Here is a 125,537-nt window from a genome sequence, read left to right as displayed (position 1 = left end):
ATTTTCCTCTGAAGCAGCAAAGGAATTTGCAGTATTAATCAGAAATTTCAGAAGTGGCCATTTTCCTATTGCAAGTGCTATCTGATTATTTTGTTTCTGTCAGGACTATTTGGAGCCATCATAGAATAAGAAAAAGTCATTCTCAGTTTGTCTGTGGTGTAATTATGGATAAGCATAGCTAGGCCAAACAGAGCATGTGAAAACGAGAATGAGTTGTCACTCTGTTGGAATGGGCATTCAGGGCTTAATATAGCAGGGCTGTAGATCATGGCAAATGGCTAGAAACATGTTGGACACCCTTGATCAGGTTCAAAAACTAAAGATAAGTTGCAACTGTATATAGGTGTGTGAGCATGTCAGAATGTTTTGGTTTAATGACTTTCTGTTACATGCTTTCATTCCTCTTCTGTCTATTACAACTAATATGTTACTTATTACCCTACTTCAATCATTCAGTTCATCCTAATCAGTTGTACAGGATAATTGCTGTGTATGTTCCCTTCTCAGTACTGCTTTTGAAGTAATTACTTCAGTGAGCAGTATTTTCTTTCTAGAAATTATTCGCATTAGTTTTAAAGAACAAACCACACTGGTGACTTTTCTGTACGAGTTTCTCCTGAGCTTCCCTTTTTGTTGTACCTTTCATAAACAGAAGGTGGCAGATTTCTGCCCTCACCCCCAGAAAAAAAAAAAAAAAAAAGATGTTCTGGCTTCTGCAGTGTTTAGCGATCAGCCATTGCACTTCTGCATTCTTGCATGGGGTGGCAATTGAGTCCACAGTTGGCTTGGAGGATATCTAGCCTCACTCTTCAGAAATCTTGATTTTTTTTTTATTTTATTTTTTTTTAATTTGAACGTAGTGAATATGCATGATACTTGGTCAATACTAACCAAAGCTATGTTCTATTTTAAGTATTTGCTTAGTGAAAATGTTTCACTATTAATCCTATGGAACTCAGTGAAGCAACTGTGTGGTTTTTTCTGTCACAAGGTTACAGCAAGCAAACAAAAAATCAGTTATATTTTGTTTCTTTGTACTGATGTTGCGGAAACAATACCTGCCCAAGTGTAATCCATGGGTATAGAGAGAATGGTAACTTGTCCTCCCTGTAGTCTGCATGTACTCTGCATATTAGAAGTGTGAATGAGAATGCAAAGATATTTTTTACTAGCCCTTGTGCTCACTGTGGGGCTACCTCCAGGGCCTTGCTTTTTGGAATGCTTTTTGGAATGTCCCAGGCTCTGAGCCCAACCCTGCCCTGGAATGTGAGGTTAAATGTTGACGGTACAAATACAGAGTTTGAATATCAAAATCTTAAAAGAGTTCCCCAGTACTGCAATTTCAGAAAGCTGGCAAGTGAGCCACATGTCAGCTCAGCTGCTCTCTGATTCAAAGAGTAAGCATGCCTTGGGTTGCTGGGGGAGGAGGGACAGTTTTTGGTTTGGTTTGGTTTTTACTTAGCCGTTATGACCTGCAAAGGGTATGCTTTTCAAAGATGTTAACTGGCAAGATTGCAAGAAGTCCAAAACAGGTGTTAGCTAGAAAGAAGTCTTCATTCACAGAAGCGTTTTATCACCACTTCTTTAAGGAAACCTACAAGCTTAACATATTTCAGAGCTGTTGCCTTACTAAACAGGAGTCTGCTTATATTTGGACTCCAAGTCCAGAAGCTATGTTGATGAGATGGCCTGTAAGTTTCTATCTGTAGCAAAATACAGGAGGCTAATGTTTGAAGCTTTTATTTAGAGTTTCTGATGGCAAAGCTGATAAAAAAGGTTAAAAGTGAGCCTTTGGTGAGGAGGGAGTGCCTTTTGTATTGTCAAAAAGCAATTGCCTAGGTCAGTTAAGGAGAAGAATTGATGAGCTCCAGAGAGAGTTTAGTCCACTCATCTTTACTCAAAGGAGCATTGACCTCTGTTTTTTATGAGAGGAGGCTTAAAAAAATCTTCAACCTTTGTGATGTTCACTTAGCTCCCAAATGAAACTGTGTTCTGGGAGTTAATGTGAATCTGGCTGTTAAATGTCCACTAGATAAATACATACTTTTCTCTTACCCTGGCATGGTGGGAGAGTCTCTGTTTTCCACTTTTAGAAGTCATTGTCTGAGAGAGATCCTCTTGTGAGAGTTTACAAAAGACTAGTACAAATCTGATGCTTCACTCATTTTATTTTCTGTCGACAGTCTCCATACATTTGTTGATGCTTAAGTACATCACTGTGTTTGATATGAAAAATGAGCTTCCTGTTTAAATGCCTTTAAAAATTATTGCTTGGTGATTGTAACTGCAATGGCTATAATCTATAGTTGTGAACATGGATTTTTGATTAGTATTCTGTTGTGGAGGGCTGACTGAACTGGATTTGAGTACAGATCTTCAATCTGTACTTTTTAGCTGTTTTAAAACTGTACATATATTTTACCTTTCCTCATAAGGTTTTTCTTGGTTTGTAAGATTATCAATGCACTGTTAGGATGCTGCATGTGCCACATATGCGTTTGTACTTGCCACTGTCCATCCTGTGTGCAGCTGTTAGAAAGGATTGTTAGTATTTGGTCATAAGTCTTTATGTTAAATTTTTTGAACAAACTGATAAAATGGTTTCCCTCATTGTGGTCTGATAAAAGCAAATATTACAAAGATGTTAAAACTAAAAGCTAAAATTGTTAAATGTTTTATTTGTTGGTTAGTTTGATGGTGGTTTTTTTTCTTAATTTCAAGTATTGGAAAACATTCTCCCTTTGATTGTGGCCTGATTTTTTTTTTTTTTTCCTAAGTCAAATTTCATTGAGAAACTTCCCAGTGACTTACGTGGTTTGATTTAGTGCATGCTTATTTACTTAAGAAATTAATTACTGAATTTTCTTCAGGTTTTTGAGGCAGCAAAGACATGAGTGCCACTGCATACTTCACTGTTTCATTAGCTTTCTGAATCATTATAAAATTCAAAGCAAATTTGCTGGCCATCTGTGTATTTGCTTTAGTTACATAGTCATGTAAGTCCCGGACAAGAAACAATTTAAAAGCTGAAACCATCGTCATTGTTTTCTTCTCACTGTACTGAAATACAGACAAATCCTGGACACCAGACAGAAGACAAGTAAACATGTCTGGGGAGAGGTACCCCTATGAATCACAAAACCCATGAGATCTTAAGAGTTTTAAAACTGATACGGGGCAGTTTCACATCAGTAGAAGAGTGCATTTCCCCTGTTTGAGATACAGCTGTTTGTTTTGTTGTTTTGCTTGAGTTTTTGTTTGGTTGGTTGTAGTTTGTTGTTTTTCCCAAAAGTTAAACATTCAATGTCCAGATACTTTCTGGATATTTCTTAGGGGTATCAGAATAATGTGATTTCAGAAAGCTGGAATATTGAGACTGCAGGATTAAGCCAGTCCATCACTACACAGTTAGATCATGATGCCTGCCTGCCAAATTGGTGATATGGAAATTATAGTTTACTGTCGTGCTGCCCTGTGACATTCTGTTATTGCAGCTAATACCAGCTTTTCATATTTTGCTCTATCTGATCATGGAATAGTACTTATAATATTTATACCCTTTAGGCTATAGAAATACAGCGTTATGAGTACTGAATTAATAGATATTTAATAAATTATCTTCTGTTTTATTAAGTTTTATCAGCATGCCAAATGTTCCAATATAGACTGTAAAATCAGTACTAATTTGCTCACTAGTAGTGACTTGAGATGTATGCTTATACTGTAATGGCAGTGATGCTGGGGTGAAGGGATAAATGGAGCCAAAAAATGAGAACTAGTCACTGAAATCTTTCTATACATAGTATTAGTTCAGCATTTACCTTTTTTTTCATGCTTATATTCAGTATTTAAACTTGCCCATAGTAGAATGATTCTCCATTCTTTGTTGGAGACAAAATTTATGACATACCATTTATTTAAAACAATGGTCCATGATGCTCTTGAGTTGTGGAAGCAAACACAGCCCAAAGTATGATGGAGGACAGAGTTGCCATTTCATTTCTTCTTGTAGATAAACACTCTGAAGACAGAAATTTGTTCCACCCCCACTTTGGGTTTTGTTTTTTGTTTTTTTTTTTTTTGGTAGTTTTTCTTTTCATACCTCTTAATTTTAAATAAAAGTAGTTTAGATGAAAAGGAGATTTTCCAGAAAGGGTTGATGTATTTCCATGAAAGGAAGAGCTAACCTCATCCTGTTAAAAAACATCTCACATCTTCACCCATCACTGCCTGGCTGCCATTATGAATGTTATTTTCTCCTCTACCCAGCCTGTGAATTCACCAGATCACCTTGTCGGAGAGAACATTTCACCCACACTTCCTCTCACTTCCCTTGTGCTTTAGAACCCTGCGTGCACACTGATGCCCTAACAGCTCAACAAAGCAAGAGAGCAGCGATGTTTCTGTGTGAACACATGTACAAAAAGTGAACGCTATTCTTCACAAATGTTACAGGGTTTATGGAAACCAAACCTGATACTCAAGCCGTGAAAACTTCCCCTCTGGGAAGAAGAGGTAACATAGTAGCTGTCTTGTTTTAGGACATTCTAGTCCTCTAATTATATTACAAACTGGGTCCCTGAGGCCGGTGGAAAATGTTTCTGTTCCAAGGCCAGAATTCTCACCTAGGTCTTGCTTGCAAATGTGAAGGTAATCAGCAAATAGGAGGGATATTCCTCAGTTTAGTATGCTGTGACACTCCATTTCTTGGTTTCTTGGGGGTCAGGGAGCTTAGTGGCTTTGATGGTTTAGGTTTTGGGGTTTCTTGGGGGTCAGGGAGCTTAGTGGCTTTGATGGTTTAGGTTTTGGGGTTTTTTTTATTATTATTAGAGTTTTAGGATCCTGTACTCACAGAAAGCAGCTAATTATATTCCTTCTTGCATGAGGAAGTTTGGTTAGCTTTTCTGCAACTGTGACTTAAACTGATTTTCACTAAATACAGCTTGGCATTTAGAGTAGTTACCTGTAATGCTAATCTTAGCTTACTGAGGCTTCTCTCACTTAGGTCTGTGTGGATGGGGAAGAGAGGGTTTTCAAATGGTCAGTTTCTGCTCACTTCCTTTCTTAGCTTTACTGAGTAAAAGTTAGCTTTTGTAAATACCATTCTTTTCTTTCACCTCAATATTTAGAGTAGGCATGTCAAGCTAATGAGTCTTTTCATCTGAACATAAATAGCTACCTTGTTATTCCCTGAATTTCTGTTGCAAGTCTTTCTTGCGTCCCTCGGTGAAGCAAAATGAATTTGAGATTCAGCTGTCACACCTGCGTTACTAGAACAGTATTGTGCAGATGTTGACTTCCATTCGAGAAGGCATTTAGCTGGGATGACAAAAAAGTGTATCTGTTTTCTTCCTATCTTTGCTTGTCAACAATTGCTTCTGTAGGTAGAGATCATTAAACAGCTCAAATATTTCTTCCTTGACTTCTGTAGTGCACAATTAAACTGGTGTCAGTGCTGGGTTTTGTTATGTTACTTCCTCACACTCTAACTGAGGTCCTCAAGATCATACACATACCCCTTCAGCAGGGGCATCCAGCACAGGGGCAGAGCAGACAGCTGAGAGTGGCCACCACCCTTGCTGGCTGCAACCAAATGTGCCACCAAATGTCAGTCAACACCTGAAGTGCCTTGCTTGACATGTAGAGACTGGCTGGAACAGCAACATAGCAAGAATACCTCAGGTGAATTGTGAAGGTGGAAAACACAACTGGATAGGGAGCCATCTGCTCTACTACCTGCACTCACGATAATACCTGTGCAGCTAGTAAGGATGTTTTAACTGAAGTGGAATGAGTTGCTGGTTACAGTCCAGTCTTGAGCATGAAACATCTTGTTGACAACCTCGGCACAAACATCAGGGCAGGAAAAGAAAAGGGCAGTTAAAATATTTTTTAGCCCTTTCAAATACAGTATCTCCAGATCAAGACTTGGGGTCAGTGACACAGGCTTCTTGGAGTTTGTACTGTTACTGTCTATTACGTAGCTGATCTCTTAAAGAATTAAATGATATTAATTCCTTGACATTTCTGTGCAAATTAGCATGGAAATTAGTGCAATGAGAAGATACAGACTGACTGGATGCACAGTTGTCTGATATGCTTCTTTGTGATTCAAGAAATGGAACTGGGAAAGGTCTGGCATATTCTATCCGGTATGCTTCCCATCTATTGACTGCTCAGTATTTTGTGAAGAAATTCATAGATTCATAGAATAGTTAGGGTTGGAAAAGACCTTAAGATCTAGCTCCAACCCCACCTGCCATGGGCAGGGACACCTCCCACTAAACCATGTCAACCAAGACTCTGTCCAGCCCGGCCTTGAACACTGCCAGGGATGGAGCATTCACAACGTCCCTGGGCAACCCATTCCAACCTTTGTGTAACCTGTTCATAACCTTTATGTAGCAGATAAAAGCAAATTTACTCTGCTAATTTGTATAATTAGTCAATTAGTGAACAATATAGAATACTGAGCTCTGTCAGCAACCTGTGTATCTATATTGTAAATACACCCACAGTGCACCATGAACTGCTGTAGTTAAACATAAAGCTAGCACCAGGAGGATCTTCCTTGGTAAGTGAGGAAGTGGCATGATCTGTCATTAGTTTCCTCCTAACGAGAAACAAGTATCTTCAACCACATCTTTAGACTCCCACGCCATTGTGGATATCAAGATGTTAAGCTTGGTTTGTTTTAAAGGTCATCATGTGAGATCTAACACACTATTTCTAAACTATAAACAAAACATAACTGCACAAAAGGAAAAAAATGCAGATAATCAAAAGTGAGTGAAACTTAACACAATGTCTAAAAATAGACTCCAGCATTACTTTTATGATTTAAAAACACTAGCAATTATGCACAGGGTTTGGGGCTTCTTGTTGTTATGAGATGAAGTTCAGGTCTGTGTGGAATATAGTTTCGTTATCTATACTGTGGCAAAGCCAAAATAGGCAAGTGTTCAGACTACATGGAGCATCCACTATGAAGAATTTACCATGAAGAGAACAAACGTGAAAGGCAGGCAGATGTGATACACAGTGTATACCCAGAGTGGGAAAGGTGAAGAGGAGCTCAAAGCTGACTAACTCTTTCGCAAGAGTAGAGAAGAAGCTGGAGTACATATTTTTGTGCTTTCTGTGCTCTCTGTGACAAAGATGGGTGTAGTAAAGGAGGAGGAAGCTGAGGGACTTGGAGTGGACTCATATCACAAGGCATGGGAGAAAGAAAAACTTCATATAAAGCAGCCTAAGAATGTGTTGTTGGATGAACCAGTGTCAAGAAAGTTAAAATAGTGAGGGATCTGGAACTGGAGTTACAGGAAAAGATACCAATGTCAAGAGTCAAATGATTTACCATCTCCCTGAGTGCTTGTGTTGGTGATTTAGATATGGTTCTGAGTGCTGGATAATGTCCTAAATTCAGATCTATCCACTACAAATATGGAAAGTAGCGACATACTTTCTTGCATATGATCTTGAGAGGATATTATTTAAAATGGAGATCACAGTATCACAGTATGTTAGCATTGTTTCAAGTTTTTGCTAGTTGACTATAAAACTTTAGACTGAATTACTTATAAATGATGACATGCTGGGTAAATTAGATTAAAATTATGTATTTTGGACCTAAGTTCTCACAAACTTAAAAGCTATTTAGGCAAGAAATTTTGTCTCAAGCACTTTTGTGTTCAATTTTTTTAAATCATGTGCTTTAAAAGAAGGAACTGGTATCCAGTACTTCATAGGGACTGCAGGAGATTTTTTGTGAAATGTCGACTGAGATGGGAGGTGAACTGAAGAATGCCAGAAAGCGGTATTAAATGACCATTGGCTGAGGAAGTTGCTACTTATGCTTGAGTCTCATCTGTGTATTAGAATGACAGTGTATTTGAAATGTGTTGCCAGGGTATTCTTGGGAGTAAGTATTCCTGAAACAAGTTAACACACAATTCTCGGAAACACTCAAAGCTACTAAGTAAACTACTGTAGCATTCAATTCAAAAATGTTAGACAGTTTCTTTCTTGAAAAGTGTGGAGAGGTAGCTAAGGCAAGGGAATATGAAAGCTGATTTGATGTTTATTCTAGCTATTTCATTGAGCTATTCATACCAATAATTTAATCCCTTTACAGTTACAGTTCCTTTGTTATCATAGAGACATTGCATGTTATCAAGGCTGACATAATAGTCTGTGGTTCAAATCAAGTTACCAAGTCCTTGACTCCTGCTTTTTGTTGAAACCTCCATTGTTCATTACCTTGGCTATTGTGCCAGCAGACACTTGCTTACAGCTGCTTTTATTTTTCGGGTGAATCAATTCCCTGATCTGATTCACCCTGGGATCACACAAGTCTTAGTGTAGCGCAACAGCAACATGGCATCTAGGCAAGATAGGGTATCTGGGAATGGAGAGTGCCTTGATGAAAGAGAGGGGAAAGAGGGACTATTGAAGTCAGTATTCATCACCTACAAAAGATCAGTGCAGCCACAGCCTCATGGCTTCAGGCCCAGAAAAGGACTTCCTGGCAGCTTAACCTTTGCATTTGGAGATCTTGTTTATGGGCAGGGTTTGTATTAGTCAAATCAGAGTTGTAATTTTTTTGCATCAAATTATCCCTACAGATGGTGAGAATCATGGCAATAGACCCTTTCTGAGTAACAACACTGTACACTGGGATGCAGTTTGCTTTGCAAGTTCTGTGATTTCTGAGAGCAGCTAAGGCAAATGTTATTTGTGTGTAATTGAAGTTGTATTGTTAAAATACCAGTTAAAATTACTGACTACTGGCAGAACAAGCAGACCAAAACAGATCTTGGAGCTGGCTAAACTTCTCAGGTATTTATTGAGTTTTGTAGAAAGTAATGCATCCCTGCAATGAACTCAGTGCTGCAAGAGTTCTGTTAGCAACAGCTAACAGCTAACAGCTGCTTTGTAGCCAGGCTGGCTGTGCCTGCATGAGCTGTAGCTCTAAAAACACCTACGGTGTACATACGCTCTCAGTCACAGTGGGAGAAGTTGGTGGATAGTCTGGCTATCTAGCATCTGTTTTAATGGTAAACCAGCTCTAATTCTGATGAACTACCCATGGATTTTGGTGCACATGACAGCAATGTGAGTTTGTGATGGAAATCTTCCATTTCTAAGCGTAGATTGTGATTGTAAAGAAGACTGTATGTTTTAAACCCTAGACATTTTATTGCTTCTTGCTAGTCCAATAGGAAACATGGCAGCTGATAAATAATTGAGTCAAATGTAGAATCTTTAGACAGATTCTGTAGAATCTTTTTAGAAAGAATCTGTGGAAAAGTAAATACCTTGTTGTACTTCTTTTGTCCTCCCACTGTGGCTTCCTGAAAATGGAGAATATTTCAAAATAATTACTGAATCCACAGCACACTTCTAGATGTTTACCTAGGGAATTAGTGCTTTGGCAAAGGCTCAAGTTAGTGTCTGCGTAGGCTGAAGTCCTCTGCCTATTGCTTGAATGGTCAAGTCCCTTTTATAAGTATGTCTTGTGAAGTCAGTTTGAGAGAAGCAACCCTGGACATCTCTTCCTGCCCCTGCATCACCCTCTCAGTTCTATGTGTACAGCTATTTCGCTAATTAGTCTGGAGAACTGATGCAGGGTAAAAACAAGCCAGCAAAATAGAATGGTTTTGTTGCACAGGACATTTTGCTAACCAAGAGCCACTGCTGCCAGAAGTGAAACGCTCATGAAACACTCCTGCCCACATCTAGGATGACTTTGAACCAGGCTCTGTAGTTCCTGGCTATCCAGGGCTCCATAGTTCACATTACCAGATGCTTTGGACAGTGTCTTGCTCATAATGAGAGATGAAAATAGATACTTTTTCAACACAGAAGTGGCAGCTGAAATATTGGCAAGTACAAATGAGCTGAAATGGAAGCTCAGTGGATTCCTGCATGGCTAACAGACAAATAGCATTCTTGTAAAAAGTGAGTTGTCTTTCCTGGCAGTAAGGCAGTCAGAGCTGTTTTTTGACTGTGTAACAGATGCTGTACCTCTTCTGTACATAAGATACCATGTACATAAGATATCAGCATTTAATATTTGGAGAGGATTAGTCTGCAGCAAACAAAAGTTGTTGCAATTCAAAACGTGGACAAGAAATCAGGTATATTTCATCTTGCAGCAGTTTGAGTTAACTGGTTTTAATTGTGAAAGACTATTTTTAAACTAGAACTGCCAGAGGCTAAACTTTACACATCATTAAAATATAAAGGCTTTTTTCCAAACGGTCATCAGTTTCTCTCTTTAAAGAAACTGCTATACAGTTGCCTACTCCAATGATATTCCTAGGGCTTCTTAACAAGATTTCACTCCTTTCTTCTGAATCACGGTATTCATTCACTTTGTTTCAGGGTATTAATAGTCATGGTAACCAACTGTCAGTGAGAACCTTGTCCAGTCCCTAGAGTAACAGGAGCCAACAAAAAGGAACGTTTTTCTTTCATTCCTTTCCTATGGTTCTCTGATCATTTGCCACAACAGGCAGGCTATTCGGATAGAGCCAGGTTAGGGAGTAGCTCCATATGCCAGACTGGCAGATCTGAGAGGACTGGCAACTACAGGCAATGTGGAGGAGTTCACCTCTTAATACAGACCAGATGCACATGCCTGTCTATGTCCTCAAGTCCAGTAATGTTCCGTCTCAGATCAAGGCAGGGAAGATGGAAACTCCATTCTTCAAAGTGCCCTTGTGATACTAGTTCTGATTGCTCTAGACAGGCAAACAAGCTTGATTCTTTGCTTTATTTGGCTATGAGTGAAGCCAAGGTTTGCAGAGGTATACTCCATACGGGACTGGTCCTAAAGAATATAAGGGATGGAGAAATGTCAGGAGAAGGCAAAGGTTCAGGGGAAAGTCTTGAAAGAAAGCTTTTTCCAGGATCCACATTAACCTTTTTTCAGTACTCTTTGATGCTGCTCCTGAACATCTGCTATTTTCTAAAGTAGTGAGGTGATGAAATCTTTTACAGTGCATCTTCCTGATGAATCCAGGTACTTCTTAGAGCTGCTGAGATAGGTGGCAGACAAACTAGACATGGTTATCTGTGAACCATGCAACATGTATCTGGGAAAGCATGTAAACTTTTTGACTGTATTCACTCTTGAACTTTAAGGCAGATTGCCATAAATAATACAGTTGGCTTTGGTCTCCGTATTCCTACCACATCCATATAAGCCTATATAAGATAGAAGTTCCTTTAAAGAGGATTTATGCATTTTAGTTTTCATCTGATTCCTGGCTCCGTATTTTTGTCCTTAGGTTAAAAACACCCAAACATAGAGGATTACCAAGAGTCATTTCTAAAGTGAAAGATTTGGGAGGGGAAGAGCAAAAGAAAAATGTCCTTCTGTTTCTTAAAACAAAAGCATATTCTTTGGAATCTCTTTATAAAGATTTTCTATAGGGAGTATATACCTTGGTCAATATGTGAAAGGTACTGTCTAGTAGCTTCAGAAAATTTACTGGGCTCTGGCAGTATCACTAGGGAGGCAGATATGACTTGTAAACAGACTAAGCATTAGGGATTATCTCTACCTCCCGCCTTATGCCAAAACAAGTACTTTATTATATGGAATAATAATTCAGCCCTGTATTTGTAAAAGTGGGGAAAGAGCAGCTGCTTAACAGTTCTTTTCTGAGTGGTACAGAGCCTTTAAAAATCTGTCTATGAATTTTTCCCTACAAATGCCTGTATTGTGTAATCTGGTTTGGGGACAGGTGAACATACTGGATCTTGGAAGTCTGAAAATTTATGTGTGGTTATAAAATAGTCTGCATATTTTAATTTTTAATTTTGCAATAAACTGCAGGAGTCAGTAACAACCAGCTTGTTCGTACAAAACCAGCATGCAACTGCAACAGTATCTGGGGTGGGAGGGAGGAGGAGAGACCCCCTTGAAGACTAAGCAGAATAAATTTGTTATAATGTGATCTTAACTGTGTGTGACCCTTTTTAAGTGGATATCTCCTTGATCCTCATAAAGCAAGTCCAAATTATAGGTGGATGTTCTTTTTTGGAAGAAAAGGGTGATGTCATGTAGTTTGTGCATAGGCAAAATGCCAGCTGAACTCTGAGTTCTGAATACATAACACTGAGAGATATGACCCTTTAGAAACTATGAAATTTTAATAAGAACTGTCTCTGCCACACAAGCCCTGTGTAAATAAGCCCAGTTTTGCACATTTAGTAAATTTGCTTTAGTATTGATTTACAAAGAAACAGCCAAAAGTGGATGTTCGCAAGGAAATCACTGGATTCTACTCAGACTATTTAAATGGCATGCCTATGGTTTCCGTTTAAAAGATAGTTTTATTGTTTACAGGGCATATTTTATTGCCAATTTTAACTGACACTTTTTTGCTTTCTGAGAATTCTCCTCTAATTGGCTCCTTAGATAAGTATCAGAAACATGCTATGCTCAGACAGGATGGCTGCTGTAGTTCACAAACACCTTTTCTCATGTCAGTGCTCCTCGACCCCCAACTGTTCAGTCCCCACAACTCAGCTGTCCCCACTGGCATGGGATTTTGTGCTAACACAGATTGGGGAAGTGATGCAGGTTAAAAGCACTGTCTTCTTCACATCCTTCCACCAAACCTCCAAACAGTTGTTTGAGGGCAACAAGAAGAAAGAAAAGGAAGGGAACAATGAGCCTGGGGGCAAGGGTGGTTTAGGTCAGACTTCAAAACAGAGCTATTTCAAGGAAGTATAAACCACACCCATATGTTTGTGGAAAAAAACCTCACCTGGTCTGTCCGAATGGAGAATTGCTGTTATGGAAGTGATGTGCTGTTTCTCTAGCTGCTCTCGGTGAGGTAGAGCTCCAAAATTAAAATTTATGTGCACAGATACACCATAACCTGTCCCTACAAATATGTGTATTTCTCACATAAAGCTGTGGGTAAAATAATTTCAACAAGTCTAAGTAATGTAAAAATCAAGAATTAATAATGGAGACTACAGCCCACTGACTTAGTAAAAGACTGGTCATTTTCTAAGGCATTTTGGAAATTATATTTAGGTTTTGGAAGTTATTTGCAGTAGACTATCTACTTTGTCCATAGTTAAGGCACTGGAACAGGTTGCTCAAAGAAGTGGTAAATGCCCCATCCCTGGCAGTGTTCAAGGCCAAGTTGGACAGAGCTTTGGGCAACATGGTTTAGTGTGAGGTGTCCCTGTCCATGGCAGGGGAGTTGGGACTAGATGATCTTCAGGTCCTTTCCAACCCTAACTATTCTGTGATTCTAAGACCCTAGTCCTAGTGCTGTGTATAGTCAAACTTCATTTCAAGGTACTGCCATAAAGAACTTGGTGGTTGTCAGTTATTATTCAAGTTTCTTAAAAGAGGCAATTTTGATTTAGTACTATGTAACTAAAATTAAGAAGTTGTCTTTCAAGTTGAATATGTGGGGATTTTTTTAACTTGTAACGTGAAAACAATTATTTCTTCAACTGCATGCAACTTTTCAGTTTTCACCAAAATTTTACTTTACTATCCCATTGTCTCTTTTAGTAACAAGACGCAAAGACAGTTTACATAGGATAAGAGTCTCACCGTAATCTTCTATTTTTATAACTGAACTTTTTCCCTGCAACTCTTGAAGACAAAACACCATGTGAAAAGTTGACTACTCTCAACATATTCAAGCTGAGAACAGAAATAAAAGTACCGGCAACATCACGAATCAGCCTTTTTCTCATCAGACTTATAGCATTTTTTCTTTTTCTGAAAGAAAGCATTCAGATGAATTTCCAAACTCTTAGGTGTTCATCTGAGCTATACCCACATTTTTTAACCTTTTGTAGATCTTACTTATATTTGAGACTAAAAACTGTATTTGTTGGGGCCATGGCTTAGAACAACAACCATCCCTAGTGGGTAGATTGTTTTCAGAGTTACTGAATTGTGGGAGGGGGATAAATTGATGAATTGTTGTCTAAGTGCTTTAAAGATTCTCTCTTACTTGAAGTTTCAGTCCATTTTTTCCTGATGATTTGCTTTTGCATATCACTTATATCTGACAATGATACTTTGAAATTATTATTCTTCTCTTAATAAAACACATCTCTAAAACTGAGGTTAACAGGGAAAATCCTATAGCAAATAATTCAATAGTCCTGTCTTTATGACTTGCAATAAACCTCATTGTTTGCTTTGCAGACTCACTTTCTCCAAGTTTCAGTATTAAATAGACTCATCACAGGTTTTCTTCTGAAGTCACTCTACACCAATGTATTTGCAGCATTTATCCTTGAGATATGTACTTGTTCACAGATTTTTTTACTGGCATTTATAAAGAACATGGATCCAAAGGCAGTGTATCGGAGTGTTTCTCTGGAGCTATTGCTCCTTGTGGCCATGCATGGTGGCTGGTACTGCTCTTGCACTTGTCTCATGACACAAAGCATTTGGAAGCAGTACTAACATAAGATATTCTTGGTCTGTGTTGCTTATTGCAGCCACTACACCATCAATGCACAGTTGTGCTGACACAGCTTCTTGTGGGGCCACACAGTGGATCAGACCCAGGAACTTCTCTGAGCTGAACAATCCCCTCCCTCTTCCCTCATATCAAGCATGGGACTAATTCAGTTCCCCGGGTCTTGCTCACAGGGTGGTCTCACTAGTGGTCGTGCCAAAACAGCTGAGCAGATGGCATGCTCCTGTGGTGCAGAGGGAAGGAAGAAACCATTAAGCTTGTATTGCCTAACACTGTATTCTTATTAGTCTCAAAGTACAAACAGATGTAAATATTTCATATATTTCCTACAACTTGTTGCTATAACTGCAATTTAACTTAAAGGCTAGGTTACAGTAGGTTTAAGTGTAAATAAGTAAAAGAGGGGTTTTTGAGACTTAGCTGTTATAATTTATCATGTAGTCTAAATTAATTAATTTCTTCAAATTGATTAAAGTGTTGTCAGAGAAATATTTATACTTAATATACCTAGTTGGCATTAATGGCAGTCTGACTAACTGGTGCAGATCAAAGCATTGCTTCTTTTGCTAATAATTCTTTAACTGCTATGTTAGTATCATCTTTGGTCTGTTATCTGGCACAGTAAAGAGACATGTTTAAAACAGCAGCAAAGGTCCTGCAAGTGGGGTCAGGTCTGGCTCTGTTCCCTAGATTGGTGTGTGCTCTGGCATTCAGTCAAGTTGAGCCAATTCCAGTGACTTCTGTACTGTACCTGGCCCTGGCTTGGGCTGGCTTTTCCTGCAAGTCTTGCAGGTCAGAAACCTGGGATTGTGCATTTGCTGCCCTGTATTCATTCTCCATAGATTGCTCTTTGATCCAACCTGCAGATATCATAGAATCATAGAATAGTTAGGGTTGGAAAGCACCTTAAGATCATCTAGTTCCAGCCCCCCTGCCATGAGCAGGGACACCTCACGCTAAACCATATCCCATGTTTTAAAAGCTTTTATTTTTTCTCCTCTCTACACTTCAGCACAAGGCTGGCAATTGACAATTTACATTGAGGCAGCAAAGTCATCCTTACCAGTACTTTCTTTCTTTTTTTTTTAATGAGTGTGTTCAGTTGGTACAAATTATTCTGTGTTTTATGGGGAAGGTGTGCAGCAGGCATGATAGCAGAGGAACAGAAAAGGGCTATATGCAAAGCTCTGTCTTTCACATGTCTCTTGTGGCCTCATTACAAAATAGGTGCATAATGAGAGAGCTCTGGTACACCCCCTTAAAATGCCTCAGAGAACTGGCTCTGGGGCATAGGCAGGTGGGTTGTTGGTGAAGAAAACTAAGGTGATAAAATTAGGACCAATATACAGGTTCCATCCTGAGTTTCAAAGGCAGTTAAGGAATATCTGCTGTTTAAACTGTGTAAGCTAATGGGGCTTATTTTAACTGTTGTGAAAGGGAGTGTTCAGTACCTCGCTGTGTAGGTGGCTGGCAGAGGTAACCTGTTCACTGATCCCAGCAGCAGTCAGACCAGGATGGGCATCCATAGCCTTAGATGCAAAAGTAGCAGGATGAGCGGAGCTGAGCTGAAAATAATTCCTGCTTCTGAAAGAAGGTGATTCCATTCCCACTACAAACTGCTCCAGGCAGAGAATTAACACAGCAAAAGTGAGATGTTTCCATCTGGTTTAGTGAGTTAAGTCAGTTCTCTGAGGGTCATATGAGAGGAAACATGCAGAAAACCTCATTTCTGTAACAGGGAAGTGTGAAAGCTGGTTCAGCTATCTCACTGCACATTTCCTCCATTGGTTCTAGCTAGCAATTTTAACAAATCATCCTGGCTGATTGTCCTGGGTTCAGCAGCAGCAGTCACTTTTTCTCCTTCTTAGTAGCTGGTGCAGCGCTGTGGTTTTGACTTTCGGCCTGGGAATAATACTGATAAAGCCGATGTTTTCAGTTACTGGTCAGAATGTTTACCCTGACCAAGGACTTTGTGAGTCTCATGCTCTGCCAAGGAGGAGGAGAAGCCGGGAGGAAGCAGAGACAGGACACCTGACCCAAACTAGCCAAAGAGGTATTCCATACCATAGCACGTCATGCCCAAGATGTAGAACTGAGAGTAGCCGGAACGGCTGGATCACTGCGGGGTGGGGGTCAAGGTATCGGTCGGTGAGGTGCTGTATTCTCTTTGCTTGTTATTTCCTGTATCATTATTATTATTGGTGGTAGCAGTAGTGATTTGTGTTATACCTTAGTTATTAAACTGTTCTTATCTCAACCCGTGGGAGCTGCATTCTTTCAATTCTCCTCCCCGTCCCTCCAGGAGCGGAGGGAAAAAAGGTGTGGGGGGAAGTAGACTGCGTGGTTCTGATTTACAGCCTGGGCTTAAACCATGACACTTATTTGTGGCTTTCTGCTGAAAGATGTTACTGTTCCCTTGTCAGAAGTACCAGGTTTAGTGAAGTTTAATCTGTTTAATTTACTAGCTGCTGTATTATTGGAACCTGGAGCTAATTATAATTCAAGTCACTATTTAGACTGTGAGCTACAGGGCTCATATAAACATGGTTAACCACTGACTGTTGGACAGCTGATGGTCCCAGGAGTTCTTTAGGACCTTATATCAAATGTGCATGAAACTGAGCTTGCTGAGGTCCCTCCCTGGTGCCACTCATGCTATCATATAATGAGCCAGTTCAGAGAACTGAGACAGAATGTTGCTTTCTTTGGAGAGCTAGTTCTTAACTGGCTCAATTCCCTGAGCTTGCTTACTGCACAGTGCTCACACCAGCACAAATCACTGAGCACCTAAGGGTAGGGGGGAGGGCCAGACTATGGCAATTGTAAATTAGGTTGGCTTAAGGTGTTACAGAAATACACCAAAAATTGAAGCAGACAAAATACAAAAACTTGCTTTTAAGAATACTTTTTTTCTTGAGTGATTGAACCACTACTGAGAAACACAGATATATTAAGGAATTCTACACAATTCAAATTTAATTTTTGAGTCATATTTGGGCCAGTTATGTTATAAATATTAAAGAAGATTTCCCAAAAAGGAGTTATTCCCACCCTTCTGTTTAAATACCTGTCATTCTGGTGATGTTATGGGTTAATTAGTTCATTTTTTGAAGTGTATTTCTGGGATATTTTCCCATTAACTACTTCGACCCATAACCTCATGTTCTGAGAGTTACTTAATGTTTGGTCTTGTACTGGCAACCATTCTGTTCCTTTTAGGATATTTCTTATTTGTGATTCTCTTAGTAGCTATATGTGGTTTATATTGCAGTTTCCTAAAATGAAGCCTCACACAGTGAATTGATGTTACATTTAATTAACAGAAGAGGTTTAGATATTTCACAAAGTTATTGACAGCAGGAACACTACATTAATACCAAATGTTTGACATCATTTACTGGAATAAGAGATTGTAATCCCTGATTAAAATAATATTAAAAATGGACCAGTTTTCCAACTAAAGGACTGCTACAGGAAAGAGTTAACAATGCTTAAAAATACTTTATGAAGTTCTATGCTTTAACAAGTTTGGATTTCTTTCAAGTTTTACTTGAACATTTCTTGGCTTACAATTGTTTCTACTTTAATTTTAAAGCTTAATTTTAAACTCTTGCAATCAATTTTATAACAGCCTCAGCATAATTTGTTAGGGCATTCCCAACGAGGAAAAGTCCACGAAATCCAGTAAGACTGTTTTTAATACTGCAAAGGTATATAAATAGCAATGTTGAAATTGTTTTTAGTTTGAGTTTTTGTCTGATTCACTGGTACATACCAATTGTTTTGTACCAAGCACAGTCAGAGCCTGATAGCCAGTTGAACTGGGTTTACAACTTTGGAAGCTGTTAGACGAATAACTTTCATGTACTGTCTTGACTGGAAAAGATTCCCTTCCAGTTTATGGTCATAATGTAGCAGACACACTCGTCCCTTTGTGATAATAAATATGAGGCAGTATTCTGTGATCTGGATCTTTAATATATGGACTGGGTTTGGAAGGTGCTACTGTAAAGATTTTAAAAGCATGAGCCACACTTTGACTTAATATCGGTAAAATTTTGAGAAAGCAGTTTCCCATTTGGTGCCTCTGGAGCTTTAGTAGGCTTTTCCTCTTCATGTTTCTTGAACAACTGTGTAAACCCCGAGGATTAATCTGCCTGCAGGAGAGCACCAAGAAGGGCAGCTGTTGTTCTCTTCAGCATCTTTGTGCTGAGCAAAAGCATGTCAAAGCCATCAGGACAGCTTAATGCTACTACATGCTAAAAAAGTCATGCGTTATAGTGATTGTGGGTACATACGGTCCTGCTGACTACTTCCTGCTGAATCCCTGCCCAGCAGAAATCACTTCGTGGCTGATTGATTGTTACTTCTTTTTTAACTGAGCAAAACTGAAGAAGATATATGTATGTTTTAATTCAGATGGAAAACTAAATAGCAGATTCCAGAGACCTCGCCTTTTCTTGTCTGTGAGTACATTTAGTTCAGCAAAGGGGCTTATTAAGTTAATGAAGAAATTTTCATGAAAGTAAGAACATCTCTCTGAATTTTATAATTTTATATTTGTTTATAAATATTAAAATACTTCAGAAAAAAAATAGTTCCATCATTTTGTATAGAAACCTGTCATTTTGGTGGTTTCATGGGTTAATTAATTCCTTTTTCTCCTACTGTATTAGGTATTTTCACTTTAACTACTTCTACCCATGACATCCTGCTTCAAGAGGAACTTAACCAAATGCATATTACTACCATACACACTATTGCTAAAACACATGTTATTCCTCAGGATGCTCTCCCTGGTTAAAATCTTTCTCTTTACATGTTTCAGAAGACATTTGGACTGTTCAGTTGCAGACTGAACAAGTCTTGGAGAAAAGGCACGCACAATTTTATTTAAACAGCAAGTAGGCTGGTATCATCCTGATATCTATTATTACCAGCTAGTGTGCCACGATCATCTATTTACAGTGACAGTGTTGCAGACATACTACTGAAAACGTGTCTTTTCTTTCTGGACCTCAGTTTGGTACCCTCAATTCCTGCTGTCTCAGCGGCTGATCAGGTAAGAGGCTGTATATAAGGCACCTATTTCCTTTAGTTTATTTGCTGTGGTTCTGTGGAGGCCACTGTCAGTGCTGATTACATGCAAGTGTATTTACTCATCTTTTTACATTACTCTCCTCTTATAACATTTTCCTCTTCTAGATGTTTACATTAAACCCCAATAATCTACAATCTCCCTATTTTCTTTGTTTATAATTATAGGATTGTATTTTATAATACGATAAAAGTTAGATGTGTCATGGTTTAAGCCAGTTGGCAAGTCAGCTGCCACGCAGTTTCTACTCCCCTCCCCCTGCCCCTTCCCGGAGGGATAGGGAGGAGAATTGAAAGAATGTAACTCTCACAGGTTGAGATAAGAACAGTCCAGTAACTAAGGTATAACACAAATCACTACTGCTACCACCAATAATAATAATGATAAGGGAAATAACAAGGGAAGAGAATATGATACCACCCGCCGAAAACAAGCCCGACCAAGCAGAGAGTGCCCTTCCGGGTAACTCCCAGTTACATCCCCGGGCATGATGTGCTGTGGTATGGAATACCTCTTTGGCTAGTTTGGGTCAGGTGTCCTGTCTCTGCTTCCTCCGGGTTCCCCTCCTCCCTGGCAGAGCATGAGACTCACAAAGTCCTTGGTCAGACCAAACATTCTGACCAGCAACTGAAAACATCGGTTTTATCAGTACTGTCCCCAGGCCGAAAATCAAAAACCACAGTGCTGCACCAACTACTAAGAAGGAAAAAAACTGACTGCTACTGCTGAACCCAGGACAGTATCCACCCCTTATTCCATACCATTCACGTCATGCTTAGATCCCACATTTTCAGTATATCCTCACTCTCATCTCAGTGCACTGTTAGCTTAGTGCATGGACCAATCCCTATAAAGCTGCTGAGTGCATTCGGTTCATGATGTTTGGCTCCATCTCTTGTAACAATCTTTGAGGGCAGGAGAGGCTGTGTGCAGTGTTGGAGGATCGTTGCCTGCTGATGCTGATCGTTCCTTTACCGCAAAACTCATCTGGTTCTATCAAAGTTCGTTCTCTGATGGGATGATGGTCGGAGGGAAGTCAGGGCCAGTCACTGGTGCCCTGCAGACTTCTAGTTGATAGGCTATAAAAGTATTACATAGCAGGCAACAGCATACAATTGAGTTCATTGGCTGTTTTCCCCTAAAATCAAATCCCCTTGAGGTATACATCGGACTCCCCCATCTTCCCACATTACCCACCAAGTCTGTCCGGGTCCCTGAGCAAAAGCAGTCCCACGAGTGAGTTTGCCTTTACCTGAAGCAGGAATAACCCAGACTGTCTTCCCCAGCAAATTCTCCATGTGCACCACAGGAACTTTGTTCCCGTCTACAATATGTAAAAGTTCTGACTGGGCTGAGCCAGCCCTGTTGGCAGATCCTCTGGTGTTGACCAACCAGGTGGCCTTTGGTAAGTGTGTGTCCCAACGCTTGAAAGTTCCCCCACCCATTGCTCTCAGTGTAGTTTTTAACAGCCCATTGTACCGTTCGATTTTCCCAGAGGCTGGTGCATGGCAGGGGATGTGAGGGGATGTGATATAGCCAGTCAGTGCCATGCTCTTTGGCCCAAGTGTCTATAAGGTTATTCCGGAAAGGAGTCCCATTGTCTGATTCAGTTCTCTCTGGGGTGCCGTGTTGCCACAAAATCTGGTTCTCAAGGCCCAGGATAGTGTTCCGGGCAGCAGCGTGGGGCACAGCGTATGTTTCCAGCCATCCGGTGGTTGCTTCCACCATGGTAAGCACATGGCGCTTGCCTTGGCGGGTTGGTGGGAGTGTGATCTAATCAATCTGCCAGGCCTCCCCATATTTATACTTCAGCCACCATCCTCCATACCAAAGAGGCTTTAACCATTTGGCTTGTTTAATTGCAGCACATGTTTCACACTCATGAACGACCTGGGCAATAGTGTCCATTGTTAAGTCCACCCCTCGATCACGGGCCCATCTGTATGTTGCACCTCTGCCCTGATGGCCTGAAGTGTCATGGGCCCACTGGGCCAAAAATAATTCACCCTTATGTTGCCAATCTAAGTCCATCTGAGCCACTTCAATCTTAGCAGCTTTGTCCACTTGTTGGTTGTTCTGGTGTTCCTCAGTGGCCCAACCCTTGGGTACATGGGCGTCTACATGGCGTACCTTCACCACCAGGTTCTGCACCCAGACAGCGATATCTTGCCCCAGTGCAGCAGCCCAGATGGGTTTACCTCTGCATTGCCAGTTGCTCTGCTTCCATTGCTGCAACCACCCCCACAGGGCATTTGCCACCATCCATGAGTCAGTATAGAGATAAAGTACTGGCCACTTTTCTTGTTCAGCAATGTCCAGGGCCAGCTGGATGGCTTTCACCTCGGCAAACTGACTCCATTCACCCTCTCCTTCAGCAGTTTCTGTAACATGTTGCCAGGGACTCCATACGGCTGCCTTCCATCTCTGATGCTTTCCCACAATACGGCAGGACCCATCAGTAAACAAGGCATACTGCTTTTCACTTTCTGACAGTTTATTATATGGTGGGGCCTCTTCAGCACGCATCACCTCCTCCTCTGGTGACATTCCAAAATCTTTGCTCTCTGGCCAGTCCATGATGACTTCTAGAATGCCTGGACGACTGGGATTTCCTATTCGAGCTCGTTGTGTAATTAGTGCAGCCCATTTACTCCATGTAGCATCAGTTGCATGATGTGTAGAGGAGACCCTGCCTTTGAACATCCAGCCCAGCACGGGCATTCGGGGTGCCAGGAGGAGCTGTGCTTCAGTGCCAATCACCTCCGAAGCAGCTCGAACCCCTTCATAGGCTGCCAGTATCTCTTTCTCAGTTGGGGTATAGCTGCCCTCAGATCCTTTGTATCCCCGACTCCAAAAGCCGAGGGGTCGACCTCGAGTCTCCCCTGGAGCTTTCTGCCAGAGGCTCCAGGTAGGACCATTCTCCCCAGCTGCGGTGTACAGTGCATTTTTTACATCTGGCCCAGTCCGGACTGGTCCAAGGGCCACTGCATGAACTCTCTCTTGTTTAATTTGCTCAAAGGCTTGTTGTTGCTCAGGGCCCCATTTAAAATCGTTCTTCTTCCGGGTCACATGATAGAGAGGAATTACAATCGAACTGTAATTTGGATGTGCATTCTCCAGAACCCCACAGCACCCAAGAAACCTTGTGTTTCTTTCTTATTAGTTGGTGGAGACATTGCTGTTATCTTGTTGATCACATCTGTAGGGATCTGGCGACGTCCATCTTGCCATTTTATTTCCAAAAATTGAATCTCCTGTGCAGGTCCCTTGACCTCACTCCATTTTATAGCAAAACCAGCTTTCAGCAGGATTTGGATTATTTCCCTCCCTTTCTCAAAGACTTCTTCCGCTGTATCACCCCACACAATAATGTCATCAATGTATTGCAGGTGTTCTGGAGCTTGCCCCTGTTCCAGTGCATTCTGGATCAGTCCATCGCAGATGGTAGGACTGTGTTTCCATCCCTGGGGCAGTCGGTTCCAAGTGTACTGGACGCCCCTCCAAGTAAAAGCAAACTGTGCCCTGCACTCTGCTGCCAAAGGAATTGAGAAGAATGCATTGGCAATATCAGTTGTGGCATCCCACTTAGCTGCCTTTGACTCCAGTTAATACTGAAATTCCAGCATGTCCAATAAGGCAGCACTCAATGGTGGTGTGACTTCATTCAGGCCACGATAGTATACTGTTAATCTCCACTCTCCATTAGACTTTCGCACTGGCCATATGGGGCTATTAAAGGGTGAGCGGGTCCTGCTGATCACTCCCTGACTCTCCAGTCTACAGATCAGCTTATGGATGGGAATCAGGGAATCTCAGTTGGTGCAATATTGCCTCAGGTGCACTGTTGTGGTCGCGATTGGCACTTGTTGTTCTTCGACCTTCAGCAACCTCACAACAGAAGGATCCTCTGAGAGACCAGGCAAGGTGGACAGCTGCTCAATTTCCTCAGTCTCCAAAGCAGCAATACCAAAAGCCCATCGGTACCCTTTTGGGTCTTTGAAATACCCTCTCCTGAGGTAATCTATGCCGAGGATACATGGAGCTTCTGGACCAGTCACAATGAGGTGCTTTTGCCATTTCCTCCCAGTCAGGCTGATCTCAGCATCCAGTACAGTCAACTCTTGGGATCCTCCTGTCACTCTAGAAATATAGATGGGTTCCACCCCTTGACAGCTTGACGGCATCAGGGTACACTGTACTTGTCGCTGGGGTAGCTGCGCTGTCCGTTGCAGCCAAAGTTTGAGTAGTGGCTGTACTTGTCGCTGGGGGTGGTGTAGCTGCTGTGCTCGGAGCTGGAGTAGCTGCGCTGTCTGTTGCTTCGCCCTCAGATCCAGGGACATTTTTTTCCTTTTGAAGGTGCTGGATAGTGTTGAACAAGGCCCTGCAAGCATAGGCCAAGCCCCAGCACTTTGCCATGATTCGTCCCTCTCTCGTATGACCAGGATGACAACACACCTCATTTAAGTGTTTTACTAATTCTTCTGGATTTTGCACTTGTTCGGTGGTGAAATTCCAAAGCACTGGAGGGGGCCACTGACCTAGATACTTGCCCATACTATCCCACACACCCTGCCACTCATGGCTGTCCAGCCTCAGAGAAAATCTCTCGGTCCTCCTATATTGTCTTCTAACCCCAGACAAGACCCAGACCTGACTCTGCTTAACTCTTGAGATCAGACATAATTGTTGTGGACAAAACACACTCTGTATACGTGCCAACATGGTGACCCCCATCACAATCAGCAAACAGGTCTCAACAATATTAAAAGGCCATTCAAAAACTTCAAAACTCTCAAACAATGCTGTAAATGGTCTGGGGGAGGGGCGCTGGGAGGGTAAGAGAATGTCTCCTTCATAGGTTGACCACCCGAGAAGGAGAAAAAAGATGCCTAATTGCTAAGCACTTCTGTTATATACTTCCCAAAGTATAAAGGTGGTGACCACACTGGGAACATAAGCCAGATCAATTTCATGATCAATGATTCTATTGTATTACAAGTCATTACCATAAAGTACAATAAGACAATAACCTTTGCCCAAGCCCCACACTTGAAAAACACTAACACAGCAAATAGTAAGCTACGGCATATTGAAACTGTCAAAAACAACAACTTTGAGAGCCAATAAATCAGCATTGTGACGAGTGACTATTAATCCAAAACACTGAATGCTTATCACAAATACGATTAGACACACTCTGGTCAGATCTGTCATTACCTCAACCCTGCGGGCCCCACGCTGGGTGCCAAAAAGAACTGTTGTGGTTTAAGCCAGTTGGCAAGTCAGCCATGTAGTTTCTACTCCCCTCACCCTGCCCCTTCCCAGAGGGATAGGGAGGAGAATCGAAAGAATGTAACTCCCATGGGTTGAGATAAGAACAGTCCAGTAACTAAAGTAGAACACAAATCACTACTGCTACCACCAGTAATAATAGTGATAAGGGAAATAACAAGGGAAGAGAATACAATACCACCCACTGAAAACAAGCCCGACCAAGCAGAGAGTGCCCTTCCGGGTAACTCCCAGTTACATCCTGGGCATGATGTGCTGTGGTATGGAATACCTCTTTGGCTTTGGTTGCAGCTAAGCCCATTCCTGGGAAGGGGTTAGGGCAGAAATATACAGACCCATACTAGCAGCATAATGTCAGATGACACACTGTATAAGGATTGATTCTGTGACTGAATTAAACCTCCCAGCCTTTGCTCTGCCAAAGAAGAATCAACGCCCTTACACACAATATGGACAGCAAGCCAGGCAGAAACTCAATCAACTAAACAACTGAGAGGCAGGAGCTGCTATTGAAAATTACTGCCCTTATTCCAATGCAAAGGGAAAAATAAATGCAAACCACCTGGCTGGTCTGTTTGACTTTATGCTGGAATGGATCACAGCAAAAAAGGCAGAAAAGCACCTGCCACAGCTGGGATATGGCAATCCTGTTCAATGCCTCTTGCCTCTCAGCTGAAATCTCTTGTATCCAAATTAAGAATTTGGGTCAGAAAGCTCAGCAGGCAATTGGTGCAAGCATATGTGATCTAATGACTACAAAACAGATCCAGTTCCATGAAGGAAAGGTAGACGTTGAACATCCAAACTATCAGTGAGCCTTTAAAGTTTTCCACAGCATTAAAAGCTATTGTTTTACATTAGTTTAGTCCGATCCGAGTCAAGGATGAAAGAGTGACTTGGTCAAGGCTGACAGACCTCCTCACTGAACAGTGAGCCCATCAGGCTTTGTACAGAAACCTGGAAATACGGCTATCAAGAAAAGATTAGTAATAAATTTATTTTGGTTGCTTATTATGAATTATGGTGAAAAGCTGTAATGAGGGAAAATGTTCTTTTGCTACCTCTGAAGACAACTAATATACTGATAAAGAAATCTTAATTTACTGATAAGCAAGGGCTATGAATCATTTATTAAATTACAGTTTAAAAGGAGGAATGACTTAAGCACATGAGCTTATGGTTATCTCTAAGCTAATCAAAGAATATCCAATATATCTGGAATACAGAAAAACTGGTGCAACCTTAAACTGCACAGACATTACACTTGAACGAAACAAAACCGTATCACAGTAGTATCACAATATGTATAGATCCTACAGTATAATAGCTAAAGGCTCAGAGTTTCATTTTACTCTAACAAACAGTTGTGTGATACTTCTCCTTTTCCAGTACAGAGAGAAATATTAGCGTATATCATCTAGCCAGGCTGCTTGACTCTTCAAACACAGTGTATAAGAAGTATTCCAGACTTGAGAGTCCTTACTTGGCGGCATTTCCAATCTAAGTGAAAAGAGGAAAAATAGAAGTTTTATTACCCTCACCTTAAAGGGAAACACATCAGTGGTTTCAGAGTCTATATAAATAGCAAGTTATTTGTGCTGCTTTGAGAAAGTCTGAAAATTAGACTACAAGAAATTAAAAGCTTGGAATAGAATCTGTATTTTCTATATCCCAGCCCTGTACCAGAGGACTGTCTGCTGGCTAATGAACAGTCAAAAAAAGAAGTTAAAATCTGGAAAAGTAAGTAAAATGCCACCTTAATCTTTGTATCAAGCCTAAGAGCTTTTATGAAACCTCATTTGAGTTTCCACAAACATTTATCTTACGCAAACATCACTGTGCATTAGAGGAGTTTGTTCTCATTCTGGTAGCAATCTCGATTGTCATCTGATTTCACTCACGAACCACTTTAGGCTTTGCATAAGACTCTAAGGTATCTGTAAAAGCAATCATTTCAGAAGCAAATACTCATGCCTGGAAAGTCCTTATATATTGACATGAGTAATAATGTAGCTGATAACTTTACTTTGCTTTTACTTGATGATCTGACAGCAAAATACTATGAATGTAAGTTTTTGAAGAGAGCCATGCAGATAAATGCCAGATTTCTAGACCCTCTAGTCTTTTTAACATGTGTGATGGGGAAAATTCCAACCTGCTCTGTAAAACTATAGGAACATAAAGCAGCAGCAAACTTTATGAAGTAATGTCTGCTTTACATGGCAGAATTAAACAAAAAATAAAGCAAAGCAAGGATTATTTAATGTATAAATATATTGAAGAAAAAGATATTAAAGTCTACAAATGTGACTGTAGTTAAGTTTAGGAGAGTGATGAAACTTCTTGGGAAAACTGTAAAATGGTTAAATGAGACTGTGAGTGTGACCTCATTAAGTGTTTATGTAGGTATGGTTTTGTCAACAAACACCTTGTAGGCAATCTTTTTATCTTTTAGACTTTGTAATCTTGCTATTACAAATGCCTCATTGATCAAACACTGAGCACAAGATGTAGATAGGAGTGCTGTAATTAACAGTCATGGCTCAGGAAGTCTGAAAAGGATGACTGCAGATTTTCACTGGAAACATAAAATTCATCCATATTCTGTCACATGACTCCCTTTTACTCTATCTTCTGTCACCATGTATTCTAATGCCTGAATTAGGACAACTCCTAATTTTCCTACAGACCTTTCCAATGCTATGCAATCTACTTCTGTTTTCATTTTCCTTTTAATTCCCCAATGGCAGAAGTTTCATATTTCACCCAGGCACTGGTAATTAGCCAAAGAAATTATTTAAAACGCCAGATGTCACATATTAAATATAAATAACCTATGACCCTCTGTGCAAAAAGCAAGCCCCTTTCCTATATGATTGCTCAATTTAACTTCCTTGAATGTAGGCTATATATGGACATAGTGTCTTTCTCCCGTGTAATACCATCCAGCATCATAAAAAATGGATGTGCCTTGTTAGCTGTAAGAGACATAAAGGAGTGATATTTTGTTTGTATGCCACTTGCAAATGAGTTTAAGTGTGGAAGTATTCACACTGGTCAAAAAATTTCGCTTGTTGTACTTGTACTTTCTTCAATAGCAGCTGTAAAAGGCATGACCATAGACACAAGCCAAGGAACAGTAGTATCTGCTGATTCCAGGAGTCTTTCTCTGCTTTCTCATCTGCCCTTTCTATGCCACACTGGTGTGTGTGGCTTCTAAACTGGTCCAGATTCAATCACAAATGGGAATGAGATCAAACACATGAAACACAACCTTATGCGTTATATTCTTAATTTGAAGCTGTTTGGCTTATTGAATCATGCGGAACAAATGCCTGACCATACTTCTTCCAAAGCCTACTCTGGCTACAATTGCACAGCTGGGTTTGATTTGCTGCCCATAGGAAGGGGGGAGGAATCCCTATTACTCCAAGACAAATACAGATCTGGGATGTGGCTGCAGATCCAGATTTCCTAGCTATCCAGCATAGGATGCTGTGTGGAAAATAAAATACTGCACAATGGAGCCCTCAGGTTTTTGGAGCAGAAAGTAACAACACGTCTAGAAAATAGCCCCAGTTTGGAAAGGATTCAAATACCACAGGAAGCGCATTCCTTCCTTCTTGAGGCACATGCAATAACTCCAGCTTCTGACCAGATCAAGGTGTATCCCCATCTGGATGCAATAATGCAGCCTAAAAGCAGCTAGGACAGACACCATCTATGCATATTAAATAAATGAATCAATAAAAGCACCCCTGCTTACAAAACCACAAGTGAAATAAAGTTGCCCTCGTTACTGCCACTGTTTCACCTCTCGATAGCAAGCAAAAGCCAAATCAGCCATCCATGGCACAGGCCTCAAGTACAGAGCTTGACATAAGTCCCTGGAAATTGATGTAAGCTCACGTCAGTTGTTTCAAGGCTTCTGCCAACTCACTCTCAGTCATGCCCCAATTGCTCTTAGCTGTATAGAAAGGAATTGAAGGTGGGTTTTTTTTGTAAATTCAAACAGGAAGCGTGCGCATTTTGGTGCAGTGGGACAGAGACAGCAAAATGAAAAATAGGGTGAAGATGACAAAAAGAAAGGATATTGCTGGCAAGAAATGGAAGTTCTGAACACAGACGGATATATATGATTTCAATGTAAAAAGCTGAATGAAGATGACTGAATAACTTAAATGCTCACAATGCCACCTTAACTTCCACATATACTGTAAATTCTTGTTAGATAGATGGTCATGACAATCGATTACTCTATTTTAGGATGTATGGTCCTTTTTCTTTCTAATTAACAACAGTGGGCAGCACAAAAACTGCCTCATAACCTGCATGTATCATAGTTTCTGAATGAATGAATACCATCTCAAACAGGGGAGAGAACGTTTGTTTTATAGTTAAGGGAAAGGCACAAGACAATAATATACATATTTTTCATGTAGCCTACTGTTTAGAAATATACTCAGAGCATCTTACCAAAGAACATTTGTGTTCACATTTCCCCTTATGGAGAGAACAAGTTTGGTTGTATTTTTCTCAGGCATAACGACCAACCTACTGGTATAGCTGAACAGGAAGCTGCTACGGTTACTCTACCTGATGTAATCTGACACAACAATTATTTAACAATAGACAAACTCTAACATATCTGCTTTGAAAATATGAAAGATTAACCAAAAGTTTTTAGACAAAAATAAGCAGCATTTTATATAAAATGTATTTGACTGAATTTTTCATTGTAGACCTATTTTTGTTTAAGAATGCACAAGGGTTTTTCTTAACCACAGTTAATCCAATTACACATTCTTTTCCAGCTTCTCTTGCTACATGACCTTGGGTTTAGAGGTAAAAAGAGGCTTCAGGCCAACAGGCTTCCTTCAGAGAGAGAGCTGGCTACCCTAATAAGACCATCAACCTTTAAATATTGTAGGAACAGCAGCTATAGTTGCTCATGTGTTTTAGGTAAAGAAATAGCTAGTGGTGTGAGGGAAGTGACAGTTGAAAGGATGGTGTGTTAGAAGATAAACAAACAAATGGCTGCTTTGTATTCTGGGCACTAGAAGCAGCTTCCCATTTTCACTTGAGCAAGCTCCTCCTGTCCCAAGTTCTACACAGTATTTTTTAATATGATGCTTTCTATTTCCACCAGAATTGCAGGGTCACAAAGTAGCTTTTCATTTAGGCTTGCTTTCTTCAGGATAGATTACCCATCTGCCTCAAGGAGTGCACAGCTAGAATTAACTGAGCTCTTGTAAAAGCCTGCACTGTAGCCAATTTCTCTTCATGTGAGCCTTCTTTTCTCACTTTTGTTCAGTCTGTAAAAAGAGCATCTGGATACAAATCCATGCATGGGATTATGATATGCCTGAACAACAACAAATGCAAAAAGACCCTGTGCACAGAAACAATTTGCATTAGTTATTTATGACTCAAACAATATTAACAGGTAAATCTACAATTTCCACACACCCATACTCCAGTTCAGTTAATTATTAAACCAAGTAATTAAATCTTGTCCTTTGATGTTTAAAGGATACAGCAATGAATCTTTGGTTAGTACACCTTTCATTCTGTAACATAAATAAAACTGTGAACACTACGTAACTATCTATAAGCAAACGCGACTGACTGTGAGTAGCTTAATTCCTATCAATCCTAGCTTTCAACAGAAACCTAGCATCAACCTAAACTACATAACTGAAGATTAATCTTTTACTTAATTCCACAGCACTCACTGAGTTGTTCTGGGATTTCTTAAGACTGCAAATTCCAGGCACATCAGGCCAGTCATGGTTTCCGCACCGTCATCCGTTCTGGAAATAGGTGCTCCTGCTAGAAAAACAACTTAAAGTCTACTTCTTGTCCCTCCCCACTCTTCCCCCTTTTATTTTTCAACCTTAATGCAAAGCAAAAGAGTAGGTGACGGTATGTTATTGCACAGGCAGAGTATTCTGAAACACGTGTGCCCTTCCTAATGCCGCCGTGGCTCCCTTTACTGATGCCACAAGTTGCTAAGGAGTATTATAATTCGTCTCCTCGCAGTTGCTGCATCGGTGCTCTTTCCAAGGAGCCTAGAAAGTAAGCAGCTAACAGCTTAGGGTCCTTCAGCCAGCATCTGTTATCCAAGCCGCATTCCTCAGCTCAAGCCAACCTACCTAATTACCCGAGTCGCTAATTGGTGCCAAGCGCACCACCTATTCACACGCGATACTTTAGCAGACTAACACGAAACCCGCGTTCCTTCGCTCTCAGGAGACGCTTTGCGCCTGGCGGCAGCGCTCACACACAAACTCCCGCAGCAGCGCAGACTGAAGCACTGAGGCGCGGCTCAGCGGCGGCAGAGTGACACGTGGCACCCACACCCCGTTCCGCTGCCCCGCCCTTTTGTGTCAGCTGGCTCCCGCGGATTGGGAGCCTGTTCCAGCCCGGCCAACCAGCTGCGACCAACTACAGCCAACCAGAACCAGCTACAACCAAACAACTACAGCCCCCGGCGGCCCCCGCGGCTCGCCGCTAGGCGGGCTCTCCGCGCCACGTGACCTGCCACGAGGCGTGTCCCTCACTCCGTGCTCGGTGTCGATGCGGGTCACGAGGCTCTGCCTGTGTCAACGACGTCACTGTGTGAGGGCGGGGGGGGGAGAGACCGACTGTGGGAAACGCCGGCACGGGGCGGGCACGGCGGCGTGGAGGGAGGGGGAGCTGCCCGGGGCACGGCACGGCGTGGGGGCGGGGCCCGTGCGGGCGGGGCCAGCGGCGGCCCGTAGCGGGCGCCCTCGTAGCTGAGTGACAGAAGACGGCCGGGTACTGGAGCTTGTGGTGGGGCTGGAGCCGCCGCTCGCGCTCCTGCTCCTGTCTCTCTCTGTGTCCCCTCAGGCCGCGGCGCCATCCTGTGTTATGAGGCGGCCCTGAGGGGAGGCGGCGGCCAGTACAGCCCGGCGCAGCCCGGCAGGGTGACGGCGTCTCGGTTCGCCTCGCCGGCCAAACCCATGACTACGGCAAACTGCGGCGCCGCCGATGAGTTCGACTTCAGGCTGATCTTCGGGGAGGACGGGCAGCCGGGCCCCGGGCCGCCGCTGGGGCCTGCAGGTGCGCTCCTCATCTGCAGCTTGATCGCCGCCGCTCTTCTCCCGCCGGGCCGGGGAGCGGAGTCGGCTTTCGGTTTGCTGTTTTCCTCAGGGCGAGAGCAGGGAGGATTGGGCTGCCGCCTGTCCCGCTGACGCGGGAGGCGGGAGACCGGAGCGAGGTTGGGGGGGTCGGCGCCGTCATTCCTCACTCAGGCTGCGACAGCCTCACGGCGCCGGATTTGGAGTAGCGGAGGGCCCGGGACTCCCCGGGCCGCCTGCAGCCTGTACAACTTTATGTGGGAAAAGAGACCCTAGAGCGGGTGTCGCGCCGGAAGAGCCGCCCCAGGCGCGGTGCCTTGGCGGGGGGGGCGTGCTGGATCGGGTGGGCCTGGCACCCTCCCCTCACACGAGCGGCCTCTCGTCCCGGCGCAGGTAGCGGAGGAGACCCGCCCGCGATCTCCCTTGGTGCCGGCTCCGATGGCCTCGCAGGGTTTGGGGAGCGAGCCGTTAAACTTGGCACAGGGCACGGAGCGACAAGACTAATGGGACTGTACTAGAGACTTGTCGGGGCTCTGAGGTGGAAAGTTTCGACCGAGCCCGTACGGAAGGCATCGTAGTTACGCCAGTGTGTGCTTACAAACTTTGTGTACGTGCGTGTATATACGTGTGGATGGGCAAAACACGGCGCGTGGGATGTGATGACTATTTGCGTCCCTATGGACGGGTATATACACATATTTCAGAGGGTTTCCATTTTATTCTGTTTTGTAGTATTGAAGCCTGAAACTGTCTTTTAAAAAAACAACTCGTATGTCGCTAAACCACAGAAAATAAAGTATTCTTTGAGAATCATGATGTGGAGAATCAATAAGAGCCAGCTGTGCCGTCTGTAGCTATACCAGACGTCTGTGGCTGCATGCTGGTTTTTCTGACCTACTTGAAATAGGTATTAATCGGTAATGCACTACCTTAAGTCTAACTGGATAGATGATAAGGTAGCTCTGAAACACGACTATACAGGCTAAGTGTTGCAGCCATGTTGTTTTGTTCTCTGACTTGGTTGTCTGCAAAAGTTGGTTGGAAAACAAATTAGTTTGATACAGTCTGTGTTTAATCCAACATGAACACTCAGAATGGATTTCTTACAAAATCTCTAACTGACTTGATGCTGTGATTTAGTTTACAGATTCCATCAGATAAGGAGAGATTTCTTTTGCCTGTTTTCCAACTTAGTAGGTTGTGCTGCTGGGAACAGGGGTTGATTTCTGCTGGCTAAATAAATGCATTACAGGACTGCAGGAAAACGATGTTAACAAATTACAACAAAAGTAATTCTGACACCCCTATTACTATTCTTTTTGTATAACATTAGTGATCTGAGCTATGCTTCTCTGTCAATGATAGATGAGAGTGAGAAAAAAAGTTGCTGAGGAAACTGGAAATACTAGTGATACTCAGTTCACTTCTTTAATATTTGTATTTTGGTAGCATTCATTAACAAGCAGTTCATATACTTCCCTGAATATAGGAAATTTTCCATGCTTGATAAATTCAAGCAATTTTTAAGGCAGATTTGAAACTGATATTCAGGTCTGTTTGCTGGTGCTTTCAGTAATAAATCCATCATCTGTGTCTCTAACTCAGTAATTACACTGCTTTGCAGAATACTGAAGATGGTCTCTCCTGCTGTTCACAGGTGTGGCCTTCAGAGGCAGGGGTTAGAATAGATCTCTGCCTTCAAGTATCCTATTAAAGGGATTGCCAGAGTTTAGCTGTTGGTTCTGCCCATGTATTTTACATACAAAGAGCTAGACTGCATACAAGAAAGGACTTCTCCCTCTTCCAAGTATATTAGTTAGATGAACTAAAGTTCCTGCATGTCCCTAAAGCATATATTGAATAATCACCTATCACTTGTTTCAGTGATGATGTCTGTAGTGCAGCAAAGTAAGCATAAGTGCATTTTTTTTTCCTAATGTATGCTAATAATAAAACATGCAGGTCACAGAGGAAGTTGATGAATTTGCAATAAATAATACTAAAATTACTGAGTCTTCCATGATTATGGAGAACACTTGACACTTTCCCGTGTTTCGTGTTGTATCTCTAGAAGTTTGGAATTGGCATCCTTGTTGAAGAAGTGTCTAGTACAAAGTTCTTGTGTAAATAACACGGAAATCTGCATTAATGCTTTCATTTATGCTTAGACTACTGCAGTGTTCTGAGAATTTTATTCTTTTTTATATGAGCATTTATAATATATACCTATATATTTTATCTTTAACTGATTTTTAATAAAAAGCAAGAAAAAGTAAGCTATTCTTCCATTTCCTTTACTATACTTTTGATTTCTGAACTACTAAGAAAATGCTAGTTGTAGGCAATAGATTACCCTTTTTATGACATTAAAAGAACAATAAGAGAAATTAAATCAACTGGAATTCTGAGTTATTTTGCAGGACAATTTCAGACCGTTGTAGGATAGCAGAACTAACATACTTAGTTTTGTGCTGAATGGCAGAAATGGAGACTCATGTTCTGCAGTAGTGCGTGTGTGCTTGATCTGAAAGTTGTATCTTGTGCTGGAGAGAGGAATGCATGAAAGGTGGTTTAAGGATGTTGAAAGACTGTACTTTAATAATTCAATCTTTGCATGATCCTTTTCTGACAAAATAATTCAGGCCCCCAGTGCCCAAAAGTAGAATTTATTTGAGATGCCACCAAGTTTGGCCTTTTTACTGAAAAGATTTTGAGGATGTAATATGTGACATTGGAATAATTTAACTTGAATGATGCCCCCATCCCCTTTACACTCAGTTTTGCAATACTGTACAGTATTGTGGGAATTTTGCCTAGGATTTAAGCATTAAGCAAACTGCATGAAGGTCTTCACACATACTGTTAAAACCTGTTGAAGATGCAGTACACTGTTTAATACCAAACTGTGCAAAAGAGGAGCAAATACAAGTTGCTGTGATTGCTTCTTTAGCTGAATTTTTATTTTAAGGGTTCATCTTCTAATTCAGCAAAGGAGTTTTTACAGGATAAGGGCTTTTAGAGAACTTGGAGTATGTAGTACTAAACTGGGAATTCAGGATCTTGCAAGGTTCTGTAACATCCAAAATACAATTTTTGTTGGTCTGTAAAATGGGGACTGACTTGAAGTGAGAGGCTGCAAACTGTTCAATATGCAGAAAATTAATTATTTAATTACTTGGGAAATTCTAACTGCATTATTGATACCGCTGTTTAGAATTCTGTCTAAAATGTGCCTTATTATTTCTGATGAAGTCTTCTAAGAGCGAAAGACAGGAAAACAAGAGTACTGTGTGAAATTTCACCCTTTTGTTCTTGTGGAGTGAAGGAAGAGCAATTAATATTATCTTTTAATAGTAATTATCCATGGTTTATTTTGTTTATTTGTTTTTCCATTACGTGAGTGCTTTAAAAATACTGATAAAAGTACCCTCCTTGGACTTCTGGTTCATCATGTCTGGTTTATTTTCTTGGAAACTGTGGAAGAAGCTGAAAAAGTTTTTCTGCATATTTCCTGTGACTTAATATATGGTTAAGTAATACTATGTAGTAATCTTGTTACTGATGACCCTTACAATCTCTCTTACTTTTCTCCTGAGCAGTATGGTATGAAAAGTATTAAGAATATCCTCATTCTGTAATGAATTTAGTGACAGTTCAAAACATCTTTGTGAGCTGAAGCCTCACTCTGGTTAAGGACAGTATTCCTGGCTCTGGATCTTTAGTTTACTTGAAAACTACTCGTGTTCCCCTTCAATTTTTTATTTATTTTTTTTTTTCCTTCTAACTTAGAGCTGTTAGCTTATTGGTTTGAGGCTGTTACTGAATATCAGGATTGAAATACGCATTTTCTGACTGTCAAAATAATATCTGATCTTTTCTTTTGAAGGTTTCCCTGCCAGATCTTCTCTGTCTATGAGCATGTGAACTGTTGGGCTGCTCAGCAGTTGTCTCCTGCCTATGTGTTAAGTGCTCTGAAGTGATAATGGGCACTGATTTTTTTTTTTTATTTTTTTTTTATTGGTAGCTAGGAAGAGATCTCTGTAGCAAAATCTAGCGCTATATAGAAGTCATTTAATTTAGATATATATAAAAGTCGTAAACTCAGTGATTTGTACTGAAATACCACCATGAAGCTAGTCTTTACAGATTTGCCTTGATCGTTAATATGTGAAATATTCTTCACTTTTTAAATGTGTGTTCATGACAGGTATTGCTGGTGGGGATTGCTGGTAGAGAATACAAAACAGCCTAAGCTGTTTACAAAAGTTTGCAGTATGCTTGTACTTTTTGTTATTTTCCCTAAGATGGTGATTAAGGTAAGCAATACTAAGAAAGCCAAGTTGTGGTTAGGAAAGAGAGGAGGCTCATAATTGGACTGAGTGGAAAATCAAGGGCTGGATGCTGGCAGTAATTGTGGACTTGAGGTGTGAGCTGAATGGGGGTTGCTGTTGGTGAAATTCATTTTTGTGATCACATACTTCTGATCCAGAACTGCTACAAAGTTTGCTTTCCTTAACTGAGCAAAAACAAACCTTGTGAGATATGTTCTTCCAAAATCTTTTTAAAAGACTGCTTTGCACACTTATGTGGTTCACCTGGAGTATTATTCCTTTTCTTGAAGTCTTTTTATTCTGTTTTGATTTGATTGCCTATATAAATGGGTAAGAGACAGTCTTACCACAAAATGGTGACTCTGTGGTTAATATGTATAATTTGAGCTATCCAGAAAAATACAGCTGTCTGTGCTGGTCTGTAAACCTTTGCTATACAAAGAGCGCTCACAAGGATCAACTGGTGCAACTATGAGAAAGGAATAAACAGACAAGTTGCTGGAGTTTGTTTCTTCCCTTTCTCCCTTAGACATGAATGATACTTTTTACAGAAATGTTTGTTTATTATTTAGATATTGAGATAGGAACCACCATGTGAGGGAAATTTAGTTGCTATCATTTTATTTTACAAGCTAGCAGATGCTGGTGTCTGTGCACGTAAAAGATTGACACAATGCAAATCAGCACTGGAGTGTGGTTATATAATCTGTTGATGGAGGGGAGGAGGCAAAACCAAACAGCTGCATTTGGCCAAAAATAGAGGGTCTGTGACAAGAACCTTGTGACTTCAGGATAGCTTGAACAGTCACTGAGGGAGAGCCAGAGGAAAGTGTGTGCTGAATTAAAATCTGGTGTCAGTGGAGTCAGAGTTGCCTGGCCATTGAGGCTAGCAGATTAAAGTGTAACTAGGAAGCTGATGTGTTTGAATATGTTGTGGTTTTTTTACACTGAATGAAGTTTTGCTTGTTTGGATAAAGCTTGGCCAGTATGAGACCATTTGGGAAAATTCCAAATTCTCTTGTGTGCTCTTGTGAAGCAGTTGCACCTGACCGAATTTGATAACTTTTATGGTTTGGCATAGGGTTCTTGGGTCTCTACATAGTGCCTCGAGAATCACTGTAGTGAGTCTCTATGTAGTGCAGGAATTTGAAAATGACCTCTAGTTTAACAAAATTTCACTTATTTTATGTTTAAATTTATAGCTGTACCTCACCCTCTGTCCCCTTCTCTCCCATGTGAATTATGGGCACAGTGCAAATGAATCCTGAGCTGCAGTGTGGGAGACGAGCAGGACACAGAAGCATTTGTGCTAATGCTTTTACCTTACATACTTGTGAAAATTAGAAATAAGCTCTTTCTTTCTTCAAAGTAGCCCTCTGCTTAAAGCCTGATGGTCTTCTTCCTATTGTTTGTGCTGCACAACTGAAAGCAGTTTGTCATGTCCCACCTGAATAGTGGCCAAATAAGTCATGTTGCTCTGAATGAGTGAGAAGTGAGAGTAGAATGGGCCTGGGTCAATGCTAAGCAGCAGTTTGGCTGTTCACAGCAGTGATATAAATATAGGAGTTGTTGCCCAAAGCTGCCCTAGTGGGCCAGGGAAGCATGTGGATGAGACTTGGCAGAAAGCCCAGCCTGTAAAACAACATCCAAGTCCTTGCATTTGTCCAGGCATGCCATGAGGGGTTCGAATGACAGTGGAATTTAAGATGAGTGATCAGTAAGTCTAAGTAGAATTTCAAGGCAAGAGTAAGCTTATTAACAAGACAACATTCTCTTCTACCTTTAGTACACCCATCTGTGAGTATTCTTATGAAATACTGGCAAAATAGAACATTTAGAAAATTGTGAAACTCTTCATTCAGGAAAGACCAGTTTAAATGTGAAAAACTGCAGAACTGGCTGATAAGCAAGTGTTTGGCCTAGGTTGTGGCCTGCGCATCTCATGAGTTAACCGAACAGCTGAACTTAATCATTTACTTGGCTCTTCTGATTAAATGTATTGGTAGCATTGAATGCTTATGGTTACTTTTCTGACAAAGAACAATAGGTGTTATAAAAGAGAAGATACTTTTGTTGGTTTTCTCTGAGAGGCCCAGTACTCATTTTTGTGTGCCTGGGGGAAAGAGAAAGAATCAACTTTCTGGGGATCTGATTACAAACCCATGATCTAACAGCAATAAATTCATGAAAATAGAACTCTGGGTTTAGTTTGGGTTTGTGTTGTGTTACTGGTTTGTCTGTTTGGATTTTTATTTGTTTAGGGTTTTGCTTTATTTTTGTTTGTTTGTTTCAAGAGAAACAAGCTTCATTTGAAACTGCATAAATTATGTTTGTAGGTAGAAATGTGAGCAGATACTTTCAGCTAATTACTCCCAGAAGTTTAGAATTATATTATTCATATTAATATTTAGATTAATAGGAATTACTTGTTTAAAAAATGGCTCTCAGACTGCATTTTGAAGATTAGTCATCACTCGTAAAAATGAGAAATATTTTTAATATAGTAAAATTGCTGGATGGCATTGAATTGTTCTGGGTTCTTTCTTACAGGTTGGTGGAGAGAGTTATTTTTGAAATCTCATAAATATTCCTCTTTGGACTTCATTTATAGGTCCTTTCAAACTGTTATCTTTCCATTTTCTTTATGAGGTTATTCAGGATTGCAGGAGGCAAATAATTTTCAATTCACTGCTTATTGAGAGTCTTCATGTTTTAGTGGCTGATAACTTTGCTTTTTTGGGATCAAGTGCTTGGAGAAATATTTTTTTAATCCCAGATTTTATTTTTTTTAAATGGCTTTGGTAAATAGAATAAATGGGAAGACCACTTAAATTGAGTGATAGGCAGCATTTGTACTGTGCTGGAAGAGAATGGACTTGTGACTGTAGTTGGGGTAGGGCACAGACTGTTACCTTCTAACTGAAGTTGCTTTGCAGAGTAACCAACCTTTCATACCCAAAATGAAAGCATACAGTAAAAACAGAATGAGAAGCTAACACAGTCATGGTGCATTTGTTAACCGTTAGTGACAATGATTCACTGCTCTTGATATGGGCTGAAATAATGTCTATAATAATTTATAACTACTTGCATTGATCTTAGATGCTTTCTAGTGGTTATTCCTTGCATCAGAAACACAAAGGTAATGAGATGTAGTAACTCTATGATTACAAAAGGCTTTAACAGTGTCATTTGGGATAACTGTACTCAAGTGACAAGGCCACAAGGGAATGTGTGGTTTAATCCAAAGAACCACTAAGAAAATCTGTCAACATCTCGTGTGCTGCATAGCTTCTTTAAATTAGGTCAATGTCTGTATTTTGTCAGTATAATTTGTCAAATTTATGCATTTGAGAGCAAATACTAACGTCTTTCAAACTGCCTAGCTTTTGTGGTTGGGGCAGGAGATTAGACTGCTTAGGTAGGTGGTGATACCTCCAATCCTGCTGGAATAAACTCAAGCTATTTAGGACTCTGTGAAGAGATGCAAAGTTTCAGGACTTGCATGTGACATGCTAATATGGTCTCCTTTATACTTTGGAGGATCATTCTGAAAGTTGCTGAAAACATGGTGTTAGTGCTCAGCTTCACTTTTCTCATTTGGCTGTTTGATTCCTGTTTCTCCATGTTAATGCTTTCTGTGTCAATCTTAGCAAAGTGAATTCAAGGTGTTTCTGATGCTACACTCATGTGAGCAGCTGGAAAACCAGGAAAGTTTCAGATTATCACTTTGGCTCATTTCAGTCCTTTGATGTGCAGAGAGCCTTTGAGTTTCATGCACCTGAAGTACGCATTAAAGCTGTATTATGAAATACGTTAGTGAAAGGTGCAATGTTAATGATTTGAAGTACTGAGTTAACTGTATCATAGAATTGCCTGCTGTGGAATGGGTTGCCCTTTCTCATGTTGTAAGGCAGTGGCAGAAGTACAGTGTAATTTGCTGAAGTGTGAAGAGTTCCCCTGCTAGTTTGTTCAGACGTTATCAATACCAGTTTCAGCCTCTGTGTCATGCTCTGTTGGGTAAACAGAGAGAGGCATGCCTCCATTTCCGTCTCCCCTCCTCTTACTGTGTAAGCCTTTCTCCACTCAAACTTCTTGCCTTGGCTTATTGCATTCTTTGTCTGCCAGTTTTCACAACGACCTATGCCTATGTCACCACACTGTCCCATAAACTAAAATACCCACTTTTTTGCACACTCTTGTGTTCTGTTTGCTGTGGCCCTTCTTACACATTCCAGTCTTGGAAACTTGGGTTCTGCTTAGTGCTTGGTTCAGAACTGGAGCAGACTGTAAACCTGGAGGTGTTCTATAGAGCTACAGGTTGCATTAGCAAGCTCATTGATGTTAGAAGTTATCAGTAGCAAAGGCATTCATGTAGGTAGGTAAGTGAGGGTTGCAGCTTATAGGTAAAGCATAAACCAGAACTTTAAATAACTGGAGAGCCTTTTATGGAGTCTGTTAGTTTTGCCCCAAAAAGGACGAGTTAGATTGTGAATGATAAACTGGCCTGCAGTACCAAGAATCTAGACAAACCTTTGGCTGGCAGCTACAGCACATGATTTCCTTATTCTCATCAATCAGTATTTGTCTAATGTCCTCACTTACCTTCATGATCAGCCTTCTTCCTGTGGGTCAGGCACAACATGCCAGTTGTTTTGAAGTGCTCAGTCTTCTTTCAGTTCCCATGTCTATACATACCAGATGCTCTGGGATTGCAGGGCTGCAGTCCTTTCACAAATTCTAACAACTGATCGTATAAAATAGTGTACTTCATCTACAGAATAGCAGTGACAAATAGGCTGTTAATACTGTGTGTTAGTAACCGCTGCATGGATGTCTGGTGTCATTTTAAGAATCTAAGGCTGTAGTGTATTTCTTAATATCTCTGAACTACTAGGGTCATGTTAAGCTGAGTGTCTGTCTAACACTGAATGGCAAATGAGGCTTTATCAAACTGGAGGGCACTGTCTTCCGTTTTGGCTACAAGGGTATTATGAGTGAAATAATGTGCCCTTTTGAATGACGTATTCACAGAGAAAAAAAGGAGGCAAAGACAAGCCTGTAGAACTGACAGATTTTTTAATGTAGGAAGCAAATATTTTTCTTTTTTAACCTGTTATGAGTATTAAGGATTAATCCTTAAATACTGAACCACAAGCTGTGTAAAGTTTTCATTTACAGATGTGCTTCATAATCAAGCTAGAACACCAGCAGAGCTGGAGAAGGCACAGATATAAGCATTGCCTAGCACTTCCACTTGCTACTTTCTGTTCTTGTAACTGAATTTAGAATGGCTAATTCTTGTTGAACCATACCATTACAAGCTAGATTTTTTTACCTGTTTTGTACATCATTTTTTATCGACATATCTCAAGCACTCTGCTATGAAAGATTACAAGTACTTACATTTTTTTAAAAAAAGAATAAACCTCAACTGAGTAACTACCATTTGCTGCAACAAAAATGCATAATTTTCTGAAATATGCTTTGCAGCTTAAGGAGATGCATTTGACTTTTCATGTGTATTTAGTCTGTTTTTCTTACATACCAAATAAATTTTCATGACTGTTACTTCCCTATTTGGAACTCAGTTCCGCTGCTTCAACGTGAAGGTGGATGTACACTGACAGCCATTCTAGTATATGCATACCAGGCCACGGCCTAAGGGTTAGTTGCATGTTAGGTTTTTATTTGATAGTGAAAACACCTGCAGTTCCTGGTTTCTCCTCATGTCCCAAAGCTTGCCATTCTGTCAGTTGTATATATACAGGTGTTTATGTTAGTGCAGTGCAGATCTGATTGCCAAAATTGTATGTGTTAAAGATACCTCCGTTCTCATTTCCCCTCGCCCTTTGTGTGCAAGTGTGTGTGGGGGAGGATAGTTGCTGCTGAAAAAAAAGTAACATGTAGTTACACCCTGAGAGCCAGTATGTTCTTATTTTATTCCATATCAATTATAAACATTTCTTATGCTCCATTATTCACTTGCTTGAACTAGCACAGCTTCATTATTCTTCTGCATTTCTACCAAGGACAATGAATTCTTATCCAGACTAGAATTTGGAAAAGACTCACTGGTGAGCTGGCATTGTTGAGAAGATTGTTTTTGTACATTTTCAGTATTCTTCCTTAACTCAAGAAAATGAGTGAAGTTTTATGATGGGCAGACAGAGCTGCTCCTTCTGTACGTGGCTGACAGAAGTAAAATTTATTTTTATCCTTTCTGAGTAATCTGATATGCCCATGAAACAGAGCACAAAATCATTGGAGAGAACTGCTTCATTAAATTGCAGTTGTTCTAACTCATCCTTTTCTGAAAGCATAAACTTGAACTACTGTTTTGTGTGTTGCTAAACTTGGTCTGTAAGGATATGTCTTCCTGCTTCACCTTGCTACCTGAATTTTTTTCACAATTTATACATTTTCAGTACCATGTTTGGCAATTTCCTAGCCAGTTATACTCTTGTAAGCTAATGGATTGCTGTGGTGTTGTGGTGTTGTTTTTTTTTTTTTTTTTTTTTGTTTGGTTTGGTTTGGGAGTTTTAAGTTGTATTTTTTGTATTGCTGTTGAAGCTTGTAGGAAGTGTTTCTAGAGAATTTATGGCTTGCAGTGGAAAACTGAAGTTAAATATGCATTTAGAGAGCTTTAATGTGATAACTTACCAGCAAGAACTCTGATTGGTTGTCTTTTTAAATGCAGAAAAGGAAAACTATGACTCTTTGGTATTTTGGGTTCTTTGTGAAGATTTAGACTCCTCTTTTCATCCTTAGAAGTATATGAACTGCTGCAAATCAGTAAGATACTGAAATAAAAAAGTTGAGCTGCATATGTTTTTTGTTCTTATTTACAGATATTTCTGTGGCATTCTTAATAATACGATTGTGTTCAGAAAGAGATCACGGTAACTGTCATGACAACTGAAAAACAGAGGAGGTTGTCATTCTTTTTAAAGTTTAGGAGTGGAAACAGATTATATGACTTGCCTGAGAACACACATGATGTCTGTGGCAATGCTCAAGTCTTTCCTCATGCTATTTAAAGGACTTGATTGATGATCCTGTTTTCAAAGTAGTATTTTTATAAGACCTAGTTCGTGTTGCACTTTCTTAGTACCTTATAACAACTCCTATTGTTTGAACCTTTTTGTTTATGGGCTTACAAACCTAGAATAATAAAGTGGCTTGGATAATTTTGGCACAGGGCTCCTATTCAGTCGCTTGATAGTAATTGACCTTCCTTCTGTGAAGAGGTCTGGCTCACTACACAGCTGCTCGTATGCATGTGCTAGTATGTTGTTGTGGAGTGAACAGCTGGTGGGCAAACATTACAAGTCCTGAATGTGCAGTCTGATACGACAACTAGCGAGCAAAATGTTCTTTAAGAGCAGTTGTTCTGGATATTATTTAATTATATTCTCCAGTTAGAAAGCTTATGTTGAAAGTGTAGTTAGCAGCTTAGTAAGGGATGAAACAGTGTTGTTTTAATGCTGAAAAGAAGCTTCTGTAAACTAGTCTTTCCTGACTGTAGTAAACGCACATTCAAAATGACAGACCTCCTGGTTCTCCTGGATTAAGGATGACACAGATGCCTCATGTAAGGTTGAGGTCTGCAGCTTTATATAGCTTATAGGTACTATATGAACATAGAGCATCTGCTCACTTTCGTGATCCCTCAGCAATAAAGCTGATCTCAGCAGGATGGGAAAGAAGGCTTTACTAAATTTCTAAAGACTAAATGGTTTCTCCATGCATGGTAGTGTTAAAAGTCCTAAGTTAAAACAAAGCTTGGTTTCTTTCTAGCTATCCAGAAGACCTCCTTTGATAGTAAAACGAAATTTGTTTGACATGGTTTTGTTCTTAGCAAACATTGACTTGTTTTGTTTCCCTGTCTCCTTTTAAATGCTTTCTGGAACGAGTATACTGTTAATATTACTTCTGAACCTGAAGTTAAACTTACTGGCCCATAATTTTTAAGTACTTTTAAACCTTTTATTTATTTGTTCCAGTTTTCTTGACTCTGCATTGCTGTTAACTTTGTAAGCAATTTACTCAGTTGCCTTTACTTAAAAAAAAAGCATTTAGCACACCTGCCTTTTCAGGGTCATGTCAGGCTTTTGATGTGAATGGTACTGCTTCTTTGATCTTTGTATTTTGCTGTGTCTGTTCTATTTAGCATCTTGCCCCCATGTGCTTGTGGTAGTTTTTATGCTCTACCTTAGTAATCTGACCTAATTTCAGATTCTTGGATCCATACATTTTATGGTCAGTGAAGGCCTCATGAATTGGCCAGCTAGACTTCTTTACTGCCTTCACTCACTCAGTAGGATTGTTTGGGTGTAATGGCCATCCTGCTCAGTAACCAGAGTTCCATAACTCCCTTTTTTCCCTTGGGCTTCTCTGTAACTTTTTTTGCCTTGCCCTTGCTTATTGTGAGACTTGCCTGAATTTGTTTACTTTCTGCTTTCTTGAAGACCTGTGATGGATTTTTTTAAGCTATTCTCACTCCTTTATCTTTGAAGGGTTATCTGCTAGTATGGGTTTGGTTTTGCTTTGTTTTGTTTTGGGTTTTTTTCCCATTTCTTTCACGTAACTTATATTCATCTTTGTATGTTCACTAGTTCCTTCAAATTATTAGAGGGCGCTTCCAGATTGGATTCTCTCTGCAGTCTTTAAAAGGGCAAAGATAATGATTGGTAAATGATCATGAATTAATGACACAAATTGTAAAGGTCGCAGTAGTTAGTATTATCTTTTGTATGACCAACTAACAAGTTATTTTAATATATGACTGTAAGGGGGAGGATTTATGTGTGCAAACTGAAATAAATCTACCTGGTTGATGATTGTGTCTAAAAATGGTTTGCATGATTTAGACTTCCAAACATATTGTTTCCACAGTCTTAAGCATGCTTTTGGGATTTGGTGTTTGTTAGATGCATAGTTCTTATCCTAGGTCTCTAGCTTCCTGGTTTTTGAGTCTGTGCGTGTATGCTGCTGGGGAGAGGTAATGGGAGAGCACAGTGCCAAACTCATTAGACATTGTTTGTCATGGAGAAGAACCAAAGAAGCCTGAGTCAGAAGAGCCCTCTCCTGCCTTTTCCACCTCTTCTCCAGCTCTTCCAGCTGGTGTTAATTCTGTGCTAGTCTGATCTCTCCACCTCAGCTCTGTGAAACTTAAATTTTTAATGTACATCTGCTTTTTGTAAATCCCAGGGACATTGAAAGTGGACAAATTGTCTTAAATAATTAAAGATTTCTTCAATATTGCTGCAAGAGAGGTAGGACTCTTTGCAATGGTGAGAGTTTAAGCACAATGTGCTGCTACTGTTCCAGAAGCCATTAATGACAGTTAATGGTTTTATGCACAGGACTTGAAGACATCCAACTGTTGTTTTCCTATCAGATTTTTAGTATTATTTCAAATTTTCTGTAGCCATAACCATTTTATTTCTAAGTTTTGAGTAGCTGGATAATTGCTGTTATTAGGGTTACCTTTTTTTTTTTTTTTTGACCTATACTTCTAATACTAATAACAAGTCAGGAAACGTTTGTAATCTCACACACAAATACTGATAGATGTGGAAAACCTGTAACTAACTACTATCTGCATTTCATGTTTTGTGATAGGAAATGTGAAAAAGAAAGACTCCCAATTAAAGTTTTAAAACCTGTTTGTTGTCCTAGTGAAAGGACAGGGAAATGCAGTTTTTTGTTCAGTGTAGTGGGCTATTGTTGGTTATTCAGGATACAATACACAAAAGAGGCCTTCCTAAGTATCCTGATCTTTTTAGTGTATGCATATTTAGAAATTAACCTATATTGATTTTCTGTGCTCTTAAAACATGTCATCATACCTAATGATATATAGTAAGGATAATTGTTAAATATGACTGTATGCAACATATATAAAACTACCCAATGCTTATAAAACTAGTCTTGAATGCAATTTTGTGCCTCCTTTAATGGATAGATTACTCATAGAGCTGTTCCCTGCCCATGAACCTATATCAGATTTTTATTTGAGGAACATAGTCATTCCTTGGTAACAATACGCTTTCTCTCCATTTGCAAATGCTCCCTTGTTGTTTCTGAGGAGGTGCTGTTTTGCTTTTTTTTCTGTTTAAGTTAATTTTAAGCTGATTGCTAAGAAGTGAAACTGATAATAGAGTAACTTCATCAACATACTAAGTTTTTTGTCACGGAAGGATCTGAAATTTAAGGCTTTCTGTCTGGATGTTTTATCTGATTGTGAGAGAGACTAGATTTATTTTAAATATTCTACAGATACTCAGGTTAAAAACAATTTTAAAAAGAAAAAAAGAGGTAATACCAGAGATGCAATTAATGCCATCCATTCTGGATTTATAGAAAATAATTGTATGATTTTTTCATCATCATATTTGACACAGGAGTATTTTAGTTTGCAGAAACATTTATGCTTCTGCATAATATTCCCCTACTGCTAAAAAAAGAAAACAAACAAAACCCACTTTAAAAAGTAAAACTCCACATGCAGAACATTAGAAACTATATAGTTTTAATGATGAAGTTAAATGCTAGTGATGTGTCAAAATTTCTCAAAGTGATTCGGCAAATTACTTGGGTTGTAGAGACAATATTGTTACCAGATTTTGAGGCTAGTTTCAGTGTCTAATGGAGATGGGCCAAGAACATTTAATTCCATCTGCTAAGAGATGATAGACTAGTGAACTACCAGAGGTCTCCTGCATAGTTACTTTCTATAATGATAGAGGGAAGGCTGTATTTTACAAGGCAAAAGAAACAGGGGTGGAAGCGTAGTGGTTACAAAGTAAGATAAAGACTGTATTTTCTACTCTTGTTTCAAAGACATGTCTCATACTAGCAGTTAATTCAATATTAAGAAGTGGGGCAAGAAAATCTGCTTTGGTTCTGTGAGACAAAGCTGGTGCTTACATTAACTGGACTTGCACTCCCTCTCAATTGCTTGTTTTTCTTTGGAATATTTCCTGTGATTTGGATATTAGTGAGGTCTGCAAATATTTTGTTTTGCCTTTTTTTTTTTTTTCCGTGAACTTTGCTCAAACTTCATGAAACTGCACTTGAGAAAAGGTATTCTGTGGGATTGGCACTTGAGAGTTTCTAAGCAAAAGAAAAAAGATCTTTGGGGTAAGATTCTTCATAATATCTTTATTAACATTCTTTGTTAGGTCTCTTTTGGTTGAATGTTCGTAGTCTTCATTGAAGTTTGAGTCACTGTAAGATGCTTTCTGGTGTTAAAGGAGATAAATATTTTGTATGCGATATTCTGGTGCTTTTAAGTATTGCTTAGTGAGCTTACAGAAAGTATCATAGTCCTGTTCATGTCCAAAATACTATTTTTTAATAGATTAGGATTGAAAACTTTTATTTATGAATGGAATGTAGTTATGATATAGCAAGTTTGAGTTGAGTGTTCCAGCTTAGATATTTTCAAGATTTTAAACCTATTTTCTGAGTGTATTAAGTTTTCAGCCACTGAAGATGTGTATAAGCTCTGGAATCTGGTTGAAAACAAGATTTATGACAGAAAACTATGTCATAATCATATTTAGCTGTGAATATAGCTGGGGAAAATTTAAAATTAAGAATTAGCTTCATTTTTTTGTGACTAGTGTGGTGAGAAATGCCCAGGATGTTAAAAGCAGGCAATACCTGGGAAACAAAGGGTTTTGTTTATAACACTTTTCCAATGTTATATGCATTCTGATTCTGTTCCTTTTTTTTTATTAATGTTGTTTTTAGATCTTGAGTCAGATGACTGTGCATCCATATACATCTTTAATGTAGACCAACCATCATCCTCTGTAAATCAGCCAATTTGTATTCCTCGCCATGGACTGCAGTCTCACTCCACTCCTCTCTCACCACCTACAAGACTTCAGAGTCATAAGAACTATGATGGAACTTGTGAGGTACCAGAATCCAAGTATAGTCCGCTAGGTGGACCCAAACCATTTGAGTGCCCTAGTATTCAAATTACATCTATTTCACCTAACTGTCATCAAGGGATTGAAGCCAATGAAGATGAATTGCACACAAATGGCACAGAAAATGAATATATGGAAAGGCCCTCACGGGACCATCTCTATCTCCCTCTTGAGTCATCATACAGGGAATCATCCCTTAGTCCAAGCCCTGCCAGCAGCATTTCATCCAGAAGTTGGTTTTCAGATGCTTCCTCTTGTGAATCCATTTCCCACGTTTATGATGATGTAGACTCGGAGCTAAATGAAGCAGCTGCTCGATTTACCCTGGGCTCTCCCTTGGCATCCCCTGGTGGTTCTCCAAGAGGCCCTAGTGATGAGTCTTGGCAGCAGCCTTATGGATTTGGGCATGCTTTGTCACCTAGACAGTCTCCCTGTCATTCTCCTAGAACTAGTATTACAGATGAAAATTGGCTAAGTCCTAGACCAACATCAAGGCCCTCATCAAGACCTACATCCCCCTGTGGGAAGCGACGGCACTCCAGTGCTGAGATATGCTATGCTGGTTCTCTCTCTCCTCACCATTCTCCAACTCCATCACCTGGCCATTCTCCCAGAGGAAGCATAACAGAAGACACTTGGCTAAACACTTCCGTCCATAACGTACAAGGCCTTAATTCTGGCCTTTCACCATTTCAGTGTTGTACAGAGACTGATATTCCTCTAAAAACAAGAAAGACCTCGGAGGATCAGACTGCTACTTTATCTGGAAAAATAGATATCTGTCCTGAAGAACAGGGTAACTTATTGTCATCCCTTGAAACTGCAGTAGATGACTGCTCTGGATCTCAGCATACCTTGAAAAAAGATTTGCCTGGAGACCAATTTCTTTCTGTTCCTTCGCACTTCACTTGGAACAAACCAAAGCCTGGTCATACTCCTATATTTCGGTAAGTGATTAGAAATTCCTTCCCTCCCATTTGTCCCCTCCTGTGAATCTTAAATAGACATGTAAATGTGCTTGTATTTCAAGGATACATTAAGACTTCTTAAAGAAAACTTATTCTAGGCAGGTAGATGATATAATTAGGGAAAAAATGAGTTGATCCTTTTCTTCTTTTAAGAATACAATAAATGCATTGTAACATCAGATTAGTTTTACTTAAAGTTAGTTTGTTTGCATACATGCATAGAGCCCAGCTAAATCAAAGATCTTCAGATTTTGTGCACACTTTGCTGTTCCATCTGAGCAGTTAACATTTTAATATAGCTAAAGAAATGTGACTTACATGGATTTGTAAAACTGAAACCACAGAGAAAGTGGGAAGTTTATTTGCTTTTGTTTTTACTTGCTTCTTTGGGCTATTAGAATTCTAGAAATAGACTAGAGAAAAAAAAGTTGCATGCCATGTGGAATATCATCCAGAAAGAATTGATTGCTGGGCTGTAGTTCCAAGGGTATTTCCACCATTGTGGTGCCGAGTCAACTAGCTCTTTTCCTGTTGTAGTGCTGTCTACAGGAGGATTTGTGGAGGTTCAGAAGAGGGAGCTAGCTCACTTTGGGGAAAAAAATTCGCCCTCCTTCCCATTCTGTTGCCTTTTAGATGGAGCAGGTCTGTGATCTTTGCAACCATATAGCGGTTGGTGAAATAGAAATGAAAACAACTTAAGCAGCATTGCTGCTGGATGGACAGATACTATGATTACTCATTCAAGTTATCCATTTGATTCCTGAACCTTTTCCTTGCTCTACTGGATTTTAAAAATAAGGGGTAAGGAGGTAGTGGAAGCTGTGGACATATTTTGTGTGGACATTTTGTAAGAAAGGTACATTCTGTTAATATCAGTAAAGCACAATTACCTGTATAAAAGCTGTATTACAGGTTTAAATGTCAGTGCTTCCATGCTGTTCTGTACTGATTGTTAAATAACTTTGATTAAAATTGTGTCATTCTGTCCACAGGCAGTGCTTAAGATTTGATCTTCAAGGATGTATTGGATGAAGCAATTCCTCTTTCTTAAAGTGGGGGGCAGGGAAAATAGAGTAGGATTCTCCACATACATGCCTGAATTTGAAAAAGGCAAAGCTTAAACACTGAAAGTCCGTGGCATAGTAGAGTTCTCATTGCAAAGTCATCTTTGCAAAGGACTTGTTTTCACACTATTTCTAATTTTAAAAAACATGGCTTAGAAAATATTAAAGTCTTTGAAATTTTCATCCCCTCTATGACCTCCTCTCCCAAAGTAAGTGAAGCAAAATAAAGAGCAGTTTCTGACCAAGCTACAAAGATGTCCTATAGGAGATTGGGGTGTTTTGTTTGTTTGTTTATTTTCCTGGCTCTCAGAGTTTTAAATTCTTAGCAGAAGAACTGGAATTAACTGCTGCCTGGTAGGCCAAGCTTACTGAAAAGGTATCTTTTTCAGAGACCTCCTTCAAAAGCACAACTTGTTGAAAAGAGGATGCTGGCTTTTGCGGCAACATGCTAGTTTTAATGTAATTTCCCTTTCTAGTGGCGTTTTCCAAATTCATGTATCATTTTTGCGTAATTTTAACATCTTGCTGTATTATTTGCAGATAAACAAGCCTGTTCCAAAAAATGTTTTAGAATACCTGTTCCCATTCTCAGTTGAGTACATGAATATTCTCAGGGATGTCCATCTTGTGGAATATAGAATCACTCAGTCATCTTGTAAAGATTGCTATAGCTGACCCTTTCCAAGCATGCTTTAGGCAGAGGAATAACGCAAAGAATTCAGCTGTGAATTTTACTATTGAGTATCTGAGAAGGAAGTTATGAGCACATATGCATGAGCTATAAACCAATACTTTCTCAGCTTCTAAAGCATACAAACAGATCTCAATGTTTCTCTGAGTTCTAACAATGAACACTTTAATTTTACCACTGAACATATTCCTGTGTGTTGGTAGATCAGTGTCACACAAAAGGCTCAATTTTAGTAATACAAAGCTTCTATAAATTTTAACTGTTTTGTAGAAATTCTTTAGCAGTTGTCAACTTAGATTGTTAATACCTAAATATATTTAAAACAGTGCTTATTCAGCATTGTTTCATTTTTTCATACTCATATAATCATATATTTAAATCTCTCAGAAATGTATTGATTTTAGTGAGAAGAAGTGATTTATTTTCTTTCTTTAATGTCATTCCACATATCTGTTTATGAACAGGACATTTAACATTAAAGACTCAAAACTGCTAGGTGGAAAATTCTGTTTTACCAGATCTGAAACTACTGTGTTGATAGATACGCTAACTGTCTTGAAGTTGGTTTTTGTTTGGGTTTTTTTTTTCAGTTTTGTTGCAGTCTGCTCACCTGTTAATAAAAGGTGTTCAGTCTGTTCCTAGAATCTTTTCATTCTAACTAAAACAATAGTAACTATTTTTTCTTGATTGTGTGGGTTTGAATTGTATTATAAATATGTAAGATACTCAGCAGTTTGAATTTGGCATTTTTGTCAGCACACATGGTTTGTTAAAGGTGGGCAGCACTTGGGGTAAAAGCACAAAACCATGCAGGCATGTAGCAAAATGGGGTGTGGATATAGGGTTCTTCCGTGGGATGACCAAAATAGTTACAAAAATAGATACTCAGTTAAACCTGCTTCCTCCTGTAGTGAAGAGTACTGAGCTCAAACTGAATAAAAATAATTTTTACTGTTTTCTTTAAGAAATAAAATATTTTTTTAAATGTCATGATTTATTTAGAAGTTGGCACTGAAGAACTGTAAATGTAAAATGAGCAAACAGGCAGAAGACAATAAAGATTTACACGTATTTGCAAGTAAACTAAATAGAACTATTAAGCTGTATATACTTGCTGCCAAAAATGTAGTCTGACTATTGAATTAGTGGAAATGGCTGCACTGGCAGCTGTATCCTCAGTGAAATGTTGAATTACTTAGCAGTTGGAGCCTGTTCCACAGGTGCTGTGTGGGTATGCATCTTCAGTATGTTAAAACATTTAATTCTGCCATATATTTTATAACTTTGATGCTTATAAAGTGAAGGAGCTAAGTTGACTCTTACGTTTTATGAAGAAAAATTGAATGCAAGGAGATCCACTGTTTCTTAGTTTGTGGCAGTGACCAAAAGTGAGCACCTCTGTTGTCATAGATATTAATTGTAATTTATATATTTATTACATATTTTATATAGTAGCGTATTAATTGATATATACATTACAACATTATATTCAAGTTAATACACTTTTTAAATGTCTTGATTGTATTGCCGAGCACAGAGTAGTGCATGGAGTAAACTGGAGTATTGATCAAGCAGCGTGCACACTCAGCAGCAATAACCTGACCCCTGGTAGAAGTGGGAGTAACTTGCCTCCCATGTGACACAGTGTCAAGTGTACAGATAGCACCTTCTTCTTTGAATGCTATCTGAAATTTTAGAAATCTGTAATCTAGTTTAGCTGTCAAGTCCTGACTATGTTTTCATACTTTCTTCTCTGTTCAGTATGTGTGCAATACTTAACAACATTTAAAAATGTGGAACATGCTTCTGAGCCATCCAGACAGTTTTGTTAGGTGACACGTTGTTATTTGGTCACAGAAACCCGTAATCTGACAGCATGTAGTGTATGACAAATGCATGTGTATTATGTGCCCTGAGTCACTTTTCTGCTTCCTTGTCAAAGGTAAGTCTAGATAAGTGAGGATGGACATAACCAGTGCTGCAACAATTTCTTTCGAATGGGGAAAAAGGAACTAGGTAGTGTCTCCTTGTATCTAGGAATAGTGAGGGTCTCTGTTGATGATGTCATTAATCAAGTACCTGGTCAGATGAGCACTCCTTCAGTGGCAGATTAAATTGGTCATTTTACAGAATATTTAGCAATGAATTTATTTGATAATTTTATTTATTACATAGTTACTCTTGTTGCTGTTATTTAAGGTACCGCTTTCTTCCACCCCCAGCCTCCCCCCAGGATGATGAATGAGAAATGGCTTTATCTCTGCATCTCTTGTTTGCCTCTCCTCCCCTTGAAAAATCCATTTCTTTGGAGTATCTTGATGTAGTGATAGTAGATGTGATCTCCCCATTTGCTTATTACCCCAACATTTCATAAAGATGCTGATTTTACAGCTTTTTCTTGCACATCTACTATTAAAGCTTGAGTTTTACTCACAGAAAAAAAATTATTGTTTATATTGTTTCTCATTAAATCTCTTAGAGACATATTTCTGGGCTTTCACATATGGTTATTTCAGATTCTTTTATTAATTGGATTCTCTTTTTCTTTCACTCTTTTCCCAAATTCTGTATTGGCTGTTGGAAGGGAAACATGATGAAGTTCACTTTCTTATTTAGATAGCCTGTGTCAGTATAGGTTATAAATAGCGTAGAAGAATACCAGAGAAAGTGCTTCTTCCTAGAATTTGTTCATATTCAAATATCTAAATTTGATCTGCTGGCTCACACAGAGGCACCATCTAAATGGGGCTAGTATGCTTGTGTGAATTATCTTAGGTGTGTCCTTAAGTCTCTGGAACTTTGTGAAATTTCTCTTTAGAGGCTATTTCATAAATATTTATGGACCCATGTAATATTGGGAAGCTCTTCAAGACTGATCCCTTTTATTTAAATTTTCCTGTTCAGATTCTAGCCGGCCTCCTCAAGTACAAAGCTGCCATATGAGGAAGATGAGTAGCAAATAATATTTTGAAGTTATATACAGACTTTTTTTACAGAAGTTAATGTTCTCAGTTACAAGTTATAAAGCTTCTGTGAGAAAATCTGTTTTACAGACTTCATCAAGGAGAATAAAAAGAATATAGGGATGACCCAAAACCTGTACTGAGTGATCACTATAGTATAATTCACAGTATCACAGTATCACAGTATGTTAGAGATTGGAAGGGACCTCAAGAGATCATCTAGTCCAATCCCCCTGCCAGAGCAGGAACACCTAGATAAGGTTACACAGGAATGTGTCCAGGCGGGTTTTGAATGTCTCCAGAGAAGGAGATTCCTCACCTCCTTTGGTGAGGACTTGTGACTAAAAGCACAATTCATAAGAGACAAGCAACATTTATGGTGTTAACAGACATGGTTGGGGTGTTCTGGAGTTAACAGCCATCACAGACCTGGCCAGCACTGATGTAGGTAACACGGAGCATTTCGATAGAAGAGTGGGCAATAACGATGCAGATGAAAATGATGGGATCTGTTATTTTTGCTTTTAGGCTTGTTGATTTTTTTTTCTTTTGCTTTAAATTTAAATATGAATGGCTAGTGAAACAGTAAGTTTTGGGTTCTGTAAAACAGATAGTGAGGATCTAATTTCTGTCTCAAGCAAATAAGCACTTCACAGGGTAGTAAAGTTCACAGGGTAGTAAATTGAAGTTGTTCATCTTTTTCTTTCTTTAACCCCTGAAGGGAACAGATGGCATTTATGTATCTGGTAGATAACCAGGGAATATTCAGTAATGCCAAAAGATCTTGAAATAAAACCTAGTTTCTTTTAGTGTGTCTTTCTTCATGGAATTCTTAGACATGCATTGATTTAAAAACTATTGTATAAACTGATGTTTGTCCTCAGACTGCTGTGTCACAAATTTAATCTAGAGCACTGAAAAGTGATGGAATATTAAGTAGTTTCTTTGCTCCACTGGTGATGAACAAACAGGCTTTGGCAGATGTATCCACAGCCCAGGAATGGATTTAAGTGATGGATACTTAATGCAACTTGAGAGTACGTTACCTGCAATTATCTGGCAGTTCCACTGGAAACTAGGATTGCTGGCAATGTTGCTTATTCTGACAGGAAAAAAAAGTAGTTTAGATAAGACTGATAGATGGTCAAATACTTGGAAAAGTTGCTTCTCTTGTCTGAATTCTCTTGGAAGTCAGGGAATAGGCACAGAATTAGGTTCTATTTTAATATAACGGGATTTTGGTCTTAATTTTAAGAAGACTTAATCTTTCAATGTGAGTGGACTATAGGCAAGCTTAGTCTGCTAAGTACTTATTTTGATGAATAGAAATAACACCAGCTATGCTACCTTAGCAAAGCTTTAAAGTGAAAATATTTGCAAATCGCTGACTTTGGAGATAAAAAACCACTTAAGTGAGACAACAAGAGAACTTTGAACCTCTTAGATTTTTAATAAGCTAAGCTACAGCTGTAATGTTTACACTCTATTAATGAATCCAGAGAAATTCAGGCAGTGTTTAATATGGGACCTTTGAGCTGTACATGTGATTCGCCTCTCTGCTTTGTTCTGAAATGAGAGAATGTAGATTTTTACTTGGCAGTGTACTCTATCAATACGCTGAAAGCACAGTTAACTGTGGGTCTGCTAGCAGGAGAACAGTGATGTTTTGAATGTAAACACTGTTTAAAAAGTCTATTAATAAGCCACTGTGGCAACTGGAATGACCCAAAATTCTTGACTCCAAAATTAATCCACCAGGGAAAAAGTTGCTTTGTTCTAGATAGCAAAGAGCATCCACAGCAGTATTTTGGCTGTACATGTGTTCTTGAATAGTGTTGGATCATAGTTACAGTTTGGAAATCTTGGGGTTTTGCTGTGTTGCCTCATTGACTCATTACAGAATATGCTGTTAATCTCTACAAAAAAATGGGAGGAGGAAAAGATGTGGCATGTCCATTGTGTGGTTGGTGAGCTTTTCCCCTTTTCCTTCCTGTGTTGGGAGGAGCTGTAAGTGGAAAAAGTTACTTTTTTTGAAATTAAGAAATAATATTAATCACTGTAGAAGTGCATCTCAACCAGAAAAAGAAATAAGAACTAGAGTTAGTGACTACAGAGGCAGGAATATGTTCTGTGGCCACAGAGTGTTTAAAATGAGTTCTACCTGTGTTTAAAAGCTTTCTAAGCTAGGAGTCTAGGAGAGCATTAGACTTACTGAGCTAATTGCATATGTCCTTCAGCTGAGGTATCAGTGTTGGCAGTTTGTCTGCACAAAGCCCCAGCTATTTGTCCCATGAATTTACTCGGGAAGAGTGCTACAAATGAAGGATAAGTATTTTAAGTTTGGAACTGAGTTATTTCTAATGGCTGTCATAGGCTTTGATTTTTGATTTTTCTTTCTGTCCCACGTATACTGCTGTGGGGCCATGGACAAATGCAAACAAGCAGTCTTGTTTCTGTGGTTTGTTTCTTTCGGCATGAGAGAAGCATCATCAGCCCATGAGCTGGGCCTTGACTATTACGGGTCTGAATACTGAAGCCTACACATTTGGCTGTCCTTATGCTGGTTTAGAGATAATGGTTGCAGAGGAAGAAGGTACCTGTTAAATTAATATTGATAAAATTGTGATTGAAGTGATAATTTTAAATGCAGTGGCTTCTGCTGAAGGGTTCCATCTCTAAGTTCCCTTTAATAGCTGCTGCTCTCTAAAGCTTTTAATGTTAATGTGATAGGAGTATGAGCTTTTGAAGGCTTGCATTAATCACATTATAAAACTTCTTTGGTATTAGTGGTAAAATACTTGTACGTTTATAGATTGGTGCTGCTTCAACAGCATGCTAAGATTTGATTTAATTGAAGTTTTGGAATGACTGTCACTCATTATTTCTTTATCCTGACATGATTTGATGCTTTACTAGTAGGTTAGTGCATTGTTAACCAGATTTTTACTTATTTAAAGAAAAAGAAATTAGAGAAACTTCTGTGAAAAATTAAGTCGTAAGCTGTTATAACAGTAATTTGATGATGAACTGGGTAGAATTTTGTAATGAAATGTGGAAGTGTCTACAAATGTGCTCCTCCAACATGAAGTCTGAAAAATGAGGGGGTTTAAATAACAGAATCCAATAACATGGATTCTGGGTTCTGAGTGCAAAGTTAAATGTTTTTTATCAATAATGCTGCTGTGCTGTGTGTAAGCTGGGGGAGATAGAAACCTTTAACCTTTTTGCAACACCGAATTCTTGCTCATTTCTGAAGCAGCTGAGCGTCTTATTCTTAAACATGTTCCAGGTATTTTAAGAATAATACAGCGCTAAACTTTGAACTTAGGTGAGTTCTAAACTATCAGAGCTCATTGGAGTTCAATGCACAGTTTACAACCGATAAAATAACTGTAGTGAGTCAGACCTACGGCAGTTTTACTGCTGATCCTCACCTAATAGAGCAGACTGAACAATACTTTCTCGAGAACAGACCCATAAATGCAGTAAAGCTAGCAGCTTCAGACTTATTTACCCATATTCAGTATCTGGTACAAAAATAATGTTGCTTCATAGTGAAAACTGCTCAAAATATATGCATACTTGTTACCTCTTGCCCCCCAAACACTGACATGATTTTTCATGTTTGATATTGATTTATACATAGAATTAAAAGGCCCCAAGAGTTTGTAGACTTTATTCTGCTATTTTGGTTTTTTTTTAAATTTAGTGTCCAAGCTTGCAGGTTCATGTGACTTTCAGAAGGCGACAATACTGGCTAGGAAGTTTCCACCCTGTCCCCCTCCTACTGGTTCCATTTGAAGAAGACAGCTAGGGCTCTGATAAATTAATAGAATTCAAAAATTTACCTTTCAAAATGAAATAGATCACTGATCCAGTTCAATGTGTATCTCTACAGCATTTGTTAAAGAAGTGGAAGGGTGGTGTGGAAGCAGAAACAGATTAAACTGGAATCCTCACAGGGCAGAAGGGTGCATGTCAGTGTACTCTAAAACCTTTTAATATTTCATGGCTGCTGAGAAGTTGAGGCTGATGAAGAGAGCAACAAAAATATTCAGAGAGACACAACAGTTTGGATATTCAACATCAAACTCCAAAGGGAAGCAGCTACATCTGGAAAACATGAGTTTGATGCAGCACAGCCCTAAAGGCTGTGTAATTTATTTGGAGAATCGTGTTTTGAAATCTGTCCAATTTTATGATGGTTTAGGCATCTGTGCATGCACCGTGTGCTTGCTTGCTCTCTCATACTGATATTTTCTATTTGTTTTCAAAGAATGACAAAATCTTGAGACTCAGAGTTATTTTCCTGTCCCTGCGTTTGTTCTAGTATTCCAAATATTTTTTCAGGAGATAATGAAAGTCTGATACAGCTTGTGCCACATTTTTATTAGCTAATTGCAGAAGAGGTAAACCACGTTGAGAGGCTGTATGGAGAGTGGTCACAAGCAACAAATACCTTTTTATTTGATTGAGTTTAATAATAAACTTTCAGTAATACCTCCCAGTAATTCGCACGTAGTCTGTGGTGTGCATGTTACACAAAGTTCTCTTAGGGACCTTTATGTGTTCACTGTGTATACCAACTATTTTGACATAGAATATCTGGTTATATGGAGGGGTTTCCAGGAATACTAAAGAAGAATTTCTCGCATGCTACATTTCTTTTTTAAACTCTTTTTAGTATCTTCTGATCCTGACATTTTCTTTCCTTTTTTAGACTGAAGAGTCTTTGAGTCTTTCTCCTTCAGTAGCCATAGAAGTGAATGGAAAGGTCTAGTTGATAGCCAATAGTAGCATTTAGGCAGTAGGTCTTGCCCTGTGGTAAATATCTGGAAGGACTGGGCTTACACTGCGTTCCTGTTAGTTTCCTCTCTTATTGTTGACATCACCGGTCCTCTCCTACACAGTAATACTCTTGCTGTGGAAGGATCAGTCATCAGCGGTCCTTCCCTAACTGGGGGAAGAAGAGTCCTTGCTGTCTACTACATGCTTGTGGAGATGATTTACTGTTCACATTTCTTCCTTTCAGTAAGAAGAAAGGGAAATACTCCTGTTTTCCAGTTGCTCTCATAAAGATGCTTCAGGAGAGAAGGCTTCTATTACAATGTTAGCTCTCTCCTGAGGTGCACATAAGAGGTACCCCATGAAGCAGGAGGACAAGAAGCTTGGAGGTTGATCTATAGGTGGAGGCCAGCAAGTGGTGCTGCTATTCTCTCTCCTTCCCATGCTCAGTGACTGATTTTTGTAGTAAAAGGTAAATGTGTGGTACTGCAGGCTGAGCCCAAGTCCATCCAGATACTTGCTAAAGGCAGAGCTTTCTTTTCGTTTTTATTCAGTCCAAAAATTATCTTTTTTCTTGACTGTAGATATGTTTTATAGGTCTTGGCTAAATTCTTCAGAAGGTATAATTTATCTTTCTTGGACCTGTGGTTATTCATGTTTGTGGAAATCTGCAGGGTTTGGTGGTGGGTGTTTTTCCTGACCTCCTTTGAAGTGGAAAGAAATTGATCTGAGCTTTCTCAAATGACTATATTTGTCTCTTTAAAACCTCATTTGCTTTCCCCATTGCTCAGAGTAAGGTAGTAGAAAACTATTTTAATAAAAGCTTATTATTACTGTAGATGTTCTTGTTCGGTACATAATGAAAAAATAAACGTTCACTTTTAAATGTTCATAAATTCATTTGCTCTGCCAGGTAATTACTGACTTGAATCTGACTGTTCATCTTATTAGAATCAGAAGTCTATAAATCTATGCAGGTAAAAGGGTAGGTATGAAAACAGTGGTGATACAGTGTGGCTTACTTCCCTTTGAGATTCTTCCATTACTCCATTTTGTTCTTCTTCTTCCCTGGAGTGACCCTGCTTCTGTGTGTAAGGGTATATAGAATCCATGAATAAGCTAAGCAATGTACTGTAGGGGCTTTGTTGTCTATTGCAGTAAGTCTTCATGCTTAGATAGGACTACTAGCTTTAAAATTTTCAATAATCACATAGGGTTAATTTTAATGATAGTTAACAAAGTGCAGTGCTTGCCAATCTTAGACAAACAAAACCCAACAAGCTGGAAGATCATAATGCAGAGAATTAAAACTCCATGACTTGCAGATTGATTTTAGACTATTCTCTCTAAATAACATTTGAACTTGCTTGCTGATATATATGGGGATAAAAAAATGAATATAAAGCCATTATAGAATAGCACTGGTAACGTGGAGCAGAGGGTACAGTACCATTCTTTTAATTAGGTAGGAAGAAATTCCACTCTGTCATTCCCAAAGGAAATACTTAATTGAAGATTTCAGTGCACCAGCAAAATTTCTGAATTTTCAAGTGACAGTTTTAGGCTAATAGGTATTCTTATTTGGTCATCATTTGTTAGGAAAGTGACATCATTGCCTGTATTTTACGGTGAAGTTACTTTGTTTATACTGTGGCCAGACAGCATAGTTCATTTCATCTTAGTGTGCTCATCTTGATTGCAGCACATCTTCATTGCCACCTCTTGACTGGCCTTTACCAAGTCATTACGGGCAGTGTGAACTGAAAATAGAAGTCCAGCCTAAAACTCATCACAGAGCTCACTATGAAACAGAAGGAAGCAGAGGAGCAGTAAAAGCGTCTACTGGAGGACACCCTGTAGTAAAGGTAGGAAGTCTGGCTTCCCTGAATAGAAGATAATTTTTTAACTACAATTATTGGTATTTATAATGCTATGAATTGTTACCTTGTGTGAAGCTTACAGTCCTTCCTGAGTAAGATTTTCTTCCGTAAATATAACTTGTTCAGTACAAAAGTTAGTTTTAGATGTTTAAAAAATTACAGTTTGCTACAGTTACAGTGCCTGTCGCAGTTTTATACTGTATGTAGTTTTATGCTTATGAATGAATTCACTGTGCAATAATAACATATTCAGCTTGAACTTTAAGGAAGAAGGGGTATGCATGAGGGAAGGTAAGAAAAGTTACAATAGTAGTTTAGTTGGAGCTATACTGAAACATGATACAGCTTCATTTGAATCAGTAATATCTCTCTTTTGGTGCTGAGATGGCTTCTGAATCCTATGAATGCCTTGTTTGTGTATTTGTTAGGTTATTTCTGTGAAATGGTGGCCATAAATTTTGTTAACTTTCACTCAAATATTTGGAGTAAATTAAACTTGACTCTTTCTTCAGCATGAACCAAAAGTTATTACTTGCAGTTTAATGGTATGTGGATGTCATTTCCATTGTGTTAACAGAATCCTGCAAGCTTTACTGTCTCCTAGAACAGTTTCAATCACAGAACTGCAGAATGGTTTGGATTGGAGGGGACCTCAAAGCTCATCCAGTTCCAAACCCCTGCCATGGGCAGAGACACCTTCCATTAGACCAGGCTGCTCCAAGCTCTGTGCAGCCTGGCCTTGAACACTGCCAGGGATGGGGCAGCCAGAGCTTCCCTGAGCAACCTGTGCCAGGGCCTCACCACCCTCATAGTGAAGAATCTTTTCACAATACCTAATCTAAATCTACCTTGCTAGATTTTATAGCACAGTAGAGGCAAGGTCAAGTGTTTATCAGGGAAGTCTGTGCTGCAAACTAGAGAAATTTGAGGATGCCTGGACTAGGCTGGAATCTGAAAGTTGCCTGGGCACATTTCTTCATGTGGGCCATTGTGTTGCTTTAGTCACTGGAGAAGTCAACATACCTTTCACATGCCAAGGTGATGGTGCTGCAATTTAACACATCATTAATGAGGGCAGAAACTTGAGAGATTCTGGCTACAAAATAAATGTCTGCTGAGCTTTTCTGAGCTGCATTCAATTTTTTAATTTCCCAACCCCCACCCCCCGGGTGTCTTGCACTAGTGTTTGCATTAAGGGAACTTACAAAACTGATGTTTGTAAGATTTGACAAGTACATGTAAGCTTTCTTTTGCTTACAGAATTAGATGCTTCTAAGCTACAGTACTAGAAAAAACCAGATCTGCAATCTATGAGGCTTACACCAGTGATTTTAAAAGTTATTTATTTGCATTAGAATTGTGAAATACCTTGCTATGACAAGAATGCTGCTTTAAAAATGGGGATGATCTTTATGTGTCTAACAGTCTCATGATTAAACACATGGATTATACTATGTCTGTCTATTAAATGGATAGAAATGCAAATCAATATTCTATTTTGCAATTTGTCTCTCCCACCTGGATTAGAAGTCAATTTCTGTGCTTGATGAGACAGAGGAAGTTGTTAGGAAACAAACCATCCATTTGTAATAGCTTTTTACTCACTCCTGGAAAAAACAGTATGCTAAGGGCCAAGTTTGGTGAAAGGTAAATGTTCAATTGCTGTGAGCAATGAAGTGAAAATTACCTTATTTAAATACAAAAGTAAAATCTTTCCAGCACTTCCAGAAGCTTATTACACAAATCCAATTGCTATTACAGTATACATTACTATTTGTTTCTGACCTGACTTTTCTTTTTTGATGCTTTTAGTGTTTATACCAATCACTTCCATGTGTGTGATCATTGCAATAAAGTATTAAGCATTTTCTTGTGTGAAATAACTGTATGTTAACCAGTATCAGAGACAAGAAGGGATGTGAATGAATAGAGTATTTTGGTTGTAAGGGACCTACAAAGAACATCAAGTCCAACTGCTGCATCTTCGGGTGCCTGAAGCTCTTTGTGTACTTTTGTCTCCTACGCAGTTTGTTTTGCTCTTGAACAGCATTTTATAGAAAGCTAGAATATTTGATTTCTGAACTGTTAAACTAGATTTTAAAGTAGTACATAGCATCAAGCCATTAATCTATTAGTGCCTGTCATTAGTCTAAAAACTAATATTGTACCATACCTGTTGCTAGGAGACTAAGCTCTGACAAATTTGGCATCGTCTGTTAAGTACGTTTAATCAGCTTATTTCCAAATGTTAGGAAATTAAATGTGTGGGGCATTGTGTTTTGCTTTGTAAGTCCATTGACTTCAATAAGACATTGACTTTCTGTAATGAAATTAACTTCTGGAAAAATTTCTTTTACCTTTGTACAGAATTTGCAAGAGAACGTTGACAATTTTCACAAGGAAGGAATAAATAACTTTGGCAAAATGATTAGCAAAGAGAAAGGTGGCATGTTGAATTTTTGGCATCCAAATTATGTGGAATTTTTGAATTGCATTGTCAGGAGACATAGAAAGCCTCTGAGCACTGTCTACATTTACCTTTCTAATTCAGTAGGTTGGAGTACTTTACCCGTCGATGAAACCTTTAAAGAAATAGCTGTCACATTTCATCTGACTCTAAATGAATGACCATCTTTGCTTGAATTTGCCACCCTTCCCATAGGACAAATTGTATGTAATAAAATAATACTTACAATTTGTTAGAATGAGGTTTTACTGTTACCTAGAATGGTTAGGGCTCTTCATGAGGTTTCACTTGGATAATATTTATGATCAAAAACATATAAGAATTGTAGAGCAGATAGGCACATGATAAGCATCTCTCAGGAAGACATTGTGGAGGGTTTTTTTATTTAGTTTTGTTTTTACTTTTGTATTTTGGCTTTCTGATCTGAAATGACTTTGTTTTAAAAAGAAAAAATCTCATTTTGTACACTTCATTCCTGCTGTTCATGTTGACTTCTGAGTTTTCATAAGTATTTTACGTTAAATGTGATCTTTTGATAGTAAATTCTGTAAGCTGTGTTGTGCACAAGAAGTATTTCCTTTTAATTTTTTGTCTTGTTACCAGTGAAGAAAGTGATCTACATGATACTCTTCTTGTGAAAACTTTGTTGGCAAATTTGTTCCTCGAGTTTTCTCCAAATCAATTTTTCTCCAAATCACCTCCAACCACACAATGTGATGTATTGAGGGATGTTGAGCTAACCGCTACTTGTTAGCACTGTTCTGTATGTGGGAAGGACTCTGTTCTGTGGCCATTTACCAGGGATTGTAGATGTGACCTACCATAAGGGCAATTTATTCTAAAACGTATGGTGTATCTGCAACAGATACTGTGTAGAAGCCACTTGGGCCCCATGCGTGAAAGACAGATTTGGATCACTGGTAGCCATTAAGAATTGACCTGTACCAGAAATGGTTTTTTGCCCTGCTACAAAGGGTCAAAGAGAATCGTTCATGAATTCCTCTGCCATAAGCAAAATTCTTACTGTAGTTGATTCTGCAATAACAAAGGAGGGGAAGCGTCATGCAATCTGTATGGACAACTCAGCACTGTTACAGCTGAACAAAGGCTTAAGATAAAAAATTAAGGAAATGTTAAATAAACGTGAGTTTGTTTAAATGGTTATAAACTTCTAGTCACTGACAAGCAAACAGTAACCTCCTTTGTGAGGTCTAAGGGAGACCTGTGGAAGAGGGACTGAATGTCAGCTCTATTTAAAGTGACAGCAGGGCTTGGAAGTCATGACTGAAGAGCTGCAGTGGGAGAAAAAGTAAACAAATTAAGCCAAAGTAAATTAATTTTGAACTACTTTGAAAATTCTAAAACAGGAATGTGTTCTCAAAAAGTCTGTCAAGCTCTGCCTGAGTTCTGGTGGAAGAAACTGTACCCTACAGGAGAGGATCTAACCAAGCAATTTCCGAGATGATCTAATGAAAATAAATTAATGAAGGATTGTCTAAATGAATATATGTTTCCTGGCCTGTAATTCTGAGGCTGTCACCTTTTCCCGCATCTTCTGTCTGGCTGATTCATGTAACTACTTGAATGACAGGTATAATATTGGAGTTCTTCCTGTTCTCTAAACCCAATAAACAGTACCCTTTTTCTGTGTTTCATGGCCCTTCCCATTCTTCTTGCCTTTCACATTTCAATTTTTATTTTTCTCTTGACTTCTTCCCTGTTTTGTACATCACCAGAAGGCAGGCTGTATCCCAGCTCTAATTGCCTACTGGTGTTTGGTGAGAACAACCCTCAAATGAATCTAGAAGGCAGAAGGTAAGTCTCAGCCAGTGTGAACCGTGTGGGGGGCTGTATTGAGAAAAACACTGACCTTTGGTTCAGATTCTAAAAGTACATATCTTTCAGTATCAGTTTGATAACTATTTAGGCGGCTTCTGCTCCAGAATCCCCAAAATAGATAGTAAAAGCCATATTGATGCATCTATTGTATGTTTGAATACTTAAGCTAGAAAATACAGTAATTAACATGAAAAAAAAACCCAACCAAAAACATTAAAAATGCCACACTGGATGGGACACAGTGATCTGCTTTTTAATGTCCTATCTTTACTATAATGTCAAAATGTAGTAATCAATTTATAGTGAGTTTTTTGTTTGGGATTTTTTTTGCGGGGGTGTGGGGGGTAGTGAGAAGGGATTTCCTATTTCTGTCCCAGAAATGCTTGTCTAAAAACCTGTGATAGCATAATTTAGCACTGAGAGTTGGTGCTATTTCATGAATAGCACGTTTTTGTTTTTCAAGGCTGTAGAGCAAACTGCAGCTGGCAAGTGTATCATGATGGCTAGTTAGATGTGGCTGGCAGTTCTGCGCTGTGCGATGTAGTACTATTAGTCTAACACTATTTTAGCTATGAATTGATCTCCTTTTTTGAGTAGTGTAGAATAGGACAGGAATCTGAGCTAAAACATTTTTCAAAATATGCCTGAAATTAGTATTTAAAATACTTTCAATCCTGTCTGCAAGCAGAGGGTGAGCATGTAGAAGTGCAATTTCAGAAATAGAAGTCCCAAGTTTTTAAACCTTGAAGGTTGTCCTGTTCATTGTGTAAACCTATGATATTATGACCGGTAATACACTAATATTTGCAATTACTTGTTTTACTTTGTTTGCAGGACCTGTTTGTGATGACCTTTATTAAAGTTAGCTCCTTTTATGACACTTTTTTTCAAACGCAAATGTCTGTATTATTTTAAATTTTTCAAGTCAGTCTATTCAGTTATTTAGTAAAAGAGGAAGGAAGATGCTTTTTTTGATGTGCATGCTTTTCCTTCTTAGTGCTCAGAAAGGTACATGAAATTATTAAGTGATAAAAAATAGTACTGCCCTTCAGGACTGCAGAGTAGATGTTTTGGTTTAACATATTTAACTTTGAAGTTGGACATTTAGCTATATATAGCATTATAACCTTTGCAGAATCTGAATGAATAAGAAAATTGCCATGTTAGGACTCTCTGAGCCAGAGGTTGGGGTGTTGCCTAGTACATCTGAATGGAGTTTTCTTTCATGAATTTCTCCAGTTTCTTTTAAACAGTGCACTGAAGATGATAGGTCAGCACTCCCTGCACTGCTGTGAGCCACAAGGGATGGCTATGGTCACTCTGACTAAATAACTTCCCTGAACTCGTAATTTCTTGGGTTTATACATATGGTTTGTTTCAGGCTTTTCCAAATGTAACTGTTGATAAATTAGTGATAAATTGTACCACTGATGTGAGTCATTGTGTGTCTTTTGTTTCAAACTATGTCATCTTCATGCCTTTGGATCTTTGTCATCCATTGCTTTTATTCCCAGGTCATTGCTAATGGGTGTGTTCTTCAGCTTGGCAGAGTAGCCCTTCAGGTTTAAACCAGCATCCTTCACAGATCTTTAGGAAAGTTGCTGCACACCACTCGAAAATTAAATTTTCATGGAGAAATGTCTGAAGAAAAAGGTTCAGTTCTTCAAAGCCGTGCACCCTGTTATTGCTGTCCAAAAAAATTCCAGGCTTGTGGGTTACATCTCTGTTGTCTCAGAGGGCAAACATTTCAAAGGCATGCTTTGCTTTTTTTATCTTTAAATGAAATAAAAAAAATATTACTTTAAATGTAGGCTAAAATTTAAGCAGTTCAAGTTCTTTTCCTTTACGTTTGCTTAGGTTTTGTGGTGAATTAGACCATATCCTTACGCATAGTCTTCCAAAGTAAAAGTGGAAATACCTTATTCAAGAGAAAGCTTTATCTTTCCCTTCCGCCCCTGTAAAGGGGCCTCCATTCTCCTCTCCTGCTCTCCTTGCCTTGTCACTTTAGGGGTGTTCTAAGGAATACAAAAGTCACTGAAATGCATCCAGCTGCCATGAAACTATCTAGGAGGAAATAACTAGTTAACAGTATGCTTTTCATATCAAGGTATTGAAAAGCCTAGGAAATGTCCATCTCTAGTAAATGCTTAGCAAGTGTTTATAGTTCTTTACATAGCTGTTTCCTTCCATGTTCTTCAGGAAGACTGAGGATTTTTATATGAATACTGGTGCATTTGGTGAAGATATTGTTGTTAATAAAGTCTTTTGTTCACTGAAGTTATCCCAAACTTTTCCCTTGACATGTCTTGTATTTCAAGATTTTGCCCTATATTTAGGAAGGCCTACTTGTATGTAAGAGCTTTCTTTTCAATCAGTCTATTGTACCAATCCAGTAATGCCGTAAGCAGTGAGTTAACTGCACAAAGGTGAAGGAGCACTAAAGCATTGATAAGCTATTCACCTTCAACTAGCAAGCAAAGAAAAGGCACATGGAAGATAAGACATGAGTATTTTATAACGCCTTGTGAAAGTTTGATTAAGCATGGCCATTTCCTAATAAATGGTGGGGAGTTTTGCTGGAAAAATGCTTTAAAAATAGTCAAATGGGTTTTGGCTCTGTCTGAGTGTCATTAATATCATAGTATTGCTTGATTGCTGAACATAAAACTTAACTAATTAATTAAATGGTTTTTCTAACACACACAGATGAGTTCTATATTTTTCTTTAATTTTTAGGCTGAAACTGTAGGCATGTGAAACCCTGACATCGCTTCTGGTTTCAGTGACACTATTAGGTATTGGGCTTTTTAAAGCCCAATAAGCAAAGGGGGTATGGGTTTCGAAAACAGCCTATTTTAAGTTACACTAGTATTGTCTGCTAAGGACCTCTTTGCTGTGAAGTGCATATTTTCTGTTGGATATTTTTCCTAAATCTTGTTACATGTCTTAAGAAATCATAAGTTGTGAATAAAGAGCATTTACATTTGAATCAAGATTGGTGATACTTGGCCTGTAACAATAAATGGAAAATATAGACAGAATCTTCTGAATTTTTAAAAAAGGCAGGCGGGGGAGGTGAAACTTCTAAGTATTAGAGACTAAAAAAACATCTTCTCACAAGCTTGCGGAATGTTGCAAGCTTTCCTTTAGATCAGAGCATGGAACTGATGAGATCTGAGCCATAATCTTCATCTAATCGGGAAAAATGCTAACTTTTTTTCCAGGTTGATGCCTCCCATTTAGCAAATAGGACCTATTTGCTTTCCTCAGCAATGAAAATGTTCTCCCGGCTGCTGCAAAGTTCCAGATTTAAATGCTGTGGTCTTCAGTGATAGAATTATTCTATATGATCTCTAGTGTTACACATTTTTTAAATATTTTCCATATGTGCAATAAGAATTTCTGAATGTTTTTGTAATATAAAATACAGTTTATTGATGATCCAAAAATTCTCTCACCAGCTTACTGTCTTTGTAGTTTCTTGGTAAAACTTGTAAGCCAAGTATTGACATGCATACGTGAGTTTACTGTATGCAGTATAGTAACACGACTGGAACTGCTTTGGCATGAAGCCCTTCTGGCTAATGCTGTGGTGACCTTCAGTCTTTAGCCTTCCAGCTTTAGTTTAACTTACGCATGCACTGACCTTTGCTATGGAAACGATATAGAAACACAAAAACAACTTGGCTGAGTTTCCACAGCAGAGGGGTGGGTGGTGTATCAGCGTTCTGTTACAGAGGAAGGTTTCTAGAGGTCAGTAGTGACAGTGTGCAGTAACTTAGTAGTTGTCTGCAGCAGGCTGTTTGTTACTCCTGGGAAAGTTTTGTATCTTTTAAAGTAAAATTTGTAAGGATTTTTTTTTTTTTTTGAGGGGTCTGTCCTTATTTTTTTTTTTTTTCTTTTTTGTAATGTGCAGCTGTAGGATTGCACATTAATAGAGTAAGTGCTGGAAGGTATACTTGAAAATATATGTAGTGCTCAACCAGTAGTTCAAGTTGTTGTCTTCCTGTAAGTGATCCGTGACTGAATCTTGGGCACACTGATATTGCAGCAGTTTATTTTAATGCATCTGCTTCGTGGTGATTCTGCAACACTTACCAGTAGATTGTAAATGCTGTTAACTGCCTGTGGTCTATATGGGGACACCATGTTCTTATTTATATACACTGTGTATTCTTTACAAGGATGAACTAAAGGTACAGATACCATGGTTTCATTAGGTTCTTTCAAGTTAATTATGTAGGTATTTTCATTGAAGAACAGTTAGAAATTATTTTTTTGCTGACTTAAATGTTTGGCTGCTCAGCATAGGGAATTGTGCATAAAACAGATGAGATAATAAGTAAGTGTCACCCCAGTGTCAGTAGTGAACAATCAATGAGTTGTGGGTGTTTTTTAACTAGAACAAAACGGCATTTAAATGGAATGCTTTTTAAATTTTTATTTTTAAACTTTGAATAAATGTAATAACTCCTCTGTAATGCAAAGTATAAATTTATGAAGTCTCTTCTACCTTGCCAATGTATTACTACTCCCTCTACCCATATAATATATATATCTATAGATACTGGTATATACTATATATATATACACAGCATATATTATAGTACCTTTAATATGGCTTTGTTGCAGAGCCTTTACGGCAGTTCATTTGTGACTAAGCTGTAGTGTAAGCTATAGTATGACTTTTTTGTTTGGAGACTGCTTTATACTGTTATAGCTTTTAAGTATATATGAATTTCATATATCAGGATTTTGTTCTGATGTTATCACAGATAATTTTTAATTATGAGATGCCTTATTTATATGCTTCTGTGCTATCACATGCATAGGTTTCTTCTAAATTATTATAAAAATGTATTCTGTTATGTTATATTTTTTCTTGGGGTGCTGGATTTCGTGTTTGTTTTGATATAATTTGATACATAAACCACAGGAGGGTAACTAAAGATGGTGCTACTGTGCAGGGTCTTGTTGGGGGGGTTATTATTCTGAAGCTGTACTAATGAAGTTTCACATCTGTACTTTGGTATGCTAATGTACTGCAGTGATGTGAGACAGTCAATAGGCTCAAGAGCTTATATTGCGAGAGCATTGTACAGGAAATGCACTTGTGAACCTACTGATATGTAACTTATCTGCCGCTGGTGTGGGCATTTTTTGTAAGACTTCCTCCCCACCATCATTGTGCTTTGCATATACCAAGCCCTAAATATCTCCTGTCATAGCATATCTGGGTGAGGACCAAGGAAAAATGGAAGCAAAACCTGCATTAGACATGACTTCAAGCAGTTCAAATGTAGCATATGGCCATACAGTCTCATAGGCAATACCATTTTAACTGCTGGCATGGGGTAGATTTTCTTCACAAAATTAAACTCCTGCTGTGTGTAGGCTTGTGTAGAGGACAGCTGATTGCAGACACACCAGCCTAGTTTTGTTAGTGTTCTTACCCTTCACCCTCTTTTTCTCTCCCATATCACTAGTATCTCTTGGAACTATTGTGTGCACATCCATTGTTAAGGAAGGGGAAGACAGCTTTAATGGGAAACTAGCTTTGTCACAGTGACTCTATTTGGAAGCTATTCAAATTTTTTAATAGGCTTGTAATTTATATAATTCCCAGTATTAGAGTGAACACATTTAATGAATGTCATTTAGGGTGTATTCCAGTGTATTAGGATTTAATTTTAACTCTGAGGAAAATGGATGGTAGAGTCAGTGTTGAGAAGTTGGAACAAGATGGTTGCTGTGAGTGCTAAACTAATCCATGTTCTCAAATTTTCTTTAAACTCCTAAAATAATTCAGACTCATGGAAAATATGAAAATGTTCATTTGGTATTTAAAAAAAAAATACTTTTTGAAAGTCGTAATTGGTGGTTAGCCTTATATTTAAGAAAGGGAAAGATGCAGGAATTAACATTGATCAACTTTTGGTTTTAAAAACATTTTACGTGCCAGAAATGAACCATACATGATCTCCTATTTATGAATTAGATTTTCTGTGTCCTAACATGATGCATTTGCATACACCAAATCTCTTAATAAAACTCATCACTGCATTCTGTAGTAGAAAAACTAAACTTGAAAATATTTTTTGTATTTCTAGAAACTAGATGTATCTTAGTACAATTGGTAATTTGGCTTTGATTAAAAACAGTATCAGAAACACACCTATAACATAGCATAGCTTTGATGTAGATATCCTGTACCTAAGAATTGAGAGATGTAAAAGTAGAAAGATAGTTAGATACTAGTTTGTTTTGGTAAATGTTGTTGATACTGTTGTACTGGAGGACAGAAAGATGCCTGTGTTTAGTTCTCTAAAGATATTGAAGTTTATAAGTAAATGCTACTCTTTGACTCTTAAGTCTTTGTACTAATTGTGTATTTATGCTATGCACATACAAGTGCAGTAAGAGTCAACTAATACTTTAATATTACACCTACTTTTTCACCAGCTCCTGGGTTACAGTGAGAAGCCAGTAAACCTGCAGATGTTCATTGGAACAGCAGATGATCGGTACTTAAGACCTCACGCGTTCTACCAGGTGCACAGAATCACTGGAAAAACAGTTGCAACAGCTAGTCAAGAGATAATAATTGCCAGCACAAAAGTTCTGGAAATACCGCTTCTTCCTGAAAATAATATGTCAGCCAGGTATGTCACAGCATAACTTAGCTGTGTAGTTGTATGGACCTTTTTCATTTGTGCAAAGGTGAAAGAAAATCTTGTAGAATATCGTATTTTCCACAAATATGGCTCATGACTGAGATAGATCATGACTGAGATAGACACATCTCTTTAAACATTCCAGTGTTCAGGTACTCAAAAGAAAAGGAGGAGACAGGAAGCTCATAAGATTTACAGGGAGATAGATGAGCGCTTCTGGGATTATTTTTCCCCATACAATCCTTACATACATCTGACTCCATATTTGTAGATTGCGTGTGGGTTACTGACAGTGGAGGTTGGTTGATTTTACAAAGACAGAAGACTTTTTTTTTCCTATGAAAATACTGTCACACAACTTAGCTATTTGTTCCTTGACTGAATGTGGTGATTTTTAACTTGTGGTATCATAGTAGACCTTCTCCTTGTTTTGATTATTTTACTTTTTGCAGTTGCATTGATCTGACTTTTCAGGTCTTGCTGGATCAAATGTGCCAAATAATAGTTTAGTGGTAAGTTATAGCAACAATTGAATAGCTCCATTCTATCTGAAGGGTCAGTGAACAGAGTGAAGCACAATTATTTGTTTATATAGCACATTTATTTCTTATGTAGACTTCTGAAGTCAGTTTACATTTTCCTAGATGCAGACTTCATGCTAGTTCTGTTGAAGGCTATGAAGCCACAGTGATGTGCAAGAGAACACTCCTCACCAGTTTGTCTATAGGTGTTACTTGATTAAACTATGTTTGTATCGTATGAATAACTAAGAGCTATGTGGAATAGTAGCTGGGATTTGATGGCTATGCTTTTGGCATTCTCTAGTCCTTCCTAAGGCAGAACTAAGTATAGTTCTCTTGCTCCTATTGATGATGTTCATTATGTTAAATGATTTACTACAAAGGTTAAACAATGTGCAGTAACAACGTAATCTTTCAAAGGTTCAAAAAAACAGCTAGTTATTTATAAGACAAAATGTTTCAACAGTACTTGCTGCCATTTTTGACACCAGCAGATCTTTTAATCTCAGACATTTAAAATAACATTTAAAATAGCGTAACATGGGGTAAAACAGAATGCTGTTCATTCTTTAACAAAACAAAGGCTTACAGAGTGTACTTTGACAATAGTTTGATTAATTTTCTTCCATTTTTCTTCTGCTCCGTCTGCCCTCACCTACCTCCAGTATCGATTGTGCTGGTATTTTGAAACTTCGCAATTCAGATATAGAGCTCCGTAAAGGAGAGACAGATATTGGAAGAAAGAATACCAGAGTGCGGCTTGTGTTTCGTGTTCACATCCCACAACCTAGCGGAAAAGTCTTATCCCTGCAGACTGCTTCCATACCTGTTGAATGCTGTAAGATTGCTTTAACATCATTTATACTCATGTTTTCTGCATGTGTTAGTAGTATTGTCATTCTAATAATATTAATTGTCAGAATTATATGTAACAAGTGTGTGTAAAAAGCATTGTGTGTAAAGAGCTAAATTACCAAAAATTAATATAGCTTTTTATAAAGATGAGACTTGCTAAGTGGCAGCTTGAAGATTTGGAGGAAAACCAGCATTACAGGCTTTAAACCTAATACTGCAGTCATACAGCTAGCAGGTTCAGTGATTCGTCAGTATGGGCAGAGGCAGATAATACATCTCAGTGAAAATAAATAAAATAAATATTCATTTCAGGAAGAGCTAATACGCTTTCATTTAAAAGAGTCTATACCATTACTAGTCTTTATATAGTATTACTTAATGCACAGCTGAATTTCTAAAGAGTTCATTTGTTTAATGCTGACACTGAGGAATCAAAACATGACCTTAAACAACCTGAATTTCTCCTAGAATTAATTTTCTTCATAAAATACTGAAGTAATTTTTAAACCAATATTCCTAAACTAAATATTTAATTTGCTGTAACAATAGAGACTGTTCGGATTCATGGCTTCTTGGTGTTCCTTTTCTGTATTTGTATAATTTCAACATAATTTTACAAAGATAAATCATACAAAAACATTATTTATATATGTAAATAGATGGTCGGTTTGGTTTCGCCCCTGATTCTTCAAGTTAGGGATCATAAAAGACATGTCACTATGATTAAAATTGAGAATAATGATTTTTTTCCCTTAATTGTCTTTTTTTATAGCTCAGCGATCTGCTCAAGAACTCCCGCAGATTGAGAAGTACAGCATCAACAGTTGCTCAGTAAATGGAGGCCATGAAATGGTGGTGACAGGATCCAATTTTCTTCCAGAATCCAAAATTATATTTTTTGAAAAAGGACAAGGTAAGTACTCCTTTTGCTTCAAAACAAAGCTGAAACCACAAGCCTGAGCTTGATTTTAGGAAGTAAGGATGTTTCTAAAAGTAAAAAAACCAGTCACAAGGAGTAATCTGAAACTTCAGGTTGGCCGTTGATCTGTATGGTGGTTGGCAACTATTAATGAAGTTGTACTTGTGATTCAGGAAGACAGTTAGAGATTACCTAACTTGGAATTGTGTGTATTTGAAAGATGGTGTTAACAGATCTTATTGTGCATTTTCTCATTAAAAAAAAAAAAAAAAGATGAAAGAAAAAAATAAAAAGGAAATGTACTGTTTGGCATTGATGATATGTTACATCTGATTTAATTATTGCACAGGAACTGACTTACTCCTAAGCTAATGTAAAATTAGTTAGAAAATACTACTAATTTCCTCTCCTTCCCCCCCATATATTTGCATAAGATTTTCTGTTATTCTTCAGGGCTGCATTTGTTAACAAGTTTCAAGATTTGGCTCAGATTTGGGGTGCAGTGTATCCTTCAGCTATGTCTATGTCCAATTTGCAAACAGACAAGTGTGCATGTAGGTAAAATACTGGCAGTAAGCAGTAGTATGAACAGTAGTGACTTCTTGTATGTGTGTTAAATGTGTGAGTTTGACACCCATCAATTATTTATTTGCTAAGAAATCAGAAATGTTAGTTAGTTTATTACATGATTCTCATTTTCTGGAATCCAAGTTCAGTCTTCTAGGCAGCATGGCAGCATATAGTCATAGGTGAAAACTGCAGCAGTTACACTTGTGTATTAGCACAGTAGAGTTCACGATGATATTCATAGAATCATAGAATAGTTAGGGTTGGAAAGGACCTTGCCATCATCTAGTTCCAGCCCACCTGCCATGGGCAGGGGCACCCCACACTAAACCATGCCACCCAAGGCCTCATCCAGCCTGGCCTTGAACACCATCAGGGATGGAGCATTCACAACCTCCCTGGACAACCCATTCCAGTGCCTCACCACCCTAACAGTAAAGAATTTCTTCCTTATATCCAATCTAAACTTCCCCTGTTTAAGTTTGAACCCGTTACCCCTTGTCCTGTCACTACAGTCCCTGATGAATAGTCCATCCCCAGCATCCTTGTAGGCCCCTTTCAGATACTGGAAGGCTGCTATGAGGTCTCCACGCAGCCTTCTCTTCTCCAGGCTGAACAGCCCCAACTTTCTCACCCTATCTTCATATGGGAGGTGCTCCAGTCCCCTGATCATCCTCGTGGCCCTCCTCTGGACTTGTTCCAACAGTTCCATGTCCTTTTTATGGTGAGGACACCAGAACTGCACACAATACTCCAAGTGAGGTCTCACGAGAGCAGAGTAGAGGGGCAGAATCACCTCCTTCAACCTGCTGGTCACGCTCCTTTTGATGCAGCCCAGGATACGGTTGGCTTTCTGGGCTGTGAGTGCACATTGAAGCTGGCTCATGTTCATTTTCTCATCGACCAACAGCCCCAAGTCCTTCTCCGCAGGGCTGCTCTGAATCTCTTCTCTGCCCAACCTGTAATCAAAGATGTTGAACACATGGACAGTGGGATTGAGGGCGCCCTCAGCAAGTCTGCCGATGACACCAAGCTGTGTGGTTCAGTTGATACGCTGGAGGGAAGGGATGCCATCCAGAGGGACCTCGACACGCTTGTGAGGTGGGCAGATGCCGACCTTATGAAGTTTAACCGTGACAAGTGCAAGGTCCAACACCTGGGTCGGAGCAATCCCAGGCACAGCTACAGGTTGGGCAGAGAAGAGATTCAGAGCAGCCCTGCGGAGAAGGACTTGGGGCTGTTGGTCGATGAGAAAATGAACATGAGCCAGCTTCAATGTGCACTCACAGCCCAGAAAGCCAACCGTATCCTGGGCTGCATCAAAAGGAGCGTGACCAGCAGGTTGAAGGAGGTGATTCTGCCCCTCTACTCTGCTCTCGTGAGACCTCACTTGGAGTATTGTGTGCAGTTCTGGTGTCCTCACCATAAAAAGGACATGGAACTGTTGGACCAAGTCCAGAGGAGGGCCACGAGGATGATCAGGGGAGTGGAGCACCTCCCATATGAAGATAGGGTGAGAAAGTTGGGGCTGTTCAGCCTGGAGAAGAGAAGGCTGCGTGGAGACCTCATAGCAGCCTTCCAGTATCTGAAAGGGGCCTACAAGGATGCTGGGGATGGACTATTCATCAGGGACTGTAGTGACAGGACAAGGGGTAACGGGTTAAAACTTAAACAGGGGAAGTTTAGATTGGATCTAAGGAAGAAATTCTTTACTGAGAGGGTGGTGAGGCACTGGAATGGGTTGTCCAGGGAGGTTGTGAATGCTCCGTCCCATGGCAGGGGGGTTGGAACTAGATGATGTTAAGGTCCTTTCCAACCCTAACTATTCCATGATTCTGTAATTCTATGAATGTATTGAAAGTTTTCTTAGCTTCGTTTTGTATTATACATGCACTTGGCTACATACATACATATTACTCAAAAGGTGTTCAGTTATTCAGCATTCCTTCCTGGTTCTATAGCTCTTCTGGGATATACACTTGATCTTAATATTTCTTACTTAGACTAAAATGCTCGCAAAATCGTCAAACACTTTAGGACTAATTGCCTTAATACATAGAGTTCCTTTTCTTCCCTGATTGTCCCTTTAATATAGAGAGGATAAAATCTGAGCAACTTAAATTATCATTGCTGTGACTTGAATACTTGATTTGAACTTCTGGAAAAACAGTAGCAAAATGAATCATTAAAAAGAAAAGTTGGCAGCCATGTCTTATTCTTCTACATTGTTTCTTTAAATATTTAAGTAAAAGAGCTGGATCTTTTTTAATTAGTAAATACAAGGTAACTGGGAGGTTTAGGTAATGATGTATTTGAGCAAACAACATGAATGCTTGTTAAATAGGTACCACTGCTAAGCTGCCAGACAAACTCATTCAAAAACCTGTGACAAGGGTGCCGAGCATTACTGATTGCCTGGTGTTTGAACCACAGGGTCTTTCAGGTCAGGGGAGACTGTTTATTTTACATGTATAACCTGTGGGTATGTGCATGTAGGTCCATGTTATCTCTCACATGGTGACTTCTCTTAGAAGCCATCAGCATGTTTGTTGGATAATTGCAGGACTTAGCAGTAATTTAGCTACCTTTCAGAAAGGTTTTTAGAAAAATGGGATAAAAAAATACCTCTCTACACTTACAGCCTTACATACTGCCTCCTTTGGAATTGACTCTAACTTAACATAAGCAGCAGCTTCTGTTCCAACACAGAATCCTGTGCAGCAGTCAACTTGCGGACATTGTAGAAGTTCCTAAAGCATCTCTATACTTTACACTTTGTTTACAGTATCTCTGTCAGTTGAATGGCCTCTTTATGACTAAAAATAAATGCAGTTTTTCGTGAATTATTGAAGTATTTTTAAGGTTAAGTATTAAAGAATTTCAGAAAATGCTTTTTGCTTGAATTGCTTGTACATTTCTCTCAACAGATGGACGACCTCAGTGGGAGGTAGAAGGGAAAATAATGAGGGAAAAATGTCAAGGGGTGAGAAACAATTTTTCTTACTTTAGAAAGCTTCCTGTTTTAAAAATGAGAAACTAGACATATTCGTTGTTGTTCTGAAATTTAGACTTCATTTAGTGAAGTAGATCACTGGCTGTTTCAGACAGACAACTGGAGACTTACAAATTGGCTTAATGCTGTAAAGTAGCCATTAAGATGATGCTGTGAAGGAACTGGAAATAGCATCCTTGTTGTGAATGCAGTGAAAAAAGAAATTGAAAAAGAAAACAGATGATAATTTTGCTAAGATGACAAATAATGTCCAGTACATTGAAATTTTTCTCAAAGCTAAATTATCCAAAATGCAGGTTTTTGACTGCTAGAGTTTTTTATGTTCTGGCAGATAAAGCATCCTTTAGATGATGTGTCTGTTTTGATTATAAGTATTACTTTCAGAACACTTGTGTTTAAAAGAAGAAAAAAAGTCTCCATATAGTACTTATAGTACTGTTTTACTGTGTAAGGCGTGAGTTTGGAGTTTACTAATTGCAGAATGTCAGTGTGCTCTAGTTTTGTAATAAGTGTTCTAGTTTTTCTGTAATTAATAGTAGTTTCATTTGCATTTGGTATGTAAAACATTTTTGTTTCAACTTTCATACAGGCAAACATCATACTTGAAGTTCCTCCATACCATAACAAAGCCATTACAGCTGCAGTTCAGGTGCAGTTTTATCTCTGCAATGGCAAGAGGAAAAAAAGCCAGTCTCAACGTTTTACTTACACACCAGGTATTGAATAAAAAGTTAAACAGTTGCATTTTAATTTGTGTTTTAAAGTAGACATTTGAAAATGATTCAGATAGTTTTGTACCTTTGACAGGTAGATAAGACTAGTTTTGAATGGTTTGTAAAACAGCTGACTTAAGCTTGCTTAATTGAACAGCTGAATTCAGAGCAATAAACTACTGTGCTGTGGTTACAGCCTGGTATTTTTTTGTTAACGCTTTTTACAGAACAATTTGCATTCTACTTCTTTTTAAAAATGATGATGAATCTCAGAAGCTGCCCTTTAAGTAACCCTAGTGATGACATGGAGGACAGTGAGATCATAGAACAACAGGTTTTACACATTCCTTCCACCACCCAAATGTCTAAAAAAACCCAATCCAAAAAAAACCCCAAACAATCCAAAACAGGTTTAGATACAAAGAAGATTAAAAAAACCCCAAAACAAACCTGCTCCTTTGCCTGCCATGTACTTGTCTTCTCAGAAATTCATACCTGTTTAGAGTAGTCAGAGTTCACAAGGTCCCAGTAATGGGGCTAGACCCTGTAGTACTGCTTGAAGGATGTGCAGTCACATATCTGAGGGAATCTTTCAAGACAGATACAGCTATTAATATAAACTTCCTGAAGCTGATGTGTATGCTGGCAAAGCCAACTTCCGTTGGTTTACACGATTTAAAATAATTTTGCTCACTTGTGCTCTAAAATTACCTACTTACTTTTATGTGTAATTCAATCATGTTAGCGAGGTATCTGGTACACTAAGTATATGTTAATTATGTTCTCAGGTTTATGGGGTCTTTTTCAACCATTCTTAAGAATATCAGTTCCTACAATAGTTACAAAATACATCTTAAAACTGTATTTTTGTTTGAGAAATACGTATTTAGACTATTTAAATGATGGAATTAAGTAATGACACTGTTCAAATAAAAAAACCAAATTTAATTATAGCTGCAGCTATTATTGCACAGATGTTTTAAAATCCATTTTATCTATAAAGATATGTAACAATTCATTCAACAGTGTATTTTATAAAGTTGTAATTAGGAGTTTAGAGTGTTAGCATTTTTCTGCTATTTGTACTTAAAATCAGTATCTCTTCATGAGCCTTTGTTACAGTGTTACCACTACTGTAATAAAGTGTGTCAGTTAATACCTGTATTATGAGAACAGTTGTTGCCATCACTGAAATCAGGGATATGCTGAAATTGCTGCTGTAATTAAAACAACACACACAACTTGGGCTAGTGTTGCTAAAGTTCAGCAGTTGTTTTGCTCTGAGGCTGGGGAGAGTTTGAAGCCTATTAGCAATTTCTGTATATTTAGCACAGGGTACAAATGGTTTGGGTTTGTAATACAGTGTTTTTCTTTTTGTAGTTATAATGAAGCAAGAGCACAGGGATGAGGTGGATTTGTCTGCTGTTCCATCTTTGGCCCTGCCTCACACAAGCAATGTCCAGGGTCTTCATTCTATCCAAACTCAATTGCCTTCACCAGAGCAAGGGCATCCTCATGACAATTTACTGTCTACGTCACCCAGGAGCCTCGTGTGTCCTGTTCAACCACCATACACAGCCATGGTGACCTCGGCAGTATCCCACCTGCCACATATGCAAGGCAGAAACCTTAGTCCAAGTGAAGAGTGTCATATTTTGGCTCCTGCTGTGGTTCCATCTTTTCAGGTAACATCAGCACCTCCTGTGAGGCCTTCTTACCAGCCTATGCAGTCTAGTGATGTATACAATGGACAGCCTGGTCTTCCTATGAACTCTGCCTCCAGCCAAGGATTCGGTGCTGTTTCATTTCAGCAAGACACAGCTGTACCTCATTTGATAAATCTTAGCTGCCAAACCCTACCACCGATGCAGTTTCATTCTTCAGGCCCAGGTTCTATGTCAACACCGAGTACAGCAGGACACCCACTAGCACACCCAGCTCATTCAGGACAGTCATCTTCTCACCTGCCTTCGATGGGATACCACCGTCCAAGCGCTGGGCAGGGCTCCATCCCATCTGCAATGAGTCGTTCTCTTGGGCAGTCTTCTCCCCAGCTGCAGCAAGTCCCATATTCTACAAATCCAGCATCCACTTCATCCCCATCCCCAACAGCTTCCCACCCTTTGGTCCACTCACCGCTGTCTGGACCTTCTTCACCCCAGCTCCAACCTATGCCTTACCAGTCTCCTAGCTCAGGACCTGCCTCGTCTCCCCCGCCAGCTGCTGTAAGTCACTCGGGACAGCACTCCCCTCAAGCACACAGTCCGGCGCTGGGTGGTCTGAATGCAGCGTCATCACTGGTGCACCACCCCACATGCGATTCATCTCCGTTCTCGCCAGATGGGGCAGCTATTAACATTAAACCGGAACCTGAAGATCGAGAATTGAATTTTCAAACAATAGGACTACAAGACATCACACTAGATGATGGTAAGTGGCTATAATATTTTAATACTGGGACAGAATCCACATTAAAGTACACAGTAGGTGTGAGAGGGTTGTTTTGTTTAGAACACACTCCTCTTCACAGCAGTGAATTTGTATTATTAAAATGGGATAATATTTTTCTGTCCAAAGCAACAACTTATTTAAAACTGGTGTAAGTTTGTAGTTACACAGTTTAACTACTTCAGTCTAATTTGCCTGTAGACTTTTTGTCATAAAACAGGGACTGAGGATTAACCCCTACACGTTGACACCTTATGTATAGGAACTAATTTGGAGCTTTTTTTCATTGTCTTGTTGATAGGTTTCAGTGAGAGTCGTAATAATACATCTTAAGTTGCAATAAATGTAGTTTGGAGTCTTGTTTCTTGGAGGGGTCCCAGTTGTGAAGGACAGGCTAGTTTTTTGAAAATATTTCACAGGTATTTTGGCACTATCTTAGTCTCTTCACGGACATTCTGTAGATCTGCTGTCATCATTCAGCACCTCTGCTCACAGTAGCTGTTTGCTTTCTCCTTACCACTCTAGCCACCCTTTTGAGAAATTCGTTTCTTTAACACCAACAGAACAAGGACATTCTAGGGCTAAAGGCCAGGCTGTAAAGTTTTCTGCTTCATATACTTGAACAGTGTTCACTTACAAACATGTCCAACCAAGTGAAAAACAAAGGGAGATCAGATCCTAAATGTCAGACTGTTTGAGGCATAGATGCAAGGCAATTTAAAGAGCATGTCATGTTAATAGGACTGGAAGAACAGATGGCCTGGCCTTAAAAGGTGTGTAAAAGCTGTTTGGTATTGATGATGGGATTCTTACAAGTACCTCTATTTTAGGAGAGCTTTAACTGTTGTGGTTTGTTAGGTTTGGGGATTTTTTTTTTTTTTAATTAATCATCCCTAGTAATTACTTAATTGCATCAACAGTAGTGTAAAAACATAAGCGTAGGCCATCTGTTAAATGTCAGTGCCAGTCCTTGCTTAAATGGACCTTTGCTATTATTGTCTCCGGACAGTAAAAGAAAAATTAAGTAAGAAATGCTTTTACAGGAACAGCTTACTAGGAAGAAAATTGGAGAAATTAATATAGTTGGGCTTTCAGTTAAATGGCCACCCTAATTAAGCAAAACTCTCTTTTTAGAAACACTGTTTATCAGTCAACTTTATATAGAAAGGAAGAAAGAAACTGATTCCATCAAGGACTTGCTGAGGGGAGATGAGCAAAGCTTTGTGAAACAGAATGCAATGGAAAAAGAAACAGCATTTTCTACTTCTGTGCTAGAGAGTGAGGAAAAATTTAATGTTTCAAGAAGTGTCATGTTAGAACCTACCTTTTTTTCACCCTTCTTCCCTCCACACCCACAAAAAAAGAGAGATGTAGAAATAAATGAAATACAACTAAATGCAGTAGTTAAACTTTTCACAACATAAGCAGAAGTGCTTGGCATTTATGAGCATCTTTGTTTATACTGGTTCAAAAATTAAAATCAATGTACAGTAAAAAGAAAGCCATTTTTTTTTTCTCCCATAGCACAAATACCAGTTGCTTTTAGAAACTGTTCCCATTGCGTAACACTGTGAAATAACCAAGTTGTTTCTGTGCTGACAAAGACATGGTGTCATGGGAAAATCTGCAAGAGCCACACTTAGAGCATGACCAAGCTTAGAGATGAATAATCCATACACACGAGTCAGATGGCCACAGTTTCACTGATTTCTTTTTGTGAATGACTCTTGCTATAGAAGTTTATAGTTTAATCAACAGTTATGAGACTTTCTTAAACTTTCTATGTGGAAAACTGAACAAAGTTTTAAACACTAAACTAGCAATTGGCAGCAGCAATATAATTGCAAGCGTAGAGATTACCTTCAGTTGGGTTTCACAGTACACCCACTTGATAACTGCTCAGGGTTTGATTCTGTTTCTTCATTTCCAATCTGCAAATATCAATCAGATGTCTAGCCTGAAACCTACCATTCAAAAAATCTTAAAGGGCAGAGTGACAGTAAACAAGCTGCTTAATTCTCTCAACGTAAGTAACTCCTTCTTCTGCTTAATCAGCTTTAAGTAAAAACCATGTTTGGGCAGGAGCACTTTTTTATAATTTCTCTAATGTTTACTTTAAAAAATAACTTCAAAATTTTTCTTATGTGTGTAATCAAATTTTAGTTTCTGTACAGATTGAGGACACAAACAGCAAATCAGTTACTCTGCATTAATGGTTTAACACTTAAGGAAAAAAATCCAAACATAATTGCATGCATAAATGAATGTTAATACAGTATGTTCTCCCAGCTAATATATCAAACCTGAAGCTGTATTTAGTTGGAAAGTAGGTTTTTAAGGATTAGCAATTAGGGCAAATAAACCTTTTAAAATACTAAGGCAAGGCCAACTGTGAACTGTGTAAATCATGTCTGGATTACTGATCTTAAATATTTAAGTCAGTAGTCTTGAAAAAGTAAACAAAAAAACTGAAAAAAAACCCCAAAACCTTGCCAGCATAAATTGTCTTCTTTCTTTTAAGTAACATGTACTGTTTCCGAATCAGCATACTACATATTGTATTTTTTAAGAAAATAAAATATTTTAAGAAATTTTAACTAAATTTGAATGTAGTATGGACATGCTACCTCATGCTAAAATTAGGCTTGAAATTAAAGCTGTATGGCTTGATGGAGTAGGATTTAAAATTCTTTTTAGAAAACAACCAACCAACACATTCTGGGTAGTAGTTACCTAAATCCCTTTAAGCAAAACTCCTAAAAGTGAATCTTGCTGCCTCTTCAGGCTTTTTTTTTCAAAACACACCAAAACCCCAATATCCACTACTTAATACAGAACTACAGAGCTGCTTTGTACATCAGTGCTCAAGGCAACAGCATCTGAATTAGTCTTGATCCAGCTGACATGTGGATTCACCACTTACAGCTCTCTGCAGAGCCAGGCACGCACATTTGCCAATGACCAGCATGGGCTAACTTTTTGTATTCTTTGCACTTCATCAATCAGAGCAAGCTGGGCTCTGGTTAGACTAGGAGTGAAAAATAGTTACATCATTTAAAGGCAGATCCTCTGCCTGGTATCTGCAGAAAGTACACTTTTTACCTTTTTTACCCTTGCTGAAGTTTATGTGGCTCTTTCTTCTCTTGTTTTTCACCAGGATATATCATCCATGTCTTAAGGCTTTTCTCATCTCCACCTTGAATTTCGTTTGGCTTCTCCTCTTCCCATACATGCTTCCTACAGGAAGCACTTTCTAATTCACTTGAAGAAACAAGGGATCAAAATGCATGAGGACACCTAAATATGAAATTTCAGTGATACTTTAGAAAACATTTGAAATAAAACAGAATTTCTAAGTAATTTCTACTGCATACTTACTTAAAAGGTATTCTGTAAAACAGTACTTTTTTCTGCTTAGGTCTTTGCAGTAGTCAGTCTGCACAAGCTGATAAACTTTTGGACTGGAACTACATAAAAGCAGGTCTTGCTCTTTATTTGTTCCCTTTGCTTTTCCTCCTACTCCTGCCCTCCCCATGTTGGACCTTTTTTTGACCCTTACCAGCTTTCAGGAAGTCTGCACTCTGCCCAGCTTCCCAAGCTGACAGCTCCCTGTATAGACAGGGAATATTTGGGGCTGCAAATAGGTGTAAACAAGGCAATGAAATGACTAGACAGGCAGTTGGTGATCTCTGGCATTCCCCAAATCCATCAGCCATCCTGTGCCCTTTTTGTTGTACTTTCCCCTAATATATACCTGGCTCGGGGCAATCCCAGGCACAGCTACAGGTTGGGCAGAGACGAGATTCAGAGCAGCCCTGCGGAGAAGGACTTGGGGGTGTTGGTTGGTGAAAAACTTAACATGAGCCAGCTTCAATGTGCACTCACAGCCCAGAAAGCCAACCGTATCCTGGGCTGCATCAAAAGGAGCATGACCAGCAGGTTGAAGGAGGTGATTCCCTCTACTCTGCTCTCGTGAGACCTCACTTGGAGTATTGTGTGCAGTTCTGGTGTCCTCACCATAAAAAGGACATGGAACTGTTGGAACAAGTCCAGAGGAGGGCCACAAGGATGATCAGGGGAGTGGAGCACCTCCCATATGAAGATAGGGTGAGAAAGTTGGGGCTGTTCAGCCTGGAGAAGAGAAGGCTGCGTGGAGACCTCATAGCAGCCTTCCAGTATCTGGAGTGGGCCTACAAGGATGCTGGAGAGGGACTTCATCAGCAACTGTAGTGATAGGTCAAGGGGCAATGTGTTTGAACTTAAACAGGGGAAGTTCAGGTTAGATATAAAGAGGTGAGGGTGGTGAGGCACTGGAACAGGATGCCCAAAGACGTGGTAAGTGCTCCATCCTTGGCGGTGTTCAAGGCCAGGTTGGACAGAGCCTTGGGCGACATGGTCTACTGTGAGACATCCCTGTCCATGGGAGGGTGGGGTGAAACTAGATGATCTTAAGGTACTTTCCCACCTAAACCATTCTATGATTCTATGATAGATCCCATTTCTTCCCCACTTAAAAAAAAAAGACAAGTCAAAGTTAGACTCAGTCTAGTTATATGATTTCTCCACACTGCTTTACAGTAGTGCTCCTTGTGTGGTGGTTTACCTATCCTGCTGTCAAGTTTTAGATTTAAATCTATTCTGTTGATCTAAAATGTAATCTCTTGTAGTTTGCGGTTTAGGAATGAGTTTACCTTGGATTTCATGGCTTTCTATGGTGATGAGATTTCTAACATGTACAACTGTTATTTAACCATTAGGCTGTATTCAGCAAATCAGGATGACCTTCTAATCCTCTTACATTTTATTACTCATTGCATCTCCATTACATAAAGCTGAAGATTAGAAGTACATGGATTTACTATAAATCATAACTAGAAATCCTCTAACAGTTTTGTGTACATAAAGCAGTAAGTCTGCTTTGTCAGACATACTCCATGTAGAATTCTAAGCCATTTGCATTGATTCATTTTAGTAGTTCGGTGATAACTCTCCACTTGATGTATTTTCTTGCTGGGAAGCTCAGAGTTCATTCTGCTCTTTGCTGGAAAATTTGTGTGTCTTCACAGGTAGCTTTTTACTGTAGCTTCAGCTTAACTTGTGCAGATTTACAGTAGTGACTAATAAGAAAGCATTAGAGAAGGACTGTATACCTTATTTCTCTCTATATTTTAAACTTATGCATTAACAGGTAATTTTTAATTAAGGCAGCATCCTGCCAAACAGAGCATTGAAGACCTACAGAAACAAAAAAATACCAAATGCTAAAGTCTAGCTTAGTATGGAGGAGAGCAGCTCAAAAACCTGTCTTCTTGCCAGTACAACTCCAACTTAAGATGTTTTGTCTGCAGCACCAGTTTTTGGGGTTTATTGTTTCCTAAGCATGGAACAAAATGTTGCAACTTGCAGCATGCCTGGAAGGATATGTGTGACAAGAACTCTAGCCTACATTGTACACGGAACTCTCAGAATATTCCTATTTATAACACGCATTCCCAAAATTACACTAGTATATATTCTTTAGTAAGGTTGTAAGCATGAGGTCACCTCACTCAACCTCAGCACAAGGCAGAACCTGAAACATAGTGGAAGAGAATGGGAATCTACTTTCAGAAATGGGTGGGTGTTATGAATGAACCAGAGAAAGATCCAGACTTACCAGTAGATTAAAAGGAAAAGGTTGAAACGGTGAGGAAAGGTGAAGAGGATGTTATCCTCTGACAGCGGTTAAAGGATGCTACAATCATATCTTCTAGTAGATTCATTCACTGTGTTCATAAAATGTGTGCCAGCAAGTTACCTGGTGAGAAGACCAGTTAGAGACTGCCGATGTGTAAAGAACTTCAGATAACTCGTCAGCCATCTATGACCAGCTAATGTATGAAACTTCCTATTGCCCTGAGAGCCATAGAACACCTCATAACTGATTCAAAGTAAGCTCAGCTGTTTACACCACTGCAAAAAGATTCCCATGTAAGACTTACAAGAGTAGAAGCTTACTCTGTGAACGCAGGTGGCATGTCTACATCATGTTGCAGACACTCGCAATTGTAGCGGAACTGGAAGGCATTAGACGTTCCTTGGTGACACCAGCTAAAGTATGCTTAGGTGTTTTCACGCTGCTTTCCACTGTGCAGCACATGTCCTCCAGCTCCAAGGTTCACGCTTTATAATTACTATGTTAGACTGTCTATCTTCTTGCATGAGAGAAAGGGTAAACATATGACTGAAATGGGGTGGTTCAGTATGATACATAAATTGAGTGTGACAACATAATGATGACATGAACAGGGGTATTTGTTACTGAGCCAAACACCTTCAGAGCTTGCGCTGTGACTCTGCAGGCACATTCAGCCTGTCTGTGTAGGCATATATATAATATGTACAGGAAAACTACACTCCTCCTAACATTTCAAACAGCCTTATTTTATCAGCCAATTAAAAAAAAAAAAAAAAAAAAAAAAGAAGTACATTTTAGTCAAGTTGGAATTGAACCTGAAAATTCTCAAAGGAGCCCTGTCCTGTGGCTTGGGATGGTAACTTGCAAGGCAGCTCACCACATCCTTCATAGCTTGCCATTGCAAACACAGCCTGCCATAAGACTGGTTTTGATCACAGACCAGCAGAATGAGCTGGCAGCTCCACAGCAGAGAACACTGAGAGTTAATTATAGCCTGGCAGCGCCTGTTGGGTTTTTTCTTTTAGGGAAAGTTGACACTGTACTAGTTGCTGGTCATATGGAGTCAAAACCAGGCTAAATATGCTGCACGAACCCCTGTGACGTAGCTGCGGGGATTCTTCACACGAATGCAGCTGATAAAGTTCCATCTGGAGTTGACAAACAAAGGCCTGTCCCCAAGGAAGTGTGCACTGCAGTCTAGCCATGATGTTCTTTGAGGATAACTGATCCTCATTACCTGCAGATACAGTAATTCATTCACATGGCCTCTAAACCACCCAAACTCCAAGGTGGATGCAGCAGGTACGAGGAAACCTAGACAATTGGTGTGATCAACTGCCATACAATCACATCATATTTATTTTTGCAAAGCATATTAAAAAACCCTAGTGCCACTGCAAACAATCTTGCATTCTAGAATATTTTGGAGTCTACTTTTCTAAAACCAGTGCATCTTTTAGGCCAAGTCCCATTGCCCACATATCCTGCTTCAGTTCAGTAGCAGTAAAGGATAGAAAAGCTAAGCTTTTATCCAAATAGTGCTACAAAAAAGTTAATTGGTTCGTGCAGGAATTGGTCCTGAAAACCAAACAGTGTAACTGCTGTAGCCTTTTGCTCTGACTGTATCCATAGTTAGAACTCTTAATTTTAACTAGACTTACTGCTTTGACCCAAAGCTAATGCAGATAAAGAAGTGATTAACATTTTTTCTTAACCTTTCTTTCTTTAAGGGAGAATCCAAGACAAAGAGGTGATTCATAAAAGCATGTATTTTTGACCAGTTAAGTAGACCTACAGGATATCTGTTTTCTTCATTTCCAGTTCAATGTAGTAGCTTTAATTTTAATGTTATATTCTTTGGGTACAAAACACATTATAGTATTGCTTAAGGAAGTAAAAAGCTCTCTCAAATGTTCATGAAATGATGAGGTAGAAAGTTATTTTTAATTTGTCTTTATCTGGGGCCTCAAGTTCTAGTAACTTCAGTGCACGTTGAACAAAATCTTTATGCTGTACAGCATGCTTTTAAAAGCCTGTTGCTTTATTTATCATGTTTCACAAACAACAAATATTGGGTGCCTGAGGCCAGTGCGTGCTTCATTGCAGAAGGTGCTGGCTGGAAACGTGTTATGCATGACACATTTTGTCAGGGGTTTGTAAGAGCAAAACCTCAGTGCTGTCAGCAGCTTCGTTAGGATATGCAAAAATCTCAGAGTCCTTCTATATACAAAATCAATTAGAAAAATTGCTTCAAAGCATATTTCTCTGCTAAAGTGACAGATAATCCTTATTGTCTCAGCTATACAGACTTTATGGTGCAGGGACTGTTGCTTTCAAGAGCTAATTAACTCCACTCTCCTCTCTAGAGGCTTTTTGTCAGTGTTTGTTGTCTGCTCCTTTGAAAGCCTGAGATTTAAAGAGAATTGCTGGTAAAAGTTGATTTGTTTCATCCCAAGATAGTTTTCTGCTCATCTCCCTGGATTCATTAGGTCTTTATTTAAATGTCACTTTCTTGCTGGTTGTATCATAGTTGGTGGAAAAAACATTATTTTCTTAATCTCCTATTATTTGACCAGAATTTGTCCTTTATCTACTGCTTTGTTTCAAAATGCCGTGGACATTTGCATTGAAACCCAGATAATGCTTTCCACTTCCTGTTTAAATACATGTAACTTTACACTTTAAACAATTAAGCATAAGTCATCCAAAGAAGTAATTTGAACTGCTTGAATTTCATAAGGAAGTAAGAATAGACTCTTTCATTCTCTCAGGAGTCACCTGTAAGCAAGGCTTAGAAATCATACCAGCAAAGCAAATGTATAGCTCTATCCAGAAGGCACAAATTAGCCAGCTTTCAGAGTAATTTTGTTAATTGTATTAAAACCTGTTGTACTAAACTTGCAGCTCTGTCTTTGGCAGGGAAAAAACTCAAACCCAAACCCAGCCCAGTATACTGTTGAACACTCTGCGTAGTCACTGATCACAACTGAACAAACACACGCCTGTTGGTTAAAGTAATAAATACACTAGTCTACATTCATTTTTTCTCCAGGAAAAACAGTGGAAGGGAGTACAGTTCTCCACTTCCTCCCTGGTTTCTCACATTGCCTTGGTCTGCCAGAGCCACCTCTACCAAAATTATGCTTAGATTTCCAGCACTTCAGTCTGTGTGTGGCCTGACTGCAAATCAGTACCTGGGGCAAAACGTGCAGACAGCCTGACAAGTAAGGGGGAAGCTAATGTGTTCTAGCAATGGTTTCCTCTGGTGAAAGGATAGGAAAAATAAAAATAAAGGTGTTATTTGCTAGTACTCTTTTGCCTGCCTTGTTCAGTGGAGGTGCTGTCAAAGGACGTAAGCACTTTTAATTTGACCACAGTAAGTAAAACAGATTGAGAAAATTGCAGAAGGAATGTTCTAAACTAACACACATACTAAAATGAAATTTATGTTGTATAAAATTCATCATGATACAACTAGGCAGACATACAAAAATATTAACCATTACCTTTATGGCTCTGGCTGCTAACTGAAAAGTAACTATATATATAAGTGATATTGTTTTTAATAGGCACTCTGATAATTTATAAATAGTTACTTATGTCGACATATGTAGTAGTTGTGAATGAAAGTGGGTATTTAAAGTTAGTGCTATTAAAAGAAAATTGAAAGTCACTTCCTGGTTGAGTGAGCTGTAACATCTTGGTTTAGTCCAGTCAGTAGTTATGTCTGTCTTCTTCTCTGACACAGACAGTTTTATCTCTGACCTGGAATACCAGCCATCAGGTTCAACAGAGAAATGGACTCAACATTCAGCACTCATGTCCAACTCCTATGTGGAAAATCTAGAGGGTGAGTCTGCTTACTGAAATGCTTCAATGTTTTAAATTGGAGCATGAAGGAAAGGGGAAAGTGTTTTATTAGTCTTAACATCTACAAGTGAACAGCACTATGTAATACTTAAGTATTGCCATAATCACACACCTGTGTATTCTGAAATAGTTGGAAATTCAGAAGCTGTGAACCAGGTGTACGCTTATTGGGTAAAAGTACCCACTAAAAGTATACGTAGCTGCAGCAGAACTTCCTGAGTGCTGTAGGATCTAGTACAACTGCCGAAGAGGATATGAAAGTCTTAAGCCAGATATGTGCAAGGCTGTAGAGTGGCCAGATCAGTTAACTGTGAGAAATTTAGAATGCTTCCCCTTTTTTAAGAAGAGGAAGCAATGTCAATTTAAGTAGATTGAATACAGTGTCGTGCACTGCCAATCCAAACACTCGGGATACAGGCTCATAAATAGATTTCTAGTTGAATGTGCACTCTAAAGGGGAAGGATTGTCTGCGTTTATTTTAAGATGCTTTCAGCTTTACATTTCACATATAAAGGAGATAATTATGCAATTTGACTCTTAAATAATGATATTAGAAATTGATGCATGGTTTATTGGTCGTGTTTGTGTTTATACTCATTCTTCTTAAGTGTTTTTCACTTTATTACAAACATGCCTAAAATGCCAAAGAACTATACTGACCCTTTTTCTCCCCCCCATATATAAGAACATGTAACGCAATTTACTTTCCCCAAAGATTTTTAAACCGGAATACCTGTAAGTGTGCAGTCTTTGGGATTGTTACCAGGAATGTAACCAAGCTCTGTGTGTAGTCTTTATAAAACTCTCACACAGGGAGTGTGTAGAATGATCTTTGGAAAGGAGTGAAAGGAGTTTGCCCATTAAACTGAAATCACCATGTTGGTCTTTTACCACCTTTCCAAAAAGTGATGTAGTTCTGCTTTCCTTACATACCAAAATGTTACTGGTAAGGCAAATAGCTACTATTCAGAATGACAAAACTAGTTGACATTTCTACATGTTGGAACAGCAAATCAAATTAGTAAGATAGCAGTTATGGCTTAGATTATTTCAGTGTTCTAGGCTATGTCCTGTGCAACTCAAGATCTGGTAGATAAAGTATAATTGTTGAAAACCAGTTGTTCTTGAAAAATGAAAACTCAATTTAATAATAAAATAACCCACAAATACCAGTATCCTCAACTAAAGAGTGACACGCAGGTTGGCAACCCCCAAATTCAGAATTATGAAACTTACACCGACAGGTCCCTTTTCAAAAGAGCACACACACAGAAGATCAGACCCAGAGAGAAATGTGCTTACACATAACTGCTAGCATCTGAGAAACATAGTTGAGACACATGGCACTATTAAAATATTTTAGGTATTTGATGTAAGAAAAATAATCAAGATAGTCAGTGTGGTACTAACGCAAGAGATGTGTTGCCTCAGGAATGCTAGCTAGTAGAATGGTTCTGTACCTCGAAGAATGCTTAGCAACAAACAAACAAGCTGACTGTATCAACTAGTACGGAATGCTTACAGATTCAGCTTTCAGGCTTAAATTAGGATGAGCATAGCTTCTAAATTATACTGCTGAGCAGGAGAGCAACTGTAACTATCATGTGCAAGAAGAGATCAGCCAATCTGCAGACAGGAATTACACTAATGGAATACTTGAGTCATCCTTTATAGAACGGGTAAGTGTGATGACTTCTTCATGAAGCACTAAGTCATGAGAAGAACCCACAAGGGGAAACGTCTCTTTATTTGGTCCAAAGGAGCATGCAGGAACTACTTAAAAAAAAAAAAAAAAAAAAAAAAAAAACCACAAAAATTTAAAATCTTTCTTTGTTTGATAGCAGTTTCAGCATTACAGGTTGTAATGAACTTCAGAAGGGGAACTATAGGAAAACAATAAAACTTACTTAAGAAAAAACAGGTGGTCAAAAGGGTAAAGTAATTGTGAGCAGTATGAGAACTATTTATGAAAGTTCAGATGAAGTGTACAACTACTCTGCAGAGACTACAAACTGCTTCCAAACGCAGAGAACAGAAGAGAACATAAAGATTACTAGGTTAAACATGAAAATTACTATTTTAACCTGTCCAACAGATGACAAATCTGTAATTCACTTAAAATTAGGTAGATCAACTTAGAAAGTTTTTTGTATTGATGTTCATAGTTGAGGAACTAGAGTTGCTCATGCCAGAGTCCTTTGGAAAAGGGATGTGTTGCAGGATCTGTCAAGTTGAAGTCATAGAATCCCAGGTTGGAAGGGACTTTAAGGATCATCTGATCCACCCTTACTAGGCAGAGCATGGCCTAGACACTTGAACTGTATGTCCCAGCACCCTGTCCAGCCAAACATTCAATGTCCAATGTTGAGGAATCCACCATTCCCTTGGGGAGACTATTCCAGTGGCTGGTTGTTCTCAGTGTGAAAAATTTTTGTCTTGTGTCTAACTGGAATGTCCCCAGGAGTAACTTGTGCCCATTACCCTAAGTCTTTTCCATATGACTCCTTGTAAAAAAGGAATCTTCATCTGCCTTGTAGCCACCCTTTAAGTGTCAGTAAAAAGATTTCAGAACAAACACGTCAACAGACAGTGACAGTCCTCCTCAGCTAGCTGATGTGCCAGACAGCAGCTGAGTAATCAACTGTCAAACTATTAGCTGTAATGTATAACCTCTTGCGTAAATCTCATTTGGAGCCAGGGGACTGGAAGTTGGTAAATGTGACACTACTGCTGCTCAGATATTGAAAGAAGTGAAAAAACCCCAAACTATCTGGAAACCTCTATAGGAGGATCTCATGATTAAAGAAAATTGGTTAGTTAAAGGAGTGGAAATTAGCGTAAGGGAAGGAAAAACCCTGCTGTAATTCCATCCATACAGTGACGAGCTCTGTGAACTGTTCTCATTTAAAGCTGACTTGAATTTAAAATGCACAATTCTATGAAAGCTTGCTGAGTAGTGTTAAAAGCAGTTTCAGAAAGGTAAATAAACACTAGGAATATTTAGTAAGCAGAGAATGAACAAATGCTACTATATAGCTGTGTTATATGCCCACATCTTGCCCCTGATGTGCGGAAGCATTAGATGCACACATGTTTTGTTGTGGAGTGCTTTGGTTAAGGACACCTAGCGCAGCCCAAGATTTGGTACAGAAGTTATGTTGAACATACTAGGGCCCTGCAGCCAGAAAAATGAATGAGAATATGTCAAGTATAATGAAGTTAATGGGTGGCATGGGAAAAGGTAATGTGAAGTTCTTGAGAAAGCAAATAATAGAAGTGTCTACCACATAATCACACAGCAAGCTCAACACATACAAAGCATTGCTACAGCAGTCTCTAGTTAAACTTTGGAATTTACTGTCTGAGAATGTTGCAGGTGACAGAATTTTGCACTGACCTGAAAGACCCCAGGGAGAAAAATCCGACTGGAACCATTTGGGGCCAAAGCTACTGTGTCTGGCTCAGGAATTCCCTAGAACAAACACATTTTGGAGGCTAGTGGAACATCCTGGGGAAGTTCCAGACACATCATGATGTGTTTCCATTAGGAGTCTGCTCTTGCCAGTTACGTACCTAATGATTTGTAATCTGAACTGGTTTTGTTGTTGTTCTCCATGGAGTCTTTCAGGCAGTATTTTTGACCTACAAAAACCTAAAATGCGTTGTAACTGCCTATTTCTGGTAGAAAGTATAAATGCTGATTATAGATTACCAGATCCTGCAAGGGAAGAGCGGTCATTTCTACCATTCCCAGAAAGGCCTGCAGGTTCAGGAGTTGCTTATGTTTTCCTTTGTGGAAGTACAGAAAAGTATAAAATACTTTTCTCTTAGCATTCTTAGATATAGTGGGAGTTAAGTACTGAGCAATTTAGAAGTATGCTCATATTTAAAAATATTTGATTTAAAAAGATAAAGCCTTTACTTCTGATGTTAGAACTTCAAATACCTATTTTGGAGATCATGCTGCATCTAAATGTTTTTTTATCCTACTGTAAAATATTCAGTGAGGTAGAACAGGTGTAGAAGTTGACTAACAGATTATGGATTGGTCTCACACTGAGAGAAAAAATTCAGGTGACACTGTAGAATTGACCAGTGGGAAAAAAGCATAAGTTTTACAAACATATTGAAGCACCAGTTCCTCTTTTAAGAGCTTACTACTCTAGATTTGTTGGGTTTTTTAAAATGTATCCAGAGCACTCAGCAACTTCTTATATAAAGCACCAGCTTTCATGATACTGTCGTGCTTCGTAACACAAGAGCTTTGTTTTGTCCGAATCAGCTAACATGAGTAACTTTTGTAGGTGAAGCTGATCAGTACTGTTCACAGGATGCACCTCTCTTAGAACAGCTGATAAGATCACTGCTCTTAGCTCTGTGTGTGGCTCACTGTACAAATGTCTGATCTGTTCTACCTAGTTTTAGTTTATCTTAAAACTCTAGATCGCAAATTGCAAGTTTTAAGAGATCTTTGTGACCAGTCTGGCTGTTCATGCAGCAAACAGCTGGAACAGTAACTGTCAGCTGTCCCAAGAGAGCCTTCAGTGACCAAGAAGCAAAGACCCTGGCTTTGAGGGTAAGGAGAGAGGGGGAGGCCTCCAAAGAGCTGTGACCCAGCTTTCTGTCAAGCTCTGCCGGCTGGGTGTGTGCAGTCAGTGAGGACATAAAAAGCAAACAGAACACTATGTGAAATCAAAACAGTGGGAACAATCCAGTCAAGCAGAATTGGTGGTTGCTCCTGTTTTGCAAGCTTGACAGCAGGTCCAAAAGTCGGTGCTGGTTATCTTTACTCTGTTCTTCTGCTGGTACTGACGTTAGTGTGCCACTTCATTTTTCTGAGAGGTTATAGGGGCTTGAGCCTCTGGCTGACCTCCAGGGCTTTTCAGTACAGCACAGAAGAGGAAGAACAAAACAAAAGAGAAACACCACAGAAAATCCATTTGCAATACAAAACTGCTGTATCAGTAGTATTGACAGGTCAAATCTAATCTGACTGTAGCAGAAGATTTTCTCCCCACCATGTTCAATTCTGTTCTGCACAGTCTATTTTTAACTATTGGTATAAATTTGCCAGCCAGCTTACACAATATGTAAACACTGGGAAGAAAATGGTAAACCTATTGCAAATAAAGTAACAGCTGAAAATCTGAAATTTAGGATAACTGCCAAAGAAGTCAGTTAAATAGACATAAGAAAGTTGTTAAAATAATTTCCATTTCACAGTGCCATATGAGTAAAATAATAAAACACCCCTGTATTGCTGTTTGATCCATGCCATTTCTGACAAACGGTTCTCGAAGTGCAGTTACCAGTTTTGTGGAGGAATCTGCCACACCTCTATGCAGTATTGTGTGTGCCACCCCTCTGTCTCTTGCTGTGATCCAGTCATTATTTCAAGATTAGCAACCTGGCCTCTGTCACCATGTAAAACATTTGATAACATTTTTGATGTTATCCACTCACTTGACACTGATCATCCAAAACAATTGTGGGTGTGTAAAATTTAGTGTGTAACCTATTTCTGGATCCTCATCTCTTGACAGTAGAGCTCCAGGGTACTTGGAGTTAGCACTCAGACCACCTGGCACTAAGCATACCCAACAGGCACGAATTTAATCTGAGGGCAGGAAGAAGGCAGTAGACTGAAGTAGTCAGGGTTTTTCCCATGTAACTGTTCACCTCCATCTTAAGTCCCATGAGATCAGCTCTCTTTGAAGAGGCAACAGAAGAATAAATTACACAACAAACACAAATTAACCTGGTAGACAGACCATACAGAACTTTAACAACATGCTTGAGATGTGCATTCCTGAATCCCAAACAAGCTCTGCAGCCTTCCCCTAGAAACTTGTGCTGAAGAGAGAAAGGTAATGCTATAAAAAAATAAGGGCATGTATTGAAACCCCTGTGCATCTTGGTTTCCCAGTATCTAGTTGCTAACTGAATGGCTTTTAAGGTTAAACAAAAAGACATATGAAATCTTTCTAACTGTATTTCTAGGACAGCATAGCCCATGCACCCCACAGTCGAAAATAGGAAAGGTGAGATAAATGTTCTTCTGGAAGTATAGATTAGAAAAGAAATTTTCTTTTGCTTCTAACACATTATTGGTATAGCCTGAGCTCTGTCCTTGCTCAGGACTGTTGCAGTTGACTTCCTCTCCCAATTTGTCACCTAAAAACTTAGATTTTACTAGACAACATTATAAAAACCTGTGTTTACGCTCATAAGTTAAGTTTTCAGCATTAATCTCAGACCACTAAATGTTCTGTGATTGACCCTTTGTGGAATAAAGTAATATATCCTGCATTCAATTGCTAACCTTTGGATTTTTATCTAAGTTTATAAACAAATATGATTTTTGTCCATCACAAATTAATACAAAAAGGAAAACACGAGATGTATGGTTTCATCTTCAGTCTTGTACATTGCTATGCAGGATTTTAACTCTTCTTACTGACTACATGATTTACATTTTAAACTTCTTTTATTTATGCTACTCCATGGTCAGAAAGACAAGTTAATTATGCCAATGCTGGTAAACATGGGATGTCCTTCATATAAAGCTAAATGTTTCCCAATTAGATACATATAAAGCTAAATGTTTCCCAATTAGATACATAGAGGCATCTCAGGATTTGATGCCTTGAAGCTGAGTTGTACAGCCCTTCAGAGAGCTGTTCCAAAGGACTTCCAGGCTGCTTAATTTTGGTAAATATCCAGTATGGCTTCTTTACAGTTTTTTTCTCAGGCTGTAAAAACCAACCTTCTCTGGAAAAGCTGCTCTCCCAGTTTAAACACCCATTCTCCATCTGCTAGTCTGCATGCTAGCTCAGGACTCCACAGGTTCTCTCATTCTTTCCACACCTCCCAGACATGTTGGGCACAGTCTGTTGGGCAGCCGGACCTTGCCCCCAGCCTGTCACTGCAGCGCCCAACACTGCTCTGCCCAGGAGCCAGGCTGCTGCTTCACAAAGGTTGGAGTGCTTTGATCTCAGCTGCTGCCTTCTGCAGGCAGGGCTTTCTTTGAAGCCCTTTTACCATCATCTGTACATAATCTAAATCAATGTATAGCCTTCCCAAGCCTGCAGGCTTCCCCCATCCATTTGTTGCTTACAGATTTCCAGACAGCTGAAATGGGCACACTTGGAAGGTATACCATAAGGAGGTGTGTTAGGCAGGCAGCTATGGTGTGTGAAAAGTGAAAAAACAACTTTGCCAGACACAGAAGAAAAAGGACTGTGGCCTTTTATTTAGGCCTGCATGGTGATCTGACAAACACCCAAGATACACATTAAAATTATAAAAACAAAAAAATGCACACTGGAATACTGGTTGGGTTTACAAATGAACAATCCTTACAAAATCACTGTGGCAAGTAAATACTCCACTAGAATTTTCTGTTGGAAAGAAGGCCAGGTACTGCATTTCCCTTACAAGTGATAGATGTTTCTAACATAAATCCAAATAAACCCGATAAATCTGTATTAGCCACATGCTAAAAATGTTGCCACAAAAAAGTTCTCCCAACTGCAAAAGGAAAGGTGTGACAGAACCATTGCACTAAGCTTCTTGTAAACAAACTGGTGATTATTTTAAAAACAAAACAACACAACACAAACTAACCTCTGACTTTAATGTCATACTCTCCATAATGGATTATGCAGAACTTTGGCAAATAAAACACCACATGAGCAGCAATTGTATTCCCAGGGTAACATGATGTAAGGAGGGTTTACCGCCACATGACTATGTGCTGATCAGTTTAACATTCTTGCCTGTGGAAACTACAAAGCGTTGCAACAGTATAGACCAGTTTGCCCTGACATTGCCAGTACAGATACATGTTCATCTATCAAAACTTAGAGGGAGTAACCATGCAATTACAAAATATAGAAAGTGGTTTTATTTAATGTTGTTTTTTATTGTACCACTCATCAAAGTTTTAGTGGTACTGAACAGCTGCAATATTTGACTTGCACAAAGCAACTGTTTGGTCGCACAGAGTAGATAATAGCTGTGAGAGGTCCTGTGGTTAGAGCAAAATAAGAGTGCCCGATAGAAACCAATGGAACATAGTTCTTGTAAGTGAACATCTAAATTCTGTTTAAAAAATAAAAAAGTCCTGTTTTTTAACAGCTGTTTGTGTATGCACTGTGTGAGCATAATAAAAATACTTGAAAGAGTATCCTATCTGCAGTCACACAATTTTCAGTATCATGGTAACAATTAAGTTCATTGAATGAAAGATTTTTTGAAGCCCAATAGATTTTAAGTCTTGTGGTGCTCGAGGGATTTGGTTACTACATAGCTCGTCTGAACCGTCTGAGCCTTTGGGCTGCAATAATGTGCATTTTTAACAAGCTGTCCTTGAACTCATTTAAGAGAACACCATTGCCATTGATTGACCTTTAGATAACAAGTACCTCTTCCATGGTTACGTGCAGTTGTACGACATAAGGTGATTTTAAAACTTTCCTAAGTAAACTAAAAGAATATAGACAAACCTTTGTATCAGAGTTGGATTTTATGTATATTATACATACTTCAGAGCATTCACAGTATTTACTACATTTTCTTTCAAACCCACTTATGCTAGTGCTGCAACAAAAGATGAAGCTCAAACTGAACACTCTATAAACGTTGAGAGCAGTTGACACTACCTTTAGATTAATTTTAATTAGATTTAGATTTTAGTTAGATTTTAGAAATTTTGTTCAATTAATTTTGATTAATTTTTGTTAATTTTGCTTCTACCAAACCAGAATGGTTAGTAGGAAACGAAATCCTGCTGTGGGAAATGAGGGAAGCATTAAGAAGGTTGGTGAAGTATATCAGTGTTGTTCTGTGAAGTTACCCAATGGAGAACAATAGAGTGAAAGCCTAGGTTCCAAATCTGCTAAGATTTTAAACAGAAGCTCTTATTTTTACTAGGAATAGTCCTTACTCAACAAAAGGATCCCATTAAATGCCTGTTTATGGAAGGTCCAAACAAACTGTGTTAGGGGGTTTCTTTTATTACTGTAATTCATGGTCTTGCTGTATAAAAGATACCGTATACTTATTGCCACACAGTCATGGAAGACAACAGGATTGACTGCCTCTTCTATTAAATAATTTCTATTTTGGTCATCATCTAATATTTATCTGAAATTTGTCATTACTATTTAATGCGATTTTTTTTCATCTCCACTTAAAATATTAGTCTCTTTTCTTAAACTTACCATTGCCCATTTCATAAAATGTATATTTATATCCCTGTATTTAGAATCATAGAATCATAGAACAGTTAGGGTTGGAAAGGACCTTAAGATCATCTAATTCCAATCCCCCTGCCATGGGCAGGGACACCTCACACTAAACCATGTCACCCATGTAAACCATTTCTGCATATCCATTAAAATAATTGGTTTTGTCATCTTCTAAAGTCAATTGGACTGCAATCAATTACCCAGGCTTTAGCATACCACTTCAAAATTTCCTTTTGTCAATAACTTTAGAGCTGCTTTGTCATATTTACCAGCTGTCCATCACTTGTAAATAGTAACATTTGACTGATCTCTGCTGAATTTGACGCACATACATAGACACACAACCTGATGGGACCTGCTATTAGTCAACCTGAATTCTTCACTAAAGAAAAGTTGACTGATAACTAAAGAAGATTTTATTACTGCAGTTTCAGAAATGGAAGTATTAAGAAAACTTGCCAGATAAGTAGGTATCTAGTATTAAAAGAATATTCTATCAAACCAAATCCAAGTTCTGAGGAGGTTCTGTAAGTAGCTTGAAAGAGCCAAGAATTACTGGAGTTACTTCTTGTGTCTGTAACACCCTTGAACAGGAGGAGTTGGCTGGAAACACCTGTACTGTGCCTTTCAGTTACTTTGTTGTCATTAATATGTATGTGCTTATGTATGTTTTTCAAGTGTTTTAGGGATTTTCCAACATGGATTATGGTATGTGCAAAGTGTAATACTAAGAGAAAACTGGACTTTCTCCCCCTCTCTTGCTCAGCTGTTACTGAAATCAAGTTCCTCATTAATCCTCTGTTACTTAGCTGCATCAAGGCTTAGCACTTAAATATTTCTTTTTAAAAGAGATACACTGATGAACTGTGCCTTTTGGAAAACATAAAAACAGTTGATTTTTTTTTTTTTTCCTTTTTTTTCTAGTGAATGAGATTATAGGAAGAGATATGTCACAGATCTCAGTGTCACATGGAACAGCAGTGGCCAGCCAGTCTGCACGTACATGTCCTGGATCTCTGGAGGCAAGAATATCTGATGGAATCCAGTAACGGATAAGCTTGCAACTAAATGTCCATGAAAACATTACGGTTTCTGTGGATATTTCTTTGTCCTTTTCCTCTTTAGACTTACTGTGCTTCCAACTCTGTGGCCTTTATGAACTGGAACAGTGGATCCTTGCAAAGCCCTTTTAGTGGGTTACATTTTTGATGTAGAGACAGAGCATTTTAATTATAGTTCCTCAAATGGTGTAAAGAGACTTCTCAAAATGGACACACAGAATCTACACCAGATATTTTAACTCTTTTAAAGTCATAAACAAGCTTTGCTTTTTGCATTTAAATAGAATACTTTTATATTGTAAGTGCTTCAGATGTGTGGAGATGTTAGTTTGCTCTTATATTATTCACAGTACTGAATGGGGAAAAAGATTTAATACACATCTTCAGTGTGCTGCTTTCCCTTAGAGGTAGTGTAGTTTGTAACTGATGATTTGTAACACCTTTCTGTCATTTTTGAAAGCCTTTAAAGCTTCTATTGTTTAATTATTTTTTTTTACTACAATCTTCCTGTGGCAAATCATACCTGTCATCTGAAGCCAGTGCCGCAGAAGCCATTGTGTATGCAAATACTGTAGTGTTTTCTTTCTTAGATTCATAGGAAGCTAAAGCCAAATGTAGATCTGCACTTGTTTATAAACTGAGAATGTTACTTGATAGGCTGCAAAAAGACCATTCCATCATGAAAGTGTTGGGATAGAAACGACATTCCAAAATTTAACTTTTATAACTTTGTGGATAATCTTCCTGTTCTTTATTAGCACAGGCTACTTCTTGAAATAGCTTTTTCTTAGCTACATTTGTAATCAAATTTAAGCAGTAGGATTTTAGATTAAAGAACAGCAACATCAAAGCCATGATACAGGACAAATTCAATATTTGCTGAGGATCTAGGTGTTCCTGTTATCCCTGCAAAATACAATTTTGAAATCACCAATTCAGTGGCATTCAAGTTTTCCATGCAGGGTTGAAGGAGGTGATCCTGCCTCTCTACTCTGCTCTCTTGAGACCTCACTTGGAGTATTGTGTGCAGTTCTGGTGTCCTCACCATAAAAAGGACATGGAACTGTTGGAACAAGTCCAGAGGAGGGCCACGAGGATGATCAGGGGACTGGAGCACCTCCCATATGAAGAGAGGCTGAGAAGGTTAGGGCTGTTCAGCCCGGAGAAGAGAAGGCTGCGTGGAGACCTCATAGCAGCCTTCCAGTATCTGAAAGGGGCCTACAAGGATGCTGGGGATGGACTGTTCGTCAGGGACTGTAGTGACAGGACAAGGAGTAACGGATTAAAACTTAAACAGGGGAAGTTTAGATTGGATATAAGGAAGAAATTCTTTACTGTTAGGGTGGTGAGGCACTGGAATGGGTTGCCCAGGGAGGTTGTGAATACTCCATCCTTGGCGGTGTTCAAGGCCAGGTTGGATGAGGCCTTGGGTGGCATGGTTTAGTGTGGGGTGTCCCTGCCCATGGCAGGTGGGTTGGAACTGGATGATCTTAAGGTCCTTTCCAACCCTAACTATTCTATGATTCTATGATCTCTATCTTTTATATGCTGTATGCCTGACTATGCCACTTGGAAGTGCTGAGGAGATGACAGTTACAGTTCCTTAAATTTAAGCTGTTTAGAAATGTCAGTTTGCTAAAAAGTAATTTACTGTGAATTAGGGATTAGGGAGTGTAATTTCACCCTTATTTAATTGCGAATGTGAGAAGCAGAAGCTACCAAAGAAACACACAAAATTCATAGCAGCAGTAAACTTTGTGATGTGCTCGAAGGGTGCATTTCCCTTACATGCATAATCTGATGCATTTGAGACAATCTGTTTACATAGTTATTAAAAATCTCAGGCTTCTATGATTAGAAACCTAGGAGAGGATCTGAAACTGCACATGCAGCCCACGAATGTTTCCATCCCCCAGAAGACACTGTCATTTACAAAGCTTCCGGACACGGAACACACAGGGTACAGCAATCATGGCAAAGTAAGATTAGAAATGCACTGAACATCAAAACACTGAGGGTGTTAGTTCTAGTTCCTCATTTGGGTGAGCCATGATGCTCTAATGAAAATTAAGACCAAATACACTAAAAAAATTCCAAATATAGAAAGTGTATTTGCATTGAAACTAGTTCAGACAATTGTGGACATTTTAGAGGTTTAACACTTGGAACACATGACTCTTTCTGTATAAAATTTTACAGAGATTCATAAAATGTCAGTAAAAAGGTCTTAAAGTGGATACTAGAACTGCATTATAATACCTGTGAGAGCAAACACAGATTCTACTGCTGTTGCATTTTGGCAGATGGTCACAGGAAAACTTTCCATTGAACCTTTTGCAAGCACAACATAGCACCTACATTTAAGTCAGCACCCAAGCAATACCATTAAAGTAGCTGTAACTGCATCTTTCTAATAACCTGAATCATGAACTTTTTAGAAGACCATGTATTAAGTGGGTGAAATGGTAACTCTTTATTATATACTTTAAGAGTGCAGCCTAAGGCTACTATCTTGATGTTTCACAGTAATTTCAGACAACTTAATGCAAGCCCCCTATGTGCATGCTGGGAATCTTGAACATCCGTTTTGTGAATATATTGTTCAATGGTGCAAATCTTTAAATTTGCAAGAAAAAAATGGGCAGGGTTGTAATCTGAAAAGTGTGATATTTTAATTGTCCCTCAGCGACGGTGCTTTACTCTGTCCTCTACTCATTTACGTTTAAGATCCTAGAGAAGGATTCACGTGCTCAGAAATACATCTACTTATGTTTTTAACACCTTCAAAACAAAACAAACCACACGACACTGTAATCGATGTAACTGGTTTTGGACTGTGTGCTGGTGGCAAGGCATGTTCCCATTTTCATTCGTGTATTGGGTCTTTTGCATTAACTGTTGTTTGTAGGAGAATTCTAACTGAACAACTTTTCATACTGTATGGGATTTATACTCCTTAATCCTGCTGGTACAGACTCTTATTGCAAGTTCTCCAAGTAGCTGGAATTCACACTGTACCTAAAATATGGGAGCCCAAACAATCCAGAGTTGCTATGCACTAAATTTTCTGATGCCTTTAAATACCTTGATGCCTGTAGACATAGAGATGCTTTCCTATTTAAAAATGAAATAATGAAAAAAAAATAGCTTCAGATACTAGAGCAGTTTTGTATTTGCCTTGTAAAAGCTTCAGTACAAGGGTCTTAATTTTATTTTAGCTTGTGTGATAACATAGGTAAAGACTGTTAATCTTGTATAATTCTAGTGATATAACAAGCACACAATCTCTATTGGACTATGCAAATTGAATTAAACCACAGAACCTGACAACTGTTGATATTTTCTTGGCATCCACTTCCTTACCCTTAAGTCCTTTCTTCTCCCTGAATACTTTTCCGAAAGTTTTTAATAATTTAGATTATCCTGAAGGAAAGCCTTAATGATGAAGTAGCTTTTCTATAAGGATGGTCAAAGGTTAATGTTAAAAACAAAAAGTTAAGGGGATAATATATTCATCTAGGAGGGAGAAGGGGTGATTTCTGAAATCACCACAAGCTAGCAATCTGAATTTCTGTAATAAAACTTACTTACGTATTATCAGGGGAACTGCAATCCTTTTTAAACCAAAGAATGAAAATAACATCGCAGTTTTGTTCGTATACAAACAAAGCTTTGAAACTCTATTTTTGATATTCATAATGGATGTCATTCCTTGAGGTTTGGAAATCATGCAAATTGAAGTTTTATATTTAAAAATGTGGGACAATAAAGATTAAGTAAGTTCTAGATGTTTACAGAGCCTTGTATTGTAATTTCATGTACATTTTGTATTTTAAACATTTTTGTAAGTTATGATTGCAGTGCTACTTGCAGAAATAAAGGGAAAAACTCGCATTTAGGCTCTTAAATCATAGTGTTCAAATAAATAAAAAAAATGCAAATGCATTGTCATTTATTTAAAATGCAGACCCAAACACAGGGTGGGAAGAAATTCCATATTTGCGATGCAGCTGTAAACAGCTGTGCACAGTTGTGCCATAGGACATGTAATATTTGCCCTAGAAGAGTGATGATTCCAAAGCAATGAGAAGAGTTTGAGGGAGGCTCAACTGAGAGCCAGCAGCAGTGAACACATACACATGTAATGAACAGCTACCAGTGCTGACAGTGTACCAGTTTGCACAATAACTGGTGATCTCCTATTCGCATTTTTCATTGTTTCGATTAGATAATCAGAAAGTTATTCTGAGAAATTACTCCAGAAATCACTGTTCAGAGAGCACATCATAAACAGTAATTGCCATTCCTGAAAGATATTACCATAGAGAAGATGCAGTTAAATTGTTTCAAAAATAGATGTAAAATTCCTATTACTCTACATAATTTGCCCAATCTCAGCTGAACCAGCAGAGCTGAGGGAAATGCCTTTGGGAATGGTACAGCTGAGTCAGGCCTTAAAAGCTCTCTCTCATCTCAGTGATACTAGAAGTCTTTTCAGTAGCACTATCTCTCTCATCTACCTTGCAGCTCTGTTTACAGGGTCTTTTACTTCTGTATGGAAGTAAATGTTAATGTACACAAGTGTTATAAACTCAGCACTGAAGCAGAAGCTCTGGCCTTTGGTTGGCAACACACGCCTGCCCAAGCACTAAAAGGAGCAGTGATCACAAGTGATCTGCGCACATTGCCCAGGGACAACACAGACCAGTTTGGGATTAGCCTCTTAGAATGCACATCCCAACTGATTACCTTCACCAATGTTTTTTATCTATAAATACAGCAGAAAGGGGTGGCTGCAGTGCCAGTAAATGAACACAAAGTAATTTTATCTGTTTTACTAAAAATAGCACGAGCTGTTCCATGTTTTCTAGTATGATTACCCAGTATATAATTAGCACATATCAGCACTAGTAATAATCCATGGATTGACAGCGTATACTTTACTGTCAGTTTAAGTCTTCTTTCAGATGTAAATAGGCTGAAGGCTGACTCACCAAGATTGATGGGACAGAACAGGATAGGATGTGCAGTAACACCAGGGCATTTAAAGCGGTGTGCGGCTAACCCTGAGCATTCATACTGACACATGGATCTGCAATACTTTATTCCAGGCATTTTAAAAACACTACTTCTACCTTGTAGAACACTGTTTTGTAATTTCAGGTAACCAGAGAGGAGGAACATCAGTTACTTTAGAAGAGTAGCCAGAAGTTCCTCGTCTCTTAAGACTCAAACCCGAAGGAAGTACAGACCAAGGCTTTTCACTTCTCTTACTGCAGCTAGTATTTCTTTATAACATTCCACCACATTACTTGTGCTGCCTACTCACAGTGTCACTGTATGCTCCAAATCCAGCGCTTGTTCTACTGTAGGCAATTAGGGAAGATGATTGAGATATTTTCCAAATGGTCCCACCACCTTTTTTATTTATTTGGCCTTTGGCTTTAATTAATTTACATGAAGAATATTCAGGAACTGACTACTGCTGTAGTGATTAAGTATTAAGATATGTGAAAGGCCATTAAGAGTGTACTCTTAACATAGAAAAACAACATAGAACAGAAACAGTATTTTAATACGTTTAAATTGCTGCGTAGTTTTGCATACAGACTTCTCTGGTAATGGAACTTTATTCTGCCTGCTGAAAAGACTAATGTTTATCAGTCACACTTAGCACACAAAAAGCATTGTGGTTTGCCAAGATTTTCTAAGAACAAATTATTTTATGATAACCTACTGTTACCTTGTTACCAGTAACATCTGCTAAATGTAAAGAGAGCAGAAGGTTAAAAAAATGAGCAGGTCTTGAGATTAAGGAGCAGTACAAATAGGATACTTGCTTTGCAAAGGCTTGTACATACCATGAATTTTATTTTAGAAAATATTGTCAAGCTATACAAGTTATCTGAGCTGTCTCTGAAAACAGAGTGATTTTTTTTGTTTGTTTATTAGTATTGACATTTGTTATCTTTAAATATTGTCTGGAAACAGAAAAAATAACCAAGCCAACAGTTAACCAACCTTATCTCTTCCTTACTGTCACCGTTGTGACATCTGCTGGTAAGAGCTGGAAGAGTGTTCGTAGTCCATGCTTCCATTACAAAGGCTCTCCCTGCCCCCCAAAAAGCCATTCTAGGACATTTCTCATTTGACACCTTTATTCATAGAAATACCTAGTTAAGTATTGGCACAATTGCTGTATATCACAGAGAAGTGCCTACACTTCTAGAAAGAAGACAGAAGAAAACTGATCATGCCAAAGTGAGCTGAAGAGAAGGCACTTCAAGCTGCCTGTGCGTAACAGAGCTTGCCAATGTGCTAAGCTAACTTAGTCCTGCCTGACCTCTTAAAACACTGCAGAAGGAGTTAAACCTTCCATAGAGAAACACTCAGAACATCTCTCAGAAGCCCAGTCACAAATACATGGTGATAATGAGATGCAAGCACTTAAGAGGAGGGTAATAAAACTGGGTGGGAAGATAAGCAATGAACAAAAAAGTCTTAGTCACCATTTGTTTTGTTGGCAAGGCTGTGTTTAGGTGCAAGGTCATTAATTAACCAACCCAATACTGTTAAAAGTAGTTATTGTGCACACATTTGTATTTTTCTCAAATGATGATTTGATGCCTGAGGGTCTCAGCCCTTCCAGGTTTTATTTCGAAAAAGACTGCTGCCATTCAGCTTCTCTTACAGAAAGACTCATTGTGATAAAGCAAATAAAAAAGACAAATATATTGATGATAATCACTGCTGCAGGCTGGAGCTGGGTTATCCATAGAGATATAAGGGAACAATGAAAATCTAAAGAGTTGTGCCTAGGAAGAATCAAAAAATGTACATCACGGAAAACTCCTGAAGATTGGACAGACTTATTCTAGGTAAGGCAGCAGAGTGCATGAGCTAAAAGGCCAGAAAATGGAGGAAAGACAGCTTGAAAATAATACAAAGTAGTTCTGATCAGAGAGGTCTGATCGCTGCATCAAGAAGTTCAATGCCAAAAGATAACTCTGATTGACAATTCATATTGCAAAAAATTGACAGCAAGTATTTGAACCCCAGATGCTCTTTGTTGGGTGTTTGCATATTGTTTTTTTTCTCACCAGTCGTAATAAAACTCCAATTTTGTTCCTAGGATTAACACACTTCCTTGCTGTCATGTGCTCACATTCTTTCCTATCCACCTCTAGTATACGAGGAAAACTACCATTGGCCTGTTTTTTTTTCTGTAATATTTAATCCTGTCAATTTGCGAAGAAAAGTGATGCACCTAAAGAGGACTCCGACATTCCTGAAAATATTGCTTGGGAAGACAGTGTTGGACAATCAGTGGTATCACATGGAGTAAGAGGGGAAAGGGAGCTACTACTTTTAAAAGTTCTGATGTCTGGGGAAGGAGTAATAACTGACGACCTGGGAAGTACTTCTTCTAAAGAAAATCAGAGAAGACAAGCAGACAGTTGGGCAGGCCATTGTTTCTAGAAAACAGGTAGCTTCAAAAAACAATAAGCACCTCTACACATCAACAACTGTAGCACCTATTATCAAATATATGAGTCCCTAAGCCAAACTTCTTAACATGCTAGATATTCTGCAAGCAGCAAGAATAAAGCTAGCACACCACTGCCTTTGATACCAACATCAGCTTTTGGGATTTAACCTGGTATCCAGCACTTTTTAGGTCAAGGCATGAAAGGTCAGGGTTGCCTTCCTAAATTTAATGTAGCTTGGTACAAAAGGTATGATGGATTCTCTCTGCCAAGATGGCAACAACACTGCAAAAAGCAACACAGAATAGCTGTGTCTTCTCCTGGTTCTCTTACACGCATGATGAATTTTTCTCCACTGCAATAAAATGATCTGTTTGTAAATATGCTATTAATTCCACGGTATATCCACAAGCCAAGTCATACTTACAATGTGCTGGAAAAGGTCAAGACAAGCTTCCAGAAGTCAGTATGTCACTTATCTCAAGTGGGAAATTCTGTGAGTGTGATGTAAGAACAGATTTTTCCAGTCTTCTGTCATTTGAACAAATGCCTCGAAAGGCTGCACAACCTTATCCAAAGCACTGGTTTTCTATGATTTAACAAGTTATGATTTAGTTTTAAGGTCTGGCATTGTAAGAAATGCATCATAATAAAGGTACAACCATTTACAAATCAGAAACAGTTTCAGTTCACAGCAGATGTGCAGATTGCCAGTTTAACAACCATTAGTTGAACACATGCACTGCGAGCATTTCATGCAGTGTCCCTCTATCCACTGGTCTCTCGTAAGACATTAATCTTGGCAACTTCCGTTGTTACTTACAACAGTTCATATTCAGGTCTGTGCTGTGTGATCTTTTCAAGTTCTTGTAGTAGCTGTTTCTGTCTCTACTGCACTAATTGGCACACTTACTGTTTTGCTGACACACACATCTGTGCAATTCCATATTCCCATCACCTCTTCCCTTACCAGGAATAAAAATTTGCCTATAAAATCTTGAACAGAAAGCAAATATGAGAGGTCAAGGAAAACTTTATTCAAGTAACAGCAAATACCACCCTGTGACATTTGCCTGGCTGTAGTCACAGTAGCTGGATGAGCAGTACGAGTCATCAAGCCAATAGGACAAATAAGGCAATACTGAAACTGAATTAAGTGCTACTATGGGATTATTTTCTTTTAAGGATATGAAAAAAGAAGCTATGCCAAGAATGCCATCATTGCCATCTGACCTCACCACTGACAGAAATTATAATGGAAAAGATGCATAAACAATGAAGGAAACAAGCAATCCAACACTGGCCAAATACTGGGTTGAATGACATCGTGGTTTGGAAAGACAGAGACAGACATACATTTTGTGGCTGTCAGCAGAGTTTCACTGAGAGTCTTAAACGCTGATTGTCTGAGCCTAAACCCTTTGGAACTAATCCAGCTGCTGAAACCACACTGAAGGCCAATAAGGTTTCCTTAGCTAGAAAGAATACAAAACATACAGAATAAAAAGGAAAACAGAAAAAAAAAATTATTTTGGTTGCTGAGCAGGTCTGCCTCCAATTGCAGTCTTCCATTACTACAAAAGGTTAACCTCAACTCCTATTTCATAGCAGAAAGCAGAAAACCTCTCACAAAGTTCTTAGCAATTCTTTTTAGATAGCAGTTAAGCTGTATAAAGCACCTTTTGAGTAAGCAATAGTTAAACATATCACTGGCTAAACAGGATATAGTCTAGTGTCTGTTGTTCAATTTTCCTGTGCCATTTTTGCTCTCGCTCCTCATTTCCCTGCAGGGACTGTGCCTTCATTGCTGTATGTCACTTGCACATATAATACACTATGCTCAAGAATTTTTCCAACAGAACATTAACTCTTTGCGGTTCAAACAACATCCAGACTAGCCCCGTAAAATTCTATCAATTGTAACACAAAAAAATACCATTTGGTTAGAAGGACACATCCCAAATACAGTACAATACTGAATAACATTAAATATTTAAGTTGCCCAAAGAAGTGATACATGCTCCTTCCCTGGCAGTGTTCAAGGCCAGGCTGGACAGAGCCTTGGGTGGCATGGTTTAGTGTGAGGTGTCCCTGCCTATGGCAGGGGTGTTGGAAGTGGATGATCTTAAGGTCCTTTCCAACCCTAACTATTCTGTGATTCCATGATTCTATGACTCATTCATAAACAAAGTAGCAAAAATGAAAATAGCAATTAAATTCTGCCTTTCCACTCAGATTCTAAGATAGTTTTTAAGCTACACTCTGTTTCTTTCATCCAAGATACATTGGGTAGCTTATCCATCAAAGAAGGCCACTTGGACTGGAGAGCTCTGCTGTGGATGGACCCAAGCAAGCAGAATTAGAACTGGATATTATGCAATATCAAAAATTGCTCAGTGGTGATGTTGAAACATAATAAATGGCATTATTGAGATGTGTGGAGCTTGCTGGTTCAGCTGTTCTGGAAGCATTCCTAAAGCTCTCAAATTAATTCAAATCAGGCTAGCATCTTCAAATCTTCATTTGGTATTGCTGGAACTCTACTGAACCAGATAGATGCAATCAAGTTTTCTACTCTCAACAGCAAGCTGACTTTTGTAAGATTACTTTTTGGAGTGGGGGCAGGACTGCTACATCATTTAATCAACACAGAGATCCCATATTTATGCCTGCTGTTCTAGTTCCCCCTAAGAGAAGTCAGAGGTAAGAAAAAGGTTCACCATTAGACACAACACACCTTTTCACTTTCAGAATGCTTCTCTGTAGTCTCTTCTGTCTAGTAAATGACATGCAAGAGCTCACAAAACACATATCTGAATTCAGATTATATTTCATGAGCTTCCCAAACGCACAGACATTGGGCATAAAGTGAGAAAGCACTCCAGCTTTAGCTTTCTATTTGCAGCTAAGAGCAATCACAGGTAGTTTGAGTTATTTCTCCCCATTTGTGTATTTTGGGCCACATTATTCTCAGTATGAATCCCACAAAATAAACACAAGTAAGTAGGAAGAGATGAAATCTCACATGCAGAAAGGTCGCTGAGGAAAACAGAATTGGCTCACCTGCACTGAAACAAAGTTAATCAGGATGTTCACACTTCTATAGTGTCCCTTCGTACCAAGCTCCAGTGAAGTCGCTGCTGCTTCTACTTTTAGTTAACTAAGGGCTGGACTATTCTACACCTTTTTCTGACCATAGACAGTGATAGAAAATAGCTTTTCCCAGAAAAGACTAACGGCATGGCAGCTAACCAGGATATAATGTCTCCAACTTCAAGTCACAGTTTCTGGTAAAACTGCTAATGAGGCAGTCACGTATACCTAATCACAGGGCTGAGGACACCAAAGCACAAGAACATGCTAGAAAGCCTACAAAGAGGAACAGTTAAAGTGTGCTATCCCAGAGTGGTGAGCAGTGTCTGGGCTCTAGCAAAAGCCATTCATAACTACAGCATGTGGACTTCAGTGTACAGACTGATATGAAATACAGAGCCCCAGTGAAACTGTGTTCTGCTGCAAGGGGCACTATCCATCAAATGGAGGGGAGAAACCCCACTGAGCAAAACCTAAGCAGTTGGTAAGAGAACTAATGCTTTATATGTGGAAACATTTACATACATATGGAAAGGAAATAGCCTTTATTCTAAAAGAGTGGCCTAACTGTCAAGAAAAATATCTGGAACAAGGGAGGCAGCAGGAAAGATTAAACTGGTATAAATCCTCTAGAAGACTTAAAAGGGAAAAAGGGAATAATGTCTGTAAAAGGTAAAGATTCCCCACTAAAAAGGTGGAAGACACAAAGGCTAAACCCTTAATCAGCTCTTATCAGAAGAGGAAAGAGCAAAGCTGTTTACTGCCCAAAAGGAAAGTGCTCTCACATAGTATAAATGCAACTAGACTAAGCATGGAGTTGGCTGGTTTTTTATTTCTATGTCTTTTATTAGAAAGAAAAAAAAAAAGAAAAAGATTAAATCAAAAAGACCACAAACATCAACATAGACTGTAGACTTGTTTGGGTTGGAAAGGACCTTAAAGCTCATCTAGTTCCAACCCTTCTGCCATGAGCAGTGACACCTTCCATGGGCGGTGACACCTTCCACTAGATCAGTTGGCTCAAAGCCCCATTCGAATTCAACACTCGTCTCAGTGAAAAGCTGACAGCACACATGTCGGAGAGATAAAAACAGCATTTAATAACTGTTTGCCGTATTGGAGGGTCTGCTAGGCAATTGGTTACCAATAACCAATTGGTTGAACTTGAACCCCAAGGCTCTCAGGGAGCAGAACATCACAGCACTGATTAAGCTTTGGTAAAATGGACAAAGATATCAGGATTTACTAATTTTTCAGTATCGCTGTATCACAGAATTTGTGCTATAATTTTGGGTTTAATCCACTTTCCATTATGAGATATTTCAAATAAATGCAAAAAATTTCTGAAGTCACCAAGAAGGCAACATCCACTCAGCTGGAATGCAGCAAGTGTTTAGTATTAATTACAGGAAGTCAAGAAAGAAGAAGTATCACAGGTGATAGCTGAAATACAGATGAGTTTCAAGTAGGTATTACATAATTGTCCAAGTTTGTGCAGGTCACTAAAGTAAACGTTTTCTTAAGAAATCTTCATTTGAATTCCATCAAGTTATTTTCCACCATGTCCCACAGAGATAACATAAAACCTCAGTTAAGTACTGCAATCGCCAGTTCCCAGAATTCAATATATATTTTTTGTTGACATTTCAGGTCACTTATATAAAGCATTTTAAAGTCTTACCGGTTATGATGTGCATTTTTTAATCTCAGTATTTGTCAACATACCACATATTGATCATGAGTTGTTCCGTCACCGATCCTTCCTGTAATTCAAACTTTCAACCATTTATAGCTTTATCAATTATTTCCCCCCCTTACCCTCCGTGAGAGTCACCATTTAAAGTCATTCCCAAACCAGAGGAAATTTTAAGTGCTACTGGAAGTATAGTTACTTTTTCCCCCTCCATGCAACTGTGTGAACCCATATCAGATTCATTTTCAGAGGAGAAGAGGACCATCAGTGACCCTCCCAGGCAGGAACCTAAATTCAAAAGCCAGGATTAGAGAAGTTCAAGTGATGGGCTTACAATAGGTCCCCAGTTCTCACTGTATACATGAAGGAAGCAAGCTGCTAAGCAACAAACACCTGGGGAGAGGGGCATGATACAACTATTCAAGTGCTTATATTACCTGCAACATATATTCACAATGGCAATAATGCCTCCTGTCAGCTTTTTTATTACAGAGTGTTACCTCACTCCATTTGGTTGCTATTATCTTGCATTTACAGTCCTTTTCAGCTCCAAAATTCTGCTTTTGCTCAAAGAAACCCAGGTTCACCTAATGCCTTATTTATGCCCGAACATCAAATTCAACTTAAGTAACAGATGGTGGCTGATGTACCCTAGAAATTTTTAACATGTAATTCGCTTCTCAGAGTTTCATTAATTTAAAAGTAATCAATAATTTATATATAAACAATTAATTCAATGTCCCTCTCTTGTTCCTACAACAGTACAGAACCATCCAAACAAGAAGAAACAATTGCCTCAAACACCACCTATGCTAAAACACTGCACAGGAAATCTTCAGTCTCTCCCTGTCACAAAAGGTACTCCCTGAAAGACAGCATTACATATCTGGTGGTTTCCACAAAACAAATGCACAACTAAAGGAAAGGACACATGAATGTGCATTTGTGAAAGATATCATTAAATCTTACAGAACAGATTCCTGGTATTCCCAAATGCACCACAGTGCATGTCTCAAAAAATTTGAGAAACAACAACAAAACCAAAACTCTACAGCCTTATTTACCTAAAAAGTAGTGCAGAATTTTGCATGGAGGAGTCTTCCTTTGTAAGACAGAAGATACTTGGCAAAAAAAGGCTGGATTCAGAGGCACAGCCAGGTAGGACTGATGATTCAGTGAAGGCTTTCAGGAAGAAAAGCCACTCTGAAAAGAAAAAACTCTTCCTTCAGGAAAAGTGTTTTCTGCTATAGCAGGGTTAAGAGGAAATCTTTGTTGTTTGCTCTATGTTGGGAGCTTTCAAGTTATTTTCTCTGAAAAGTCTGCATAATTAAGGCTGGCCTTGGTTGGCCGTCCAGCAACTACTGTAGCCACTCAACTGGCTTCACGCAGCTGGAGCAATGTTTACAACGCTGGAGGAGCTGAGCTCTTCTCAGAACACGGTGGGTGGGCTGGGAACAGTAGGCACAGAGTGTGCTCACACTGTACAGCGGCAAACTGTTCACCAGCACCAAGACTCCTCTCTGTTCCCACCCCTCACTTAAAAGCCAAACCATGCACCTCAGTTTGTCAGGCACCCCTTGATGCTTCCTATAAATATCCTCCCATCAGAATGTCCTCCCAGAAATGTCCATTAAGCTACTTTTACAGCAGAGCAGAAAGGATTATTTATAAAGCTCCACATTAGCAATCTTTTAGAAGATGCTGCAGCAAAATACATGCAAAGGCACTTGTTGAAAGGGAGGAATGCTTTCTCATTGTGAAGCATCATCAAGAGGGCATTATCTTCAATATTTTAATACATTCAAGTCAAAAGGTTATGTGTGGTTGGGCTATTGGTTTGAAATGGACTGCAGTTACTGTATTCACCTAGAAAACCTTTTTCTTTTAATGTTTCTTTGAGCTTCTAAAGGAAAGTCTGAACAATGGGGGTTATATTTAAAAAAAAATAAAAGATCTTACTCAAAAAGTTACAAATCTTATTCACTGCTGTGATACTATGTGGAAAAGAGAGGTGTAATTTTAAACTAATTAAAAATCATGCTTAAAATGTACCCAAATGTAGCCAAAAGTAGATGAGCATATTTCACAAAGTCTCAATTTAGGGCATATCAGAGGAGACCTGGGCAATGATGGCTGCTGCTTTTGCCAGATGGCTCACCTAGACTACTTCTGCAACCCATTCAGAGAAAGGTCCAAAGAAATCACACAACAGATATCTTGATGCAAAAGGCTTGCTGCGCAGGGGTTATAAAGTGGGGTGTATTCTGAAGAGGGAATATACAAAGAACAGGCCAGAGAAAAGCAAGACTCTTGGATCCAAAACAGTCTAGGCTGTGCCACAAGGCATTCTGGAAGCACAATTTGAGAAGCTACTCATGAGCATCAAAAGGTAGGACAAAAGCTTTCCTTGCACAATAATTGTATTATGTCACTCATGGTGTAAATTGCCACTTCCATTTCCATACTGAACAAACTATGCTTTACTCCTCTTAGCATGGCAAGGCCCCCTTGGTAACAGGGAGTAATTTGGGTTATTCTCCATAATATTCGTGGTCACCTATTTTTCAAACCTTGCCACTGGTGAAGAAGTTGCAAGGTTGAGATTCAGATCCTAGAATTTACTTGTCAGTCACGAAGAATATCTTGTAAGTCTATCAAATCTGGGTGATTGAAGGGCATGAAACTTTACCATACGATTCCTAAAGCACATCAGCAGAACCTATTTAAGAGAGAAGGGAGAGTGACTGATATTCTCTCCAACATTATATCTTTCAGTGAAGCAGACTGTCATACCAGTTACCATTCCACACAGTACCGTGAGTAGCCATGCTATCTAAAGAATATGGATCTGCAAAGCACTGTGTGTTACTTGCATTAAGAAAGGTACTGAAAAAACTTTTAGATATCAGTGTTCCACTGTTGATTTGGGGGACTAAGAATGGAGTGGTTTTAATAAGGAGATACAAAAAACACCCCATGGTTTATATGGGTAAAAAATAAAAATTCATTATAAACCACAGAATCTTATTTTTCCTGTGTACACTGAACAATAGAGAAAAACATTCAAGTTGTGGGGGGAGGGCAGTGGTTTCGAGCATTCAGGAAAAAATGCAAGTCCTCTTGCACAAAGAGTTTGCAGAGTTCAATTTTCAGTGGTACAGTCTGTTAAACACAAACAGATTTCTCCTGTATTCCTCACAAATGCTATATCTATACCTGGTATGAAAGGGAATATTACTGAAATCAGTAACACATAGGAATGAGAAGAATTTCTGAAGAGATGTGCTGTGCTTGCTAAACAGAATTCAAAAGTTAGCCTAATTCAGCAATAGCTTTTCTGAAGAATTTCTGACTCAAAATGCCAGAGTTAAAAATTCAAAGGTTCTAAGATCCAAGGGAGCTACTTCATTACCAGCTCCATAATTATACCTCAAAATTAAATGCTGTCTGCAGTGACATGAATAAAAATGCCATGTTCCCTCTTGCTAAATAAGCCTTGTTTTACAAGGATGAAAACTCAGGTGATGGCACTACAGCAGCTCTTCCTTGTCCCTTCTGATTTCAAATCCAATTTCCTATTCTACAAGTAAAGGCTAAACCTTCATTTATGCTCAATGACAGACATGCAACAAGCACTACACCTGTATTCAGCAACCTTTCCCCCACTTCAGTTCATCTTAATATCTTAAAAAAAGAAAAAAAAAATAATCTAAAGTCCACCATTTTGTCATCAGCTGTGACTCATGATCACAGCAGCTCATGAGACTGGAAACAGGAACCGAACAACCTCTGTCCTCCATCCCTCCTTGTCTGGCTTTTTGACATAACTATAGTCAGTGCTGCTGAGGCTGCTTTGATGGCAGTTCCAAAGCTACCCAGCTCAAAGCTGGTTTAGTTAAATCTGCAACATGCTTTGACTGATCTTCCTCCTCACTTTCACTGCTCTGTTTCTGGCTTGTCCAAAATTACCCCAAGAGCAGTCTGCCAGCAGTAATGTCCTTTTCATCCAGCTCATCCCATCCTATCCACAGTACTAGCTAACACCACAGACTGCCTTCTCAGCATATTTCCAACCTGCTTTTCCTGTTTGCAACAAGTCAGAAAATCATACCACCTACTCAATCCTTAGAACAGCAATGTTAATCCCTATGCCACTAGCCAGAACAGTCTAGTCATTATCAAGTACCCTTTGAAAGCCAAAATACCGAAAATTGAACTTGCCCTGTAGTTGGAAGATCATCAGGTCTACTTCAGTCGTGAGTTACTACACTACACCACCACTGTGCTATTTCCTCAGAGCGGTTATATTTCAAAAAGAACTGGATGATCTCCTGGTGCCAGAGAAGAGAATAGGAAAAAACTCAAACTAACAAACTCTCAATATTGCCTTCAGTGCACTTAGAATTCCCCCTTTTGCAGCACACTGACTCTGTGATGCCACTATCAGTGTCTGGGTCCATGACATTATAATTTAACTTCTTTCCCAAACCAGCTCCAAAACTGTCTCCACAACCTGAAAATTCAGAATCCTTCATTTTCTGGGCCTTACTTCTTACAAAGGAAGATCAGGTTAATGTAATAAAACCATTAATATGCTATTGTCCCTCAGTCACCAATGTCTTCTAACTGAGTGAAAAAATCAAATTTTGAGACAAGAAGTCACATTTCACTGAAAACATGGAAACTGGCATCCTTGTAAGCCTTTTCCTCCTCATAAGCAAGAGAAATGGTCTATTATTCACATGAGCATTACAGACATAATTCAAACTTCTTGCCTCTTGTTTACGATGTACCTACTCATAGTCTGCAGATAATTACCTAACCTGTGGTCCAGATCCCATCAGAACTGTCATATACTTCACTTCTGATAAGCCATTTTAGAAGGACTTAAGAGGTAGATATCACATACAAAGCATACAGCATTGTAAGCAGTCTCACAACTTCTGTTCATCAGGCATAGATTATTTCAGTGTCAGTAAGAAATAAGCAAAATTGATTGCATTTTTAAGCTTCTGCTTTGCTTTTCAAAAGAGGTTGTCCTGACCTTCTCAAGGGCATTTTAAATTAATCCTGTTACTGCCATTAATATTGCATGTAGTTTGTGTGGATTTTCACAGTAAAATTCCTGATTGCACAAGGACTGCATTGCCTCAAACAAAATAAAGACACACCGAATCCAACAGGAACTAGACCCACATTTTCAGAGCATGCTTAAAAAAGAATTCATGGGATTAAGTTGTAGCAACAAATGTTACACTCAAGATGAGACTCAGACTGCCTTTTCCTCACTTAAACTCTCATGCCTTTGCATGCTTTTAGAGATTTCTCTTCTCAAAGCTCCCAGAGTAAAATTTTGTAAGCTTTTTGCATATGAATACACTTTTTAAAAGCTACATTCCCATGAATTTTAAAGTATTCTAAGTGATTTTAAAAGGACCTACATGCACAAGAAGCCCATAACAGTTGCACATTAACTTTTCGCCAACTCCAGCAAGCAGAAAATTAATTGCTAATAACAAAATAAAACCAAAGAGCAACAACAAAACAATTTACGAAAGTTACAACACTGTCACAGCCAAGCCAGAAGGTAGAGACCACTACATGAAATTGATAAAAACCAGAACGACTGCACATTCATCAGGTCTATTCTAAAAGCTGCCTTCCCAAAATAAAACCAGCGCAACATGTTGAGCAGTAAGTAAAAATGTGAACTACAAGGGATGAATGTTCTTAAAGGTCTACAAGCAATAAAGGCCCCCTTGAATATCTTCATGCTTCTGATCAAGGTGGACTGCATTCTCGTAAGTCTATTCTATTGCTACTAGTCCAACCTTGCTAACTTGTCTCTAACCTGTCCTGTTTCCCACCATTCCATTGTACTTCCTGCTACCTCAACATTCTTAGTGCAGGGTCAGAAGTCTGAGTAAATAGATACTCATTATACCTACAGGAATAAGGAGAATGAAAAAAAGGGACAGAAACCCCCATAACATTTTAAAACTAGAATTTTTAATGTCAAAAATTAGGGGTTTATATATGCTTTCACTAAAAAACATACCTCAAAAATGAGCTTATTGTATTTTTTTTAAAGAAACACAAGCTTCTTTCACAAACTCCTCACTTCAAGAGATAATAATTTTTTCTTATAGTTCTATTGCTATGTTCATATTTTAAATGAGTTACAAATATCTCACTCGTTCTTGAACTGTGTGGGAAACATCACGACAATACAGAGAATGCTTCAAAGCAACAAAAATCTACAAAGACAACTCACATGTTCAAAGGCTAAGGGTTGTGAGAGACAGTGTGTGTTTGTTTAATACTTTAAATAGCAGAACTATTGACATACAAATCCCATCCCCCCAGTCATTCCTACTTTCATGGAAGTTGCTCAAACGACAGTCCCAAAATATGGCAAGTGCTAGAGCAACACAAGAAGATCTAATACTAAACACTGAAAAACCCTCCCCATTTTTATGAAGATTTTTCCGTCTACTATGTACACACTGTAGCTTGAGTGATTTATGTGCCATAAGATCCTTTACAAAGAGAATTTCTGAAGACTGTTGGTTCATGGTGCTCAACATGACCAAAGGACAAGGGGAAATTAACACACACAGGATGATTCAGAGCATCAGATGGAGGGACAAAGTAAATGTCTAGTTCTTCTCATGTTGAGCTCCAGCTCATTCTGAGCCGTACACTCAGCCTGCTCTACAAAGACAGCTTCAGGAGAAGGGCAAGTGCTGGTGTTCCTGTAAGTCTGGCCGCCATGCCATGGTATCCAGCAGCTGTGGATCTGGAGTGGGCTGGAAACAGGATTCAAAACAAGAACTCTGCCAACTGTAGTTTACAACCCCGCACAATGAAGAGCGGAACAAGTTACCACCTCTTTGAGAGAAACCGTGCCAGTACTGAAGCCATTATACTGCTCAAGGAAACCAAGAACCAATCACCAGGCCAAGACCAAGTAAATCAATCAGCAAAGCATGAACACCACACTCAGATCTAGCCACTAGTTGGGAGCAGAGACCCATCACAACCAAACATATGTCCAGCTCAGACAGGGTTTTGCTACCAAATTTAATCAATTGTAAACCCCTAACTTTATGCTATTGGTATAGATTTTTTTTTTTTTTTTTTTTTTTTTTTTTTTTTTTTTTTTTTTAAAGCCACAAGACGAAAGAGTCATTCTGCTTTCATGTCATTCTGCTTTCATTTCTTGGTTCCTTAGTCTCTTGTGTTCTAACATAGTGTGTTCACATCTGGGTCACACTTAAAACTGCTCATTTTGTCCAACAATTTCCACTGGATTTGTAAGATAATTTAATATTTTCTTTTTGTAGAGCAGTTTTTAAAAGTTTATTTTTCCAACTGGAGTCAGATACTACTGTAATTTTCACAACTTGAAACATATTTGTACATTTCAAAGCTATCCTATCAAATATCAATGAACCCCATTCTCTGGGGAGAACATTTAAAATAGAAAAATAGGAACAAAATTTAAAAAAAAAGAAAATCAGCTGTTTTACGAGAAACACAATGACCTCCAGTTTTAAGACTAACAGACACCAGATTACTTGCAGACATTTGTATCTATGCAGAAGCTTTTACTGCAATGCTAACGACGAAGCTCTCAGGCCCCTAAGCATTTCTAGCTCAAGCACGCACTTGCAAACCCTGATCGGAAGGAGACATCTACTGGTAGCAAAGATTAGTGTAGGCGGTAAATACTAAAAACTCCACTGATGCTCCTGACAAATCTAACACCTCCTACTCCTACCACTAAATAAAGATTACTAAAAAAACCCACTGCAAAAGATAGTCTATCAAAGACACAGCTAACATCAAATAGACAAGATAACAGTACTTTAGTAATGTTTACAGAAAGGAAGGCATTTTATCTAAACTATACTTTTTATTATCAGCAAGCACACAGAAAGCATCATCAAATAGCTAATTGGGTTTTTTTTTTAAATCACCACATATATAAAGTAAAATAAGAAATGGCAATGAGCAAGTCTAGATTAACATGCCATTTTTATTTGTATGCATACATTTCCAAATGCTTATCCAGCTAAATAATACAGTGGCCCTCACCTGACTATATTAAAAGAAAAAAGGAAAACAAACAAACAAACAAAAAAAGTAAGGCCTCTGGTTTATTTTGGGTTTGCTTTAAAAAAAACCAAACAAAAACCCAACATATAACAAGGCAAAATTTAAAATTGACTACAGGCAAACCTTGGCACATAGCAGGAGAATTTTCTGCTCTAAATTATTTCAGGTTATCTTTAGATGCAATCACCTTTTAGAAGATACTGTAAGTGGTAGACTCAAAACTCATTACCAGGGATGTTGTCAAACACAGATCAATACAGAGCAGGATTCAAGTGGCTTAGCAGCAAGCCTTTTGCTTGATTTTAACTGACTGAAATGAAACAAATACAATTTGAAAAATTAAGGTTTTGAAAGAATTTTTTTAAAAAAATTAAGGTGTTTTTTTTTCTTAATAAATCAGGAACTGAGTTTTACTATTAAAAGTTTGTTGCAAATATCTTATTCCACATAAAATAAGCAAAACTTGCAAGCCTGCCTAATGTGACTCTGCTCTCTGCAGGTGAATAAATTCCAGCACAAAACACCTGATCTGAAAGCATAGCTGCAGCTATTAAAATAGCAAATGGCCATTTCAAACTCTCCAGTTTCACCTCATCTCAAATAAAAGTAATAAAAATGAACTATCTTCTCTCCAAACTGGGGAGGAACACAGTATGGAATAGACCAACACACAAACAGTTTCTAGGCAAAACTATCAGTATCAAGAGAATGGGAGCAGAAACGCATAAGTAAATGCGTCACCTCTAAACTAGTGTTATCAGAAGCATGAAACCAAGAGACAAAGTACAAACAACGTTAATTCTGCTCTTCAATTACTTAACATAGCAATAGAAGTGCAGGTAAGGCATTTTGTAAGCATAGAATAAGCTTCTTTTGGAAAAACAAGTTTTGTGGCTGATGACAAAGCTTGAGGACCTTTTCTTTAACAACAGTAACAGTCAAATCACAGTTCTTTGCCAAACGCCACTTCTTCTTTGATGAAACAATTAAAACTTAACCCTTTCTGTAATTATTTTTCTTATTCCATCAAATCACACACACGTAAAGACAGCAGCAATACCTCTGATAAAGCTTTCACAACACAGCACAGTCTAAAAAGACAATCACAAGGTATAAATGTATACAAAGAGAAGAAAAAATATCTAGGCCTTACCTCAAGCCCCCAGCCTTCTCCAGTGACATAAGCCATCCTTCCAAGTTGCATGATGTGTTTATGTTCCATTTGTAAAGGAGCACTCTTGGATTTGAAAGTGATCTCACAGCTATAAAGCCACTACTGTCAAATTACAAGTAAGCAGCTTGAGCCTGACACTACTTCTAGAAGTGTAGCTGAGGTATAAATGTAAGCACAACCTAACTTCCAGAAGTTACTTGCTACGCCTGAAGTTTCCAACACTGAAAATAGCCTCAACATGACCACTTCTTCTAAGGGCAGGCTTAATTGCCTGGGGTTTGTTCCTTAGCCTGGTGCAAGAAAACTTCAAATGCCAGCGGCACATGCAGCCTAGCTGTGCAAATAGCCAGGGAAAACACAGTCAGATGTCTAAACAGACAGAGGGAAGATTTAGTTTAGGCATTAGGAAGTTGTTCCCTGTGAGGGTGCTGAGGCCCTGGCACAGGTTGCCCAGAGAAGCTGTGGCTGCCCCATCCCCAGCAGTGTTCAAGGCCAGCTTAGTGCTTGGAGCAACCTGCTCTAGTGGAAGGTATCCCTGCCTGTGGCAGGGAGCTGGAACTGGATGAGCTTTAAGTTTGCCTCATACCTAAACAATTCTATGACTCTATGCTATGTCCTGGGACATGATGGAGGGAACCCCTCACATGACAGGCAGGATGGCTATCCCAGGCCTCAGCCATCTGCCCAGGCTCCTGAGGATTCCTCTGCTTCCTACCCTGGGGCCAACCTCTCAAGGAAATCACTCTGGCACAAGCCATTTCTCATCAACGAAAAGGGCAAAACACCTGGCAGCAATCACAGCCTCCTTTGCCTTCTCCTTGTGGTGGCCTGAGGGAACTGGGCGGTGTGAGCTATCAGCACAACCCCATGAGGGGAGCAAGGAGGGGCAGAGACACCTTTATTTATATATTTAAATATTGGACCAACGTGCATTGCTTATTCTTCTATTACCATTTTCTTTCACACTTCTTTTAGGCAAGGCCACAGAGTTTTCAATATAAGCAGGAAAACTCATCTCCAGGTCTGGCCTGTGGGTAGACATCCCCCTTCACCCTCCCAGAGTCTCTGGTCTAACTAAACTGCTACCACCGCCCTTGCCGCTGTTTTCACATATAACTGTTAAGATATGCACACTACTCCAATCCAGCATGTGAGGTTTTGTATCAAACACACAGACTGAAACAGCCACATTCAATTTCCGTAACTGGTTTTCACCACCTCATGCTAAACAGGGATTAAAACTGCAGTTGATGCCAGCCAGTCCTCTTTCTTACTGGAGAGCTAGATACAGAGTGCACATGGTAGAGTGGGTTAGTCATTACAGATCATGTTAGCATGGGACTGCACTTAAAAACTAATCCGTGATCACTGTGTGCATAAAGGTGTTCAAAGAGCATGGGGAACGTGTACATGTGAACATGGCTGGTGTGTTACTGGAGGTGCTCCATTCCAGCCCTAGCTCAGCTCACTCAACCTGCCAAGGAAGGAGAAGAGCACGCATAAACAACACAAGAGCTGTGAAAAGACTAGGTGCTTTTAGTAGATCAATTGTTACATCACATTGCCTAAAAAGTGTTCCACTACAAGAGAAATATGTATCGTACATTTTTCTGGCTTACCAGCATGTGTAGAAAAAAACAAAGAAAACCCAAAAAAACCCCACAAACCACCATAACCCACTCTCATAACGTGCATATGCTTACCTCAATCTAAGAGAAAAAGAAAAATTAGTAAAAGGTTATTTATCGGACAATGCTGCTCCATTAAAATATATTAAAACAAAGCATAGGCCAATATACGTCAGAAGAATCTCTTTTATTTGTTGTAATATAAAGAAGCATACATCATTCCATTAAGTGCAACTCAAATTGTACACTAACAGAAAGATCAATTCAGACATCCATGAACATGTCACAACAGGTTTCATTACATTTTGCTCTGCTGGTATTGCACTTGGAATGGTTTTGAAGTAAGGCACAGTAAAAACAAAGTCATTTAGTGCTTCTACAGCAGATTTCTTTTTCTAAACACATGCTACATGACAAAAAAGTACTTCTATCTAATGTACATACACACACAGAGAGAAAGAAGGAAGCATGCACTACAGGATTTAGATTTCAACATGTCTTGTTGTTTCATAATATACAAATAAAGTAGGTAAAGATGTAAACAAATTGCATGCACATAAACTACAGCAAAATATTTAATACAGTATCTGAAAGCTATTATGCTTAAATAAGAAATATAACTTATTAGTACTCAGGTTTATGTGCCATTTTCATCCTGTAGAGATAAAAATTCTGGGGCTAGGGCAGGGACTTGAGGGTGAGTAGGAAGGACTTTCCTGCTTTTAGTGGGTTTATTTTTTTGCTTAACACATTGGCAGCAGTACATTGGCAAGACAAATATGGCTTTTGCAAAACAATATCTAATTAAAACATAAGAAAGCACGATTGCATTTAGGGTCTAGCATCCTGGTATTTTCCAGTCAAGAACAAATCAGTATGATCTAAGCTCAAAAACTACACACAGAAGAATCTGAATGACTCTAGCTTCGCTTTCCACTTCAAATGCTACTGAACAGGTTTCTCTCACAGCTGCAAGTGAACAGATGCAGTGCTATTAGACTGCCTTCAGAATTAACTAGATGCCAAGAATGGGTTTGCTTATTTTCACACAAGCACATAAGAAATTAAGTAAATTAACTGCATAATTTTTTGTGTCACTTTGGCATAGGATAAGCCATTTTTTAAATTAAACACAGGACGTGTCGCACTCTATTATGCTGAAAAGGCACATTTGCTGCTGCCTGGGCGGCTAGGGAAAACTTATTTTGCAAAAGGCACAGTGTTTAGTGTGACATTCTTTCTATATCCCCAAAAAAGTGTTTAATTAGACCAGAAACAGTTCTATATAGTGGCTTCCCAGGAGCTGTCCTTGTTTCTCAGCCACTGCTTTCATAGCTAGATCCAGGCTTGGAAAATTCACAAGTGCCTCTCCTCTGGGCTGGCCACTGAAGTCATGAAGCACGAGGATGGAATCTGGGTGGAGCTGCAGTGGTACAAGAAGACAAGAGAGTAAAACCTATTAAGACCAGAGACCACACCTGGAAATGCAGTTGTTAATGCTGTGCATTTGATTCACTCCACTGCTGTGTCTATTGCATGAAAAAGACTGTGGATGTGAGAATGGGAAGGAGAAGGGACTGAAGAATTCCACTTTCAGTTTGGCAAACAGCAGCAGCTCTTATTCTGCTGCTGTGCTGAACACAATGTTGTAGACTTAATTCCATGCAAAGATTTTGCTAGAAAAGTAATTCAGATTAATGGTTGATAAGAAAATAAAGACTTCGTGTTAATAAAGAGTAAATAGAGTAAGAAAGTCCAGGCATTCCATGAAAAATTCTTGTACTATGCAGATTACTGGCCAAGTGACAAAGGCATGTGAATACCCACACAAAGTTTTAAAAAAAAAAAAAAAAGCTGTACAAGAC

General features: G+C 38.9%; 1 protein-coding gene across 3 annotated transcripts; it reads left to right on the top strand.

Annotated features, from left to right (window-relative positions):
* Positions 1-31,608: 31,608 nt before the first annotated feature.
* Positions 31,609-104,272, top strand: NFATC3 (nuclear factor of activated T cells 3). 3 transcript variants are annotated; one of them, XM_080638714.1, is made up of 11 exons: positions 31,609-31,953; positions 48,065-49,196; positions 60,423-60,585; positions 71,369-71,568; positions 72,767-72,939; positions 73,729-73,869; positions 77,370-77,425; positions 78,045-78,171; positions 79,549-80,598; positions 90,042-90,143; positions 100,340-104,272. In XM_080638714.1, the coding sequence occupies exons 1-11, from the start codon at positions 31,854-31,856 to the stop codon at positions 100,462-100,464; spliced, it is 3,369 nt and encodes a 1,122-aa protein (XP_080494840.1). In that variant the 5' UTR covers positions 31,609-31,853; the 3' UTR covers positions 100,465-104,272. The 3 variants fall into 3 exon arrangements, with proteins under 3 accessions (XP_080494840.1, XP_080494841.1, XP_080494842.1); XM_080638715.1 differs by lacking the exon at positions 90,042-90,143; XM_080638716.1 differs by lacking the exons at positions 60,423-60,585; positions 71,369-71,568.
* Positions 104,273-125,537: the final 21,265 nt, after the last annotated feature.

The sequence above is a fragment of the Psittacula echo genome (genome assembly GCF_963264785.1).
Source record: "Psittacula echo genome assembly, chromosome: Z".
Classification (NCBI taxonomy): Eukaryota; Metazoa; Chordata; class Aves; order Psittaciformes; family Psittacidae; genus Psittacula; species Psittacula echo.
Note: the sequence above shows the minus strand (reverse complement) of the source record. Positions and strands in the feature narration are given on the sequence as shown.

Coding starts and splice junctions, on each gene's coding strand:
- NFATC3 (XM_080638714.1), top strand. CDS start 31,854: ATGACTACGGCAAACTGCGGCGCCGCCGATGAGTTCGACTTCAGGCTG. Junction 71,569..72,766: donor GAAAATAATATGTCAGCCAG/GTATGTCACAGC, acceptor ACCTACCTCCAG/TATCGATTGTGCTGGTATTT. Junction 80,599..90,041: donor AGACATCACACTAGATGATG/GTAAGTGGCTAT, acceptor TCTCTGACACAG/ACAGTTTTATCTCTGACCTG.